At 39.3% G+C, this 144,179-nt stretch overlaps 1 protein-coding gene and 1 non-coding gene across 5 annotated transcripts; one reads left to right on the top strand and one right to left on the bottom strand.

Annotated features, from left to right (window-relative positions):
• Positions 1–33,079: 33,079 nt before the first annotated feature.
• On the bottom strand, positions 33,080–33,182 carry LOC132654927 (U6 spliceosomal RNA). Its single transcript, XR_009592529.1, has one exon. It is a non-coding gene; the product is annotated as a U6 spliceosomal RNA (small nuclear RNA).
• A 24,925-nt stretch (positions 33,183–58,107) lies between these two features.
• Znf280d (zinc finger protein 280D) lies at positions 58,108–143,318 on the top strand. Of its 4 annotated transcripts, XM_060384794.1 has the most exons (23): positions 58,111–58,269; positions 71,656–71,738; positions 73,107–73,149; positions 73,804–73,865; positions 75,332–75,478; positions 78,382–78,447; positions 78,545–78,684; positions 83,572–83,689; positions 87,794–87,961; positions 88,362–88,471; positions 94,953–95,176; positions 99,347–99,504; positions 100,086–100,186; positions 101,140–101,286; positions 106,441–106,575; positions 108,315–108,622; positions 108,742–108,882; positions 112,407–112,469; positions 116,333–116,451; positions 116,598–116,634; positions 128,920–128,965; positions 139,515–139,570; positions 141,287–143,318. In XM_060384794.1, the coding sequence occupies exons 4-23, from the start codon at positions 73,838–73,840 to the stop codon at positions 141,852–141,854; spliced, it is 2,880 nt and encodes a 959-aa protein (XP_060240777.1). In that variant the 5' UTR covers positions 58,111–58,269; positions 71,656–71,738; positions 73,107–73,149; positions 73,804–73,837; the 3' UTR covers positions 141,855–143,318. The 4 variants fall into 4 exon arrangements, with proteins under 4 accessions (XP_060240780.1, XP_060240779.1, XP_060240777.1 ...); XM_060384796.1 differs by lacking the exon at positions 128,920–128,965 and having other exon boundaries at positions 58,110–58,269; positions 141,287–141,564; XM_060384795.1 differs by lacking the exon at positions 73,804–73,865.
• Positions 143,319–144,179: the final 861 nt, after the last annotated feature.

Genomic DNA, 144,179 nt, shown 5'->3' with positions numbered 1-144,179 from the left:
GGCTGTGAAGTGTGAACTCTTTGTAATGCTGAAAACCAAAAGAACTTGGAGTAGGCAAATGTGGAGAGGACCTCTGAGGTGAAGGCAAGATTAAATGCGGGGATGGAAATGTTGTGATTCTAGTTTCTCAAGTGTCTGGAGAGACAGCTCCCTCCAAGTCTAGACTTTCATTAAATTTTCTTTCAGCCGTCATTGCAAACAACAACAATAATAAAAAACAATTGTCCTACTGTTCTATAGACTTGTGTTTAAGGATGATTCACTGACGTACATCGCCAATCTCACTCTCTCACAGCTTTTGTTTCTCTGGGGTGAAGACAGATAGGCAGGAAGGTAAAAGGAGACCCTGGTGCAGAACTGTGACCTTCTACAGCTGAAATTCTTCTAGAATGTTCTTTTGATGGTGAGGAAGTCGTGTGCATCCTGTGAGGGCCATCCCCAGCTGTTGCAGAAGTGAGAGTCTGTATATGGAGATGTGATGTAACACTCCACGTGATGCAATTGCAGGCCTGTTCACAGCTTCTCCATGCTGCTCTAAACCAGGAGAGGACCGCGGCCAGGTCCTGCTTTTCCTCAAACCATCCCATTCGCTTTTAAATCCATTCGTTGGTTGTAGTCTTCCCCCCTTCGGCTGTATTGTATGAAGAACAAATTTGTCTTTCAACCTTTTACCCTTTAAGGAATGTTAATTCATCTATTTAATGTAGTCTCTAGGTAAAAATAATGTATGGCCTGATACATTTGTTTTTAAGGGTTTTTCCCCCCTTTATGTTTAAAAATTGTTTGATTATCAGGAAAATTTCTTCTCTGTGGCTTTAAAATGAACTTCACTGACCAACTTTTATCATGTGAGTGATTTGGTAAATGTCTCTGCGATTTTTCTGCTCCGTTTCATGTACAACTCAAGTTGTTATTTGGTGTGAAAAAAAATCCATTATGTTGAGAGAAACTTTTCCTCTTGTTTTGTTCTGCAAGTTCATTAACTTAGCACTTACTGCATGCCAGGAACTGTAACTGCTGAGCCAGCAGGAAGAGGCTTTTGTGCATGTAGCTCATATAAGTGACAGAAACATTAATGAAATAATCCCAAACAAATGCTGTGCTACACCTACCATTAGCAAGGTGAGATTTCGACTGTGCTTTACCAGTGAGTGAGCACTGGTGGCTCCTGGGCTGAATGAGGGCTCTTTGAGCTGAGAGTTTAAAGAAAAAAAAAAAAAATAAAACACAAAACAAAATATTTGGTGTGTGGAAGGCCAAGAGGTTTCTTGAAGCTGGAATGGTCTTTTTAACTTTTTAACTTTTGACCACTCAAAAAGAGTATTTCAGTCTGGATCTTTGGAAGATCTCTTTTACTCCCATAACCCCCTTTCTACAAACATGTCCAAGTACTTTGAATGGAGATTTAGGTTAATTCTTATTTTCCAATTGTGTTGTTGCCGTGTGACTTTCAGTAAGAGCGGAGGCCAGAACACACAAAGCACTAACAGACTTCTAAAGGAGGAAACAATTGATGGGAAAAGCCTCGCAGAAATTAATACATTCCATTTCAATAAAAATTTACTGCCTTAAAAATGGCCACCAGCATCTGGATCTCTTCAGGGGAGATGGTCCTTCCTCCTACCCGTTTGGATTTTATGATCTGGACCAACAATAATTAAAATGGCATCATGTGACTTATTAGCCAAACCTTGGGGCTTGGGGCTTTTACCTTTGAGTCCCAGAAGCTTAGCTCCTGTGGAGGAAACCCCAATAGCCAACCACAGAGACTAGCCCGGGCACACTGAGGTACACAGTCAACAGTCCAGCCGATTGCTAGGTGTGTGACGGAGACCAATATGCATCCATCTTCCCTCAGCCTGATTGCTAACTCAGCGCATACACACCCATCGGTCCACTCAACCACAAGAGGCTGGGGGGCCCCGCCCTAACACCAACCTGCAGAATTCGGAGCCTTTATAAACCAGAAGCCCAGAATCTCCAGTCCAGAGGCTGATGCCCACGGCCTCCTTTTGTAGAGCAGAGCGAGGCCCACCTGTTTGCATACTGCCGTTGACTGCTTTTGGCTTATGACAGCTAAGCCGGGCAGGTGCTGCAGGGAGTTTTAAAGGATCTGCTTTGCAAGAAAAGCTTTCCAGCCCTTATTTTAAGCCATGAAGTTTTGGGGTCCTTTGTCGGACAGCAGCAGATCACCCAAACACTGTCTGCACAGCAGCAGAGGCAGCGTCCCCTGTTTGAACTATGATTATTTTCCGCAATCCCATGTGCTTGTGTCTGAGACCTGTGAAGGCATTTACCTTTATCTAGACCAACATCTGTTTCATATTAGTAACAATGTCATTTTTTTAAATAGAATATTTTAATAATGCTGGGACAATATCCACTTTCTCAGTACAAGGCATTTTTTGAATTTAATAACCAGATAAAATCCAATATGGCTCTTTTCCACTCTCAGAAACTATTTCATTTAAAAATTATCCATGCTAAAGTGATTTCAACTTGATGTCAGAAATGAGCCTCAGTCTGCAAAAGTCTTTCAAAGTGTTATTCACCACAGAGCCACCCCTAAGTATGACTGCCGCATATTTGTAACTTCTCCTGATAGTTGGTCCTTATCTTTGCTCCTTAGGGGGGAAACAAGAAAAAAGAAAAAAAAAAAGTAAAATATTAACCTGTCTTCAGCCTTCAAAGAGATGAGCCATATTTTCTGACTTACACAAAGTATTCTTTAAAAACTAATTTTAGGGATTGGCAGATCTACTGTGTAATCCTGGCTTGTTGAAAAATAATGAATAGATTTCCATATGAGTTAATATAATGTGTATTACACTGCCAAGTTCAGTACTTATCTGCACACCATAGGAGTTTATTATCTATTCTCTGCCTAAATAGAAAATTACTTAATAATGATTTAAATGATGCTATTTCTGCCAGAAAGTATAAAGTACGAGTTCAGGAAATGCTAAGATGCATTTGCTCATGTAGCTGTATGGAGGTTTGGGGTGATGGCGTGGCGTATGGGGGATGGTTGGGTGTATGGTCGATTCTCCCGGGTCAGTGTTGAAGCACCATCAAAGAAAGTGCTGGTTACGAAAATACAAAAGTAAGAACCTAGCTGTGGCTGTAGCAAGCAGGCATCTCCCCATCATGCATAACCCAGGCGTGATGGTCTACATCTATAGTCTCAACACTCCGAACGTAGACGTGAGAGGAGCATGGGTTCAAGGTTATCCTTAGATATACGGGAAACTCAGAATCAGCCTGTATCAAAGGGGGCAGGGTTGGAATCTGAACTACCACCAATCGGTATGAGATATAGGACTTGGAAGGCCTGACTGAGGTCAGCGCTTGGCTCTGAAGGATTTTATTTTACGTTGTCCATCTGAATTTTAGGAGGAACTTCCATAGGCTGTGATAAGATGCCTTTCCCTCATGCATCTTATTTGTAATCTGCTCTAACATTTCAGATTTACATTTAACAACCAGTTATACTTTGTTTTTGTTTTTCTATGTGCTTGAACCAGAATGTGGGTCTTTACAACTCTATGAGGCCATGGAGACTTTCTGGTACAGATGCCTCATTTTACAGAAAAGGAAACCATGTCTCTTGGTGCTTCCAAAAAATTTATTTCCAAAAGACCACCTTACAGAATATTATTTTCATGCAACTAACATCATTAGTCTCTAAAGGATTTTGAACACAAAAAATTACGTATACCAATCAGGTTAATGCACTACTCTGAACAACTTTTTGATGGAAAGAGTGAAATGTTTTTGGCGGTTAACAAGCTGCAAGAATTTGGGTAGGAGTCCTAAAAGATAAAAAATATAAAACTAAAGTGTAATGGAAGTTTTTATTTCTTTAAAAACCTCAGTTTTGTTATGTAAACGCTTTTTTTTTTTTTTAATCCCAAGCATGGGATTTTAGTTTGGGCTTTAGTTTGTCCACAGCTGATAACTGCCTCCTTGGGGGCGTGGTGGTTGCCAGCTGGTAACGGCCTGCCTCTTGCAACACAGAGAGGAAGGAGGGATGTAAAGATGACAGCCCAGAGAGAGAATGAGTGGCAGTTAGGAGAGGCCAGAGAAGAAAGGTGTGGTGGCTTGGAAGACACAGAGGGAGGGAAACAGTTGAACGCGGTGGCTTGGAGGAGACTGCTTGCTGCATTTGCTGTTGACAGAGGTTGGTATAGCCCCCAAAGAACCCATAAGGACCCATAAGAACCCCCAAAGAACCCTACACAGCCAGGAGAAGTAAGGGGGTCTGCACCCCTCCCCATCCACTAGCCCTCTCGCTCTCACCTAGGGTTAAAGGGTTGTTGGAAGGGAGGTAGAGGCTTAAACGCCAAGTAAAATAGTTTAAAAAACAAGCACAGCGTTCAAGGACACCTAAAAACTGCAAATACAGGGTGAACTTTTGAGAGCTTGTGTTATCGACTGAGTTGTGTCTCTCCACCAAATACACGGTTGAAATTCTCAACTCCAGCATCTCAGAACGAGACCGTCTTTGGCTACGGGGTGTTCGAAGAGGTGATTAAAACGAGTTGGCATGGCAAACCCTTATCCAGTTCAAGCAGGGCCGTTAGAGACGGAGAAGACGGAGAGCCAAGGAGAAAGTCTTCTGAGAAAGCCCGCTGAACCCGAGCTCGTCTCCCTCAGAACCCAGGGAGATGACTTCTCGCTTGAGCTCTGCAGGCCGCGGGCTCTGTCTCCGCAGCCCTAGCAAGCTGGCACACTCTATGATCACGCGGCACCCAGAGCTGAAGGTACCGCGGACGTCATCTGGCCCGACGGTCGTTTTCACTGTGGCGAACACCGAAGTTTTGCTGACGTCACACGAGATTTCGTAAACACAGTCGAGACACCCTCCGCTTCTCTCTCAGCTGGAAGTTCCATACAGACACACATTTCAGACATTCCAAAATAATCCCGAAAAGGCTTATTTTCCGAGTATCTCTTAGACCGCAAGCAAAGTGAGGCGGTATTCCTGACACCTGGCAATAATTCCTGAGCATCCCCCCTCCACACACACACAGCCTCACTCCAAAAGCCTCCGTGCTAATCCAATTTCTTTCTTCCTCCCTGTTGTAAACGTCCCAAACCCACTGTTTTCGCTGGCGCTTGCTGGCTCTGCCTTTCCCAGTAACTCTTCCATTCTTCAGAATCTTCTTTCTTGTGTAACTCTCTGACTTTTCCAAGAGATCAATTGAAACTTTTTCCTCTTACTCAATGCACTGATCTCTCAATGAGGCCAAGTAACTAACCTTGCCAAGAAAAAAATTTTTTTCCCTTGGCTAAAGAAGGGAGGGGAAAGGCCATAAACAGTCAGCTATTAATTCTTTTTCCAGTAAAAAAAAAAAAAAAAGCATTATATTTTTTGGCAGTGATTTCATGTTGTGGTCCATTTTAAGTTTATGGTAATCAAAAATGCTCCGTAAGTGTTAAATGTCTTATACTGTCTTGAACTTTCTTCAGCATAAATACAAAACTTGTAGTGTTATTACTGATAATTTTCACCCAATTTCTAAGTTCTCAGGAGCTTTTAAAAATCTCCCCCCTCCCCGCCCCGTATCATCTAATACCTTCAACATTATTTCTAGTTTTAGGGGTGTAGCTGGATAGCCTTCGACTGCCAGCTGGATACGAGCTGCCAGAATCAGGCGGGTGGTTTTGTAAAGCTAAGTGTGATAGTGAAATGTATTAATAGGTCAATGACATCCAAGAGCTAGGAAAGTATTCCTCTGCTAAACTTAGAATTGGTCATAGCTTTAAGGGATCGCGTCAGTTTGGGGCACTGACATTTGAATGGGCTTGTGAAGAAGCCAGGGACAGTTAAGTGTCAGGTATCAAAAAAGAAGTTTAAAAAAAACAATGAAAGAAAGAAGAAATAGGAAAGAAATGCGGTTCAAGTGGCTGAGATAATGGAAACCAGAGAGGAAACACAGGTTTTCACGGAGAGGCTCACAGAGAATTTGCTGGTAGGCTGCTCTCCAGCGTCTTGGCAAGCCAAGATTCAGGAAGACGTTCTGTGCAGTAAGCATATCATAATAAATGGCTGTTCACATTGGGGTTCCTTTGTAAAACAGAAAAAAAAACAAAACAAAACAAACGATGTGCGATAAAAAAAACATAGCAAGGATTTTTATATCATCTTCGAGTAAGAAACACCTTCCTAAGTATTATGTAAAGCCCAAGCTTTAAAGAAATGTGTTTAAAAGTTCGAAAGGAGGTGGGAGGAAGTGGAGAAGAGGTCGCAAGGATGATGTCAGTGTGCAGGAACATTAGGCAAAAGGCCGACTTATTTAATAGGTAGAAAAACTGAACAAAGCAACCAGAAGATTTAAGCACTCGGCAGGAAATGGACAAATTATTTAGAGAGAAGGTTTATATCAAAATAAACGCAAACGGGTAATAAAACTTGTTCAGCTTTACGGATAAACGAATCTCATAACTAAAACTCTGTCTGCCTTTGTTGCTCGTGCGTTGGGTTTTCTGTTTCACTTTGTTTAGTTTGCCAAAGGGTTTCTCTGCTGAGCCAGTCTCAAGCTTCTGACCCTCTTTCCCAGACTTCTGAGGGTAGGGACTTCAGGCACACGATGTCATGTTTGGCTTATACAGACTTTAAAAAGTTCACCAGGATAATAATATTGAAAAGTGGAAAAGTTAGTCCTAGAATGAATGTCAGGAATGTAAAAAGTAGTCTTGATGGCACGAGTTGGTACAATCTTTCTGGAAAATAAGCCGGCAATATCCATTAAAAACTTAAAACAAACGGCACCCTGTCCACTGAACTTCTGGAAGTTCATCCTCGCTGCTCTTTAACAAGTACAGAACATTACAGATATACCAGGAAAGATGGCGGCAGCCAGCCTACCACTTTCATGGACCACAGGACATTAAGAAGCTGCCCAAGGAGGACACCACTGGGTCTCTGTAGAAACACAGAGCAGATGCGGGGCAGAATAAATTAATAGGCAGCATTGGAAATGGAGTCAAAACAGTAAGGATCAGCTAAATATACCCTATGAGCATTGGAAAATAAAAATGTGTGTGCGTGCGTGTGCGTTGTGTTTGTGTGTTCTTGCGTAGGGGGGAAAACACAGACAGGACCTTTCAGTAAAGCAGCAAAATCACTGATGCTAATGAGAGAGCAATAGCTCGGGATTTTTCTGTTGCTGTTTGGTTTAATTTGGTTTGGTTTGGTTTTTTGAGACAGGATTTCTCGGTGTAACCCTGGCTGTCCTGGAACTCGCTCTGTAGACCAGGCTGGCTTTGAACTCAGAGATCTGCCTGTCTCTGCTTCCCAAGTGCTGGGATTAAAAAGTCATGCAGCACCACACCAGAGTGAGAATGCCATCTTTAAAGGGCATCTGGATGTTGCATTATTCCTGTCTCTACACATGCCCATTTTAATTCAACCAACTCACTGCAGTTAAATTATCTACCTTAAACATAGACCTGTTTATGACACTCATTGTTGCAGGATATTTGATGCCACTGTGAACTCTGAGATTGTGAACTGTAAAAACCTGTTTCTAATTGTGCAGTGGCTCAGCCCTAGCATGTACCTTTAATCCAAGAACTTTCTGTTTATTGTAAACAGGTGGTTATGGTGTAGCTGAGCCTTATCACAGACCTTTAATCCAAGACCTTTCTGTGCACAAGATTAAATAAAGTTAATCCTAGGTCAAGAGGCAGAGCAAGGAACCAGCTGACAAGGAGTAAACAAAAAGGAGGAACATTGATTGAAGGGTATATAATACAGCGTGGGGAAGAAAGGAGTTTTGGGCTTCTTCCTCCTGGGGCATCAGCTGCGTGCTTTCTCTGCCTCTCTGAGCTAGTAGGTCTTCACCCCAATATCAGGCTCCTGATTATTTATTGGTAAAATCAAGCGACTGAGATTTCTATTTTAAGACAACTCATCTGTTTAGAAATGTCCGTGAATCTTGACAATCTGGTGATAAAGATGTCCATTTTGTCCTAACCGCAGATGCTTCACCCTGACGATCGCCCCAGCCACTCTTTAGACGCCTGTTAACAATGTCCTAAACCCCTGATATAGTTTTTCTACGGTACCAACATTTAAATATCATTTGTCTTCAGAAATGTTGCTTAACATTTTTTTTTTGGCTGGGTCCAGGGAGAGAGCTCAGTGAATTAAGACACTTGCCAAGCAACCGGTGACCAGAGCTTAGTCCCTGAGACCCAGATTGTAAAAGCAGAGACCGGGTTTTCCTGTGACTTCCACATGCACACACGAACACACACAGTATGCATGCACGTACGCATGCACGCACGCGCGCGCACACACACACACACACATACACACGAGCACACGCACACATGCAGACATGCACACACGCACGCATGCATGCACAACCACACACGCGCACGCACACACCACAATTAAAGCAATTCCCTTCGTGCCATCACAATGCTGTGTTGTGATATGAAAAGTTCCATCATATCAGCACAATGCTAAACTGCATCATCACTACAGCACATTCTCTAATTATGCTTTATTGTGACATCATAATGCTGAATAATGACATCACAAGGTTCTATCATAGCATTTTAACATCCCGTTGTCCCACCACAACTCTACATTGTCATAATTCCCCAAGTGAAATCCGTGCTCCTGTTTTACAGCCTGATACTTTAATGCTACCTTATAAAATCATAATGGTTAGCAGGGCCATCACAACACTCTACTTTACCATCAATGATTGCTTGTGCCCTCACAGTGCCACATTGTGCCATCACAGCAGTCCATTGTGCCATCACAATGCTGCACTATGCTGATCCAGCACTCCCTTTTTTCATCATTGTGGTGCACTGTGAAATCATAATGATCTACAGTGCCACCATACTGCTACAATGTGACATCACAATGCTGCATTTTGACATCACAGTACTCCTGTGATATCACAATGCTGAATTTTGACATCACAGTACTCCTCTGTGACATCACAATGCTGCATTTTGACATCACAGTACTTTGTGACATCACAATGCTGAATTTTGACATTACAATACTCCTCTGAGACATCACAATACTGCATTTTGACATCACAGTACTTGTAACATCATAATGCTGAATTTTGACATCACAGTACTCCTTGTGACATCACAATGCTGCATTTTGACATCACAGTACTCCTCTGTGACATCACAATGCAGCATTTTGACATCACAGTACTCTGTTGTGACATCACAATGCTGCCCTGTGATATTTGGCGTTGCATTCTGACATCACAATGTTCCATTATGACATTACACTATTCCTTTTTTCCCATCACCATGGTGTACTGTGAAATTCCAGCGATGCATTGTGCCACCACATTGCCTCACTGTACTGTGGCAACACTGCGTCTGACACCACAATGCTTCAGCATGCCAGTGTGCCGTATTCTGGGGTAGCATGTTCCGAGCCTCAGCAAGATTGGATTTTATTTTAGAATGGAAAGCATCCACTAAAAGCAAGGCTGAGGGGCAGGGAACTGTTGGTTCCACTTAAATGCCTTCATCTACTCCCTCTTACTAAGGTCTCAAAAACTGAAGTATGATTCCATCAGAGTTTACTTAGGGACAGCAAAGATTTCTATTAGGCTTGCTGACAGAGCAATGGATAAAGGGTAACAGACAGGAGCATGGGTGGCCTTAAAGCACACCCTGAAAGGCCTGCACCCAGGATGGACCATGACTCCTCCATGGCTATATAGAAGGCTCTAGTCTTTCCCTAGCTGTATACTCCAGCCCACTCCATACACAGAGGCCACATGCAGAATTGCATACAACTGGTTAGAAGGGGAAGCTGAACACTAGGGTGAGGGCCTGGGGACCATCCTTGCATTTTCTTCTGAGTCAACAAGGCCAGCTAAGATGATCTTTTGTGCACAGACCCCTGGGAACTCCTGAAGATGGTGGCTGTGTGGCTTGAGATAGTCCTGTACAACTGAGGAATGTAAACAAAGGAACTTGAGAAGGTGTTGGTATAATGTTCTTGTGGAATGCATACAGTTTACCCTGTTCATTCAAATGCTGATTTCTCTCCCCGACTATCTGGTTTCAGTCCAGACATGGCATTGTGATGCTTATTCTAAGCATCACCTGTCTCAAGTTTGTGTAAGCATGCCACTTTTTGTTCTCTGTTATTGTCAATTAAACACCCAGCCAGTGCTGAGTAACGGAGAGAATAGGGTGGGAAATCCTGGTACGGAGGGGAGGAGAAGGAAGCAAGTAGGAGGAGGGACAGAAATCGGCAGAACAGGACTTGGAACCATGAGGAGGGATGAACCAGACCTAAGATATGACTGAAAGCAAGTATAATGTGGGAAATCTGACTGGGAGGAAGCTATGCGGGCTTGGAGGTTTAGGATGGAGTAACTATTGCCCAGCATTGTGCTCTAGGTTAGCTAAATAAACCCAGTCTTTGAGTGGTGATTTGGGTATACAGCTGGTTTAGGAATAACCACTGTTTAACTAAAAGATGTCAACAGTAAATATTAATAATCAACAACAAAAAAGATTTGTCATCACTGAAGGGTAGAGGAGCCGTCTATACAGTGGTGAGAACAATGGAAGGATGTGAACACTCCCTTTCTCTTGCTGCAAACAAATATCTGACAAGAAGCACTGGGAGCGGGGAGGACTGCAGGGGCAGGGGCAGGCAGGTCTCCATGAGTTTGAGGCCAGCCTGGTCTACAGAGCTAGTACTAGGACAGCCTAGACAGCCAAGACTACACAAAGAAACTCTGTCTTGAAACCTCCTCCACCCCCACTTAAAGAAAAAGAAAAAGAAAGAAACAGAATAAGGGAAGGAGGGGTAGGTGTTTCAGCTTACAGTTTGAGGGGCTACAGGGTGCTCTGACGCTAAGAACCTGGGAGTCAGAATAAAACACAGCTGAGCTACATCATAGCACTCCAGTTAAGGAGGGCTTTCTGGTATGATGAGGTTCCAAGAGACTGAAATTCAGCCAGGTGTGAGCCCGTGCCATCTGGGCCTGTGCAAGCACGCACAGAAGCAAACCAAATGACACGTTCCTCACTGTGACCCCGTCTCGTTTCCATCTTCCCCCCGCTAACCATGGAAACCCCCACAGTTCACCCCAGCTCTCAGCATCCGTTCAGTCATTTGTTGCACACAGACGCCAAGGCTGCCAATTTGTAGAAAGGTGTGAAGACAAACGGAAGGATGTGTGCTGAAGAATTCTGGGGGAGGTGCTCGAGGAAATGTGGGGGAAACGCAGAAGATGCTGGAACACCCCACTTCTTGTTAGGATGTCGTTATTGTTCGGATGTTTTAAAGATAGTCACCGGGGTCAGGTGTGGTGGTGCACACCTTTAATCCCAGCACTCGGGAGGCGGAGGCAGATAGGTCTCTGTGAGGCCTGCCTGGTCTACAGAGTGAGTTCCAGGACATCTAGGGTTACACAGAGAAACCCTGACTCAAAAAAACAAAACAAAACAAAACAAAACCAACAAACAAAACACCCAAACCCCCAAACAAACAAACCAAAGAACGGTCCTCAGGAAGGGATGAGTAAGACAGCTAATGGCGGACACACCTGTAGAAGAGAAGGGGCGCAGGAAGATACTACGCAGACACCATGAAAGGGGAGGCAGGAGGGACTGAGGACAAAGCATCTCAAGCCACACTCAGTGCTCGGAAGGCCGGTGGGGCCCAGGGTGAGTCTTTAAGCCAATGCTGCCGGTGGGGGAAGGCTGCACCCACTCCAGCCAGGTCCTGCCTTGGTCTCGTCACAAATGCGGTGGTGGAGCTGCGGGCCTTCAGCTGGGGCTGTCAGTCAAGCCTGCCCCCTGCGGCCGGAGTTTTGAGTGACATGTTTCCACAGGTGCCAGGCCTCAGTCCTACCCCTCCACCAACACTCCCTTCCTGAGCGTTTCTCCGGTCTTGCCGAATTCCTCAGCAGCCCCCACTCCTCCACCGGGTCTTGGGTATCCCAGGCTGGCCTCGGATCACTGCTGTAGCTGAGGGAAACCTGCAACTTCTGCTTCTACCTCCCCTGGGCTGGGGTTACAGTCGCGGTCCACGCCAGGGAAACCCTCTGCAAGCCAATCACATCACCCACCCGTTGACTTGAAGGAAGCATGAAGCTTCCTTCATGTCCTCCTCCAAGGAATGGGAATCCTTGCTAACTTCCTTCCTGCTGCCTTCTCTAAAAGGCCCCGGAGCTGTTTTCTGCTCCTCTTTATCTGCGCTCACTCCTCTGCTTATCTCCTGTCCCCCTGGGGCTTGCAATGCTGTCTGTGAGGCTGGGTCTCCTATCTCTAGCTGAAACCTTCTCCTGAGCTCCAGCTCCAAAGACGACACAGGTTTTTCTAATGGTCGGAACTCTGATGAGGCTTTGCCCGGCGCTCATCTCACAAATTTAAGGACAAGAGCAGACTGTGGGTGTTCGCTTGCACTCGTGTGTGTGCGTGCGTGTGTGCGTGCGTGCGTGCGTGCGTGCGTGTGTGTGTGTGTGTGTGTGTGTGTGTGCCGTGTATGTTTGTGTGTAAACAGAATGCAGACAGGGACATGATCAAGGAGGACGCGAACTCAAGATGGAGAACACACCACGCTGTAGATAGTACACCGACTTAACTGATCACGAAACGAGACGTCTAAGGCCAAGTAAAACAGAGGACCGAACCCACGGCAGACTGAACTGCTCGTGCACAGCGTTTAAGCTTAGATCAAACTAAGGATTCACATTTTATCAGCGAAATATGACCTGGAGGGGCTATTCTTTTAGCCAGAGGCTGGTAGGAGAAGCAGGAAGCAGGAAGGACTACACAAAGCAGAGACTTGTCACACCGAAGGAGAGAAACCAGCCTGCTCACAGAGCTCCAAGTGACATTTCAGACAGGGGATACCAGAGGGTGTTAGGAGGGAATTACTGTGCAAATCCACCTCCAAGTCCTCTGGCAGCGGCCATGGAAAGAGGGATCCGGTACTAATGTTCTAACCATTGTTCTTAAGCACGGGGAGCCAAAGTTCACCGAGCAATATCTGCGTGTTTGCACGGAGCAGGAATGAATAATGCATGCAAATTCTGTGCTTCGGGTCCCCTTGTTTAGAAATCTGCCTTGCTTGATTTGTGTGTCCTTAATCTACTTAGGCAGAGACCTTTCCTTGTGTTCTAATATCAAACAGGCTTTAGCTTAGGTCTAATGGGACCTTGTCATTGGTGGAAGCTTAATAAGGTATCAGGAGATTGCAAGTAAATTTCATTAAGAGGCCATAATCTCTGCCTCATGAAAATTATGTGTTTAAAAATATGGGGGTCAAGATACAATCTGCCACACGACAGCCCAGAAATACCCTGCAGGGATGGCTGTGTGCTTCTGGTTGTGAAAATACTAGCTCGGGAGCCTGGACAGTCTCTTAACAACTGAGAAGATGGCTAAAATTTGGTAGAAAACTTAAAAGGCCTATCAATTGTCTCTGGCCAGTAGGGTCCCCCTCCCCCCTCCCCCGAGTTCTAAATGTCTGCTTCATTGCTATGAAAGAACTATAAGGTGTGGGCTGGATGAGGCAGAACAGTGAGAAAAGATGGGTGCATTCAGGGTGGAGGGGCCAAAAAAACAAAAAAGCCTCACCATAATGCATATATAACAGTTAAAAATGCTTGAAAGAAAAGAGGAAAATGTGCCTTACCCCGGTGGGGAAAGTATTTCTAATTTGGCATGTTTTCGGACAAACAGAAGGAAACCTCCGTAAGTTCGCTGCGATTAAGAAAGCAGCAGCAAACAGGTTTTATGGAGACGGCTGTTTGAAGTACCAAGTTCTGAGTGATTGCACGTGCCTAAGCCCGGAATTTTCTGAAACCCGTTTTCAAAGCCTCTCGACAAGAAGCACCGTCCTCACTCAGACCGCCATGGTAATACGAACAGGGTAAGGCTTGGGAAAGGTGGCAGACAGCCCAGAATGGCATTGACAGAGGCAGCCGCCGCACAGGATGGGCCCCTTTCCAGCCACTCCCAGCTGAAGGGACCTCGGAGAAGAGAGGTTCCACAAACAGGACCTCTCGGCTTGCTTAGTCAGTTAGGAATAGATAATGCACTCATGTTTTTCACATTTGGACAGCTCAAGAAATATGCGGTAGTAAGCCCTATTCAGCTCCTGTCTAGACGCGTCCTCAGAGACAATTAATGCTACCAAAATCTTATGCCTCCTTCAGTGCAATACTCATGAATATGTACTTACTTCATGCTAAGCTCTACACATGCTACTTGTATTTTTTTTTTTAACTAAATGAAGAAAAGTATTCCTATTTCTTAGCAGCTGACTGGCTACATGATAATAGACATTAATAGACGTTTAGGTGATTTCTAGACTTTAGCTCTTACACACAATGCTTCAAAGACTTGCTTTCTGCTTACAACATTTTGCACATATTTTAAATAATCCATAGGATAAATTCCTGGAGGTAGAATTACAAATGCAAAGAATGTGTGCTTGCAGCTTTGATGGACAAATGCCCCTTCCACTCCTCGGTGTCAGTGAGCTTGGTTGTCTTTTCCTAGTCACGGGGGCTTTGAGTTCGTTTTCATTCCTCGCTATGATGAGCTTGTCTTTTCCTATGTAATTGAGAGCTGTCTTCATTTCCTGTAATGTAAATAGCTCACACTCTTTACACACTCACCTGCTAGGTTGCTGGTTTGTTTATACTTTGGTGTATTGTTCTGTGAGCTGGGATTTAACCAGGGTCTCGCCCATGCCAGACAGGCACTCTCTCATTAAGCCACAACTCCATTCCACAATTGTTTCAACCAAAGGATTTTTGTTTGAAGTCATGGCTTTGCTATGTCACCCAGATTTGCCTCAGAGTCCTGGGCCCAGGTTCCTCTCCTGCCTTAGTCAGCTCCCAAAGAGACTACTACACGTGGCACCTTCTAAAGGAATCTTTCTGCATTTAGCTGGTACCTGGGGCTGGAGGGCTGGCTCAGCTGTTAAGAGCACCGGCTGGTCTTGCAAAGTACCAGGTCCATTTCCCAAGCATCCACATCACAACCATGGGTAACTCTAGTTCCGGTGGATCTAATGCCCTCTTCTGTCCTCCGTGGGCACTGCAGGTACAGGGCCTGCGTGTAGCAGACACATATACAAGCAAGCAAACACGCGCATAAATATTTTTTGAAAAGTTGGTACTGTACTGTATTATCAGTTGCAAGTATTTTTCCCAACATCGCCACAGAGCTTGTGGTTTTAAAATGTGTACGTAAATGACAAATGGATTAGACAGGTATTTGTAGCCAGGCTTTTTCCCTTGAGGATGTGGAGCAGCGGTTCTCAACCTTCCTAACGCTTCGGCCCTTTCATACAGTTTCTCGTGTTATGGTGACCCCTACCCCCACCACCATAAAATCATTTTCATTGCTCATTCATGACTGTCATTTTGCTAGTTCTGAATCAGAATGTAAATATCTGTGTTTTCCGACGATCTTAGGAGACCCAAGGAGTCATAGCCAACAGGTTGAGAACTGATGATTTAGAGGCATTTCCTTCTGTCCTTTACAATTCAATGCATTTGTACAGGAATATTTTTATCTGTTTGTTTGAGACAGAGAGTTCTATACAGCCTTGGCTGGCCTTGGACTCAGGGATCAAGCTGCCTCTGCCTCTGGGGGTGCTGGGATTAAGGTGTGTGCTACCACACCTGGCGTCTGTAGAGGAATCTTGCACCAGCCCGTTTTGTTTTCACATTTTATGGATGAATTATTTTGTTGTTGTTGTTTTTGCTTTATTATTCAAGGAATTGGTTTTTTTTTCCCCCAAAGTTTCTCAATTATATAAGGTTACATTTCAGGATGGACCATTCTGTGTCAAAGTTTCCTTGAAACATGGCATCTTGTTATTATTGACACTGTTGTAATTGGAGTTGAACTAGCCTCAGACATTAGAAGCAAGTACTCTACCACTGAGGCACATTCCCAGACCTCTTCTTTTTTTATTTTGCAATGAATACTTTCAAGGCTTATCCATTCAGTAATCTGTCAAAATTCAGTAACATGTGTCAAAATTTCCTTCTTTGTAAGGCTAAACACTATCATACATATATCCCTATATATCGCTGTTAATTTAAAAGTATGGTCTACTAATGTTTATTATTAGCCCTATAATTATTATGGCTGTATTATCTAACCTGCTATTTTAATTAACAAAAGGCACAGACACCTGATAGATTTTAGAATAGCTTTTTCTCACCTGAGCCAAGGCAGACATTAACCCTCTAAACACCTTTACCTCTCAGCCCCAGCCCAGGCTACCTTCCATCCATAATTGCATAAATACTTGCTTATTCTCCATCTGGGCCACTTCCTCCATCCATGCCGGCCAGATGCTTCTCCCACACCAACCGAAGGTGGCTCTCTCCTTTCCTCCTCCTCTTTTCTCTCTCCCATGCCTGATCCTTCTGTCCCCAAAGCCCATGAACCTTAGCCATGCCTACCTCCTTCTGCCCTCCCCAGGTATAGGCCTTTCAATCAGCCAGTCAGGAATAATTTCTTAAGCAAGGTTACAAAGGCCATTTTGAGGTATGTGGGTATCCAAGAATAGCATCAGAATACACCGTTTTATTAATTTTAAATTTGCTTTATTAATTTTAAATCTGTGGGAAAACATTTGTTTGTAACGTTCGTCTTTTCCATGGAAACTATCTGTGATCAGTGCTCCCCTGCATTTCTTTTTCTATTCCTCTTTCCTCTTTTCATTAGTTCATTTCACAAGCAAGTGCAGCACACACACACACACACACACACACACACACACACTCTGGGTGATTTATTTTTCATTTCTCCTTTGGGTCAGTGGACTGATTTAGAGCAAATATTTACAAATGGTTGACATGTTAGAGATACTAGGGTTGTGTCCAAGGCTAGCATCCATTTGCTGAGGGTCATCATCTAAACGAGAGAGACAATCTATTTGTCACCTCTCCCCAGATGTCATATAGGCAACTTGAAGACTCATACTAAGCCTATTTTTGCAGTCTTCCACCCCCAAACTGTTTTTCTACAGGTACTCACACTAGCACAGTCCTACCCCCTGGGTCTTTTACAATCACACTGTCTCTTGCTTACACACGAGGCTGGACAAGCTCCTGGTTTTGCAGGCTCTTTGGGGGTTGCATTCACAGGCAGTTCCTCCACGTCCTGTTTGCTCGTCTCTGCTTTTGGCAGCCCTTTTACCTTCATGGAGCTTGTATTTTCCCATGTATCCCAGCTTGCATTTCTACTTGTTTCTCATTCTTTTTCTGGGTGATGTCCTAACAGAGGAATAGTAATTTTGTTCCACAGTTTTTAAATTAAAAATATGTATCCAATTCTCCTTTCATACTAGGAAATGAATCCTTTAAAACCAGTTATTATTATTATTATATTTTTATTATATTATTATTATTATTTTCTACAGGGCTGGGCTTAAAAGTGATACATGGTTAAAGATAACCTTGAACTTGTGATTCTCCTGCTTCCACTTGCCTCTCCAGTGCTGGGATTACAGACTTGCACTGCCCTGCTAAGTTTAGTGGTTCTAGGGTTCAAACCCAAGGTTACCAACTGAACTCCAACTTCAGTATATTAAATAAAAGCATTCTGGTTTAATATAAATCTTTAAATTACAGAACCCTTCAGGAGATATTATGGACATGTGGACCAAGATGGACTGGCTAGCAATTGCCTTCAGGATAATTATGAGAACAACACTGTAGAGGAATTCTTTGTTTGTTTGTTTGTTTGTTTGTTTGTTGAGACAGGGTTTCTCTGTGTAGCCTTGGCTGTCCTGGACTCCCTTTCTAGACCAGGCTGGTCTTGAACTCACAGTCATATGCCTGCCTCTGCCTCTCCTAGTGCTGGGATCACAAGCGTTCACCACTGAGCCTGGTTGTGGAGGAATTTTAATACAGCAATATGGCTGCTCTGATCACATCCGAAGACCTTCTAAATCTGTGCGTTCTGGCTGGAATGACACGCCTTTAACCCCTCTTGCTGGAATGCAGACATGCCCTTAGTAGATACTTTTAATCCCAGACAATGAAAGTAAAGTTAGTTTGTAGAAGGAAGCAGCTATGTATAAAAGTGATGTCTAGTTGACAAGCAGACAAAGAGAGGAAGATTTGACAGAATAGGATAAACCCAAACTCTCATGAAAACAGAGAGGAAAGAGAGGCAACCTAAGAGAGAGCATCCCAGAGGGAGAGAGAGGAGGCAGTTTTACTGGGACGGTTTTAGAGAGACAAGTTGAAGAGAGAACAAGCTAGACACAGGTAAAGACAGAATGAGGCAGAGAACGAGAAGGAGCCAGAAAATTAGAACAGATTTCTAGAATTAGTCCGAGGCCAAGCAGAGCAATCCAGTCAGAAGCTGAGAGAAGCCAGTTTGAATCAGTCAGTTGAACCACCAGCCAGTCAGAGTTCAAAAAGAACTAGAAAGAGTGAGCTTATTCAGCGGTAAGTCTGAAAATATTCTAGATCTAGATAAGATTGTAGGGAGCCTAGAAACTTCCGGGACTAAGCCTAGGTTAGTAAGCCTCAGAAACAACAATTACTTCTGGGAAATAAGAGTTACTTTTACACAACTCCTCTCATGAAAGACTTGACCCTGATTGATTCTTAGGTATCTATCCCGTGTGCAGCACCATATATTCTGACCTGTGAATAATATGTCAAACTTCGTAACTAGCATTTGCCTCTTCGAGTTTTTATGATCATTTTTTTAAATGCCTGGATTTCTTTGAAAAATAAGCAATTTGCCATTAAAACTTTAAGAATATTTCAAGAGGAAGGAATGCTGAGAGAAGAAACAGAGGAAGAGGAAACGAAGGGAACACCCAAGACAAACACTACCCACTGAACAGTTCTGCCCAGCTGGACTTACTACTTTACTAACAGTTTAACAGTTACAATCATTCAATCAAACCAACAGGAAGGCAAACACGAAGTTGGTGAGGGAGCTCTCTGTGGTGGGAGGGAAAACCTCTTCTCAGTCGCCTGCACCCTGATTCCTCCGCTTTCTTTGTATCTTATGGAATTTTTGAGCCTCTCGTTCCACACTAAGTCCAGTGACTTTACTGTTCTTTCTAGAGGATGTGTCTGCCCCATGGAAGCTTAGCTGCTATTCCGTTCGGGCACCGTGAGGCAACACGGGGTACCAGCTAGTGTAAGGAAATCAAAAGGAGCTCTGCCTTGGGACTTGGCAATGCCAACAGCTCTTATTTTACATGAAGAATGATGTTAGGATTAGACTTAAGCTTTCCCGTACCAGGCTGGCATGGATAGTTGTCGCTCAAAGTTGGAATTGCAGAGTCATTTTATTTTAGAAATGGATCTTTAAAAAAAAAGCGAATTGATGGGGAAAGGTGGACATTGCGTGTGATCTGGACCCAGCAAAGATTCTAATTCGCGGAGTAAGCTTTGTGGATTAAAACTGTTTCCTGACGGAAAGGCTAGTTTGATTGAAAGTCTCATAAAGCGGTAATAAAATCATGATCCATACCTGTGCTATATAAATTTACCATCGTTTTCAAAGCCAGAGTGATCACATGCTTTGCCTTCTCAAAGGTACTCTTAATCCTTTGGCTTTTACAACTTGAGCGGCACTGCCAAGAGAGCCATTTCACCTTCTTCTCCCATAAACAAGACTACTTAGACACAAACACTCTCGATAAGAGCATATTTTTAACAGTAGGACTTTGGAAACAATTTTGTTAACAGGAACGGTGCCTATAATGAACATTGTACTTGGGATACCTGAGAACTTTTCCAGGCTTAAGTTTTTTTCTTCTTTTTCACTTTTCAGACACTTTGCAAGGAAAACAATATTAACCCTCCAAGTGAAAGCCATCCTAAAATGGAATGTCCATACACTGGAATATTGTTTGGCAGTGAGAAGAGATGAAGCAATAGTGTAGGCATCATCACAGTTGAACTTTGGAAAAACTGTGCTCAGTGAGAGCGGCAAGTAAGGAGAGACCAGACACTATTTGCTTCCTGACAGAGAAAATTAGAACAAGTGAATCTACAATCTCTGATTCCCTGGGCGCAGGCAGAGGAAGCCGGGCAGGGTAAATACTAAGAAACAGAGTGTGTTCCTGGGGCAATAGAAATGTTACGTATAGTACAAGTGGCCATATGCTCTGTGAATATACTAAAGATCATTCAGGTTTATACTCTGAATAGGGGATCCTTGTCATATGTGACTTGTGTCTAAAGCCATCAATAGTGTGGAGGATGGAGCTCAGTGGTAGGGAGCATGGTTAGCACATGTGAGACCTGGATTCAATTCCCAGACCCTAAATAAACAAGAATTCAAGGGACACAGGAGAAAAACTGTGTCTGTCACATTTCTGAGATAATAATGTTTATAGGGAAAAATCTGATGGCGTTTCATATTGAGTATTGTAAGTTGCAATTATTACAAGTTCTAAAAGTTTTTAACTGGTCAAATGTTTTTGTTTTTGTTTTTGTTTTTTTTCTATATTAACGCTTGGCTGATGCTTCCCAGCTTGTTATCTGTAAAAATCCTGAGATTTTTTTCTCCAGGGGCTGGAGAGATGGCTCAGAGGTTAAGAACACTGACTGTTCTTCCAAAGGTCCTGAGTTCAATTCCCAGCAACCACATGGTGGCTCGCAACCATCTCTAGCGAGATCTGATGCCCTCTTCTGGTGCACAGGCACACATGCGGGCAGATGTTATATAAATAATAAGTAAATCTTAAAAAATTCCTCAGAGAAACAGAACCAAGAGTAGTACGTGTATGACTGTGCACATTAGTGAATATTCTTTTTCTCCGCGCATAATGTATGTATATATGTAGAATATATTCTATATACTCTCTCTTCCCCTCTCAACCCATTCACACCATGATAGATGATTTGTTTTACTCAAAGGCTGCTGACTTTAATGTTAATCTCATTGAAAAACCTATCTTCAAAGTGACATGTAAATTGGCATACAACTCAGTGTCTGGATAGTGTATTTGGATTCGGGTTTCCTAAAGGTTCTCACCCTTCCTAATGCTGCGACCTGCTAATACGGTTACTCATGTTGTGGTGACCCTCAACCATAAAATTATCTTGTTGCTTCTTCATAATTGTAATTTTGCTACTCTTAGGAATCACAATGTAAGTATCTGATATTACAGAATTGATAAGTATGCTGTGTGTGTGTGTGTGTGTTGAGTGGCACGCCTGTGATCCCAGCACTCAGGGAGGCAGAAGCAGGCGGATCTCTGTGAGTTCAAGGCCAGCCTGGTTTACAAAGTGAGTCTACGACAGCCAAGACTACACAGAGAAATGTCTCAGCAGCCGGGTATATGAACTTGCTAGTGAGAATGAGGGCAAGCAGGCAAAAAGCAAAATCTTCTTTCTTCCATGTCCAGGAAATGTGGCCCAGATTTTGAGGTCTTTATGCTTCAAATGATCCAATCAAAACCAAAACAAAACAAAACAAAAAAACCGTCACAGGTATGCCCAGCTGCTTGGGTTTTCAGTTAATTTCAGATGTAGTCAGGCTGAAAACCAAGAATAGTTTGCACAAGACCGCCTCATCAACAGCAACCAGGAGCAGCGAGAGAGAAGCACCAGCACCGTTCTTCCTCAGCACCGCTTCTCTCTCTGTGCCCTGGCCTTTACTCCCTCTCAGAGTCCTCAGAATTAAACTATCTGCCACTGACAAAGAGCCCCTCTCAGAGCCCGCACAAGGCAAAGTTTGCTGCTGTGGACCACCTAAAGCAGTCCCATGTCCCACACCGGGGATTAAAACATGTTTACAGATCATAAACCAAAACTTCCACAACAGATCTGTGAGCACTTGTGCCTGCTACAGCTAGTAGTGAAATTAATTACTCTTATGACAATTCAATGTTTAAACTTTGAATAAGGGCCAGATCATTTTCTCTTTCTGCTTTTTAAAAACTCATGTATAGTGTATGGAGATCAAAGGATAACCTGAAGAAATTAGTTCTTTCCTTCCAACAGGCAGATTCTAAAACCTGAACTCAGGCCTTGATGGCAAGTACCTTTACCTGCTGGGTCATCTCACCTGCCATTACTCTTTTGAGTCAAGGCTTTTTACAGCCCAGGCTGGCCTTAAACTTACTATGTATTAGGAGCTTGCTTTGAATTCGTCTATTCCTAAGAACTGGAATTTTAGGCCTGTGCCATCCCACCCAGCCCAAGGGTTTTATCTGGAGTCTTAATTCTAGTCTATTCTCCCAGCAGTACTCTGGTTCAGTCTCTATTTGGATATATTTAGTGTTAATTTCACAAAGTCATGTTTCACCCCCAAACCATTTTAGCTGCATGTTTTTATTTTAAAACTAGCAAATTATTGTCAGTTTCTCCATTTTGAGTGGGAGAATAGAATGTCTTACTGCTTCAGGTGAATGGAAACTCTTGTGAATACAAAAAGAAGGATGTGATGGGTTTCAACCAGAGGAACAGGAATATTGAAATTATGGCTGCTTCCTATGGATCCTAGATCTCCTGTGAGGGGAAGGACATGGAGGAAGGTAGACAAGCAAGGTTGGGCAGAGGGAGGAGGAGGAGGTCCTGGACAAAATATAACTAAAGCATTTATAGACACGTTACTTGGCAGCATCAGTGAAAGGCTTTAATGCTGTGGTGAGAATCCAGCTCCCTCATCTTCCTGCCTTTCCTACAGAACACTTCTTCCCGGGGATTGGAGTGCCCCCTCCCACCAGCATGTCTTCCTGCTAAGGATTGGAATTTCAGTCCTTCCCCCTCCCCAGCCCCCCAGTGCCTCCCAACTATTCTCATATCTAAGGTCCTATAGCTCACCATATGAACAACTTACGGTGATAAAAAAAATAATTGCTTTCTCTTTTGTCCAAAGAACATAATTAATCCTACTTCCCTTTGAAACGGGGACACCAAAAGTCATCAGATGCAACCTGTAACATCACCCTAAAGCACTTTTATCCAAACCAACTTAGTCACACAAGAAATGCTGTGGTCATTCAGGGAGAACCCAGCAGACAGTCGTCTGCCGTCCAAGCAGGATGTGCCTTGTTTTGGGAAGCACCACTTTTGTGCTCTGATAGAACATAGGCGATGTATTTTTTCCTGCTACACTTTCAGTTTTCAAAGCCATGTGTTATTTACAGAAAATAGAATTCATGTGTTTTTGATTCATTTACACTTAACTCATTAAAAAATTCCTGCTAAGTCACTTGGTGTTCAAGGACTTTTCAGTTTTCTAAGTAAGTTTCCAAAAGGATTCTTAAAGATATGAAATGGTGTTAAATAAATATGTACATGAGTTTCCAAAGCATGTTCATAATTTTTCTTTAGAATTCTGTGCCTTTAATTAGTACGATGTGTATTTCTCTTAGCCAGAAAAAGATTAACGTGTGAAAATTAGCATTTGTCAATGCAAGAAAAACCTAAATTTATATATAAGAAATTTAAAATATCAATAATTTTATTTATGTATGTGATACAAATTAAATGCCTGATAAACATCACAATTTAAGAAAAGATAGTATTTTATTTTTATGTGTATGTGCAGCTGGCAGTGTGTGAGTATGTGCATGAGAGTGCTGGTGCCTGTGGAGGCCAGAAGGGGGAGTTATATGTTCTGGAGCTAGAGTTAAACCTGTTTGACAGCCAGGAGACCCATGACTTCTAGAAGAGCAGAAACTGCTCTTGACTGCTGAGCTGTTTCACCAGCCCCACAACGCAATTTCTTTTAGGAAGAAAGTAAATTTATTTACTGAGCACATTTTGGGTGTCATGTACTAGGCTTACTTCTCTCTCTCATATATATATACACACATATACTATATATTATATATACTATATGCAGTATATATAGTATGCATATGCTATATATGTGTACATATACTATATATGTCTACAGTATACTATATATACATATATAGTATATGTATGTATGTATATATAGAGAGAGTATATATAGTATATATACTATATATGGTATATAGATATATAACATAGTATATAGATATATATATAGAGAGAGATAACATAGTATAGTATACTATACCATATATGATAGTAGGGGCTAGGTATTTTTTAACCACATTTTCATAGAAAAGAAATTGAGGCTCAGACAAGCTAAATGAGTTTCTTAAAGCCACACAGCTTATTTATACATAAGGTTGGAATTAAAGATCTTTATGATTCTTAAATGCAAGTTATTTCTGCCTCCCACTGGATTTGAAATTAAGAGGCCTAGTTTAGGGCTGGAGATCTGGCTCAGAGGTTAAGAGCCCTGTCTGCACTTCCAGAGGTCCTGAGTTCAATTCCCAGCAACCACATGGTGGCTCACAACCATCTCTAATGAGCTCTGATGCCCTCTTCTGGCTGGAACACTGTATATATAATAAGTAAACAGATGTTAGAGAGAGACCTAGTTTAAAATTGTTTGTTACATAATACTAGTGGCACAGAAGTGAGTGAGTGTTCACCTCCTAAGTCTATGATGGAGACAGAGTGCCAGTATGAAGCTTCTGCCAGAGGGATTGAGAAGGTGTGGATGAGGACACCCCTGGACTGAACTGAGCTGTTCTCCAGCCCACAGCCTACCCCCACTTCCACAAATTTGAAACAGTACAGTTTATTTTCTCTGAAATTACATGTTTCATCTGTATTTCACCAAGACCTTAGAATATACATTTTTATTCATTTTGTTTTAAATTTACATATTCAGCTCCTTCTGCAAATAAAGCTTTAGCTTTAGTTAGTTTATTTTAATTCCACGCCCACCAATTAACATGCCCAGCACCTTGCCTTCAATTACAGTAAAACATGAATGTTGCTTTTTTAATTATTTTTTGCTCACAGTTCAGTGACATTACCTAATAATACGCTCACATCTCACATCGCGTGACCGTTATCCCACTTTTCCAAGCAGCATTTTGCAACAACACAATGGTAAGAATTTCTCACAACTTTAGCTTTTGGCTCTTGGTCTTTTCCTAGATCTGAGTAAATTTTCTGCATCAATGATGTCTTCCTATTCTGAGTTTATCTGACTAGTATTAAAAGTGGAAATGCAGTTTCATAGCACGTAAGGATACAGACTATGGGTCAGGTAGTCTGAGTTACGTTCTATAAAATGTCTTCAATAGGTAAATAAGCAAACTGTGGTACAATCATATAATAAAATACTACTCAGTGATTAAAACAAATGATCTTTCAAACTGAAAAAACATGGAGGAAATCCAAAGGAATATTGCTAAGTGTATTAGTTACTTTTCAGTTGTTGTGATAAAATACCTTTGACTGATTTTTTTTTTAATAGAAAGGGTTTATTCAGCTTACCATTGCAGAGGGTGAGTCTATGATGGCAACAGGAGTAGAAAGTTGGCCCATCACGTTTTTGTTTATGCACAGGAAACAGAGAGCCAGGACAGGAAATCGAATGAAGCTATACAGAGCCTACCCTGTAGTAAAGCAGTCTTGTAGTAAGGCTTTACCTCCTAAAGCTTCCTTAGCCTCCTCAAACAGTGTCACTAACTTGGGATCCAGGGTTCAAATACACTATAGAGGACATTTCTCATCTACACTACCACACTAAGTAAGCTACATTAGCCTGAAAAAGCTATAGTGCACATGAATCTAAGTATATAACAGGCTGAAAAAGGCAAGGCCATGTAGACAATAAGATCAGTCGGTCCCAGTTTAACCTGTAGGAGGGACGGATAGGTAGGCAGAGTAGAGGGAGGCTTTAGTATAAATCACTCTTTCTGACACTATAATGTTATGTATAGGACATTGTTAAATCCACGGGCTTGCACAACACAAAAGAATGAACTGTTGTTTTTTAAACAAAATCCCAAACGTTTGATTTTACCAATAAAGAATCAGGAGCCAGATACTGGGTTGAAAGCCTACTAGCTCAGAGAAGCAGAGAAAGCACTCAGCTGGCCTTCCTACTCAGCTCACATCCCAGAAGGAAAAAGCCCCTTTTCCTTCTCCAAGCTGATATATATATATATTTTTTCAAACTGAATGTCCCTCTTTTCTACTTCCTGTGTGCCTCTCTACCCATCCTCTGGACTTCCTCTCACTCTCTCACTCTCTATGGTTTTTTCTTGTTCACTTCCTATCAACTGGTTGCTTGTTCTGCCTCTTGACCTATGGTTGACTTTATTTAATCCTGTCTACAGAAAGCTCTTGAAATAAAGGTGTGTGCTAGGGCTGAGCCACACCACTAGAACAACAGGCTTTTCTAGTACACAATCTCAGGGTTCACAGTGTGATCAAATATCTTGCAATAATGAAACCTGATGGAAACTATATATAACTGTCACAAATGTACTATATGTAAGCAAACATTAACAATAAGAAAATTGGGGGAAATGTGAGGGAGTTTTCTGTATTTTCTGTTCAACTTTTTTGGTGGATAAAGAAACAGCCAATGAGAAGGTGCATTATAAAAAATTATGCAAAATATAACATAACACACACATATACCAAAAAAACCCAGGGAGTGTGTGGAAACGTAGTGCTTATTTTTAAAACTCTACTTTATTTGGCATGCTTAGCTCCAAGCTCCCTTTACTTTTTTTTTTTTTTTAACTTCTCTTTACTTCTCCTGGGTGTTTAGAGTAAATGGGTTCTTTTAGGGCTATACCAATCTCTGTCAACAGCAAATGCAGACAGTAGTCTCCGCCAAGACGCTGCACCCTGAAGCATTTCTCTAATCTGCCTGCTCCAAACCTACACACATTCAGTCTCTGGTCTCTTCAAACTGCTACACGCCAATACCACACACCACCCCTCCTCTTTCAGGGCTCTCAAATTTTTATCCCCCGAGGCCTAGACCAGGCCCCTCTCCATGCAGCAATCGCGGGAAAGGCTGTTACCAGTTGGCAAAAGCCACACCCTGCATGCAACAGTTAACAGGTGTGGGCAAACTATAGCTCAAACTAAAACCCCACACTTGGGATTAAAACAAAAACATATTTACATAGCATACCCGAGTTTACAAGAAACCAAAGCTTCCACTACATATTCCCCTTTTTGTTTTTAAAAAATGGCCTTTTTTACAGGCACCGTGGCACATGCCTGTAATCCCAGAAGAGGTAGGTGGATCACTGTGAGTTTGAAGCCAGCCTGGTCTACAAAGTGAGTCCAAGATAGACAAGGCTACACAGAGAAACCTTGTCTCAAAAAACAAAAACAAAAAATAGCTTTTTCTCTAACATTAATAAGCTATATACCATAATAATTATGAGAATTAATAGGTAAGAATTACATTTACAATGTCTAGTCCATTTGTATATGGCATCCTAGCCTATCCTGGTGAGTTCAAAGTTCATACCTAAATCACTTTCTTATCATATTTCATATCTATCAACCTAAAAACATCTATCTAGACCTTAAAACATCCTTTCAGACCTAAAACATTGTCTTAGTTCCTAAAGAACTACTCTAATCTTCAAACCCATCAGAGACCTTAGAAGGAAATAATATTACCTAAGTATGTAGGAAGAATAGAGCAAACAGCTTCCAGAACTGTAGAGATGACAGAGACAGCTGACTGCCTGGACAGTCACCAGAGGCTTCTCAGTGTCATTGGGACATCCAGTCTTCAGCCTACTTGCCTAGAGTATCTGACAGGCTTTTCTGTGAAGCAGGAATTTTGAAGGACTGACCACTTAGTCTCTGCCAAGATGGACAGTCAATTTTCCAGTGTCCTGCTTGTTCACAGTTCGCTCAGACAGCCTGCTATCAGCAACTGGAGAACACATTTCCAAGGAAGTTGCATGTGTACAAAACCTTAAGCAAAGGATGATCAAAACATCTTAAATTTCTTATCAATATATAATAATCCATGCCAATACATAATATTTGAGACTACTAGATTCACTAATCTACCTTTTATTCTATAATCTTTATAGTTCCTTTTTTTCTTTTATCATTCCCTCCCCCCCCACCTTTCTAAGAGAGAAAAATAAGAGAAAAGGACTAGGAAAGAGAAAGAGATCCCTGATTCTAACCTTTACTTTGTTTTTTTTCCCCCTTACCATGTCCAATCCATAACCCACCAAATGACCAAAAACACCCACCCCACCTCTTGGGAAGGGGGCAGAGTGTTTCAAAATCATTTCTTGCTGTCTCGTGGTGAAAACATCTTTTTGGGTACTCTTAAAAACTTAGGATATTGGGCCAGGGCTGGAAAAGTTAGCTGTATCTTTTTCTGTCCAGTCTCTGTGTTTTCTGTTCAGTCTGTTTTCTGTCTAGTCTGGTGTTTTCTGTCTTGTCTCTGTGGGATTGATCATTTGGGCTAGCCCTTTTGACTCTGACCTGTGTGTAGATTCTTGAGGAAACCGTAACGGAGGCAGTCTGTGAGGCTGAACCATCAGGGCTACTAGCTTTGTCTTCATTGTTATCTGGACTTCAGCTCTGATAAATAAACAAACTTTTAAATGTAATATTATGGGTACATCCCTGCATCACGGGGACCAGGGAGCCAATAAAATTCACTGACCATGTGAAGACAGTCAAGTCTCAGCTAGTAGGAGATCTTCCTTGGTCAAATCTAATCTTAGTAAGGCTTATTGGTAACCGTATTTTTTTTAATTTCCTGTAGATATATAAGTGTTACCGCATCCCCATCTCAAAACTATTGCAGGTTTCCACTTTTCTGTCATCAGGTCTGAATAGTAACTGGGTTGATTCAGTTCTACAGTTTTTTTTCTATAACCCAGTGTCTCTCTGCAGCTGCTGTTCCTTTCTCACCAACATTAAGAAAATTTAGAGTTAACAAAGCATTATTTAGCCTGTCCCTGGGGTCTTCACTCTCCCTTTTTGTTGAATAAGCATCTTTTTAAAAGTACGATTAGCTCTTATATAACAGCTTGTTCTGAGGGATTGTGTGATTATACCAGTAATGTGCTTTATTTTATAGCATGCCAAGAATCGCTTCATCTTACTGGACACATATGCAGGAGCATTATTGGCCTTAACTTGTGCAGGTACCCCCATAATTGCCATTGTTTCCAATAAATGTGTAATTACACAATCAGCCTTTTCAGAACTTAAAGTAGTTGGCCACTGAAACCCTGACTAGGTATCTAAGGTATGGTGTATTTCCAAATTCTGCAAAATGAAACACTTCCAGCAGGTTATGGAGTTTGGTTATACAGAGAACACACAGGACATTTAGTTTATTATTTCTTTGGCTTGTTGCCAAGTAACAGAAATTTTTTTTTAAATCTTTATTGTTAACGTGGTATTTGTCATGAAATTTTGAGGCTTCTAACACATTTCATATTAGTAATTGGTCATTTTCTTCATTTCCTTGTGCCAATGGACCTGTAAAACCTGCATGCTCCTGAATATGAGTAATATATAATGGATAGTCTCTACTTCTGATGGCCTGATGCAATTGCGTAAATAACAAACTTAATTCTGAGTTATCAGGAACAAATTTATCCATTTCTATATGTAAAACAACTCTCTGCATATTGAGACTCAGTAGTTATATTAAGAGGTTCAGGAAAATATAATAATACCATAAGGATTGCGCACAATTCTGATTTTTGAACTGAAGAACAGGGCTTATTTTGTCTGGATTATAGCCTGCCATTCCCATCTTGTTTGCATTGGTATAGAATGTTGGTGCCTCTGGAATTGCTGTTCTCTTTACAATATGTGGAAGAATCCAATTAGTTCTTTTTATAAACTATATGTTCGCTTTTAGAATATTTGTTATTAATTTCTCCCAAGCAGTTACTGTAAGCTCTTCACCAGTCTTCATTGATCACCCACAAAGACATAGTCTCACTATTAGTAAGAGGCACTACAATTTCACTGGGTCTGATTCTGACAATTGACATAGTCTTATTCTATCATTTATAATTAATTCAGAAATATTTTCTATGTACGTCTTCAATTTTTTTACTTCGTTTATGTGCTAAGAAAAATCCATTCCATAATGCTGTCTTCTCTTGCATAATGAACCCCGTAGGAGAATGAGTCGAAAGCAAAATGACCAAAATACAATCCGGTTTAAGATCAACTCTATCCACACATGCATCTTGCAGTCCTTGTTCTACCGGAATCAATCAACTCTCTGCTTCAGCTGTGAGACGTTGTGGGCTGTTTAAATCTGCGTCTCCTTATAATGTCTGAAACAAATTACTTAACTCATAAATACTTAAACCAATTGTAGTACTCAGCCAGTTAATATCTCCCATTAATTTTTGAAAATTGTTAAGAGTTTGCGGTCCCTATGGATATTTACCTTTTGTGGTCGAATTTTTTGTTGACTTATTTTTATAACCTATTTCATTAATAGAATCTCTTTTCTGTATTTTTTTCTGGAACAACCTGTAACCCTCAGCATGGCAGAATTCCTTGTGCTTCCTTGAACATTTTTCTCAGATTCAGCCAACGAAATCACTGTTTGCCAGAACACGGGTTTTCCAATACTCCCAAATGCCCCTCATCTTTCTACTGGAGTGGCCTTGCCCTTGATGCAAGGAAATAGTAACAGCTGAGCAATCCTATCCCCTGCATTAATTTGTATCTCCTTTTAATTTCTTCCTTGCAGTCCTCATCTACAATACCTGGATGCGCAATAAATCCTTGAGAAGTGAGTCCGCTTCCTCCCAAGCTCATACTGTCCCTTCAGGCACAGGACTGTAAACACCAGTGGTTATTTTGTAACGCTGTAGCCTTGGTTACACAAGCATCACCAGCTTTCCCAGTCTTTGTGCGCAGATGACTGCCAGTGACGGTGGTGAGGCTTGTGATGAGAGGATACGGCACCCAGTAGAAATACTAGGTCTAAAGCACTTGAAAGAGGCTGTTGTGCAGTCTGGAGTGCCTTTGTCTTTCGGTAAACAGACGTTAAGTAACTGAGCCAACCCAAAATAGACCTATCCCCCAAGACTGGAAAGGGTTGGTGTCAGCTGGTCAAGTTAACAATGGTTATTTCCCGTGGCGGAGGCAGGAAGCCACGAAAATAGAACAAAATGTAACAAGGGGGATAAATGCTGTGAAGGGGCAACTGTGGTGACGGGCGTTGTGCTGACTTATGAGAACAAATTTCATCTGACGATGTAGTAATTGAACAATGTCGTGTTGTGGCCTTAAGAGCTTGGGACATGCTTGAGGAGCCTGCTGAAACAACCACAACACTTACCAAAGTAATTCAAGGCCCTGGAGGAGCCTTCTTTGACTGTTTACAGAGATCGGGTTCAGTTCTGAATAGAGTCGTACCAGACCCTGAGGCCAAAACATGTGGACAAACTAGCCCAAACTAAAACCCCACACTTGGGGTTAAAACAAAAACATATTCACATAACATACCTGAGTTTACAAAGAAAGTAAAACTCCCACTACAAAACAAACAAACAAAAACAAAAAAGAGACTTCTCTGTTTGTCTGAGACAGGGTTTCTCTGTGTAGCTTTGGCTGTCCTGGAACTCACTGTGTAGACCAGGCTGGCCTCGAACTTATAGAGATCTGCCTGCCTCATGCCTCCCAAGTACTAGGATTAAAGGAATGTGCCATCACTACCTGGCAAGTCCAAGAATCTTACGCTTATTTAATCAGAATGGGAATAAGAAAGGTAGAAGGGAATAATGAAGAGACAATTCTATAAGGAAAAGAGATAAGAATATTCCAGAACTCAAGAACAACTTGGTCACTCATGTCAATGCTCAAGTATTTACAACACAGACACGTGTGTGTGTGTTTAAAGATTTTCTTTGTGTTTTAATAATGTGTTTGTGTTTGTGGCTGTGTGGGGTGCCCTCGGAGGCCAGAGGAGGGCGTTAGATCTCCTGGGGCTGGAGTTACAGGCGGTTGTGAGCTCCTGCATGTGGGTTCTAGGAATGGAATTCAGGTCCTCTGCAGCGTTACACATGCTATGAATTACTAAGCCATCTCTCAGGCCCAGGCTATGATGTATTTAAAACACTCACACCCTCATGCTCTGAAAATAAGCTTCATTTGTATGTTGTTACCTGCCATTAAAAATGTCACTTTTGGTCCAGATATACAGTGCAGTGTATAGAGAGAGTTCACATGAGTTTGACTCTGAGCACTGGGCTCAATTCTTGCCTCAGGATGAGTGTGTGTGTGTGTGTGTGTGTGTGTGTGTTTTCATAGTTGACAAAGCATATCCATAGCTATCACGGGTTTCAAGTGGGCCACTCCAAAATAGGAAATTAACCTCTTGGTGCTCCATGAGTACTTTGGCATGCAGGTTTTAAGGGAAAAGTATGATGATGATATTTAATGCTTTCTAGGCTAAATAATTGCTATTCTGTTTAAGCTGTTCAGCTCTAGAACAGCAGCAGCCCATTTGCAGTCCACAGCGGAACACGGATTGCTTCCTGAACACAACCTCTCCCTTATTCCTAGCACTGACTCCTCTGGCATCACTCCAAGCACCAGGCGGAGTGATTTTCTATCCAGTTGGCTTTTTGCATGTTTTAATCGTCAGGAGAAAATGTCAGTGCTTCTAGCTCTGCTAATTATTAAAACTTTATGTACTCAATTAACAACAATGAATCCTTCTTCTTCAGACCTCTGTGTGTGTGTGTGTGTGTGTGTGTGTGTGTGTGTGAATTTCAGATTCAGAACTGTTCACTATTTTCTCAAAACTCACTTGAAAGTAGCAAGAAGAAATACCTGCAAGACTGCAGTCATCCATTTCTCTGATACGCCTAAATTTACCTCTGTGCGAAGAATCTTGCCCAGAAAGACACACATTCAGACAAGTTTGCTCTTCAAAGAAATAGACAATAGGCCTATATTTATGAGCTGGGACCTACAACAGCTTCAGGGTGATATCTTACCCAGAGAAGCAGGATATAGGCACAGCTTTAATTCTGTTTTTTTTTTTTTTAAGATTTGTTTACTTTTATTTTATGTATTTGGATGTTTCGCCAGCATGTCTGTGCACTAACATGTGTGCAGTGCCAGAAGAGGGCATCGCGTCCTTTGGAGCTAGTGTTACAGCTGGTTGTGAGATAGCTTGTGTGGTGTTCTCTGGCCTCCACACGGAGACACTCACATAAATATATACAAGTCCCCCAACCCTGTCACACACAAATAAATAATTTTTTTAAAAAATTTGGTTTTCCACAAATTTGGTTTTCCCCCTTATACAAGCTAGGCTAATCTTCTGTTTCATTTCAATTTTAATATATGTGCTGTTGTGCAGAACACCATCATCTGCTTTTCTGAGCTTTTCCTTTGGAGCTATACCTTATCAAGACAGGTATCTGTCTACTGAGGTAATGTTAGCAACAGTTTAGCCACTGCGTAATATCAGGCTTCAGTTGCCCTGTCTAGCAATTTGCTCTATAATCAGAAGGCTGCTATGTCATGTTTATAGTGTGTAAGTGTGTGTGTGTATGGTAGATTTCCACTTTTATTATTTAGCAGGATAAGTAATTATAGTTTTTGTAACTGACAACTTTTTTTTCAAAAAAATTATTTACCTTTATTTTTTGTGCACTGGTATTTTGCCCAAATGTATGTCAATGTGAGAGTGTCAGATCTTAGAGTTACAGACAGTTGTGAGCTGCCACGTGGGTTCTGAGATTTGAACCTGGGTCCTCTGGAAGAGCATTCAGTGCCCCTAACCACTGAGTCATTTCTCCAGCCCTTATAACTAACAACTCTCAAATCTCAGCCAGTAAGGGATTATTTTTTGCTCCATTCTATTGCATGATATTTGATCACACTGTGAACCCTGAAATTATGTACTGAAAAAACCTGTTTCTAGCACACATCTTTAGTCCAAGAGCTTTTTGTAAACATGATTAAATAAAGTTAACCTTAGGTCAAGAGGAGAACCAAGCAATCAGTTGACAGGAGGTGAGAGAAAAAGCCATAGAGAGTGAGAGGAAGTCTGGAGGAACGAATAGAGAGATGCACAGAAGTAGAAAGGAGGAACATTCTGTTTGAAGGGTATTGAAGATGGCATAGAGAAGAAGAAAGGGTTTTTTCCTTCTGGGATGTCAGCTGAGTAGGAAGGTCAGGTGGCTGCTTTTTCTGCCTCCTTGAGCTAGCAGGCTTTCACCCCATCATCTGGCTCCCGAGACTTTATTGGCAAAAGTGAACGTTTGAGATTTTATTTAAAAATAACACCCACTCAGTCCAATGAGGGTGAGCACAGTGATGTGTTCAGTGAAATCATTCAGAGACCTAATGTCCTTCCTCTGAGTGTTGTGCCATCCCCTTGCTTCCCAGCTTTTTACATACGAAAAACAAACAGAAACTCTAAATAGGTTTATGCTGGGTGATCCCTACATTTTACTAGCTACAAAGAGTCATAAGGCCTGAGATGGGCCTAAGAGTGGTAGGGAATATAAGTGTCATAGATGGAAGGAGGAAAATTAGATAGTCAATATTCATCGTTGCTTTTCAGTCATTGATGATAACTCAAGGTGGCTTTGTTGGAAGAAAAACCTTGTTCTTTACCCTCTTCGGTTCGATGATTTAGGGCACGGACATTAGCCAGGCAGATTAGCAAGAGAACATACATATTTAAATCATGCATCTGGAAAGGAGCTCGGAAAGAGCTTTGACCCAAGGGGATCCTTAGCATTTGAGTCTTAGTGGCCTTAAAGAGAGGGAGAGAACAAACGGTAAAACAAATGACTTCTTAGAGTTGGGGCATGAAATGGCACTTACAGGAGGTAAACAATGTGTACGAAAAATATGCTGGCTCTTTTTTTGTTCTGTTTTGTTTTGTTTTCTAGACAAGGTTTCTCTTGTAGTCCTGGTTGTCCTGGACTTGCTTTGTAGACCAGGCTGGCCTCAGACTTACAGAGCTCTGCCTGCCTCTGCCTCCTGAGTGCTGGATCAAAGGTGTGCGGCTACCATGTATGGCTGTCATGATGTCTGATGTCTGTTTATGTGGTACCAGTTTTCATGGTCTCTGATAACAGGAGCCAACCTTTTCTAGTTGCTCTCAAAAGGACTCAAAACAGTTGGATTATCTGAGATTATTTTGAAATGTTCTGCTCTTAGATAGACAAAAGATTTCAGGAGCTCAAATACATAACTGCTAAGCCACAGCGACTTCTCTTGGAATTCTTTAGTCTGAATCACAGGAGGAGTTTAATCCATATAACAATGAACTCTAGAGATATTACCGGATTTACCTAACCAACAAGGGTATGGATTCAAAAGCACATGACTAAAGTCTAGTGAGAGCAATGGGTTTAGGCTGAGTTTGGTACTGAGGTTTATGATGCTTTCTAGAATGGGCCTCCTTTCCTTCCCATTGATCTTCAAGGCCCTCCCTGCTCCCTGTGCTAGCTTTATAAGCAGTTGGTTCTCTCTAAAAACCGAAGTACAAAGATTACTTCCTGTATTCATTTTGTTTTTGTTTGTCTGTTCGTCTGTTTTGAGGCAGGGTCTCTCTGTGTGTAGCCCTGGCTATCCTTGAATCCAGTGAGCTCAGCTGGACCATAGAAGGATTTCTGGTGGCTAGATAAAAACCAACATTCCTCAGGATTTGTGAAACCAGTCCTCATCGACCAAAAAGAGTCATTTCCCTTGCCTCGGGCAGAAGGGACAAGGCTACCTGTGGTGCCTGATTGCCTACAAAGTTCATGCTGCCCTCCTGGCTCCTTCAGTATCACAAGTATCTGTTATACATTTCAAAATCCATACGAGCAGCCTAGCCCTTCTCCCCTTCTCCCCTTCTCCCCTACCCTAAACCCCCCAAACCCCCAGATACTCATTCTCTCTAGACCCTGCTAGTCTCTCTACATCTGTCTGTTGGTCATTTCAGTCTACTTCTTTCTCTCTTTACTCTGGACTCTTCCAAATGCCTCTGGCAGCTTCTTTCTCATGAAAGGGGGGAAGGAAGCAGAAGAGAACTAGGACCTGAGTGAGCCATGAGGAGAGATGGGAGAAGGGGGCCACCCCAACAGAGAAAGGGGAGAGAGAGAGACTGAAATAGCAAGGAGCAAGAAAGGTTCTCTCTCTTAAATCTACAATAAAAACCTTACCCTTAACCACTCCATGGAGCTATCATGTCCTGTTTATGTTAGTATTTATTTAAAAATGATGCCAGTGTTGGGATCCATAAGTAGGCCTCTCTTCGGCCAGCTCCGAGGGACCTGACAAACAGGAAATCAGGCATCTGTGAGGCCACCTGAAACCACCTGCATATGCTCTGGGTCACCTTATAAGAGAACTTGTGCCACCCCCTCTTACCCTACCCAGAGACAGTCTCTGTGACTCCTTCCCCCTTCCCTTAATAAACCTCCCACATGGAATCAGTTGCGTGGCGTGATTCCACCGTGTAACTTTGCTGCACAATCCTAACATTGGCCAAAATAGGCGCTTTCAGCAGCCATGCTGCATGGTGGTTGCTTTCGGCGCCAGCACCCCACCAGAGCTGCTGGAAACCCATATCATTTCAAATCTGCCTGCAACACACTTTCTGGCAACCAGATTGCTATCTCTTACATGCAACACTGGCTAGATGGTGAATTCCTCTCATTGGTCAGCCTAAATGTCTCTCTTGGTAGGGGAAGACTGACCTTTGAGTGTCCGGCAACTTCCTAGTACCTTTTGAGATGGAGGAACCCCCAACCACAGTCTTCACTGGCCACGGTTGACCCTTTTTGCTGACCTCCATTTAGGGCTTCCTCTTTCCCTTGGGTGAGATTTTTTTTCCCCTTCTACCTGCATCCCCCCTCCCCTTGCTCTTCTACAAAAATCCTAGCACTAGGTAAACTGTGTCTCCTACAGGCAGCTGTGCCTTGGTCTGCCCAACACTGATGAGCTGTTGGATCAGGTAGGGCCATACTACCCTACTGAGTCAAACCTTGCCTTTGGGATGCCTCTGGCAGGTCACTGACCTGCTCCCTCATCCATTCCTCCAGCATCCCCACTGGGATATCTTCTGGAGAATTTTAAAACATTACACATGGAGCCTGAGTTAAAGGCCTCTAAGCTCATACACCTCTGTTGTAAAACCTGGCTTACATATTCCTTGGATAATGGTTCAAATTGGCTGATTAACGGCACATTAAACCCTAGTATTTTATGGGATCTTTTTAATTACCGTCAATGATCTGGTAAATGGAAGGAGGTATCTTTTGTTCAAGCTTTCTCTCTTCTTCGCTCTAAACCTTCTCTCTCTTCTAGCTATAAAGTCTCAACCTCAAGAGTTCTCTACCTTTGACCCCACTGATGAACCTCCACCTCAATGTTCTCAACCTCCGGCTTCTTCTCAACCTCTGGCTCCCCCCCCTCACTTCCTCCTCTTCCTCTTCCTCTTTGGCTTCTCCAGCATCATCACACACCTCTCCAGGCCCCTCCTCAGTAACAGGCTCTCCTAGTTGTACCACTTTGGCACCTACTTTCACCCCACCAACAGCTATTAGCCCCCTGCTACCTGTTCTTGCTCTATAGCGAAGCCCCCTTCTTCTACTCAGCATAAACCAGCCTCAATTCTTCCCTTGAGGGAGGTGGCCAGTGTGGATGGCTTAGTTAGGGTGCATGTTCCCTTCTCATTGACTGAACTCTCTCAAGTAGAAAAGAGACTAGGATCCTATACCTCTAATCCTCCTACTTTCACTAAAGAATTTCAATAGCTCACTCAGTCTTATAGTCTCACCTTCCATGATATATATATGATTCTTACCAACAACTTATTGCCTGAGGAGCACAGGCAAGTTTGGGGACAGGCTAGAGCACATGCAGATGAGGTTCACCAAACAAACACAACACACCTGGTTGGGGCTGAGGCAGTGCCCAACCAGGATCCACAATGGGATTATAATACCCCAGAAAGCATTTTAGCTAGAGATCAGTTCATGACCTGCCTCCTGGCTGGTCTCCAAAAGGTTGCCCTTAAGCCAGTTAATTATGAGAAGCTCCAGGAAGTCATTCATAATAAGAATGAAAACCCATTTCAATTCCTAGTATGCCTTACACAGGCTCTCTTACAACATACTAATTTAGACCCCAAAAGTACAGAGGGTAGGAAACTCCTGATGACCTATTTTTTTTTTCTCCCAGAGTTACCCTGACATCAGGGCTAAGCTTAAATGCTTTGAGAGAGGACCTCTGACTCCACAGGCAGAAGTCTTAGTGCTGGCCTTTAAGGTGTACTTTGGGAGAGATGAAAAAGCCCGCAAACAAAAATACCAAATGCTGGCCAAGGCCATCTGTCCAGCCTCAGCCACTACCCAGGCTTTCTTGTTTCCTAGGGCACAAGGACCACGGGGTCCCTGCTTCAAATGTGGTCAAAAAGGTCACTGGGCCCGGTTTTGTCCTAACCCCCACAAGTCTATGGGGCCATGTCCAAAATGCCACCAAGAGAGACATTGGGGTGTTGACTGCCACTGTTTCTCCCATGACAGTGGGCATCACTCCCAGTTCGCCCTCCAGCCGATATCCTAGGCTTGGCTACAGATGACTGAAGGAGCCCAGATTCCCTTGACCTGACCCCTGCCATCATTAGCAGGGAGCCATGGGTAATTATCATGGTATTGAAGCAGCCCATCTCCTTCCTTGTGGACACCAGAACCACTTACTCAGTCCTGATGTAGTATTGGGGACCAACCTCTCCTTCTAGTTCCCCTATTGTCAGGGTAGGGGAACAACCTCGCCAGACTTGCTGGACTCCACCACTTAATTGTATTTTCAGGGATGCTCCCTTGACTCATTCTCTTTTAGTGATACCAACCTGTCCAGTGAGCCAAAGTGGGAGCCTCTATCGCCTTTACTCCACCCATTCTCCTGATCCCAAACTCGCCACCGTACTCTCTCCTCCTTCTCCTAGCCACCCTACCTACAAGTTGTGACATTCCGCTTCCTTTACCAGCCTCTCAAGTGGACTCCCAAGTCTGGGATGTCCAAAACCCTTCTGTCTCTAGGCACCATCCCCTGTGGTCATTCAGCTACAGGATCCCACCCTGTCTATCACCCAAGCTCAATACCCACTTCCTCTCAAGAGCCTCAGGGGACTTAAGCCTATTATCGCTGAACTTCTAAGAAAAATCCTCCTTCGCCCCACTTCCTCTCCTTTTAACACCCCTATACTTGCAGTTAAAAAGCCCAATGGAACCTATCGCCTGGTTCAAGATCTCTGGCTTCTCAGTTCTGCAGTTCTCCCCCTCCACCCTGTTGTAGCTAATCCCTATACTCTCCTCTCCACTCTCCCCTCAGGTACCTCCCATTTCTCAGTTCTGGATCTCAAGGATACATTTTTCTCTGGATGCCCGGCCACAAAATATCTTTGCCTTCACCTGGACTGACCCTGACACCCTTGTTTCTACTCCGCTTACCTGGACTGTCCTACCCCAGGGATTCTGGGACAGCCCACACCTGTTTGGCCAAGGCCCAGCCTCTGATCTACTCTTCTTATCTCTCCCTAAATCTAAACTTATACAATACATAGATGACCTTCTCCTCTGTAGCCCATCCCTACCAGTTAGCCAAACTAACATTTCTGCTCTTCTAAATTTCCTATCCAGCAGGGGTTATCGGGTCTCACCCTCCAAGGTCCAATTGTCTATCTCTGAGGTCACTTACCTGGGGCTAACAATAACCCCAACTCACAAGGGCATCATCCTAGATAGAAAAGACCTAATACTGTCTCTGGCAATTCTCTCTACTAAAGAAGAAATTTTATCGTTTCTGGGAATGGCTGGTTTCTTATGGTCCTGGGTCCCCTCCTTTTCCCTTCTCGCCCATCCCTTATATGAGGCAGCCTTAGGCCCCTTGCATGAACCCCTTCTTAAGCCCATTACTAAACTCTTTTGGAGGCTCCAACAGGCTCTTCTTGAGGCCCCAGCCTTACATCTTCCAGACTTATCCCGTCCCTTCTCCTTCTATGTAACAGAAAAAGAGGGCTCTGCCCTTGGAGCCCTGGGTCACCAACTGGGACCCTCCTTTGCACCTGTAACATTCCTATAAAAAATTGGACTTGACAATCTAAGGATGGGCACCCTTCATCCCTGCCTTAGTGGCTCTGGAGCTCCTTATTCGAGAGTCCAAAAAACTAACTTTTGTGTCACCTATTACTGTCTTCTCACAATCTGTCTCACCTTTTACAAACTCCACCTAACTCCAGGGTCCTTTCCCTCCAGGTGGCGCTAACAGAAGACTCTACTCTCACTTTCCAACCATGCCCACCTCTTACTATTTCAAACCTTCTTCCTCAACCTAACTCTGACTACTCTTCATCTCATTCTTGCACTGAAAGTTTAGAGGAACTATTGCCCCACCCCTCACACATACAGGAAGACATATTACCTTAGGCCGTCTATAGCTGGCATACAGATGGCAGCTCCTTTGTATACGAGGGAGCTCAAAAAGCAAGCTATGCCATAGTGTCGGATACTGAGGTGGTTGAGGCACAAGCCCTCCCTGCCCAAACCACTAATCAACAGGCCGAACAGCTCTTACCCGCGCCTTCCAATTGGCCCAGGGGCAATCTCTTAACATCTACACAGACTCTAACTATGCTTTTCATATTCTTCTCTCCCACGCTGCCATCTGGAGAGAGCGTGGGTTACTTACAGCAAAGGGAGGATCTATAACCAATGCCAACCAACCAAATTATGTCCTTGCTAGAAGCCTCCCACCTTCCCACAGCCATCTGAATGGTCCACTGCTGGTCCCACCAGACGATTCCATCATTTCCAAAGGAAGTAACCGAGCTGATGAGACAGCGAAGGCTGCAGCCCTTAAAGGCCTAAACTCGTCCCATCCACCTCAGGAAATACTTACACTACAACCCACATTTTCCCTGACACATCTTCCTGACACTCGTCAGGTTCAGTCCTATCTATAGCCGCTCTTTCATCCTAACATCCGAGCCTTGTCTAACTTTGTCAAGACTCACCTGCAGTCCACCCCTGAGGACTTGGGTTTCCTAAAGACTCTATTCCTGCCTCTTGTAAGATTTGCCAGACCTCAGATCTTAACTCAGGATATCGTACTCCCCCCCTTTCCCTACCCACCAGGCTAGAGGCTCTCTCCCTGGGACTGACTGGCAACTTGATTTTACCCACATGCCAACAGTCAAACGTGTCTGGTACCTCCTGGTCTTGGTGGACACATTCTTGGGATGGGTGGAGGCTTTCCCCACTACTAACAAAAGAGCTCAGTTTCTGATCTCCTTCTCTGTGAGATTATCCCACGTCTTGGAATTCCTACCTCCCTCCAGTCAGACAATGGTCCTGAGTTCACTTTTCAGATTTCCCAGACCTTAACTAAAGCCCTTAACATTCCTTGGTATTTTCATATCCCATACCATCCCCAGTCCTCAGGAAAGATAGAACAAACTAACCGATCCTTAAAAAATACTCTTGTTAAACTATCACAAGAGCTTCACCTCGATTGGGTAAAACTCCTCCCCCTGGCCCTTTTCAGGCTGTGAGCTCTCCCCCAAAACCTCTATCTATCTTGCCCTTTGGGCTCTTGTATGGAAGACCGGTCCTAACTCCTGGTCTTTCAGCTAAATCCTCATCTCTCCCTGACCACCTCCTTACTCTCTTACTCTGTCAACTCCATTATCTTCTATGGAACTTTACTGACCACTGTTTACCATGACCACACACTAACCCCTGTGCATCTTCTATTAACATTGGGGATCAGGTCCTTCTCTCCCCTCCAGCCAAAGCCCCCATCTCTTACTCCTAAATGGCAGGGCCCTTTCAAGGTGATTCTTGTGACCCCCACAGCTGCTAAGCTTGAGGGCTTCCCTCACTGGATTCATCTATCCCACCTCAAGCCTTTTACCCACCTCCTTAAGATAATGCTCCCTCCTACATATCAACTCCAACAGGACCCTGCTCCCTCAAGCTCCAGAAGATGCCAAGATCAATCACCTTGTCTCCAGTTCCAGAGAAATGAGGCCTCACTACAGGAGCTGTATTCAACCCTACTAGATTGGATATGTATTTTTCCTCCTCTCCCTCTTGCCTATTTCTGTCCAAGGTAATCCCTAAGCACGGAGATTTGAGGTTCAAGAAACCATCATTGGCAATAAAGTCTCTCCAAATAGGGTGAGGAAACTGCTCTATGGGAGACTACCAAGAGCCGATTGGAATAGCCATCATCCCCACATCTATCCCTCCTCTCTTATTTGATAGAATTTTTGTTTGTTTCCTCTTTGATCAAACAAAAGATTATTGCAAAAAATGGCCAGACAGATATGGAGGCTGCCCATATTGGTCTTGCCAAATCCACGCATCAGCACAGAAGAAGCTCCTTCATCTGTGTAGAAAGACTCTCTACTTATACATCCGAGACCTTTAGGATTCCAGATGGGAAACAGGCGTCATTGGAAAACTCTACCACCACTATACACCTGATTTACTGATAAGTACCATCCATACCCAGAGAAAATACATCTCAATTACCCAATCCCTGGGGATGGGAGAAGTAGAGAAGGTAATTAAATACTCCTGTAAGGTCATTGCCTCTCTGACATCCCCTCTCCTAAATAATACAAACCTGTCATTTCGTCTCCTATTTCAGACTCTGACGTTGGCCTATAAGCTCCTCAATGTGAACCAACCAGGCCATTTCAAAGCTTGCTGGCTGTGTATCCCACTTGGGACCAACTCAGAACTACTGCTGACAGCTTCTCCAGTGACTCTGTCAAGTAACCTTACTTCACCATTCACTAACTGCCCTGACTCTGATGTTGCCACAACCCCCTACCTTTTTCATATCACCCTCTTTGGCATGGCAAGCTGTTTCAAGGCATCAGGGACACACTCTGTAGGAATGCTAAGTTCTTTAGACAGGAATAAAACTATAATCCTTGATACCTCATCTCAACCCCAATGCTCTACTGCCAATGATACCTTGATTCTTTGTGGTACTCAGGTCTGCCATCATCTGCCTGCTGGTTGGTCAGGTGTTTGCATGCTGGTGTTCCTCTTCCCTGAGGTGGGGGTGAAAAATGAAAAGGAGCCTCTACCAATCCCGGTCATGGACTCAATAGCTGCCCAGCAGGATAAGAGGGCAATTCAAATCTTGTCCCTCTTGGCTGTTGCAGGAATCACGGCAGCTGTCAGGACTGGGACGGCAGGACTAGTCACCTCACTGACTTTGTACTAACTCTCCAAGGACAGATCGACTCGCTGGCAGCAGTAGTACTTGAAAACTGATAGGATTGGGTCTCCTCACAGCTAAAGAAGGAGGCCTTTGCATTTTCCTCCAGGAGGAATGCTGTTCCTATGTCAACCAGTTGGGTATAGTAAAAGACAAAATCCAACAATTCCAGAGAAATCTACAAAAGCAAAGGGAACAGCTCGAGGCCTCTAACTCTTGGGCCTTCGAGAACCCCATATGGAAATAGATTCTGCCCCTCCTCACACTTCTGCTTGTCTTTCTGCTTTTGCTTTTTGCACCCTGCTTTATTAACTTCCTCTCTATAGTCTTCCAACAACAAATGCAAAAATTCTCTAACCAAACCATTAATCAGTTACTCTTACAGGATTATCAACCTCTGCCCTCATAACCAGATGACAATGACTTTCCAATTGACCCTGATGGTGGGGACCAGATATACCCTGAGAATGACCATGTCCTTAATCAGTAGAAAGCAGCATGAAGAGCAAAGGTTGCCCCTATGCCCTCCCCACCATCACCCCCTTCCTAGCTCACTTTTTAATAAAACAAAAAGGGAGGAATGTTTGGATCCGTAAGGAGACATTTCTACAGCCAGCCCCAAGGGACCTGACAAACAGGACATTTGTGAGGCCACCTACAGACCACCTGAAACCACTAGCACATGCTCTGGTCACCTTGTAAGAGAACTCACTCCCCAACCTCTTTTGCCCTAACCGGAGATGGCCTCATGACCCCTTCCCCTTTCCTTGATAAACCTCCCACATGGAACCAGTTGGATGGTGTGATCACTTTGCTGCACAGTCCTAACACACACACACACACACACACACACACACACACGAAACAGATATGAAAGAGATTTATTGGATGGAGGTGGGGAAATAGAGAGGAAAAGGAAAGAGAGACACATGGCGAGGGACCCCCAGGAAAGAAAGCGAGGCAGAGAGAGCTAGAGAGGAAAGTAAGAGAGGAGAGTGAGAGAGAGACAAAGTGGCAGGTTGGTCCTTTCATAGCTTGTGCATGCCCAGCTGAACCATGCCTGCCACACACCGGATGGGCAACACATGATGACAGCATAGGTTGCTAGGCAACCAAGAGCAGGCCGCCTAAATGATAACAGTTTATATACTTTGAAACAAGAACTGTGATTGGCAGTGTCAGTTAAGTCTGACTGAAACAGGCACACAGAAGCTGCTTTTTGCTTTTGCTAAAAAGCATGGATTTTTCACTTATGTGCACAAAGTAACTAAATTTAGGAAAAAGCCTAGCACTTTTGCCTTCATTTTGTGTGCTTTATATATTTATTTACTTATTTATTTACCTATCTGCAGGTCAGCTTGTTAACTCCTTAAGGCATATCTGTCAAACCTATTTCATTCTCCTGTTAGAAAAAAAATCACAGGATCATAAAGAAAAAGACTACTGTAACAGGCCCCGAGACCTTAGCACAACTGATGCCATTTTAGAGGTCCCATTCTGACCTTAGAACCCAGCACATAGGTCTCAACACCTGCCAAAACACGAACAAAGACCTTATCCTTCAAGGACCTATTTCATAGTTCTAGGATCCAGAAAAGTCCTTATGTTAGTATTTATATACAAATGCCATGCACACAACCAATCTTAAATCCAGTGAGGTTTATTGGATGGAGATGGAGAGAAAGAGAGAGAGACACACACACGACACACAGACACACACACACACACACACACACACACACACAGAGATGGTAGGGGAGGGGGTGACCCGACAGAGAGAGGGGAGAGAAAGCAAGAGAAGGGAAGAGCAAAAAGAGCAAGAGAGAAGGAGTGTGGCTGACAGGTTACTATGTTCCTGGCCCAGATGATGTCATAGGATGAAGGTACTGACATAGGACATTGTTAGGACCCTAAAGGTCCCTACAGGAAGGCCACTTGAATTGTCTGCACAACATAACACCCTAAATCTTGCCTTTTGGCTTCTGTCATCTCACTTCTTGCTAACTGTTGTTGGTAACTTAAGTCAACCAGGATGTGGGTTTTGTGATAAAAGATAAAGAATGGTAAGGCTCAGGGCTGCATGATTTGGGCAATGTTGGTATAATGTTCTTTTTAAATGTATATGCCTTACCCTTTTTTAATTCAAATGCTGATTTCCCCACCCCCAACTCGCTGGTTTCAATCTGGATATTGCATTGTGATACTCACTATAAGCATCCTGTCTCAACTCTTGTGTAAACAGGACACAAATAAAGCAACTAGATACAATGTTGTGCAATGGGAGGAGCCAGAGGACAGGAAAGAGGGGAGGAGCTAGAGAACAGGAAGGGGCGTGAAGGAGGAGGAGCTCGAGGAGAAGCGAGCACGAGGAGAGATCTTGGAGGACATGAAGCATGATCCAGAACTAAGATTTTACAAAAAGCAAGTATAATGTGGGAAATCTAAATATTAGGAAACTGAGGGCTTGGAGGTTTAGGAGGGAGTAAATATTGCCCAGAATTGTGTTCTAGGTTAACTAAAAACCCAGTCTCTGTGTGGTGATTTGGTTATACAGCTGCTGAGGATTAACAGCAGCATTACAGAAGATAAGCCATAGTAAATATTAATAACTTCTACAATAGGGCAAGTTCCCCATGCGGTTGCCAGCTGGCAATATAGACTTTTTATTTGGCCCTAAGAATGTCTGTGTGTTCTCTACCCCTCCAGTCTAATGTTTCAACAGGGATAACTTTGCCTCTGGTCTGAAGGTGTTTTTTATTCTAACCCAAATGATGACTGTCTTTTTCCCACTGGTTGGAGTATAACTTTGTAATCTTCATGATTGATTAGGTGTGGAGAGCTGTCAAGCTGCTTTGTTATTCAGGAGAAAAACATGTTTTCACCCTGGCTTTCACCCTGAGAGAGAGAAAAGAAGTTTTGCCAAGTGCCTTAAACCTTGTTTCTGTGACCTTAGACCATATCTGCTACGGGGAAGTCATTTTAGAAAACGAGTTTGGCAGTTCCATGAACTTCTTTCTTGTATTGATGTGACTTGGTTTTGCTTTGCCTATAAAAAGGAACTGTGGAATAAACACATGCAGCAGTCTTACTGACAGCCCTCTCCAGCTGATCCCATGTGTAGTGTGACATTGCTTTAATTATTTCAGTCCTCACTCCCCACTCAGGGACTGTTCGACTCTGCCGGCGGGCTCTGGCAATTAGTTTTTGCTGTTGTTGTTTTTAAGACAGGGTTTCTCTGTGTAGTCTTGGTTATCCTGGTCTACTCTGTAGACCAGGCTGGTCGCTAACTCACAGAGATCTGCCTGCTTCTGTCTCCCGAAGTGCTGGGATCACAGGCGTGCACCACCAGGCCCAGCTATGATTGATTAATTTTAAAAGAATCAGAAAAAAGGGAAGAAATAAAGGGCTACTTAAGTCACTTCAGTAAGGAGAATGCAGTAGGGTGTAAAGAAAAGTTATAGCAGAAAGAGAAGGATTCAAACATTTGCATAAAAATTTTACTAGGTAGGGGAGATGGAAAGATTTGAATATGAAAAGCTTTATACTGCTTGACAGAGACAGGTAAACCCTAATATTTAATGCTTCTTATTCTCCTTCAGGCTGAAAGCAGAGAAGTAAGTCATTATCCTTGAATCTCAGGGACTACAAAGCCTCACTGGATTGACCCTCTGTAGATGAGGACCTGTAGCCTGGAGGGTGAAGTAGCATCTTGAGGCAGAAGTGATCGTCTGCTGAAAAATCAGCTTTCCCTTGAAAGTAGTAAGAAGATCCTCAGACCACCATGCAGGAGCTAGACCAGTGATTCTCAACCTGTGAGTCACAGCCCCTTCGGGGCTCACAGATCAGATATCCTGCATATCAGATATTTACATTACAGTTCATAATAGTAGCAATATTATAGTTATGAAGTAGCACAAAAATAATTTTATGGGTTGGGTGTCACTACAACATGAAAACTATATTAGAGGGTTGCAGCATTAGGAAGGTTGAGAACCACCGAGCTAGACTAAACAGTAAGACTACATCCAGGGCTGCTTAATTGTGTGTACACCTGTCCCTTGCCACAGTTCTTCCTCTGTTGAAGAGTTTAAGGCTCATTTTAGTACTACAAAGATGGACTTTGGGAGGGGTGCCACTAAATAATTTTATCTGTTCCTTTTCCAATGTGGCCACACAACAAATCTTTCTTGGTTTTTCATAATTACTTATCTCTTTGATTGGTACACTAGGGTGGGTGGCTCAGCCTATTTTGTTGGGGCTGCTGGAGCCCCGGTTTTTATTCTAAAAACAGCAGGTCAGGACCAGTGCAGACCTGTTTTAGGAGGATAGCATTAAGCTGTTATGTCCAGTTCGCGAACCCCAAAAGACCAGGAATAAATAGACTCCGCTGTAAATACATGAGGTTTTTTAAATTATATACGCATTCGAACATGGGACACAAATCTCCTGTGGAAACAGGAGAGGAATGCATCCCCGAGGTCTAGGGGTACAGAGTTTTTAAGGGAAAAAACCACCAGCAGTGACATATATCCTTTGGCATTACATGATTAGGTAAGGGAAACTGACTTTTGAAATGACTGGTCCACTTTAGGTGCCAAGACTACAAACAGTTCTGGGCCGGTTTCCTAGCAACTGTATAACTAGAGGGCAGGGAAAGAATGCAGTAAGTCTAGTTCCTCCCCTCAGGGCATTACTGGACATGTCTCCACCTAGCTAGTCTTAAAACAATACCCACTGATTTGGTCTTTCATTCCCCCCTTCTCTTGATCATTTGAAGACCCAATCTTGGGTCTTGCCAATATGACCCCTGGAGTCAGTCCTCCAAATTTACCTTTCCGTAATGGGGTCTGAGTACCATTAGCTATATTGCTCTCACGTATTCCTTCATGAAAGCCATCAAGCGATTTAAAATACAAATACAAAATACAAAGGTAAAAATCAAAATGAGTAGGGGTCCCTTCAGGGTGGATGTAGGGGTAGTAAGCCCTATATTATACTATTATCCCAGGATTCAAACCATCTTCTGGAATCTTTTTTTTTTTTTCCTCTAGGGTCTCTCCAGGCTTTTAGTCTAGTTGCTGCAATACTAGTTTCTATTCCAGCTAAGCAGATCCCAAGATAATAGCTAATGTCAGGGAGCCCCTTTTGACTTAGCATTTCAGCCTGCTAGGTGGGATTTGGGGCCAAGGGTCTTGTTTTCTGAAACTGCTTCAGTACTGACAATAGGACCATTGGCATCAGGGGCTAGGAAGGCTGAAATGCCAGTCAAAGGCTGGGCAATGGGGCAGTTCTCAGAAGTGTCTGTTTAGCTGATCCACCTGAAGAGGCAGGGAGCAATCATGTCAGCTTCCAGCAAGTCCAAATTTCAGCTTGCAGTCCATAGCTGATCCCAAATAGAGTCAAACAAGTGAAAATCTGCTGAGACATTCAGACTAGAGACAGAAGTTAAGATTTGTCTATTAAATGTGAAAAGTGAGGAATCCCAAGATCAAGGAAAACCTCATCTGGGATCCGTTTGAGCTATGTCTCATGACTTCTTGATTTCCTGAAACTCAGATGAATTTTTGGTATACAAAAGGAAATATATATTAAAAAACTCAGAAAAGTAACATATCAGCAAATCTAATATAACAACATTTTGAGAGTAACAGGTAAAACTATATCCAACGGAATGGGCACCAGTTAGCTGTTTGTTCTGTATCCTTTATAGACAACTTAAGTGTGTCCACAATCTGAAACTCTTAACATTTTAACTGTGGGCCCTGTTGGTAATCAGCCATCAAAGGAGCTCAGCCATCTTTTATACATTTAGCAACTACTTTTAGCCTCCATCTCCATGTAATAATGGAAAGTTAGACAGAAATATATTAATGGCTTTAGTGCTAAACCCTGGATGCTTGGATTTTTCTTAACAAAGCAACTAGAAGGAATAGGTGTAAGATATTCCTGTGTCAAAGTCTACCCCAGAAATGGCAGATATTAAGAATACCATAGTGAAGACTATGGCTTTTTGGTCATATATACACATTAAACAGATGTTTTTAGCATGATGAGAAGCATCTTTAAATCTATCTTTAGAAAACAACCAAAGGAAATTAAAATCTCGAGCTGGTGACTGAATAATAAACAGTCAGTGCTCCATCAACTTATCAGAACTCTATTGATCAACATCAAAGTCCTGAACTTCTGAAATCTTATAACAACATAAGCACAACAATAGCAAAGGGGGGGGAGAAAAACTTAAAATATCTCCCAATTTTAATATGCCTTAGAAATTCTGTCCCCAAACTGAATGGGGGAAGACAAAAGAATTGTGAGACAGAATCTGGAAAGTTGTATCCATTACAATCAATAAGGGGTGTGTGTGTCCACATTAACACATAAGGAGTGTGAGTACTGTGTGGGTACCCAGGGTTGAAGAGATGGCATATAAGAGAGGTGTAAACGTGTTAGTGGTTAGTGGAAGCACAGCTCTGAGAAACAAGAGGGAGGTATGGGAAGTGAATCAAGAGAGCCGAGAAGGGGGATTCTAGAAGCAGGAAAGACCTTGAGTCTGGTAAAGTTTCTTCCCGAGAATCACGAACTCCACAAATCAACAAGATTTTCTGTGAAGGCTGGCAACATAAATATGAGATTCTTCTTATATAAAGACATTTTCAGATTAGTGTAGAGGAATTTTAATCCAGCAACATGTCTGCTCTTATCTCATCCAAAGACCTTCTGGGTCTGTGTAATCTAGCTAGAATGCAGACAATCACCTTTAATCCTGAATATTGAAGGTAAAGATAGTTGGTTCTAACCCCCCCTACCCTCCAGACAGGGTTTCTCTGTGTAGTCTTGGTTTCCCTGTAGTCTTTTGTAGACTAGGCTAGCCTCGAACTCACAGCGCTCCACCTGCCTCTGCCTCCCTGAATGCTGGGATTAAAAGTGTGTACCACCATGCATAGCATAAAGTTAGTTTTGTAGAAGGAAGCACCCATGTTTTGAAAGTGATGTCTAATTGAAAGTCAGACAAAGTGACAAATCAGAGAAAGATCTGACAGGATAGGATATGGCCAGCTCTCATAAGAAGAGAGGACTTGAGAGATAGAGAGAGCAACCTTACAGAGACAGGTTGAAGAGAGAACAAGCCAGGCACAGGTGAAGACAGAATGAGCCAGAGAATGAGAAAGAGCCTGATTGCCATAGTTAGTATAAGGCCACGAAGAGCAATTCAGTCGGAAGCCAGTTTGAATTAATCAGCTTGGAGGGACTGTGAGCCAGAAGAGCTGAGTTAAACCAGTCAACCAGAGTTCAGAAAGAGCTAGGAAGGGCAAGCTTATTCAACAGTAAGTCTCAGAGGATAAAAACATTTTAGGCCTAGATTAGATTGTATGGAGGCTAGAAGCTTCCGGGACATCTGGCGAGTAAACATTACTTTTACAGATTAGAAATGTTAACGTAGGAATGAGCCATACTCAAGGCCTAAGCCTATGTAACCTTCAAGCATTGGCTCATTCTTTTCCTGAGGATTTCCTGGCATCTCACAAACAAGTTTAATTCTTTGTTTATAGTAAAAATATTTTAGCTTCTCTTACAAAACCAAGTGAGCCAGAGTTTTACCTTCTCAGCTGCGATCCCATCCAGTGTATATCAGAAACCACCCTATGATCTCATTTCCTCAAAATGAAAAGGTTCCTTAGCAAGCTCTTGACATGTAGCTATACCAAAAAATGATATATATGGCTTCTTTAAAGACTCTCAGTCATGACTTTCCTAAAAAGCCTAATCTTTTGCTCTTGTTATGTGTTAGGAACAGAGGACTGTACTTGTTGGCTTGTGTTTAGACAACATAGCCCTGATAACAGATACTCAGCATGGACCAGGATGGCTATTGCTAAACTCTGGTAAGGGGTGTGAGGAGTGGATGGTAATGAGTAAGCGCAAGATGACTCATATTGGATATATGGGGAACCCAAAAGTAAACAGCGGGACAATGATATAATCTGTAGTTCACTATTCCTGGCAGAATGCTATTTGTGTGTGTGTGTGATTCTGTCTTGATGTCCAAGCATTGGCATTTGCCTAGACTAGCCTGCCTATAGGCCTGTATCTAAGTCTCTGTGCACAGGCATGTCTGTGTCTACCTGTTCTTGGCCCATGTTACTTTTGTGTGCCAGAGTGCTTGATGCAGCTGCATGTCTAGAGACATGTGGGCTGGCAAATAAGTCGTGCCCAATCTACCTGTAATTTCTTGAATTCTCTTCAGCCTCCCAGCATCCAGTAACACCCTTCCATTCCTGGCACTGGAGTATGGAGCTCATATACACTATTGTAGGAAATAGATTGTTACAGTCCATTTTCAATAGGACCTTCTTTCCAAAGCTATGACTGGCTATAGCAAAGCTCTGTCAGAAAGGTCTGTGACTGAACCAGCATTGCGGGAGTGCAGTCTAAGCTTCAGACTGTTCACTGGATGAGGTTTTGTGTCCTCGGCCAATGAGATGGAGAATTTGGCAGGAGTGGAAGTTTAGGGTTATAGGAGAACAGAAATTTTTCATGATTGGAGAATTTAAAAAACCACTGTCTTGTGCCAAATCAATATTCCAGTGGGTTTTTTTTTCCTATACTAGCATCCCTTTATGTGTAATTGTATGTTTAAAAGTCCTTTTTTCCCCACTAGTCTCTTGAGCTTATTATTTTACTACTTCCAATACTTGTACTACCTTTCTCTAAGTCCTCCTCTCTCTTTTAGCCCTATGATTGAATGTGTGTTAAACTTCTTCCTAATAAACTCCAATTCTGTCTTATAATGGCTCATCCTGAATTTTTTTCTGGGGGACAGTTAAAAAAAATATCACATCTTTACCTGACTGAGTCCCCAGTGCCCCATTGCTACTGCTACTAGCAGCCAAAGGGGGGTTTTAAGGATGCAGTAATCAAAATCATTCAAATGGGGCTGGAGAGATGGCTCAAAGGTTAAGAGCACTGGCTGTTCTTCCTAAAGGTTCTGAGTTCAATTCCCAGCAACCACATGGTGGCTCACAACCATCTATAATGAGATCTGGTGCCCTCTTCTGGTGTGCAGCTGTACATGCAGGCAGAACAATGTATAAATAACAAATAAATAAATCTTAAAAAAAATCATTCAAACGTTTTTCTTGGGAAGACTTAATCTGGAAAAATAATCAGCATGTTGGCTACACTGATGAGGAATATCTGCAGAAAGTTTAGAGTTGTAGAGAAGAAACTTAATCAAAATAAGAAGACAGGTTTGTAAGATCTGTTATTTGACTGGTCAGTGTGGAATTTAAGTATTGTTCACACTTGAAAGTTAGGCTACTGTCGTCATTGAGAGCTAACAGTGTTCTGATCAAGCTGTGCCTTGCCCTGATTGGCTCAGTCTTGAGTACAAATGCAGAAGCAGAAAGGACACCATATTTTATCTGTACATATATCTGTACACATATCTGTGAAGCAGACCAATATTTTAAATTTATTTTCATTTTTATTTATTTATCACTACTGGTCTGCCACAGCCCACCAGCAGCAGTGTTGAGGTCTGCCCAGGGCCCTCTGCACTCCACTTCCCTTGTGCACCCCACACCCCAGTTCCCAGGACCCACCCTGATCTGCAGCCCCATAGACTAGCATGGATCAGGGAGCAGCAGGTAAACCAGAGGACTGTGGCCATATGGGACTACAAGCTCTCCCTAAAACCTTAGAGACCTACTACCATCAGAGACCACCAGGCCTGCTAACACCAGAGTCAACCAAATGTCTATAGAGATCAGCACAAGAACCCAAGCAACAAAACCCAGGGCCATATGACACCACCAAACCCAGCTATCCTACCATAGCAAGCCCTGAAGATACTATCACATGGAAGAACAAGAATATGATCTTAAATCTGAGCTTATGAAAATGATAAATGCCTTAAAAGAAAAAATGAATCCCTTAAAGAAATGCAGGAAAATGCAATCAAACAGGTGAAAAAATTGAATAAATCCCTTAAAGAAATATAGGAAAATACAACCAAACAGAAGAAGGAAGTGAATAAAACTTCCCAAGACCTAAAAATGGAAATAGAAGCAATAAAAACAAAACAAAACACCACAATCTAAGGCAATTCTGGAGATGGAAAATGTAGGGAAGAGAACAGGAACTAGAGAAAAAAAGCATCACCAGCAGAATGCAAGAGATAGAAGAAGAAATCTCAGGTGAAGAAGATACAATTGAAATCAATACATCAGTCAAATAAAATGTTAAATCTAAAAAGTTCCTGACACAAAAAAAGTCAGTAGCCCTCCTTTATACAAGTGACAAAAGGGCTGAGTAAGAAATTAGGGAAACAACACCCTTCCCAATAGCTACAAATAGTATAAAATATCTTGATGTAACTCTAACCAAGCAAATGAAAAACCTGTATGACAATAACTTCAAGTCTTTGAAGAAAGAAATTGAAGAAGATTTTAGAAGATGGAAAGATTTCCCATTCTTGTGGATTGGTAGGATTAACATAGTAAAAATGGCTATCCTACAAAAAGCCATTTACATATTCAATGCAATTCCCATAAAAATTCTAACACAATTTTTTACAGACCTGGAAAGAGCAACCATTAACTTCATATGGAAAAATAAAAGACACAAGATGGCAAAAACAATTCTGTACAATAAAAGAACATCCCTGATTTCAAACTATACTACAGAGCAATAGTAATAAAACCTGCATAGTATTGGCATAGAAACAGACAGGTTGATCAGTAGAATTGAACTGAAGACCCAGAAATAAATCAAGTGCCCACACTCATATAGGCACTTGGATTTTGACAAAGGAGCCAAACCCATACAATGGAAAAAAGAAAGCATCTTCAACAAATGGTGCTGGTCTAACTGAATGTCAGCACGTAGAGAAATGCAACTCAAAACAACTCTAAGACTCCATCTTACACCAGTCAGAACAGCTAAGATCAAACACTCAAGTGACAACGCATGCTGGCGAGGCTGTGGAGAAAGGGGAACCCTCCTCCATTGCTGGTGGGAGTGCAAACTAGTACTTTTCTGGAAATCAATCTGAAACTTTCTCAGAAAATTGTTAACAGTTCTACTTCAAGACCCAGCCATACTGTATAATTCCTGGGCATATGCCCCAAAGATGCTCCACCATAAATCAAGGACATTTACTCAACTATATTTATAGTAGCTTTATTTGTAATAGCCAGAATCTGGAAACAACCCAGACATCCCTCAACCAAAGAATGCATGAAGAAATTGTGGTACATTTACACAGTAGAATACTACTCAGCTATTAAAAACAAGGAAATCATGAAAATTTGCAGGCAAATAGAAGAAACTAGAAAATATCATCCTGAGTGAGGTAATCCAGACCCAGAAAGACATACATGGTATGTACTCACTTATAAGCAGATATTATACGTCTAGTACAGGATAACCATTCTACAATCCTCAGACTCAAAGAAGCTAAGTAACAAGGAGGGCCCATGGAAGAGTGCTGGAACGTCACTCAGAAGGGGAACTAAAATAGACAGCAGAAGTGGATGAAGAGAGGGAACTGGGCAGGAGATGGAATGGGGAGGGAAACAAGGTGGAGATCAGATGTGGGGAGATCTGGGGTAGAGGGGTAAGAGGGCTGGGAACAAGAAGGGAAACTGAGAGGGACCATTTCTTTGACAGGGTAGGCTCCTGGGAGGATATGGGTGTGACTCTAGCTGAGGTTCCTAATGGGGAGGGGGACATGGAGACTGAAGTGACCACCTCCTAGCCAGGCAGGACTAGTGGAGGGAGGGGAATGACAACCAACCCACAAAAACTTTCATCCAGAAATTACCCTGCTTTCAAGAAGTTCAGGGATAAAGAGGAAACAGAGATTGAGGTAACATGCAACCAATAATTGGCCCAACGTGAGACCTACCCAAGGTAGAGAGCCAGCCTCTGACACTAATACTGATGCTCTGCTATGCCTAACATGACTGCTTTCTAGGAGGCTGCACTTAGCTGCAGACCGAGACAGATGCTGGGATTTGCAGCCAAGCACAGTGTGGGGGTGGGGCAGGGGTGTCTTGTGGAAGTGTTGGGGGGAAGATGGAAGAACCTAGAGGGGGCAGGAACCTCACAGGAAGACCAAGAGAGATAACTAACCTAAACCTAGACCCACAGGGGCCTACAGAGACTGAGACATCAAATAAGGAGCATGCATGATTTGGACCTAGGTCTCCTGTTTTTCACGTGGGTTGCCCGAGGGTGTGTGTGTGTGGGGGGGAGGGCTGTTTCTAACATGGACTCTATTGTCTGCTTTTGGATCACTTCCCCCCAGCAGCGCTGCCTTGCCTGGCCTCAGTGGATGAGGATATGCTCAATCCTGATGTGACTTGATGTGCTGGGGAGGGTTGACAGGGAGGTAAGGGGTGGGGAGGCTCCCTTTTTGGGGGGGAGGGAGGAGGAGAGGGAAAGGAGAAGAGGGGGAGAAGGGACTTGGAAGAGAGGAAGGACACCCTTGGGATGTAAAGTAAATAAACTTAGAGAAAATAAAAACGTTTTGAAAGTGAGTGCCACGGCCACTCTCACCCCACTGAGGAGGACAGATAAATAATTTACACGTTCAAGTCAAAATGCAGCTCCTATAAGTTGGATTAGGAACATATGAACAGGTAAGCATACTAAAAGTCAATAGAAATTACTAGTCCTGAGAATTTGTAGAACACCAGATCAATGAAGGAAGCAACTGTGCCTCTTGGATCATAAAAGGATGGGCATTGTTAAGGCTATTCTTGCTTATAAACCTGACTATGTCTGGAATGAACTAAAATCCAAAAATGGAGGCACACCTGGGAGGGGTTTTTGCTTAATTGGAAGTAGGAAGATCCACTTCCAATCTGGATCTTTGAGATAGGAAGACATAGCTTTATTTAATTTATTACACAGTATTCTGTCTGCATGCGTGCCTGGAGGCCAGAAGATGCCACCAGCTCATGGTGGTTCTGAGCCACCATGTGGTTGCTGGAGGTTGAACTCAAGACCTTTGAAAGAACAGCCAGTGCTCTTACCCTCCCAGCCAACTCTCTGACCTGAAGACACACCTTTAATTCAGATCATTTGAGCTGGGGGAGCCCACCTCTACCCTGGGCCACACCTTCTGCTGGAAGCCTATTTAAGGACACAGAAAAAGGAAGCTATTGCTTTCTGCTTGCTTGCCCTCACTGTGCTAGCAATTCTCTTCCTTTCCTGGCATTACAGCCTACTCCTTCGGAATTCCACAGCATGCTGAAGACCATCTGAAACATGCAGCCTGGACTGTGTAACTACTGGATTCTTGGACTTTCTGTTCATAGACAGCCATTATTGGATTGGTTGGATCGCTGTAAGTCATTCTAATAAATCCCTGTTCTATGTACGTAGAGAGACTAATTCTGTAAGTTCCGTTACTCTAGAGAACCCTGACTAGTACAGGCACCTAACACTGCATTGCCTACCTGTCTACTAAGTGTGTGTTTCAAGGAGATACGCGGACAACTCCTACGTCTATCTTTCTGATGGGTTTTGCTCCTTGCCTGATTCTAGGTCTCCATAGTCCTGTCCTACAGAGCAGGCTCTGAGGGCCTCCTCCTGGGTTCCCAGATACCTTTCCTAAACACCTGCAGTGACTCACTTTACATATATATCAGCTCTCTGCTTTTGTCCTCTTTGAAATCTTCTGTGGCTTCTTTAAACCTCTGTAGCCATTCTCTATGTGTGAAATGTATTGTTAGTAATTAAGTCTGTAATACAAGAAGTTGTGATTGCCAACAGCTCCCTATTTATGGAAATAGAGGCTACTTGGTAGGAGGTAGCTAATGAAATTCTCATAGTTTTTTATTCATTTTATGTTTGCGTTTTGTCTGCATGTCTGTGCATTTGTCTATTACCTTCCAAGGCCAGAAGAGGGCGTCAGATCCCCTGGAACTGTTACAGACAGTTGGGAGCAGCCATGTGGGTGCTTTGGACCTGAAAGGACCAGGCCTGGCACCCTCCCCCAAAAGTCATCAGTCCCAGGAACTGGGCCATAGGTCACCAATTCCAGGAATTAGAAAACCATAAATTCCCTACCCAAGGAAGAGCCTGGAGGTAACCACAAGAATGAGAAGGTATCTTATCTCAGTTGGGGCATCTCTGCTGGGCAGCCCACTCACCTAACATTCCTGAGGTCAATAGATAACCAGCTCAAAGTTAGTTATGTTAGCCAGCCAATCACTTTGTAACAATGTTAGTTAGCCAATCACTTTGTAACAGGCTTGCCCTTGCTGAATGTCACCCAATCCTGTAACTGGAAATCCTAAACTGGAAATTCAGGTTCTTGCTCAACCCCCAAATAAAAACCCTGCCCTGTAGCTGCTCTGGGCTCTCCTCCCTGTTCCATTGTGTTGTTGGTGGTGGAAAAACCGAGCTTAAGCCTGAATAAAGCTCTTTGCTCTTGCACAGTGGTCCGGCTCCTGGTGGTCTACCTTAAGACCTGGACACAACCAACCAAACCAGGGCTCTGTGGAAAAGCAACAAGGGCTGTTACCTACTGCGCATCCCTCCAGCCCCCATGACTTTACTGTTATTAAAAAAAAAAATCTGATATCGTGAAAACACACAAATGTCCATCTACATTTCGGGCATAGCACGGAGACAGTTTCCTCGTGGATCTGATTCACAAAGTGTTCTTAGACATCCATCGGCCATTTTGTTTCCCTTTCCAATTACAGGCCACTCCTGCAAGGGCAGCAAAGAAAAGGATACTCAAACAAAAGCATGCATCCAAAAATTCAATATGGACCCTCCCCCCCCCCCCCCCCCCCGTACACTCGTGCCCTTGAACCCTCGCGCACGGGAGGTGCGAACCCGTGGCTGAGCACCCGCAAGCCTCAGGCCCGAACTCGAGCACCGAGGCCTAGCTGGCCGAGACCCCCCGCCGGCCTCGCGACGGCGGCGCACATGCCCGCGCTCGCCTCCCGCGTTGGCGGGAAGGCCTGGGAGCGCGGACGCGCGAGGCCGACCCGCAGCCTACCCATGAGGCAACGCGCCGGGGCTCGCGACGCCCCCCCTCCCCCACCGCGGCGGCCCGGCAGCCCGCTCCGCGATGGGCGCCGCGGCGGTTGCGGCGTCCGGCCCGCGCTCCTCCCTCGCCTCCTCCTCCTCCTCTTTCTCCTCCTCCTCAGGGCTCCAGTCAGGCCGAGCCGCTCCGCTCACGGTAAGCGCCCCCCGCCCCGCGCGGCCGCCCGCCCGCCCGCGAAGGCCCTCCCGCGCGGCCGCGCCGCCGCACTCCGGGGGCGCAGGCTGGGGGGTCTTGGGCCGCGGCGCGGCGGCCGGGAGCGCCCCGGCCGGGCAGGGGCCGTCTGCGCGTGGGGCCGGCCCGCCATCTTGCCGGGCCCGGCGCGGGAGGGCATCCCGGCGCGGCGAGGCCAGGCGAGGCCAGGCGGCCCGGCCTGCACGGAGGCCCCGTCGTCCGCGCCGCTCGGCCTTGGCCTCGGCCGGCCGCCTCGCCGCTGCGCGGGTCCGCGCGGCCTTCCCTCCCCGGCCGGGCCTTGTTCCCAGGAGGCGACTCCCGCTCGGCCCTTTGTACCCCGTCCGCGGGTGTGTGTAGCGGGGACCCGAGCTCCTCACGCCACCGCCCGCTCGACCCTTCTCCACCCGAGAGCTGAACCCCAATGGCGTTGGCAGGAGCAGCCGCCGAGGCCCTGCCTTTAGGCTAGACGAGCTCCTTTTTTGTCCCCGCTCTGCCATACAAGTCCCGTTATTGTCTCCGCGAGAAGGGCTTGGAGGAGAAGCGAGTCGGGACAGATTTTTTTTTTTCCCAGCCCAGCTTTGTGGGTTTCACTTAATAAAACCACAAACGAGTGATCGCACTGCTCAAGAGATGTTGTCCACGACTCACCTGCAGTTGTAACGCATTAAGAAAGAAATATGCTAGAGAGAGGAAACAAAAAAAGAAAAAGGACGTTAACCTGCCGCGAGCATGGAGAGACCTTCGGCTGGGCGAAGATGTGTTTTTCTATGTTAAGTCTGCCATACTGGAACGTTTGGCTTTATTGTTCCCAAGTTTGGACCGGATCACCCAAATACTTGTACGGCTTTTAGTGCCCTTAAGCATAAAGTCACACGAGGGAAGTTGAGTTTGAAAGTACAAAAGCCTTCTCTTGGCATTTGTAAGGTATCTTGCTCTGGGAGATGACTGCACCGACTCTGGCTGTTTGGATGTAAACAATAGGATGGTGGAGGGACTAGTTTGAGGACCCGGTGCCTTTGACGGTCCAGCATCTGCGCTAACACCATTGTTATTGTTTCTTGCCTTTGAATCTCTTACTGTATTCCTTTGGCCCTTTTGTTGGCAGAGCTGTTTGGAAAGTCAGCTTCAGACGACGATGCGAACACTTGGCTACTAAGGCCAATTAACAGAACCTTGGGTTAGTTTTGTGACTCCTCATTCAGTGCTCACCTCACTGTTGAATGCCCCATTTTCATTGCCATGAGATGTGTGAGGGTAGGCAAGGAGGCTAGGCTTCCATGTTAAAGAATTTCTCTTTAATTTGCCATTCTTTAACATTTTAATTTCTGAGATCATTATCTTTGGTTGTGATTAGTGATTTTTTTTTCAAGCATATTGGGAGTTGGCTATAGCTCATTGAGATGCCTACCACCTAGTGTGAATGCTTGTAAGCATTTTGCCACATTTGCTTTGTCTCACTCTGTTGAACATGAGTGCTTGTTGAAGATGTCCTGGATATGTGTACCAGTAAATAAAAGATAAAGGCCATTTTTCTTTATACTGTAACATAATACCATGGGCACACCCAAGAAAAATCAGAATATTTGCTAAAAGCCTGAAAGTTAAGACTAAAAGGCTTGAATACATTCAGGCTTAATATATATAATTTTAACAGTGTTTTAGAAATCATGTGGAATACTTCATATTATAAACTGTGAAGAGACAGTATACTATTATTAATGCTAGATTTGGTCTATAAGTTAAAATGTTGACCATTGAAACTTTTCCTTTTTGCAGTTAGCATGTAATCTGTGGCATGATTTTAGTGTTTAGTATGAATTTACCTTCATCTCTGAAAAACTAGAGGGGAGAAGCCCTCTAGGAGTGAGTTGCATTAGGGAGAAGAGCATTTTTGGGGAGTAAAAGTATACTCAGCTTAGTCAGCTTTGGCCAGGTGTGGTAGGGCATGCTTTTAACCTCAGCACTCTGGGAGGCGAAGTAGACTAGGCAAGCAGGGGGGTGTAGTGAGGCCTTGTCTCACACAACAGCAACAAACAAACAAACTTTGGAATTGTTTCTACCATATAAGAGGTAAGGAGAGAACAGTTGGAAACATGAGAACGTGTTGCCTTTGAAATTTTGGATTCTTGTAGCATTAGTGAGCCCTGATATGGGGTACCATAAATCTCAGAATCTCCCTTCTCACTGGTTTAAGCCTGCCTAGTATGCCACTCCTTCAGCCCAGTGTTTTTCTGCTCAACATTACATTTTCTAGTAGAAAAGAGTAAAAGAATAATTAATACACTGATATAGGCAAGTAGTAATTTAGTAATTTATTTAGTCAATAGACAATTTATAACTACGTAAAACATTTTTTCAATATAAATTAAAGTAATAGGGTTTTTTTACATTAACACAGTTTTAGGTGACAGGACATTTATTGTGATTTACTTCAGAAGTACTTTGGTAAGATGAGAAATTTATAAAATATTAAAATAAATTTTATAATTTTTAATAGCTCCCCCTTTCTGTGAGGAATAAAAATACTTTCTTTTCATCAGTTTTCCCCCCTTCATTTGGAGATTGGGTTTTGCTATGAAGCCCAGGCTAGCCTCAAAGTTATGATCCTCTTGCTTCAGGCTTCTAAATATTGGGATTACATGTGTGTACCAGTATGCTCAGCTTCAAATTGTTTTAAATCATGATTGAAGCAATAGTTTGAATTATGTGGTAATTTATATTAAAAACTGTCTGTTTAGACTTTTGGTTCATTTTTGCAAAGCAGTTTTTTGTTGTTGTTTTGGTTTTTTTTTTGTCTTTGAGAAAAAGTCTTTTTGGTAGCCTAGGCTGGCCTCTAAGTAGAGGAAGATCCTGTTGTGTAGCTATCCTGAGTATTAGGATTACAGGTTTACACCACCACACCTGGCTAGCTTTTCAATTTCCTTTTGAGAGAAACTAAAAACACATTTTGTGTGTGTGTATTAGGCTATCACAGTTCATAACCACAGTTTATAGTATCAAACACTTTAGATTTATTGTTGCTGTTTTATTTGGGACAGGGTTTCTCTGTGTAGTCTTGGTTGTCCTGTACCTACTTTGTAGACCAGGCTGGCCTCAAATTCACAAAGATCTGCTTGCCTCAGCCTCACAGAGTTAAAAATTATTATAGTATTATTTCCTCTGTGTGTGTGTGTGTGTGTGTGTGTGTGTGTGTGTATACACATATATGATACCTCATGAGTTCCCTCCGTTGTCTCCTTCCACTGTGAGTCCTGGGGATTGAACTCAGGTTCTCAGGTTTGGTGACAGGCCCTTTTACCTGCTGGCCTTACTGGCATTTGTTTTGGAGTTTTTTTAATATTCAGAGTATAGTAAAACTAAGGGACATTTCATCTATGCTACCAACACCTCCCACGTCTCAGTAAAATGTTCGAAAAGGTCTTTTTGGTTGTGGGTACCATTTCTCAGAGTTCCTGAGCACTAGCATGGTTGGACTCTGAGCCAGATAACTCCTTACTGCGATGCTGTCTGCTGCCTTCCATGATGTGTTCCAGCCTCCCTGGCCTCTTTGTCCTTCTCAGGGACAACAAAGGCTTACAATAGGTTTTCTCCACCAGTGATATAAGCCAATTCAAGTTGAGTTAAAAAGTAAAACAAAACAAAAAACAACAGTAACAAAAAGGTAGGTTTATTTGGGAACAGCCTCAGGGGATGAGACTATGAGCCATGCAGACAGGGAGGGGGGACCAGAGAAAGAAAGAGTATGTACAACAGGGAGAGAGAAATGCAGAGAGAGAGCACGCACACACGTGATTGAGATCTGGGGTGGCTAGTGGGTCCTTTTATCCACAGCGCACACCCAGTGTGCCTGGTGGCAGCAGGTGATGATGACGTAAACAATTGCAAGGTCCCTGAGAGCAGGCTAGTGGAGTCAGCTGCATATTAACAGGGTCCCCAGTTTGAAGCCCAATGTCCTAACCTTTTGTTGACAATAAATGAATAAGGGTCCTCGTAATCGTGCTGGGACTGAGCATCACTATTGGTGGCTCAAAAAACTGGAATGCTGGCCAAGTTTGGGAAGAGCAGGCAGTGTCACTCACTGTCCAGACTTTGCAGGACCATCTAGGACTAGCTGCCTTGGAACTGTCCTGGATGCAGATTTTGAGGAAACCCCTGGACCTGGCATGAGGTTGGAACGGATGTTTCTTTCTCTACACACACACACACACACACACACACACACACACCAGGGCAGAAGATTGAAGGAGTGTCTCTCTCTCTCTCTCCACACACACACTCGTACACCAGGACAGAAGATAAGGAGTCTTTCTTTCTCCGTCTCCACACTCACACTCACACACACCAGGGCAGAAGATAAAAGATTTTAGGGTGAAAATTTTTTTCCTTAGTGTACAGTCAAAAACTTTTAGGCCCATGGTCTTGGTAGTTGAGAGGGGAGTACCAAAACCAGAGAAATGGGGGGAAGGATCCCACCTTCTGGGAATAGGGAAAAGGTGAAGTTGACAGGAGTATTTATCTGGGGTCCTTTTGACTCATGAGAGGTGGATTCAAATTGATTCCCTGAAGCTAACAAGAATCTTTAAGTTTACAAAAAAAATAAGTTTCAGACATGTTAGCATTACCATCATTTGCAATCAGTAGTGAAACTCACATTGTAGAAAAAGGGCAATAGACTCATGTCTTTTTATCATAGTAGAAGCTTAGGAAATGTTTTTGTTTTGTTTTGTTGTTGTTCTTTGTTTTTTCAAGGCAGGGTTTCTTTGTGTAGACTTGGCTGTCCTGGACTCACTTTGTAGACAAGGCTGGCATCGAGCTCACAGCAATCCGCCTGCCTCTGCCTCCTTAGTGCTGGGATCACAATGTGCCTGGTGGAAAACAGTTTTGGGTTGAAAATATGACTACTCTGTAAGGTGAGCTCAGGGAAGACAAATGTTCCATGGAGCAGAAAGGGAAAAGCTCGCTTTATTTTGATTTTCAGTATGGCTACAAACCATGAAAGAGGGGCTTCTAATTTTTTTCCAGAAGACTGGTTGTATATAAACTTAGCACAATAAAAAACATTTAGATGACAACCAAAGGAAATTTAAAATCTTCAGCTTGTGACTATAATAGTGGAATATATAGTGGAAGGCTTTACCAGAGTTAGACTAATAACTTACCAGAATCCTAATGATTAATGTTAAAGTTCTAAACTTTGAAGTCTTAATACAACAGTAACATAGTGAAGAAAAAGAACCTGAAGCATTTTTCATTTCTTTTATATATCTTAAGTCACTTTCTTATCCCCATTTAAGTTTTCACATCCTTCAACCTTCATAACTTGCATTTACCAACCTTAAAATACCTCCTTAGATCCTAAACCACTTTTTTTAGATTCTCAGAACGTAAGCTTCTGTAGCCCCAGATCTTACAAAAACCCTACATTTTCCTTATCCATTTATTCACCATAAGACAGTTTATTACTGGGAGCATCACTGTGAAGTGAGTTACTTTAAATAAAGGAATAGTAAAAAGCTACATTGAAACTTGTTTTTTGAGTCTCTTAACAAGGTAAACTGTGTCTAGACCCAGTAGCTCTAGGAGTGAGGCCTGTTCCCTGATTGAAGATGACTGAGAAAAGGCCCCTGAAATCTTGGTCACTGCTGTTAAACTGATTAATCTTTTACTAGTCTACTCTAGTCTTCAAATCCATCAGAGACCTGAAAAGGATAAATTTTTACCTGAGTACACAGGAAGGGCAGAGCAAGCAGCTTCCGAATCTATTAAAAATAACACAGACTTATTGGCTACCTGGACAGTCACTCATGGTTCCTCTGTGGTTGGTGGGATATCCATCTTCAGCTGCCAGGCCCAGAAGATCTGACAGACTTTTGTGAAGTGGAAACTTGGACGGGCTGTCCTACTTTGCCTAGACAAAGAGAGTCAGTCAACATCCCAGTGTCCTGCTTGCCCACAGTTTGGACAGTGTGCTGTCAGCAGTTGAGGCAAAAGACAGTTTGTAGGACCATGGCGAGCTCTGCCACATTTAAAGCTTCTGCTGGGTGTTGCCCATCTTCTTTGGAGGAGATTAGGGGTGTGTCAAGAGCTGTCATGTCTATCACAAAAAGCTTTTTTATTAAACTTTATAATTAAAAAGATTATTATTTATATATTATTCTACCTTCTTGTATGGTTGTGAGCCACCATGTGGTTGCTGGGAATTGAACTCAGGGACCTCTGAAAGAACAGCCAGTGTTCTTAACCTCTGAGCCATCATCTCTCCAGCCCTTTATTAAACATCTTAAATGCCATATTCTGTAGATCTCTGAAGTGTTTGAATACCGTCTGTCTATCTAATGTATATTTGAATAGACAAACTTTGTTTCTACTTATCTGCCCTTGAAAATATATACAGGGGGTTAAATAAGGCTTATTCCTGTAATTAGTATTTGACATGGAGAGGAATGTGGCCTAGTAAGGACTCTGGGGATATAAATTTGGGAGCTCAGGAAGAGAGGGGGGGTGGCATGCAGGTTTGGCCAGTGGCATGTTGTAGCAGTTTGGGGAGACCAGAGATAGAAGGTGTGGCAGTTTGGAGCAGACAGGATAGAGATGCTTCAGGGCACAGCAGCTTGTAGGCTGGCTGCATTTGCTGTTGATGGAGATTGGTATATCCCCCACAGACCCATCCACCCTCTAAGCTTCTTTCTCCTACCTAGGGTTGGGAGGTTGGAAGAGAGGTAGAGGCCTACACACCACAAATAGTTTTGAAAATGAGCTCTACCAAAACAAAACAAAACTTTTAATCATAGATAAGGTCCATAGGGAGACTAGCAACTTTACTGATCCTACTAAATTGCACTACTATAGGTCATTGTAGTTTTCTGTATGCTTTAGTTTATCCAAACAACTAAAGCTTAACAAACACAAAGTTGCTAGACAAGTATTGCTGTGAACCTCCTTAGATCTTTGTAGACCAGGCTGGCCTCAAACTCATAGCTATCCGCCTCCCTCTGCCCCCTCAGTGCTGGAATTAAAGGTGTGCGCCAGGCAGATCTTGATTATTAAATGTATCTTATTTATTAAACATTTTTAGCAGCTTGGTGTTGAACAATTAGGAACATAAGTAGTTAGACATACATCTTAAATTAGCTTTTGTTAATTTGAATAGACCTTTATAACCTTAAATTTCATCATTATATACAGTATATTGTAAAGCAGAGTTGAATCACATATACTGTATGTTGTAGCAAATATAACCTTTCATTTCTATCATCACATAAAATCACATAAAAATCCATACCAATCTAAAATATTTGTCTTGTTGTTACTTTTATAGTCTAAAGGGAAATACAATAATAAACAGTTCATTACAGCTAAGAAGTTTTACAGTTGTTGCTTTATGCCATGTAGTCATCCTAAGATGCTGAAGTCACAAGGCTGGTTGCAAGCCCTGTGGCTGACATGGTTGCTGTTTAAAAACATTTCTTTTCTTAGTATGTAATGAGTTGCATCCAAATTACATGCACATATGGAGTTGACTCTGAGTTACACACATACATACACACATAAATATGCCCTAAATAAGAGTTGAAATCACATATACAGATACCCATGTAAAGATTTTTAATCATAAGCTTTTTATTTTAAGTTTAAAGCCAACTCTTCTTGCAGATATATATAACCATATATATGCAGATTTATGTATAAAACCATATTTATATATTTTATATTATATATAGCCATATTTATACTATAAACATATGTATACAGATTTATCTATCTATATATAAAATCATACCCAATGAGCAACTTATAAGTTCTTAGATAAAAGTTTACAGCATAATCTTAGAATTTTTTTTCCCTTTGAGATCAGAGTGCAAAGAAATCAGAGATGAAGGTTTTGTTTTTGTTTCTTTCTTTTTTTTTTTTTTTAAAGAGTGGGGAAGTAGAACCTTAAGAATAGAGCAGAGCAAGTTTAGATGTATTTTGGAATTATTTGTCTATGGCAGTGAGAATTTGGAAATCAGGTGTGCCAATTTCTGGCCTTCGAGTGGGCCTAAGGTGTTGTAATAAAATTTGAGTCCATGAAAGAAGAGAGAAAGTGCTCTTAGCCTAGTTCAGGCTGGCTGCAGAAAACCAGGAGGAGGGAGGAGCACGTGGTCCACGTGGGCAGGCTGAGAACCAGAACCATGAACTCAAGAATTGGACTTTGGAATTGGACAGACAAATGATTTGTACATGCCTCTGGAGGGTCAGATCAGCCGCTTGATTAGAGCTGGGTCTCTGGTCCAAGTCCTAAGGAGGCAAGGGGGTTTGCTGATGTGATCATCCTTGTTAGTAGGACTTGAGCCATAGATCTTAGAGTCTGTAGCCATAGGCTACGGAGTTAGGAATGAGAGTGAAGTTCCCCCCCCCAAAAAAAAAAAACAAACCCAAAACAAACAAACAAAAACATGGATTTAAGGGAACAGACCAGTTGCTTATGTGTCGGCAGGAATTTTCAGGATCAGGGAGAATACTAAAGTCTAGAGTGCCCTCTTCTGGCCATTTAGACTACTTGGGCCAGGCCACAGAACAAAGGGAAATCAGGTGTTTTGGGTGCAGACTCTGGGACAGTCCCGATTTGGATACGTTTCATAGCAGGCACCCACTGGGTGTCTGGCGATTGGGGTTTAAACCCGGCAGTGTCCGTCCTTAGAACTTAGAATGCATCTAAGTGGTAGCCAGTGGGGGTGGGGTGGGGTAGCTTTGGATCGGATGTCTTTGCAAGGGTCTCCAGAACAAAGACTGTCTTTATTCTTGAATGGGATTGCCCTGGTGGAGCCATGGCTTGGCAGAGAATCCTGGGTTTCTCAGAGCTGGAGTACTTCTAGGCAATGGCTAGGAAAGGATTACTACCGAGTTCAAAGTTGAACAAGTAGGTGGAGAGAAGTGGTCTCACATGGCTGGGCAGGGTCAGGACTGGAAGAGTCCACATTTCCCGGGTTTGAGCACCAGAATAAAAGTTTTTGTCTGCCAACAAAAGTGGCCAAGTCAAGCTGAATTGAAAAGTAAAACAGGCAGGTTTATTTGAGAATGGCTTCTGGATGAGTTCATCAGCCTTAGGGGATGAGACTGGGGAAAGTGGCAGTGTAGACAGGGAGATGGGGTCGGGGGTGCTGAGAGAGAGAGAACATACATGCAGAGGTGGCAGGGAGAGATATCAGAGGAGGCTGGTGGGCCCTTTTATCCACCGCCCATACTGCCATACCTGGCAGTGGCTGGTGAGGACATGAGCAATTGCTAGGTGCCTGAGAGCAGGCAAGTGGAATTGCCTGTACATTAACGGAAATAGGGTTAGGCTTCCTGGGTTTGAAGTGCAACAGCCTTTGGGTCTGGGATTGCAAATTCCTCATATCCTGAGAACTAGAGATTTCTGGCTACAGACTCTAAGATCTAGGACTTACAGTTTTAGGTGTCCAGGTCAAAGCAAGCTGTGGTCCGTAAAGCCATGTTGCAGCCTGTGAACTTTGGGGTTTGGAACTTTCAGCTCTTTTGTTTGTTTTCTGTTTGCTTGTTTTTTTTTTTTTTTTTTTTTTTTTTGAGACAGGGTTTCTGTGTGTAGTGCTGGACGTCTTGGAACTAACTCTGTAGACCAGGCTGGCTTCCAATTCAGAGATCTGCCTGCCTCTGCCTCTCAAGTGCTGGGATGAAAGCCACCACACTGGCTGAACTTTCAGCTTTTAACCCTTGGAACTGGAAGCCTGGCGTTCTTTGTGTTCTTAGTGTTACCACTTCAGACTGATTTACTCTTTATAAAGTAGATTATTTTCTTTAAAATGTCATTGGGGCTAATGTTACAAGGCTGGAGTAGGGTAGGCAAAGTGCATAGAAGACATCTCCCAGACCAGCAATGTCAAGCTAAGGCATATCCTGCCTATACAGTTACAAAAAGGTCATAGCGTGCTTGAGCACAGATTGTAACTTTACCAAATACAGTCTTGTGTGTGCATAGAAGCCTTTTTCACCAGCCTCCAGCCTCATGTTGCACCAGTGATAGCCTTTCTATTGAATCACAGGGTGGTACATTTCCCATCCCAAGTTGGCGTGACTGCATACTGTGTAAGGTCTCCTAAAGCTCAGCAAGTTTTTTCTTGTTTGTTTGCTGGCTTGTTTTTTGAGACAGGGTTTCTCTGTGTAACTGAGCCCTGGCTGTCCTGAACTCACTTTGTTGACCAGGCTGGCCTCAAAACTAACAGAGATCTGCCTGTTCTTGCCTCCTGAGTGCTGGGATTAAAGGTATGCACCACCACGCCCACTGAGGTTTCCCTTTTCTGCAGGGAAAGTTTTAAATCGAGTGCAGGTTACCTGGCATGGTCATGACTGGAGCAAGTCATGATATGTAGCTGGTGTGGCGGCAGCAGCTTTGACACCATGGTTATTGCTGCTACAGTAGTTTTGTTGTTGTTGTTGTTTGTTTGTTTGTTTAAATCCTGACTGCACTTCCCCTCCCTCCTGTCCTTTCAGCTCCCCCCCATACCTTCTTTAGAGTAATTCAGGTTCATAAAAGTTCAGCTTTCACAACAGTCTTAGCAGTTAGCAAAAAAAGGAGGCTGCTTGGATGGCAATAGAGAAATGAAGGGTCTTATGGCTGACATTCTGAGGGCTTAACAGCTAACCATTTTACTCATCACCCTATCCCCAACCCCCAAGTGGTACTTACAACAAGACCCAGGATGCTAACATTCTGAACAGTGTTTAATAAAGCATTAACCCTAGCCACATGCCCTATTGAGGAATCTTCTCATTTGCCTCTGTATCTTTGGGAGTTCTAATTCAAACCATCATTCAGCTTTGCTAAAACTTGTTGCTTATTTAAGATTATGAATTGTTCCTCTTTCTTCCCCACCAGGAATTTACTTATTTTGAATAGACTTGGGTATAGTGTTGGACTTCTTAATTTGTTATGTTGTACTTAGAAGCTTCTTGAAAAAAATTTTTTTTAATGTCTTAGCTTGATAACCAGTATGCTTAACTAAGTATGGCATTTAAACAAGTGAACAAATGAAAGCTACAAATCTGTCAGTTTAGGCAGGTATTTATATTCCTGAACTAGGTTAAGATTGGCATGGTCCATGGGTGGATGTTGAAAGTGAGAATTTCAATTCCATAATGCATAATGGTTGAAATTTTCCATTTTTATTTCATTTGGTGATACATGTTCTCTAGAATTCATTTTTTTTTTAAACCTCTTAACTGTTATATTGGAATGAAATCTGCCTCTCAGTAATTTTGGTCTTTTATTCCTGTTGAATATTGAAATAGCGCTGGCTTTTGAAACGAGTATGCTTAGATTTTGTTTATTTCTTTTTATTTTTTTTGTGTATGTACGTGTAAGGGTCTATGTGTACTCAGAATTGTGTGTAGGCCTGAGCTTGCTGTTGGAAATCTTCTAGATTGCTCATCCACCTTATTTTCTGCTGTAGGGTCTCCCAACCAAACCAAGAGCTCACTGAATAGGCTTGTCAAGTACTCCATCAGCTTACTCAAGATTTACTGGTATAGACTCTGGGTATCGGAAATCAGGTCCACCTGACTGCAAGACAGTCACCTTACCACTGAGCAATCTCCCCAACCCTGACTTTTTGCCCCATCATTTAGTTGTCTTTAGAGAAGGTGCTTAGCTGCCTCCATAACTGATCTTTCACAATGGTATTGTTTGAACATTAGATGAAATAATGTTTTAATTAGGGCAACTTTAATTGTATAATAATTATAATTATGTTATGACTAAATTATAGTAAAATGTAACGAATGGAAGTAGTTGTATTGAAACTTGACATTAAGAATTAAATTGTATAGTTAACTCAAAGATGATGGTTTGTTTTTGAGACAGGGCCTTCTGTAGCTCAGGCTTGGGCGTTGAGCTTGAAATCTCTGTGCCTCAGCCTTCCAAATAATGGGATTATAGGTGTGTTCTACCATACTTAATTTATAATTGTCTCAATTACACTTAAGCTACAAAGACAAGTTACCCCCTCCTTTCTCATAATAAAATCCAAAATACAGTGACGGGGGGGTCATTCTGAGAAGTTTTTTTTGTCTAGGCTGTTTTATCACAGATCAGTCATCCATGCAGTCAAGAGATGTGGTCAACACAAGATGTATATATGGCTTCTGGCACATAACATGGGATGTGTTTCATTCATAGCAAGCTTTTAAAAAATAATACGTAGAACATTCTAAATAGTGATTGAAAAGCTTACCCAAGAAGTATACAAGTCAGTAACAGTTGCTGTCATTCTCAACTATTGTTACAGTACATAATTGTAATATATGTGTATTCTGTCATGACAGTCCCAACGTCTCCTCTCTTCTGTTTGCTTGTCACTGCTAAAACCCCCCAGATATATAATTTTTTTAAAAATGACGTTTGGTGGTTTTGGTTTACTTAAAAAATTAAAACTGTGATATTTTTATTTTATTTGTTATTAGTGTATTTGTGTGTATGATATGTACATGCGTGTAGGGATCAGAGGACAACTTTGTAGAGTCAATTTTCTCTACCTCGAGTTCTAGGTTTTAACTCAGGTTGCCAGGATTACATAGCAAGTACTGTACTCACTGAGGTATCTTGGTAGTCTAAAACTATATTGATGTGTACTGACTTCAAAGTTTATCTTACTGTTAAAAGCTGAAAGGAAAGAAGGGTATAGATCAAACACAAGATCTTGAATATGCTAAGTGTGCATTCTATCCTGAAGCTTCACTCTCATCTGCAATAAAGAAAATTTTTATAACTCAAATTTTTTCTTTCATTATTTGAGATTGAATCCAGGTCCTCCTGCATAGTAGGCCAGCATTCTACACCTAACCTATCTCTCCAGGCCAGAATTTTATAAAGTGCCAAACATTAATAAGTGATTACATGTATTCACATTTTCCATTGATTTTTTTTTTAACCAAAAAAGCCTTTCAAGGTATAGTTTATAATCTTATTTACATAAAAGCTAAAACATTTAATAAAATAAAATAATTGTTTTAATCCACAAAAGGTTAGATTGTATTTTGAAGTCTTAACTTTTTTTAGATTTTATTTATTTTCTCTGTTCTGTGTGCATGTGTATGTGTCTGGCTGTGCCCACATGTGGAGAGAAAGACAACTTTTCTTTGGTCATGTGGGTTCCGGGGATCAAGTTCAAGTCTTCAGGCTTGCTCCAAGCCCCTTTATGCACCAAGCCATTGTCCACCTTGATGGCCACTGAAGGAGCTTCACTAAGTCAGTTACTTGGAATTCATTATTCTAATGGAAACACTGTAATCAACATGAGCATAAAATCTGTGCCTGACCGCAGCTAAAGTAGAGTTCTCTCTTTTTGGCTATTTTAGAAGCAGCTTGAAGAGCCAAGATAACTTTTGGAGCTGTGAAATCCAAGCTGACGCCTTTGCTGGATAGTGTGTTTCCCTTCCAGGTGATTTAGTTATTTGTTGAAATATATTAACAGGAAAATTGTGAAGCATTTTTCACAGAATTCATGTGATCACTTAACAGAAGCATTTGAGTTTAATAGTATAATTGTGATTCATAAAATTGGTACTGGTAGGTTCTTATGTTAAATAAGAATTATCATGAGAATTACACTGGAAATTAGGGGCAAACTGTATCTATTTAAATAATTGAGTCAGAGCTAGGGTGGTGGTGCACACCTTTAATTCCGGCACTTAGGTACAGGTAGATGGGTCTCTGTGAGTTTGAAGCCTGATCTATAGGACTAGTTCCAGGACAGAAAGACAAATCTTGTTTTTAAGAACCAATAAATAAATTGAGTTAAAGAAGTTAAATAACCATTCAATTGTTTGTTTGGCTTTGGTTTTATGAAACAAACAGATCTTGAAATGTTTGAAGTCCAAGCTAGTTGGAATTTACTCTGTAATCAGGGTGTCCTTGAATTTGATTTTCTTTTTGCCTCAGCCTCCTAAATGCTAGGATTATAAGCATGTGCCATCATGCCTGGCCAATTATGAATTTTTGGTAATGTGTATTTTAACTTTTTTCTTGAAGATCAATGAGTTATAAGTGTGGTTATTTGTAAAGTTCTTACGCACCTTTATTTTCACCTAAAACTGAACATGTTACCTTCCACTTAGCTGACCAGGAATGTCTATATTTTGAATGAATTAGTCTGATTAATTAAGCTTTCTTTTTAGTTAGTTGATAAAATCAGAAAAATAATAAGCTAAAATACATTTAAAATTGTGTCTTACTACAGAAATAATTATATTTTTGAGTGTGACAGATTGTAACATTTAGCATTTGGGAAGAGATATTACTAAAACAGTGCATTATGGGGAAATTATTTCTTTTTATGAAAGGCTGCTATTTATATATAAACTCACAACAAACATATATCATATATACATATTTAAAATGTGTATGAATTTAAAATATGTTAACAGACAACATATGTATGTATAATGTGTTTATATATATATTTGTTGTATGTGTGTGTGTTTATTTGAGACAGTCTCTTACTGTGTAGTCTAGGTATCAAACCTGTGATTCTCTTGCCTCAGGCTCCCAAGTACCTGGATTACAGATATGTTTCACATTCTTGTCACAAATAATTATTTTTTTAAATTTACTAATTATATTTATTGAAATACTAAGTAATTGATATAATCACTATTTTATTTATGAAATTTGGAATTATTCAGAAATTATTTTAAATAAATTAAATGTATAACATATCCAACTTAAACAGATTTTTTTATAAAAGGATAAATTGAATGTACATACATTAATGGAATCTGCCCTAATGGTCGATATCTTTATTTTCCAGCAAGGCCAACTGAGATACATCTTGCTGCTTTTTGTGTCACATGGTAAGTTTAAGTATTTAAATTTGATCCAATAATTTCTTCTTTTATGTGATTGTTTTGGTGTGTGAGTGCAGGTACATGCATCTGTGTGTCTGGGCAGAGGTCAGAGAAAGACACTGGGCTTCCTGTTCTGTTACTCTGCTTTATATCCTTCATAACATTGTGTCTCACTGAGCCTGAAGCTGTTTTGGCTAAGAGTGCCTGGCTAGCAAGCTAGTGGGATATATTGTCTTTGTCCCCAGCACTGACATACAGGTACTTACTTCCAAGCCTGGCTTCTTGAGGTGTTGGGGATTCAGTCTTCTTGTTTGCTCAACAAATCTTACCCATTGTGTTATCTTCCTGATTACTCCATCAAAAATTTTCTTTTTTTAAACTTTTTTAAAATTTGTTTATTTTTATTTTTTTAAATTTGTTTATTTTTATTTGATGTGTATTGCATGTATATCTGTATGAAGGTGTCAGATTAGAAACAGTTGTGAGCTGCCATGTGGATGCTGGGAATTGAACCTAGGACCTTTTGAAGACCGGCCAGTGCTCTTAATTGCAGAGCCATTTCTCCAGCCCCATCAAGAATTTCTTAATTCTAAGTTTTATATCAATGTTTGCAATTAAAATGACTCATAAAATTGACTGATGTCATATGTCAATACTTAGGTGACAATTTGTAGAAAGTCAGATCTGCAACTTGATGGGTGACAGTTCCTTTCAACCAAAAGGTAAGCATTGCTTCAGTACCAGCTCATTTGCAGCTGGTATATAATTGTACCCTTTGATAAAGGAGGAGAGGTGGGGAACATCTTAAAACCTTGGAACTACTGAAGTAACAAATGAAAAATGAAGTATTTATCTCTTTTTAACAGAAATAGCTACTGTTACTGTTACATCGGTTTGGCATGCATTATCATATATTTCTATATTTGTACAAGCATTTATTTAAAAAATTACAAAAGAATTATAGCTTTTTAAAACAATCATTCATACATTAACAGTGGCAGAGCCTTATTGTGGGTGTGTGGGTGTGTGTGTGTGTGAGTGTGTGCTGTGTACTATATTACTTTACTAGGATTGTCATAAGAAATGTCACAGACTAGGTGGCTTAATTTGGTAGGAACTTATTTTTGTACAATTCTTGAAGCTAGAAAGTCAGGACCAAAGTAGTGCTAGGCTTAATGTCTTCTATGGGTGGTGAGACAAAAGCTCCGGGCCTCTTATAAATGGCCATTTAAATTGTGACTGATTATGGCCATATTATTAAGAACATGGGAGATGTCTGGAGAGATGGCTCAGAGGTTAAGAACATGGTAGAATATTGTCCTATTTTGAGTCAAAAGTAGAAATGACACTCTTTGGTATAATAGAAAATAATACTTAGAAATAATAAAAATGATAATTAATATATTTATTATATTATATAATATAATAAATAATATAATATTTGTATATTATATATTATAATAATAAATATAATATATACTATAATAAATGATAATAAATAATAATAAAAACCTAGAACCTCAGATTCTTTTGTGGCCTCACTATCTTCATGTCTGGACAAGGTCCCCTGATGCACATGACAATGGCTGTTATTTAAGCTGAGACTCTTAACACTGTTTTCCTTCCCCATCTCTCCTCCCTCGGTTCTTGCATTTTCTCTTTCTCCATTACAGCTTGGACCAATATATGCGATATAATTAATTTAAAGATTCAGACAGTCTGAAAAGGCTTTAATTGGCCTTGCCAAACTTTCATGAAGTTTTCTTTGTGTGTATGTATGTGTATATAGTGTTGCATCATCAACTTAACTAACAGTTAAAGGTTGGTGTTTTAGCTTTCTTTAAAAAGTAATTTGTTTTCCATCCATTGGTCTTTATTCTTAGCCCCTTGACCCCCTTTTATGACAATGGATATAATCCTCTTTGCAGAGATAATTATTCTAAACGTGTGACTGAAGCTCATTTTGTGGATTTCCTGGATTTTTTTTATCTGCTGTAAATAACCATTGTGTCTGAAGTCTACTAGTTTATAGCTTAGAGAGTAAGATCTCGGTTTCTTATTGTTGCTATCATGTACTCATCACAAACACCAATTTAGAAATTGTTACTAGGATTATTAAAGAAGATTCTTTATATGCTACATGTAGCAAATATTTTAATTAAAAGAAGTTGCTTTTTTTTTCAATTAGATAATTTAAAAATGGCAGAACTCTTTATGGAATGTGAAGAAGAAGAGCTAGAACCATGGCAGAAGAAAGTAAAAGAAGTTGAAGAAGATGATGATGATGAGCCCATCTTTGTTGCAGAGATAGCAAGTTCAAAGCCAGTTATTTCAAGTAAGTGTTTACTTTCAATGATGGCAGTTTGATAAGGTTAATTTTTAGTTGTTGTGAAAATGTTCTTATTCCACGATAAGAAGTTAGGAATGCGATACTGACTGGAGAGTCAGGGTTGACTCTGATTGGAGCTTTGAGAAGGGGTAGAAACCAGATACCAGCAGAGCCATAAGAGAAATGCACATAATTTGCTGGTGGCATTGGAGGTCTTCTGAGAGTAGGAATTATAATTGTAGTGGTGCTGAAAAACTGGGTTATCTGATTGATTCTTTTTCTTTTTTCTCTCTTAAACCTAGAATAGCTTAAAGAAAAAATTTAGAATGCTTAATTTTCAAAACTGACATATACTAAAAAATTTATGTTAGTCTCAGATGAAAATATCATATCCAGGCTCCAATTGTAGTGTTACCGACACAGGGCTACAAATGCATAGAGAGTATGATAGTAGGTTATACCTTCTGACCACAACTATCTTTCAGCAGCTCCTTCCATTTCGTTATCCAGAGGGTTTTTTCCTCCAGCCATTGTATTTTCACTGTCACAGCACGCTCACATTGCAGGCTTTTTAGTACAATAGACTTTGGGTTATTAGCTTTCAGTTGGAGTGCTTCAACTTCACATTGTCACAGTGTTAAGGTAAGAAAACTGATAAATGTTAAGCTGTCTACTCAAAAATGTCTAAGATGGAGCCAGATACAGTAGCACATAATGTTATGTACGATAAGTGCTAAGGAGACACTGGGGAGGTGGAGGCAGAGGCAGTTGGATCTCTGGGAATCCCAGCCCCACTGGGCTGTATGGTGAGACCAGTTCTCAGTGGGAAAAAATATACAAAGTGTTGAAATTTCAATGACAAAAAGATGCTTTCTCATTTTAATTGCATGTTTCTTTTAAGCCAGAAGAATTTACCAGAGAATGTTAATGTGTCTACCATATTAGTATTTGTTTACCTTAGTTAACTGTGGAAGAGTAGTATGAACTTTTCGGAAAGCCTTCTTGCTTTTCTTGCCTGTCGAATTGGAATGGCACTTGTATACAGTTTTATTATAGAAAGAATAATTTAAATAAGTGAAATGTCAGCATCATTTCCTGTAGTAGATCGGTAATTTTCCAGGGAATGTTAAGTGGAATTCTATTTGCATTGTAAAATGAGTTTAGTATGATAGTGTGCATATTGGTAATACCAGAATGGTCTGTTTTCTTACTTACTGTTTTCTATGTATTGATTATCTTGCACTTGAATGTTACTATTATTGTAAAATTATTATTCAAAATTTCCTATGAAAACAGGACAAGATCCAGGTTGAAGTTATAGTGATTAGTGGATGTCTGTTAACTGTACTCAACTTAACACTGTATGTTAGTTTTAAAATAATTTCATAAGAGATTGAACCCAGTTTTTTTTCCTGAATTGTGAAAGTGAAGAATTGAAATAATTGTGTTACTGTTTTATGTGGAGGCCATAAGGAGACATTTCAACATATGATATATGAATTAATGTTTTTTATAGATCACAACCACTAAAATAGTATAGCAATAGTTATTTAATAGCTTGAATATTAATTTTTGGGGGGGTTGAGACAGGGTTTCTCTGTAGCCTTGGCTGTCCTGGACTCTGGACTCACATTGTACACCAGGCTGGCCTCTAACTCCAATTATTATTATTATTATTATTATTATTATTATTATTATTATTATTTTGAGTGAAAATAATGTCAAGTTGTTTGAATTGCTTTTTCTAAAAAAAACAAAAAAACCCCAAAAAAGCCAATGTACTTGATTTATAAGCACTCATTAACATTACTGAAAAATGTTAACTATTTTAAAAAGATTTATTTAGTTTCAATTTAGGTGTATGTGTATTTGGCTGCGTGTGTGTGTGTGTGTGTGTGTGTGTGTGTGTGTGTGTGTGTGTGTGTATCCTTCCAGCGAATGCCTGAAGCCCATGGAGGCCAGAAGAGGATATTGTATCTCCTCAAACTGACATTAAAGGTGGTTGTGAGACACTCTGTGGGTCCTAGGAATTGAACTGTATCCTCTGCAAGGACACCAACTGCTTTTAACTACTAAGACATCTCTCTGGCTCTGAAAAATAACTGTTGTATACCTTTATGCAATTATTTAATGGGGTCTAGTTCTTTTCCACTATGAAGAAAAAATATTTTTTGTATACAAATTTTAGTGCATGTTTTAACTTTTTCCCAACAAATAAATTTAAGCAAATCTTCATTCTTTCAAATTTTAGTTTGATTACTAAGTAAGCTAGACGTTAACAACTTTACAAATTTGTATAGAATAAGAATTTCAGACCAATCCCTCAAAGTCATACCAGTCTTGACATCTGATATGATAGATCTGAATCCTCTTAATGTATAAGATAGTTAGGTGAGCTTTAGATTTCAATTTAGTCTATAACTTTTAGTAGTTTCCCTTTTGCAACAAAGGTAATGAAGACTAGTCCATGGAGATTCTCCTTTACACAACTTTTGGGCTTTTAGAACTATGAATAGAATATGGATGCTGGGTCAGGATTTAATTTTAAGTTACAGAAACCGAAATATATATACAGTTCTGTCGCCATGCCAAGGAAGGTATGGACTTAAACTCCATGCAACCATATTTAAATATGTTTTTGGAAGATTTTATGGGGACAAAAATATCTTTGTGTCTCCAGATATTTTGCTTGTATCCATTTGGGCTTATCAGTATACTTTTGGCTTTTGGACATTTAGTTACAATGAGAAAGATTGTGCTTATTCTATAAAACAGTTAATGCTGATAAACTATTTTCAAATTAATGATAACATTAATTTTCAGTTCACAATTTTTAATATCAGTATATTTTTCATTCATACAAATTTAAAGTATTTATGGTTTTTTTGTTTTGTTTTGCTTTGTTTTAGCTATTTTGAACAGAGTTAACTCCAGCACTCATTCACGAGGAATAAGGAATGGTGTACTTAATCGAGGTACATTACTATATTACTTTAATTGTAAACTACAATATTTTGAAAAAGTTGATTATATAGAAATGCATTTAATGTGTTGTGTAATTTTAAAATACAGGTTTTAGTACTTCATTCAAGCCTACAAGCCAGCGCTACCTGAATTCAACATCAAATTCTGCAGCTGCCTTGCCAGTAAATTTTCATCCTGAATCTAGATCTTCAGATAGCTCTGTTATTGTTCAGCCATTTTCGAAACAAGTAAGTGTTTGCAGAACTACATAGTCAGCTCAGGGAACATCAAGAATACCTAATTAAAATTCAAGATTATTGACAAGTAGTTAGCATATGGGTGTCAGAAAATGGTGACCATCTTTATGACAGATTAATTAGTACCCCACCCTTTAGTAATTTGGGGAATTTGCCTAAACTGAGTAGATATAGGTTTGAAAACTAAGACTGCCAAAACATGAATAAAAAGACTATAATAAATATCACATGATGGCAAACTAGGCCAGGTATTTTTAGTTTGGAATGTATTGAGAAGCCTTGATAGTGTTTTATTCTGAGAACTGTACCTTCATACTTTAGTTAAAAATCCTTAATAAAAAGTAATAGATAATGGTAATAGGCATAAATATTTGTGCTAAGCGCTATACATAAACTCAGTTAATTCTTAAATATACTTAGGATGCAGGCATTTTATAGTTGAATAAATCTTTATTCAACTATCTTCAGGTTAACCATTCATGATGCACTCCCAATGAAATGCTCCTCAGTGGCATTTTGCAATGAATTAAACATAAACTTCCATTAATGTTATTTTGTTAATCATACCCTTGAATATGTGCCTTTTTAAATGTTCTATGTGGTGAATAGGTAGTGTACATAAAGCACTTTTGTGTCTGAAATATATTGATGATTGTCTTTGGGAAAAGCATTATTAGCATGATACCAAACTGAAATACCTGCTGCATTTTAATTGAACGCTTACTTATGCTTGAAGTAATGGCTGACAATCTGTAGTATATTATTTCTTTTTATCGTTACTGCTGTTATGTGACTTTAAACAACATAAAGTATCCTAAAGTTTTACAGTTTCTGTTAATCGGAAGCAGATCATAGCTTAACTGGATCCTCTGCTTTAGGGTCTACTAGGGCTACCATTCAAGATGTGGTCCTCAAAGCAGCCTCATCTAATGCACTACTGGGGAAGTATCTTCCAAGTCCAGATGGGTGTAGGTAGCATTTAGTTCCCTGAGGGGTCAGACTGAGGCTCGGGCTCAGTGTCCTTTTGGCCTTTGGCTCATTCCTTGCCAGGTGGGTCTTCCAAAAAGGCCTGCTTGCTTCCTGAAAGTGAGAAGGTTTGGTTTTTGGTTTTTGGTTCCTTGTCAAGACAGAGTTTCTCTGGGTAGCTCTGGCTGTCCTGGAGCTTGCTCTGTAGCCAGGCTGGCCGTGAACTCAGATCCGTCTGCCTCTGCCTCGCAAGTGCTGGGATTAAAGGTGTGCTCCACTGTGCCTGGCTAATGGAGAGGTTCTTTTTTGTTTGGTTGGTTTTGGTTTTGGAGACAGGGTTTCTCTGTGTGGTCTCGGTTTGTATATCAGGCTAGCCTTGAACACACAGAGATCTGCCTGCCTTTGCCTCCCAAGTGCTAGAATTAAAGGTGTGTGTGCCACCTTTAATTGGAGTTGATTTTCTTAGTCTTAAGAAACAATAATGTTCATAAAATGATGTTATATACCTTGCCATCTTTACCATATTATGTTGCTAAGAATCAAGTCAGCTGTCATAGCCTCATTAAAAGGAAAGGAACCATACAGGTTATGAATATCAGAAGATGGTATCATGGAATTCCCTTTAGAATGCAGTTATTCAATCCTCAAGTTTGGTACAAAATTGTACAAAGCATATCTGTCACTCCATCACTTTATGGAAAACAGCTGATAGTAGTGTTCTTTCTTACCAATGATAAAATTTGAGCTATCAAGCCAGGCGTGGTGGTGCATGCCTGTAATCTCAACACTCAGGGAGGCAGAGGTAGGTGTCTCTGAGTTCGAGGCCAGCCTGCTCTACAAAGCAAGTCCAGGACAGCCAAGGCTACATAGAGAAACCCTGTCTCAGGAAAACCAAAACCAACAACAACATGTATAGTTAATGAGCATGAATTTTATGTTAATATTTAAACCTGGATTATGGTTTCAACACCATTAGTAACAAATAATGCTCTGTTGTGAATCTTCCTCAACCACACCTAACCCTAGCTTACTACCAATCTATAGAATGGGATAGAATATTAGGTCTTTATTAATACCACTGTAACAACTAATTGATATACATTCACTGAGCAAGAATTTTCAAATAGAGAATTTTAATGACTTATAAAAGTTCAGAATATCTAAATAATGAACTACCTAAAAACTGTTTGTTAAATGCAATAATAAAGATACTATAATGGATTTAGGATGACCTCCATTATAAAGATGACCTTGAAAGTTGAATGACTTAATGCGCAGAGGTGACTTGTCCAAAGTCATCTTTATTTGAAAATTCTTTTTTAGCTGGTTATTTGTTGACTACTGGGTTGCTTTGTTTGTATGGATACTTAATAAGTTGCTTTTGGGGGATGTGTTTAACAAAATTAACTTTATTTTAATTTTCTTACAGTTTTGTTTCTTTGACAGTGCAAGTGAATATTTTAAAATACAAATCATTTGGAGAAAGTGTTTACGTCAATGAAGGTTATTATTGGTTACTGTTAGGTCATGGAATTATTGATTTTTTTTCTTTTCACTACATTTTAAGGTTCAGATGCCCATGTCTGTCTCAAATTCTAGGTATTCCTATGAATTTATAACAATCCAATGTCAGATTAGTTAGTAACAAAATGAAATTCTTAGGTTATACTTTAATTTATTAGCACAGAACATTTGTATGAAGAACATTTTTTAGGGGAGGTTAGCACAGAGAGTTCATTGATGAAGTTCGTGTACATACCATAAGGCTTACGAGTCAGCACTTCTACTTTTTCACTACACACTCTATGAGGAACATGTCCTACCTTTCTAAAACTTGATAGTAATGGTTATATGATGCTGTGTGTTTAACTCTCTCTCCATTGTTGAGAATAAAGGTTTTAACTCTTGGGTGTAATAAATAATTCTCCATTAAGCTTTCTTTACCATAAATTCTTGAAAGTAGAATAAAGGACCTTTTAGAGACTTGATGCAAAGTCATACCAAAATATCACCAGTAGTGAATATTACCTTTCTTTTAACTTTATTAAAACTAATATTAGTAGTAATAGAAAAGATAGTAGAGCATTCCCATATTTTTCTCATCTAGCTTTTCTCATGTTAACATCCTACGTGTTATAACTAGTAATTTATGTTAACCAAACTTTAGATTCATCATTAGAATTTGAGCATTTTTCTACTGATGTTCTTAGATCTTTTTTGTGGTTGCGCTTTACAGTTATTCTTAACTTCTTAATAGTTTTGAGGATACACTTTTTCGTTCTTCATGACTGGCAGTTAATGAGTGTGAGTAAATTATCTTCTAGTCGGTATCATTTTTAAACTATGCCAGTTTATTTGTTAAATATTTTTATTTGTATCTTTCTGTACAGTAAATTGAGAAAAAGGAGTAGATCAGGCATTTGTCATTAACATTTTGTTTCTGAATCTGTGTGTATATATATACATGTATACATACATGTGTTTAAAAATAGCTCCTTTTTGAGACAGGGTTGCCCAGGCAGACCTTGAGTTTGCTATGTAGCCAAGGAGGGCTTTGAATTCCATATCGTCTTGTTTTTCCCTCCTGAGTGCTGAGATCACAGGTGTACACCACTGTGCCTGGCTTTTTTTTTTTTTTTTTTTTTTTTTGGTGGGGTGGGGATTGTTTTGATTTTTTTTTTTCCTTAACTAAAAAACCCATGGATTATGAATTTTAACAGATGGAAGGTCCAAAAATTACTCAGAGCTTACTTTGCACAGCGGTTGTTTCTTATAAGTAATACTGGATTTTATTTGTGTGTGTATGTGCGCATATACATTAGTATACTTATTATATACTATTGTTCTTTACTGTTAAAGCCTATATCTCCAATTGTGTGGACTATTTCATAATTATACTAAATATGCACACAGTTACATAGAAACTTACATTGCTCTATTCTTGATCCCATTATAGTCCATCTCATACTTTTTACCATGCTCTTGAGATCTTCTTGTTAGCTTAGCAAAAAATTCCTTTGAGGTCCAGGTCTCCTGGAGCAGGCCCATTGGCTGAGATATTTTATTAACAGCTTCTATTCTAACCCCTGTCTGATTGGCACTGTTACTTCACCTTATATACCAAGTGCTTTGGTTTTAGCCTTAAGATATTTGCATTCCTTAGCTTAGCATAGGTTTCTGTGGGACAATTAAAAAAAGTAGAGAGTCCACATAGTTTTGACTACATAGTTATAAAGTTCTCTAAAACAGATGGTTTGAAAATTAATTTTATGTAAAATAATTCACCCTCAGCAGTGATACTTGGGAGTAGGATTTACATTCATGCCATTATGTTTTTATTTGTGTAGTTTTTTATTGAGCTCCATTATTCTTTGATGATAGTACCACAGTTTTAGAACTACTAAGCATATATATTGGTCTTACAGATACAAAATAAGTTTGCATTTCTTTTACTTAGGGGACTGAAAAGATAGCTCAGCTGGAAGAGCACTGACTGCTCTTCCAGAGGTCCTGAGTTCAATTCCCAGCAATCACCTGGTGGCTACAACCATCTATAATGAGATCTGGTGCTCTCCTCTGGCCTGCAGGCACATATGCAGATAGAGCACACATCCACACAAAATAAATAAATAAATCCTTTTTTAAAAATTGACTTGGAATTTGCTGTTCAAATTAGTTGATCAATTTCATCTGGGTAGACAGGAGCAAACAAGCTCTAGTAGCATATTTGCAATTTTGATAGATGATAATTTTGTTCAACTCTTACTTTCGTGTTTTAAACTTGTCATTTGAATCATCAAAGGTTTTTGCCTTTATGGTATAGGTGTACTGTTAAATCGTTCTTATACATGTATGTAAAATAATAGTAATAACTGTTCAATCAATGTAATATTCTTCCTTCAAATGTAACAGGGTTATGTAACAAACTCACCACGAGTTCTATCTAATAACTCTTCAGAGTTACTGTTTGACCTGACCCAGGATACAGGATTATCACATTGCCAAGGGGGGCCAACACTTTCGATTACAGGTTGGTTTCATTACTTTTTTTTTTCCTTAAAATAGTTAAAAGAAACTTGATGGATAATCATATGGAATTACTTTCTGTTTTGAAATCCATATCTTTGTGTGAAAGTATTTATATATTGTAACGTGGACTGCTGTAAATGGTTTTTGACGTGTCTTTTTTGAGAATGTTTTATGTAAAATCTTTGGTAAACCACATTGTACTCTTTTTTTTCACCCTATGGATCCAACTTTTAAAATGCTTTATAACCATCAGTGAATTAGAGAAGGCTTCAGATACTATAGACTTTGTTAAGAAAAATTAGTTTTGTGGCCACTAGAATAAAAAAAAGTATGTGTTATAGTTGAATTCTTAGCTAGGTTAGTGTTTTTCTAGTTCAATAAGTGGTTTCAGTATATTGTTAAGTATGAGTTTATGGTGCTATAAAGTGGTCACAATAAAGAAATAGTTGTTATACCAGTGACATCAGGCTCAGGCACTTGCTTTCAAGTATAATGATCCAAGTTCCATCTTTGAGACCCACATAGTGGAACAAGAGAAACCACTCCTATCAAGCTGTCCTCTGACCTCCACCTGTGTGTTGCGGCATGATACCTACCAAACCCTCCCTTTCCCTGCCTTCCTCTCATAAATAAAAGGTAACTTAAAGAAGTAGTTCTTGAATGTGGTGATGTACACCTATCTCAGCATTTGAGAGGCTGTGACAGGAGGATTATTGTCAGTTTGAGGTTAGCCCGGAGTATGTACTGATTTCTAGGCCATCTTGTGTTTTATAGTGGGACTGTGGCTCAGAAACAGACAAACAAATATTAGTGACTTAGACATAGTAAAAAATGATCTTTAGAGGGGTAATGAAATTTACGTATTGAAGACTTAAAGTTCTTTTAGTTCACATAAGTATTCTTCATTAATTTAAAATATATTAGCTTACTGTGGAGGATTTTTGTCTTAGTGAAAATTCCTTGTAATCAAGGCAAGTTAATTCTTGAACACTGGCAATTTGTATGTATTCAAGTATTCAAGATGTACCAGATACTTTGGAATGTTTACACTGTTTACTAAATAGATTAATGAGGAATCTTCCAGACTCTCTTGCTTTTTTTTCATAATAGGGCTTATTATGAAAATACCTTATTTGATAAACACATCTCTGAATGTCACTTAGGTACATAGTTTACTAAAATGTTTACCAATATCTTGTTAATAAAATAGGTACAAGTGAAAAGAAATGGAGAAAAATATTTGTATTAAATCTGGCATTAGGAAGCTCATAGACTTTACTCATAGGAAATCTGCAGTCTTAAAACCTGGGAAGAAAGAACCATAAAGACTCCTATTCTTCCTCCCAGTCTTCCAGCCTCTGCTGTAGTGAGTGACTTCAGTAAGCAGGATAACTAGGAAGCTGTAGGTTTGAGCCTCTGGTCTTGAGAATGTTTAGCTTTATCAGATCAACTGACCTCTTCATACTTTGGATTTTTTTTATATTATTAAGAGATGGCGCTATGTAATTCATTCAGTTCTTCACACCTGGAGCAAGGCCTGAGAATATAATTTTGACTCTTGCTCTAGTTCACACAGAGCTTTTTTTGATGCCCAAATTAGATAAGTGAAGTGTGAAAAAACAAGTATCAGTGTTACTCAGTACTGTTCATTTAGTAACATGATTGACAGACTCCTGTCTGTGGAGATTAAGGGGTTTTGAATTTGACCTTGAAATCAGGACTTGTACTGGCAGAGCCTGCAAAATGAACGAGACTAGGGCTAGAGAATAGCCTAGCCTAACAAAACAGATAAAGGGACAGAACTTAAAGCACATGCAGGGCTGGCTGAGATGGCTCATTCAGTTACAGCATTTGCTTCGCAGTCTGACAATCCGAGCTTTATTCCTGGAGCCTACATCAGGAGAGAACAGATTCCCAAGTTGTTCTCTTGAGTTTCACTCAGATACCATGGCTTGTACATGCCTCTACTCATATGCACACAGATAAATAAATAAATGTACAAAAGACTGGAATGAGTAGTTTTTATTTAATGTTGAGATTTCTCTTGTTAAATTCCTACATCAAAGAAGTCTATTTAATTGGCTGCTTAATTCAAAATGTTGTCACTCTTTTGTTTTCCAAGTAACATAAACATCTTTTGATACCATTTTGCTACCAGAGATCTTTTTCATGTACCATCAGTGTCTGTCTCTGATCAAGTGTTTTGAAGAGGAAATATTATTACTTTGTCTTAAAAGATGAAATAGTGAATTAGTATAATCTTATTTTTTGGCAAAAAATAATGATAGGGAAATCTATTGGAATAATTTTTGCCCTTTAAAGCAAATTAAGCTACAAGATGTTTTGTAAGTAATGAAAATTGTTACTTATTATTTTTTTCTATGTACTAAATATTTTAAGGTGCTTTGAATACATTGCTTGACCTTAAAGTAACTGTAAAATGAGATATCCTAGCTTACTTTACAAAAGCAGAAACTGAAGCTCAAAGAAATTAAATAAGAATACATAGAGATGACAGTCTGGATTTGAACTTAGGTTATTTTACTTAAATGCTTGGAATATCTCTAACAATGTTTCTACATTTAGTGTGCAGATGGGACTATTTAATGTGTAGTTTGGGAATCCTTTTTTCAAAATACATTGATATTTTTAAAAAAGACTTTTCCATATAGTCAACTGTCTCTATTTTTCTTCCTGATACGCTAAGGTTTAATCCTTTAGCTCTATGGTGATTGATATGATAAGGTTTAATCCTTTAGCTTCATGGTGATTTTTCAAATGGAAAATTATTTTTTTAAAAAAAACATTTATCTATCTTTATTTATTATGTATGCAATGTTCTACATGCCAGAAGAGGGCACCAGATCTCATTATAGATGGTTGTGAACCACCATGTAGGTGCTGGGAATTGAACTCAGGATCTCTGGAAGAGCAAACAGTACTCTTAACTACTGAGCCATTTCTCCAGCTGGAAAATTGTTTTTAAGAATGAAATCTCAGGCTGGGCTGGTGGCATAAGCCTTTAATCCCAGCACTCAGGAGGCAGAAGTAGGCAGATCTCTGTGAATTCAAGGTCAGGCTGCTTTACAAAGTGAGTTCCAACCAAGGCTACATGGAGAAGCCCTGTTTGGAAAACAAAAAACAGAACTGAACCCCCCCTCCCCAAAATACCTCTGTGTAAACAAAAATTCATGGAAAAATTTTTAATATATTCTCTAAAATGGGATATAACTCCGTCTCTTATCTGTCCTTTCATTTGAGTGTAGAAAATATTATTCAGTCATAGAATTTTCTGCTTGGTACATTGAAATAAATGTGCAGTATCACAATCCGTGAAGAAATTACTTCATTAGGTGGGAAAAAAAGACTAATATTGGCATTTTAGGTAGGTAAGACATTTTAGCTAAGTGAGGTGGTGCACACCTTTAATCCCAGCACTAGGGAGGCAGAGGCAGGCAGATCTCTGAGTTCACAGCCAGCCTGGTCTATATGGAGTGAGTTCGAAGGATTTCCAGGGCTACACAGAGAAACTCTGTCTTGAAGGGGGAAAAAAATGAAAAATTTTAAGGGTTTATAAATGCTTGGAATGAATGCTTGTGCATGTGTGTGTATTTGTTGTGCAAACTTGAATGTCTTTAAGAATCTGAAGATAACTGGCTTTTAGGAATGTCAGAATATCTTTTCTCTGACCCATTATTTTTTTCATAAGAATGTTCTTGCATAGAAAGGTAATTTTACAAATTGATTGAACAAATGCAGTCCTAAATAAGTTTATGCTATTTCCTTCCAGTCTTTAAATTTGTGACATTTAATTTGTTTGCTTTTTTTGAGACAGGGTAGTACTGTGGAACTCTGCCTGGCTGGTGTGGAACTAGTTAGGTAGATTAGGCTGGCCTTAAGTTCACAGAGCCTGTCTCTGCCTCCCAAATACTGGCATTAAAGTTTTGTGCCACCATGCCTACCAAAGCCATTTCATTTTTATCATTTGTATAGCATAGCTCAATTATATCTTATATTTTAGCTCCCACATATTTAAAATTAACTAGTTATGAGTAGGATTTTATAAAATTATAAAATCTTTTCCTTACTGTTTAAATCATTTTAGGTCTGAATGAAAGTTCATTTTCATCAAAACGTCCTTCTAGTTCTGACATAAGCAGTGTTAACCCAAAAAAGCCTAAACCCAGTGAAAACATTTCTGGAACAGATGCCTCTTCTGTAGTTTCTTCAGAAAAGTCTCCAATGATGTCTCTCCAGGTGGTGCCATCACAAGGTAAAAAAAGAAAGAAGTAATTTTTTTTCTGTCATGTGAAAAAATTTACTGTAAAGATAAGGTTTGCAAATTCTTACAAATTAATAAACTAATAATGTTTACTTAAGTAAAAAAAAAATGGTGAATTTGGGGCCTAGAGAGATGGTTTATTGGTTAAGGCCACTTAAAACTTTTGCAGAGAATCTGGGTTTGATTCCCAGTACCCACATGGAGTGGGGTACAACCACCAGCCAAGTCCAGCTCCTGGTATTGTACATTCTCAGGCACACATGGGCACCAACACAGATGTGACACTCCATACATGTGTGTGCACTCAGTAATAATTAAGACTAATTTGTAAAAACAAAACACCCTGGAAAGTGATTCACTTTGTTTCATAATTGATCTGAATTTATTTTAGGTGCAAATTGCTCATCAAATCAATCTAAAAATGGAACAACTTTTCCAAGAGCATGTCCCAAGTGTAATATTCACTTCAATCTTTTGGATCCTCTGAAAAATCACATGACGGTAAATCTTTTTCAAAATGTAATCTTAAAAGTCTGAAAATCCCCCAAAATATTAGTCACTGGTTTATAGTAAATGACGGTTTGTCCTAATACATTAAGAATGAAATATTTTCATATTGTATATATCCATAAAGCTTAGGTAAAAAATTTATATTCAAAAGGACTCTGTGATAGTGAAATTCATTAGTTCATATATTTACAATGTATATTTATTGTATTCTGTTTTTAAACACAATAATTTATTGATTAAATCACTCATATTTATAAAATATTTTTATATAAACTTAGTCTTTTTATAACTTAAAAATTTTATAGTTTATATACATGCTAATATGTACATTCCACATTAGATAATGAAAGTAACTTATAAATATTAATTGCCAGTATTAGATGATATTAACTTCAAATGCTCATCTTTTTCACATGAAATAATTTGATAAAGTCAGTATAGTTTATGTGATTACTACAAATTAATATAAAGTTTTTATTGGGGTAGCAAGTTTTTGGCTTACATTTTAAGAAAATTTCAAAGAATTTATGAAATACGAAATTTAGATAACACTCTTCAAATATTAGCTTTTATTGTGCTTTGCTGTCTCCTTGTTCCTACTATCAATGGCAGGAAAGCAGGGGAAGGTAAGAAAAATGGCAGTGTAGAGTACAAAAGGAAAGGAATGAAAGAAAAGAATTCAGTAGCAATGAGGTAATGTAGGAAGAGTTCTTGCTGTTTCAGAAACTGACAATTTTATTTATTTATTTATTTTGGCTTTTCAAGATAGAGTTCCTTCTTGTAGCCTTGGCTGTCCTAGAACTCACTTTGTAGACCAGGCTGGCCTCCCTCAACTCACAGAGATCCACCTGCCTCTGCCTCCCAAGTGCTGGGATTAGTAAAGGCATATTCCACCACTGCCTGGCTACATTCTGTTTATTAAATAATAGGTGGTGGTAGCATGAGTCTTTTTTTTGTTTATATTTTTATTTATTACAGTTTATTCACTTTGTATCCCAGCTGTAGACCCCACACTCATCCTCTCCCAATCCTGCCCTCCCTCTCTCTTCTCCTCCCATGTCTCTCCCCCAGTCCACTGATAGGGGAGGTCCTCCTCCCCTTCCTTCTGATCCTAGCCTATCAGCTCTCATCAGGACTGGCTGCATTGTCTTCCTCTGTGGCCTGGTAAGGCTGCTACACCCTCAGTGGGAGGTGATCGAACAGCAGGCCACTGAGTTCATGTCAGAGACAGCCCCTGTTCCCCTTACTAGGGAACCCTCTTGGACACTGAGCTACTATGGGCTACATCTGTGCAGGGGTTTTAGGTTATCTCCATGGTTGGTTGGAGTATCAGTCTCAGAAAAGACCCTTGTGCCCAGATTTTTTGGTTTTGTTGCTCTCCTTGTGGAGGTCCTGTCCCCTCCATTTCTTATACCACACAGGACTGCTTGCACAGGGTTGGCACTGTCCCACATCAGTCATTAATCAAAAATGTGTCACAAATTCACCTGCACTCCAATGTGATTGAGACATTTCTCAATTGAAGTTTTCTTTAGATGACTCTAGTTTGTGTCAAGTTTACAAAAAACTAATTAGGACATTTGTATGCTTCGAGAAATTAGTGACCTTTATCCTAAAATTATTTATGATTATTTTATTAAAAATTATTAATAAAAGTAATCATTTAATATTAAAATTGCATTTTTTAAAAATGACATAACTCATAATGTATGTATTTTGTTCTTGTATATATTCTTTAGTTCATAATGGATATATACACAGTCATCATATCTGGAAAGGGGAAGTTTAAAATCATGGGACAGTCATTCAGTCACAAAACGACAAACACAGCATGAGCTAAAAAATGTTATTTCCAAAGGTGAAGTAGCTTATTTGAGGCTGATAAGGTTAAGGAAGAAGGGGATGGAGAGGCTGATAAGGAAGTACTGTGTTAGAGTTAGGTAGGAGGTAGGTTCTTACACTCAAGGACACAACACTGTAGGATGAATGTAGGCCAAAAGAAGCATTGTGTATCAAAAGGAGGAAAGGCTTTTCGAATGTACTAATAAATGATCAAAGTCAAGGTAATGAATGTAATGATTGCTGTTATTTGACTATTACCCAATGTAAACATGAGTCAAAACATCATGTTAAGCTTTATAAAAATGCCAATTCTAGCCTCTACCACCCAAAAAAAGTGGCTCAAGAGATAGGTAAGTGGTTAAAACACTTAGCCTCTACCACCCAAAAAAAGTGGCTCAATAGATAGGTAAGTGGTTAAAACACTTGCATCTCTAGTAGAAGACCTGGATTTGGTTCCTACCACCTACATGTCGGGGAGAGCCTGACACTCTAATCTGAACTCTAGGGGAACTACACACATGTGGTTCTACTGTTCTCCTTCCTTCCTGAGGACCAGTGGCAGGAATAAGGGAGCAGAAGCAATGAACTGGGGGGCGGGGGAGAGGGGGTTCCGTGTCTTGTGAACACAAATGGAAGTGACTCTCTGAGATCAGCTGCAAGGAGACAGATCAGTTTAATTCGGGTTAAGCAGAGTTATATAGAACTTTGGGAGGGGAATTTCCAGGGTGGGTGAATGTCATTGGGGTACTGAGGCGCCTCATTAGCATAGGGAACTATTTCAGGAGTTGCGGGTGCTTGTTAAGATAGGTTCCGTGGGGGAGAAGGGGTGGAAGGGAGTTGGACCTGTAATATTTTCTGAGGACTGCATGACATTCCTCGGGTAGAGGGTGTGGGGTTTAAGACTCTCCAGATCATTAGAGAAGAAGGAGCCCTGCTGACAAAGGGTGTCATTCTTTCCTCACCGAGCCCAGTGGTGGTAGACTGCGACCGGAGCAGCAGGGTTTCCCGACACGGTGCACAGACATAAATGGAGGCAGCACACACACAAAATACAAATACATCTTTTAATAGAAATTTAAATTACGGAAACTTTGAACTTTCTAGCTTGACAAGAATGACATAGAGATGGTGTCTGACAGCTTATCAAACTACAGACTGTAGCACTGAAGGTATTGAGTATTTACAGAATGGCTAGCTCACAAAAATGAGGAGTAAGTGACAGAGTACAGAACAGGGCTTAGAGCCAAAATGGTTTTATGACCAAACAAAGTTCTAAAGTTGATTTTGGATCCCATGTAGTTTGCCCTCCACACCTTACTATCTTTATATAAAACCTAAATCTAAACTTAATCCTCATTTCTCAAGTAGTTCTTCTTGCCTTTTGAATGTCTTAGGATACTTTGATTTTGCTCAAAATCAATCTCCTTTCACTGTCTCCTTTCACTGTCATTTGTTTTTTATCTGTTCTTTCCTGTTCTTTTCTTTACTAAAGAGGTATTATGAACAAGGATTTTGTGCTAATTTTAAAACTCTGATCCTGCCTTTTTTGTGGGGGAATATATATATAGCAAGTAGTCTGTCATCTGTTATGTAGGTTATAATTTATGAGCTCGTAAGTGTAATCATTAACTTTTATAAATTGTAAAGTAGTCATTCCTTGAGAACTTAAACTTTCCATCACACTCTTACATAGGTCATTTTATAGGTTCAGAAAAGAATCACATAAGAAGTGTAACATGGAGTGGCTTTTCCTGAAAGTCAGGTCTAACATTTACGGTGTTACATCATCCCATTACTAATTAGAAGAGTCTGCATTAAAGAATTTTATAAATTCCAATTTTTCCTGTGATTCTCTTCTCCCTTAGAATTTTAAAGAAGGGTAGTGCTTTGTCAAAATAATGCCATTGATACACACTCAGTATTTTAATTTCATTTCACAAATAATTTCACTCTTCCAGTCTCCCTCCCAACACCTGTCTTTCTTAATGGAATCCGGGGCCTTTTGCTTGCTGGGCAAGTGCTCTATCACTGACTGGAGCCACAGCACTTGAGTGATTTTCTACAGGGTAGGGAGTTTACTCTATACAATGCTGCTTTTCCTTAAAATTCAAAGTCTTAGAAAAAGCTTGATTTTTCTTTCTAATTTTGAGTTCATATATGTTGCATGTACCTCAGAAAAAAAACTAGACATAAGACTGGGTTTTTAATCCCAATACTCAGAGGCAGAAGCAGGCAAATCTCTGTGAGTTCAAGGCCAGACTGGACCACTTAGCAAATTGCAGGCAGAAAGGATAGGAGAAAGGAAAGGAAAGGAAAGGGAAGGGAAGGGAAGGGAGGGGAAGAGGGAAGGAAAGGGAAGGGGAAGGGGAAGGAAAGGAAGGAAAGAAAATACAAAAACATAAATAACAATGCCTTTTCTTACCTCTCATTTTAATTTTTTGTTGTTGTGGTTCCATTTTATCCAAGGAAAGAAGATCATCTAATATTTAATAGGATACTTATTCTTTTGTTTTTGTTTTCTCTTTTTCCTCTAAGACAAGGTTTCACTATGTGAGAATGGCTGACCTGGAAATCACTGTGTAGACCAGGCTGTCCTTAAAATCAGGGCCCACCTGCCTCTGCATCCTGAGTGTTGGGGTTAAAGGTGTGAGCCACCGTGCCCAGCTAATACGCTTACTTTAATTTGGCTTATGGATGCAATTTCAACTTATTAATATGTTATTTCCTCTCATGAGTCAGTTTTATTCAATATTTTTCCTACTTCTTAGATATATTTTGAATGTTTCTTTTTTTTTTTTTTACTTTTATGGGTTTAGAAATTGGAAAGTGGGCTTGGAATATAATCCTGGCAATCAGTTTCTTACAGAAGTACTTGAATTTCCAGAACCCACATTTAAAAACGTCCCTGTGGTGGTTCAGCGTTGTAGTTTTTGGTGTTACGTGCTTTTAGTTCCAAGATAGGTTGCCAGTGCTTGAGGAATGACACCAAGGTTGTCACCTGGCCTCCATCTATAAGTGCATGTCCATCTGTATATACATGTGCTCACACCCATATATATACACCTGCATTTACATGAACATGCATATTGCCTGTGTGGACACAGAAAGTGTAAAAGATGAAAGTTGACAATTAAATGAAGTGGAAATGTTAGCTTGCAGAAAATGATGCAGATCTATCTTCTATTACAAGCCAGCTCCTCACATTATATGAATGTTTCATGAATGATCTAAAGACACGTGTGACAGAGAGGAGGTGGATGTTGTAAATCATAGCATGGAATAATTGTGTTCCATTTTATATGTTGATTAGCACACTTAGCATTTATGTTACAAAAGAATTCTCTGTGTTTCTTGTTAAAACAAACAAATGAACAACTTTGTGGGCTTCCTCCTGTAGACATTGCAGTTTAGGTGGTCTGAAGCAGTCCCAGAAATTGCCATTTTAATTAGATCTTGAAAGATTTTCTGATACTGGTTTTTCTAGGTTTGCCCTCAAAGAAAAACTCATTAAAAAATTCTACAACTGAACATTATGTACAGGGGCTGGGATTTAGCTTAGCAGTAGCACCCTGGGTTCAGTCCTCAGCTCCAGGGGAAATAAGAGACAAAATAATAAACATAAATAAATTACTTATATCTTGATTTTTAAAAGCTTAAATGGTGGTGGCTGGAGAGATGGTTCATTAGTTAAGAACATTGACTGCTCTTTCAGAGGACCCAGCACCCACATGGCACCTCACAACTGTCTGTAACTCCAAAATCTGACACCCACAGAAATACATCCAGGCAAAACACCAATTGACATAAAATAAATAAATGAATGAATGAATTTAAAAAGCTTATATGGAAAATTTCATATTACAACCAGTGTCTGTGACAACTTGATTTTGTTACTGAGAAGTAAATTTCTTCAAATATTTTAGCACTCTGGATTCCAAGATGTACCGGATGCATTTATCTTTGTATCTCAAATGTTTTCTAGTGTTGTGACTCTAGGGAGTGGCAGTTGAGCTGTGTAGAAGTCTGCTTTTAACCAACTTAGGAAGCTTTCCTAACCTGATACGTCGTAGCATGTGACACTCACTTTCCTCCTGTACTGTTGACATAGTTATGAAATGAATGGTTTTGGTTAAGAAACAAATGACTGTTAAACATGTATCTAAGCAGGCAAATTGAATGGGAAAAGTTTAAATAGCCAAGTCCTAGTCTTAAGGCTTTTTACATCTCTTTTTAAATTTTTGTTTTGTTAAGATAATGTTTATGGGCTGGTGAGATGGCTCAGCTGTTAAAGGTGCTTGCCGCCAAGGTTGACGACTTGAGTTCAATCCCTGGAACCCACATGGTGGAAGGAGAGAATCAACGTCTGCAGGTTGTCCTCTGACCTCCATAAGTGCACTGTGGCACTCACACACCCACACATAGCACATGTACTAAACAAATAAATCATCTACTTGGAAAAGATGTTTACTTTTCTAAACTTTTGAGAATATTCACCATAGACTTTCACTATTCTTCCAGATATTTTATCAAGCATAGTTTTACGTGGTTTGGCCTTTGTTGAAAACATATTGTTTTTGTTGTTGTTGTTGTTATTTTGTAATAAATAAGGTATCTTTTTTTTTCCTTCTAGTATTGTTGTCCAGACATGATAAGTAAATTTTTGGGACTGACTAAAACAGAAATTTCAAATACAGCAAATGAAGCTAAAACTCTTGATTCAGAGAAAGGAAAATTGATAATGTTAGTTAATGACTTTTATTATGGAAAACATGAAGGAGATGTCCAGGAAGAACAGAAGACTCACACAACCTTTAAATGCTTCAGTTGCTTGAAAGTTCTCAAAAATAATATTAGGTATGTAAATATGAATTTTTATTTCAATGAAAGTTGAAATACTAAAGATATAGCCACTGTGTCTTTTTGAAAAAATTTTTTTTTATTTATTACAATTTATTCACTTTGTATCCCAGCTATAGCCCCCTTCCTCATCCTCTCCCAATCCCACCCTCCCTCCCTCATCTCCTCCCATGCCCCTTCTCCAGTCCACTGATAGGGGAGGTCCTCCCCCACTTCCATCTGACCCTAGCCTATCAGGTCTCATCAGGATTGTCAGCATTGTCTTCCTCTGTGGCCTGGTAAGGCTGGCCCCTGCCTCAGGGGGAGGTGATCAAAGAGCCAGCCACTGAGTTCATGTCAGAGACAGTCCCTGTTCCCCATTTGGAGACTGAGCTGCCATGGGCTACATCAATGCAGGGGTTCCAGGTTATCTCCATTCATGGTCCTTGGTTGGAGTATCAGTCTCAGAAAAGGCCCCTGTGCCCAGATTTTTTTGGTTCTGTTGCTCTCCTTGTGGAGCTCCAGTCCCCTCCAGGTCTTTCTGTCTCTCCTTTCTTTCATAAGATTCCCTGCACTTTGCCCAAAGTTTGGCAATAAGTCTCAGCATCTGCTTCAATACCCTGCTGGGTAGTCTTTCGGAGGCCCTCTGTGGTAGGCTCCTGTCTTGTTCCTTGTTTCCACCCCCTTCTGATATCTATCCCGTTTGCTTTTCTGAGTAAGGATTGATCATCTTACCCAGGGTCCTCCTTGCTTAGCTTCTTTAGGTGTACAGATTTTAGTATGATTATCCTATATTATATGTCTACTATCCACTTATATGTGAGTACATACCATGTGTGTCTTTCTGCTTCTGCTTTCTCACTCAGGATGATCTTTTCTAGTTCCCACATTTGCCTGCAGATTTCATAATTACCTTGTTTTTAATTGCTGAGTAGTATTCCATTGTGTAAATGTACCACAATTTTTGTATGCATTCCTTAGTTGAGGGACATCTGGGTTGTTTCCAGATTCTGGCTATTACTAGTAAAGCTGCTACGAACATGGTTGAGCAAATGTCCTTGTTGTATGCCACTATGTCTTATCATTACTCTCTTGATATTCTAGATAAGCAACTTCAGTATTTTCTCCTTTGTTGTATTTTCAAATTCCTCCATAAATCTGCTGCTTTGTCTTTCATATGGCTTAAGAAAGGACAGAAATTATTTTAATTTGGAAAAAAATAAATTTATCTTTTAATAGTGAGATAGAATTTGTATATTTTTAATTGTTTAGGTCTCTGAATATTATTCCTTCACAATACAAGAAGTACTTCTCCAGAGTTTTCCAGGTTGACATCCTCCTTATTAATACTATTTAATGCTCAAATCTTCTACTTCGTATTTATCATCTTTATAATATATATATCTTATGGGACATGTGATGTTTTCTAGAGATATATTAATTCCAGGAGACATGTCTTTTAATTTTAAAATTTAAATAAAAAATAGATATTTCATTCTCAATGGAATTTGGAATTTTTTTAAATATACAAATGTTTTAAATTTTAGAAATTTATACTTTATAATTTTTGAGTGTCATGTTATAATAATACCACCTGTAAGAACAAGAAGACATACTGACTGATGGTTTTCATTTATTATATAGTCTAAATTTTATATATTATTCGATTTCTACCCTTTTTCATTAAAAGCTTACAAATATTCATCAGAAATTTTAAAGTTTTACATTGGACCCTTACAACCTTTCTTCTACTCTTTACCTCTTTTTTTTTGTTGTTTTGTTTTGAAGACAGGGTTTCTCTGTGTGGCTTTGGCTGTGCTGGACTCGCTTTGCAGATGAGGCTAGCCTTGAAATCACAGCGATCCGCCTGCCTCTGCCTCTCTAAGGGCTGGGATTCTAGGTGTGCACCATGGCGCCCAGTTTAACCATAACTCTTTACTGTACTGGTTTCATTGTTTTTATTTTTTAAACAATCTGATTTTTAAAAATTAATTAAGCTATTGATTAAAAACTGATATTTTAATACACATTTTAAAATAGTTACAGACATGAGTGTACTTCTTTTAGTTGTACTTCAGAAGTGGATGTGCGACAAGTTTGGGCAGAGAGGGAGGAAATAATTAAAACACATATAAAAACTCAAAAAATGAATTAAAAGAAGGTATGCACAAACATACATACTTATGCATATCTTTCAATTTACTAAAATCTTGTGGTTTGCATTTTATACACCAATAGTTATCCATTGAGCCCAGAGTTCATTCACTTTTCTCTCTTGTGTGGCTTGCTGTTACAGGGATGCTCATGGGTTGTTTTTGCATTCCAAAGCTCATACACCACTTCACCTCCTTCAAGAACTAATGGTCCCCGTAGTTTAACAGGGAGGTTGTGCTTTGGATGTAATGCTAAGGCAGTCTAGAAGTAGACCTCTACCACCTAGTTCCATATTCTTAACATTACAGCATTCAGTCAGGACATAGTATGTAACGAGTGTGAGTGGCTTTCAGTGTCTTCATTTCTTGTTAACTGTGATTCATGCAGCAATTTATTTTAGCAAAAGTGTTTTTGTCTTTTACTTTTAAGATTATCCCATTTAATATTCAACATGAAAAGTAACTTTTTCTAGGAGTTATTTCCGGACATTAGTTCCATTTGTTTATATTATTAGAATATTTAGAAAATTTAAGCCTATTTAGTAACATACAGAAACTGAACATTGAAAACTTACTTGTAAAGTGTATCCTTAATGGGGTAAACACTCATGACCAAAGGAATTATATTATTTTGCCCTAATTTTTGTCAGTAAAATCTGAGAAGGCAAATTTTTGTTTGGTTTTTTTGCTTTTGAGATAAATTCTCACTATGTAGCCCTGGCAGTCCCAAAACTCAGAGAAAGATCTGCCTTTCTTTGGTTGTTAGGTGCTAGGATTGGTGTGTGCCACTGTGCCTGGCCTTGTAGTTGTTTATAATTTATATAATGGTACAAAATATATCAAGATTTCTGTTCTGACTTGTCATACAAGTTTTTTATTCCTATTTTCTCCCCTATTGGGGTCACTAAAAACAGGTCATTGAAAGAAGTTTACGTTTTTTTCCCCTGATACCATATACTGGCTTGAGAACTATGCATTCCAGTTAGGCATTATGTAAACATTGAGAGAAATCAACTAGCTGGTTAATTTACTACTTTACATAAATATACTTCAGTGCTTCAAGGTGTGAGCTGAAAATTTACTGGCTCATGCTATTTTGCCTATATGTAAATATGTAGGTGTTTATAGAGCTAGTATTAAAACCAAAAGGAAGAAAGGGTATTTCCAAGTATATTACAACTCACTTTGAGGAGATACTGTTCTTTAGAGCTAGGAGAAAGAGATACATGTCACAGCCTTCATGATGGCTCTTCTCTGGATTGATAACATTATCATATAGTTATTTCCTTTGAAGCCTCAAACTGAATAATTTTATTAATAGTTGACCCAGTCTAAAAATCATTTGATTAATACTACTTTCTAATTCGGCCAAAAGCTTCAGTGAGCTCTTTTAAATAGGTATTCTCATTTATGTCACACTCTGCACTAAGGGTCACAGTTGTGCTTATAAGAAGCCTTGTAGGGATGCCGAAATAGCAAAGTATAAAACTGAAAAATGGAGATTGCCTTAGAAAGGACACAGTGTTACGTTAAAATGAACAGTTTATGCTAAGAGTAGACAGTATCACTAAGTAAATGAAAAGTTCTTGTATTTACAGGCATTAAAACTGCTATTATATGCATTTAAAAACAAAGATACAAATAAAAAATACTAGTAGCTAGAATTTATTGTATATCTTCAGATTATTAAAGGATTTTTCCCATGACTAGTTGCTTTTGCTGATAGGTTTCTATTTCTTAAGTATTATAATTTATAATATAAATAGTACTTCCCATGGCATAGAAGTCAGTTATTTTATCTAAATCCAGCCATCTGAAACTAGTAACATTTGAAAACAAAATGAAAAAACAGGTGTCTATGTAGAAAACTTCAGGTCACTATTTAGAACATGCACTTTCCTAGAGAAATTGAATTCTCTGGATTTTGAGTAATACTCACTTTTTTTTTTTTTAAATAACAGTGGTTCAGGTATTGGTGAGATTTCCTTTGAGTATTTTAATTTGAATCTTTGCACCTGTTGACAATCTTTTACAGGTTTATGAACCACATGAAACATCATTTGGAACTTGAGAAGCAGAGCAGTGAGAGCTGGGAAAAGCACACCACTTGCCAGCACTGCTACCGCCAGTTCCCCACTCCCTTCCAGCTGCAGTGCCACATTGAGAGCACGCACACCCCGCATGAGTTTTCCAGTGAGTGACAGCTCCATCAGTGTCGAATGTTCCTAGGCTTGACGAGTGAAGCTCAGCAAATCTTGAAAAAAGTGTTAAAAGAAATAAGAACAAGAAATAGTCTGAATTTGGGGGCAAAACACTAACTTGCTCCAGCAGCTTCAGTTCAAATCCCAGATGTGTGTCTTTTTATAGCTACATGAATTTAAGCAGTTTCTTTGGTGAGGCAATAGGATAACAGACATACCTTCATGGTGGTGCTTAAAGGAGAAATTACACTGAGTATGGTATGCTCTACCTCCACCACTGCCACTTCCACGGACACACTGTTGATACTGCTATACAAAATGAGCCTTTCTATTTTTTAATTAAATTTTATTTTTTAATATTAGTTATAGTTTATTAACTCTGTATCCCAACTGTATCCCACTCCCTCATTCCCTCCCCACCCCACCCTCCCTCCCCCATCTTCTCCCTGCCCTTTTCCAAGTCCATTGATGGGGGAGGACCTCCTCCCCTTCTATCTGACCGTGGTTTAACAGGTGAGTCTTTATATTTATGTATTTAAAGTGTTGTAATACTTTTCTTCCTCCTGTTTATAGCCATTTGTAAAATCTGTGAGCTATCGTTTGAAACTGAGCAGATTCTTTTACAACATATGAAGGATAATCATAAACCTGGTGAAATGCCATACATCTGCCAGGTACATCGTGTTTTACAGTGTTATTAACTGTTTGTTTGTTATTTGGGTGTTAAGATTTGTAGGTGTTAGATAAGTTGTTAGTAATTTTCTTTTTTAAGTTATGGGATCAAATGGTGAACATTTAGCTCTGTCACAGCCAGTCAACTCTCCCATTACGGCAAGTCAGCAATTATAGTAAGAGAATGAATGGATGCGTCTGTGTTCTAATAAAACTTTATGGACTTCAAATTTTGAATTTCATATAATTTTCATGTGTAGTGAACCACATTGATGTGTTTTTTGCCATTTAGGTAAAAATGGTAGCTAAAATTAAAGTCCCTTCTACTTAATTTACTAGTGTAAAGTGTCTTGGCATAATTCCTATGAGGGGAAGACTGTGAACTAGATTTGGCCCAAAGGCTGTTGTTTGCTCCCTAGCACTTGAAAGGGAAGAACCCTGACTGAAATATAGATGTGAATTTACTTTACCTTAGAAGAACAGTGCAGCCGTGTGACCAACATACAAATGCTTAGTTGTATAATACTCTGTCAAGGACTTTGGGACAAGTAAGTATTTCTTCAGAATCTGAAGGGATGAGAAAGCAAGAGAAAGATGATATGCCACTGTTATAGTTTGGAGGCAGGATTTATAATCTGACAGGGAGTGTTGTTTTATGTAGAAATGAAGTATTTTATAGGACAGAAAGTTCCAGAGCTTTAAAACTCAAGGGTGGGCTGATAGAGAAGTGATCTGATAAAAATGAAAGTACCTTTTACATTTTGAGGAGCAGTCTTTAGCTCTGAAGGATCACTTTTGTCTGCCTTTTTGGTGTCTGCATTAGTGAGCCCCTTACATACATATACATCAGAGATGGATTGATAGTACATAATCTAACAAATGAGCCACCATTGTTACTTTGTACTTGCAAATCAGTTATAGACTTTCCATTTAAACATAACCTTTTTGTTTCTAGGTGTGCAGTTACAGATCATCATTATTTTCTGATGTAGAATCTCATTTTAGAACATCGCATGAAAACACTAAGAATTTGCTATGTCCATTCTGCCTCAAAGTTATTAAAATTGCCACACCCTATATGCATCATTACATGAAGCATCAGGTGAGGTTAATAATTCCTACCTTTTCATGTTATCTGATTATCACTCAATGTTGTTTGTTCTTCAAAGGGAGTAAAGTTGTTCCACATACACAAATGATTTAAAGTTTGTGCTGAACCATGTGTGAAACTTCCTCCACTTCTTTCCTTACTTCTTTTCCAGTGAAAGTTGGTTTATACATGGTGACAAGTCTTAAAGATGCCAAGAAATAGGAAGACTAAGGTTGAGATAAAACAGAAGGCAAATGGAGTATGGGAAAGATTGGCCACTTCAGGGTTTCAGTTGATATGGGAATGACTTTGAAGTATTCTCTCAGGAAGAGGTGAAAAATGAGTTTGAACTGAGAAAGAATCAAGATAGAGAATTCTTAATCTTGTTTTTCTCTGTCTTGAGTTTTTCCCCTTGTCCAAACCCCTGGTATTATGATAAGTCATGTTGTCATTATTAACCTAGAGTAAGGTTTTATAGTTAAATGACAAAGAAAACAAGTGTTCAGTTAAAATTTGAACTCTGTCAGAATATAGCTTGTTTCCTGAATGGCTTTTGCTGGCTTAGATATGATTTCTGGTGTTCATCATTCGTTGTTGAATCCTTCCTTGCATTTTTGATGTGATACTTACTGGTTCTTTTCCTGAAGCAATTAAATTATCCTTCGAGCTAAAAGCATGGCTGCAACACTAAAAGCTGTCTTTAGCAGCCATCCTTTTGTTGCAACAAAGAACTCATGTCTGTACTGGATCTGACTATGTTGTCGGGTTTGCTAGTCTATTTGCGCTTTATCATGTCTGCACGCCAGGTATTTTCCATTGTTAAGTGCCTGTCATGTTCAGTTAATTTCAGTTCATGAAATCAACTTCTGGGTTCTTTATTTTAGTTTGTTTGGTTTTTGGTTTTTTGAGACAGGGTTTCCCTGTGTAGCTCTGGCTGTCTTGGATCTTGCTCTGTAGATCAGACTGGCTTTGAACTCACAGAGACCCACCTCCTTTTGCCCCACAAGTACTGGTATTAAAGATGTGCGTGTGGTTAACTTGTGTGTTTAATTGTTAGAGAACATAAAAGTAGAATTTTCTAATAAATTTTGGGTCAACTGTGTTATTGCTGTGATTCTACTCATCCTAGCAAGATCTTCTATTCTAGAATCTGCTTAAACATTGTTCCATTGGTTTTTCATACATTTTTTTACTCAAATTTTGTTACTGGTAAATTTGACAACTGCCGGGTTTATAAAATTAAAGAATTTTGTCTCTTAAAATAGGATTTCTCAAAATTTAAAAGTATAGTATTGTTACTTTTCAGTTTACTTGGCCAACAGACCCTTTATTTGAGGAATAACTGTTATTGAATCTTCACAAACAGAGTTCAGAAGACACTATTCATACCGTTTCATCTTTCAGTTTTAATTTTAAAAACGGAAAGTAGATATAAAGAAATCTGTTATTTCATTATGAGGCTTTTAATCTTATTTGCTCACATACTTCTCCTAGTTCTTGAGTAAGACACAGTTATAGGAATGAGGATATATGGATCCTATATGCAAGCTATGTAATTTATTAAGTCTTCACAACTAAAGTTGTCTTAACTTGTCACAGGTGTTGATTTCTTTGTTCGGAGTACCTGTAGGATAGTCAGCAGTAAATAGGGGACAGGATGTTAAGCAGAAGGATCAAGAATCCTTTAGCTTATTTACAGTATTTATGAGACACTGGAAATCATAAATGATAAAGAGATGATAAAGTTGAGATTGAAAGTATATTACTAATGCACTGTTAGATTTTAAGAACAGTTGGTTTTGTGCCTTTAGTTTTTTCTGAGGACCTTAGATGTTATTTTGTTTAGAAGATTCATTATACCAAGTAATAATTATATATTTGTGTATGTGCGTGCGTGCACACACGCTAAGAGGCCAGAAGAGGGCATCGTATGTTCTCCTCTGGTACTGTGCCTATTCTTTTGAGGCAGGTATCCCGCTAATCCTGAGGCTTTCTCGGCTACACTGGAATCTAGCAAGCCCAAGGGATTCTCCTACTTCTGCTCCACTCAGAGCTGGCAGTACAGGTATTTGCAGGGTGTTATTTAGTGGCTGCTCCTCATCTGCCCAGCCATCTCTCTAGCCTCGCCAGCTTATTTTATAACTAACAAACCAGCTTATATCACTGTTGTTGTTTGGTTTTTGAGAGAGGATTTCATGTAGCCTAGATTGGCTTTCATTCTGTGGGAAGAATAGGGAACAGAGGATATAAGGGAAAAACACAGAACATTTTTTTTTCCTTTTTCTGTTTTTTTTTTTTTTATCACAGTGAAATCATTGTCTTGGACCAGTGTGGTAGTGATGTTTGGAGATAAAAACAAGAAGAAAGTGTGTTTGACAGATTTTATTATATATTGCATGTGGAGTGTGAGGGAGTAACTACTTTTGTCCTAAGCAGTTACAAGAATGACGTTTTCATATTCTGAACTACAGAAAAGACTAAAAGAAGATCTGAATTGAAAGGATGAAGGCAGGGAAATAGACATGAAATCTATCGTTTATTTTTGTTCATGCTAATTTGAAAAGTATATTAGACATCAAGGATATCTTAGTTTTTTATTGCTGTGATAAAACATAATGACCAAGGCAACTTAGAATAGTGTCTGATTGGGCTTACATAGTTTCAGAGGGTGGAGTCCATGATGAAGGACCAGCATGGGAACAAGTAGTAGTTGCGTTGGTTTGAGAACCTGAGATCCACAATAGGATGCAGAGACAGAGACAGACAGGCAGACAGACAGACAGGCTTGAGAGACTGCCTGCCTGCTCATGTAAACCACAAGGAGTAGTATTAAATACATGAGTATATGGTATTTAAAGTTGTATATTGAGATCTTAGTGATTATAGAGAAAAACTTTCTGGGAAATGAACCCATGTGAACTGTCTTTTTAGCTTGTTTATTTTCTGATTCTTGGCTGTATTTTCTGTTTTAATTCATCCTCTTTCAGTATGTAATAAGTAGATTGGAATTGCCTGCGTCTGTGGAAAAAACAAAACTAATGAACTATACTTGTAAAGTAATCTTAAAATGACGCTTGAACTATAAGATCTTACTATTAAATACTACTTTGAACATTGTAACAGTTTTTTGTTCTTTTAAAATACTGAATCTTATGGAAGAAGGGGGAGGCAGAAAGACCTGAAGGGGACAGGAGCTCAACAAGGAGAGCAACAGAACCAAAAATATATGAGCCCAAGGGGTCCTGCAAAGACTGATACTCCAACCAAGGACCATGCATGGAGAGGACCTAGACCCCCTGCTCAGATGTAACCCATAGGCAGCTCAGTCTCCAAGTGGGTTCCCTAGTAATGGGGACAGGGACTGTTTCTGACATGAACTCAGTGACTGGCTTTTTGCTTACCTCCCCCTGATGGGGGTACAGCCTTGCCAGGCCACAGAGGAAGATGATATAGTCAGTCCTGATGAGACCTTATAGGCTAGGGTCAGATAGTCCCTATCAGTAGACTAGGGGAGGGTCATTGAGGTCGAAGAGGGAGGGAGAGTGGGACTGGGAGGAGATGAGGAAGGGGCCTACAGCTGGGATACAAAGTGAACAAATTGTAATAAATAAATAAAAATAAAAATTAGGGCTGGAGAGATGGCTCAGAGGTTAAGAATACTGACTGTTCTTCCAATGGTCCCAAGTTCAATTCCCAGCAACCACATGGTGGCTCATAACCATCTACAGTGAGATATGGTCCTTCTTCTGGTATGCAGGCAGAACATTGTGTAAACAATAAATAAATAAATCTTTTAAAAAAACAATTCTTTAAAATAAAATAAAAATTAATTCAAAAAACTTTTTAAATGTGTATGGGTATTGTGCCTGTATTTAAGTCTGTGTACTTTGTGAATGCCTGGTGTCTGCAGAGGCCAGGAAAGGGTTTCTGTTGGGTTCCCTGAAACTGGAGTTACAGATGGTTGTCGACCGCCATGTTAGTGATAGAAATTGAACCTGGGTCCTCTGGAAGAGAAACCCATGCTTTAAACTAAGTCATCTCTTCAGCCCCTCTTTTGAAATAGTATGTTGGCTTGTAAGAAATGTACTTTTTGTGGCATACAGTGTGATTGTTTGGAATAGTTATACAGTATGCCTAAAGCAGGTCTGAGTAAGAGCATTTCCCCAAGTTCTTTAATATTACCACTTCTTTGTACTCAGTAATCATGGGTGACTAATGGCTACCAGGTTGGACAGCCAGAGAATATTTTTTTCCTATAGGAAATTTATTGACTAATATTGCTTTCATTCTTAAAAAGTATCCAGTTAAATTTATTTGTTTTTAGAGAGGTCATTGTATCCACCTATAGACCAATAGGAAATAGCAAAAACTTAAAAATAACATTTGAAAAATTGTGTGTGTGTGTGTGTGTGTGTACATGCTAGAAATTGAACATGGGTCTTCTGGAAGAGCAGTATGAGCATTTAACTGCTGAACCATCTCTCTAGCTCCCAAATGACATTTTATTTCCTACATAAAAATGTAATATAACTATTGTTCACAATATCAGGTCTTTAAATGCTTACCTATAACTAAAGGAAACTTGTAATTGTTAGGTCTCTCTTGGTTTTTTGAGTCAGGTCTTACTTTGTAGTTCTGGCTATTCTGGAACTTGCTCTGTAGACCAGCCTGACCTCAAACAGAGATCCACCTGTCCCTGCCTACCTAGTGCTGGGATTGGAGACATAAGCCACCATACCTGACTAAACCTGTTTTTACAGCTTTCGTAATCTTGTTTGTTGTAAAGATTTATTTATTTTTATCTTATATGTATGATTGTTTTGCAACCGTGTGTGTGTGTGCGCCACGTGCACGTATTGCCTGCAGAGGCCAGAAGAGGGCTGGGTGCCCTGGACCTGGAGTTACTGAAAATGGCTAGCCGCCATTTGAGTGCCGACAGTCAAAACCCTGGTGCTGCGGAAGAAAAGCTAGTGCTCTTATCCTCTGACCATCTCTCCAACCCTCAAGATTCATGTGTGATTACCACATTACAGATAGCCTTGAGACCCAATACTAACACAAAATGACGTGATCATTGGTATTGTTTATTCTACTAACGTATTACTAAAATTAAGTTCAGAACTTAGGATTTATGGCTATAGAAATTATTTTTCTTTTTTCTAATAGAAAAAGGGAATACATCGTTGCACCAAATGCAGACTGCAGTTTTTGACATGTAAGGAGAAAATGGATCATAAGACTCAACATCACCGAACATTTGTAAAACCCAAACAGCTAGAAGGACTGCCCCCTGGAACAAAAGTACGTTCAAATGCATGGTTTTCTGTCCTTGTATACTAAGAACTAACTGCTGCCTAGGTTTATCTATGGAACAAAATGTTAGAAAATGACTTGATTTTTATTAAGTCTAATTTTAGATTTTATTGCTTTTATGCATAGAAAGAAAACCATCTCTCCATTGTTTTGAGTTTCATTTTGAGTGAGTGTTGGGTATATTCTGTCATAAACAGTGCAGTTAAATAAACTCCCTTGGTCAGCGGGTCATTTCAATATTGTGTGGCTGCTTGAGCTTCTCTGGTTAGTAGTATATGTATTAGTTTTAATGTTTGTTATCAGGAATCATATTTTTTTTTTCATTTATTTTTGTATCTCCAGCATCTTTTAGAGTGCCTAATGCTACAGGTTCTCAGATGTTTGTTGAAGTTGTTATTGCTGAGTCTACTCTCAATGAAGCAAATTCTGTTGCTGGACAGCATTGTGAGCAAACACTTGTCTGACTGTAAATTGATGATTGTAATTTATTGTTCCCTTTTTGCCTTATATACACCTGTTTTCTCTGACTTCTTTATATACAGTCAGCTCTTGAATATTTGCTCCAGTGGAGGGAAAACAGAGGCATGGATAATCCAATGTGAAACAGTCCCCCAAACATTTATATTTGCCTTTGGGTACTTACCTTTGAATGTGGGTATGTCTTTTATTTAAATTGACTAAATAATACAAAGCCATGCTCTGAAGACTTAGGGCAAGAGGAGCTAGCCAGCATCTTTCCCTGCAGTCCCTTCATTTCATGCTGGAACTACATATGCAGAATACTAATGTAAACAGTACAGTCCTCTCTCATTTCTTCCCAAAGTAATAGTAATAATATTAATGATACTAAATGTTTTTCCAACACCTTAGAATGACCTAATTCTAAGTGTACTTTTTCATATATTCTATTACTTAATTCATACAGCAATAAATGATGTAATAAAGCCAGTGTTAGCCTATGTGATAGATAGGAAGAGGCTTAAGATGCAATTACTTTTGCAAGGTCTTGTAGCTAGGAAGGCAGATTTAACTTCAGATTTTTTTTTTTATCTTGGTCCACTGTTTTGTATATTACACAAGTACGTGTGTTAATAGGACTTCATCATTGGCTGTTCCTCAGATGTGAGGAAAGTATAGTCAAAGATTAATGAAAATGTTGGTAGGTGATTGCATTTTCATTGTCAACCAACACATGTAACAAACAGAAAATGTTGTTCTGAACAGTAAATAATAAACCTTACTGTTTATAAAGACTCTTCAATGCTATATTCTCCTTATAGTGTAATGAATTGATACAACCACTTGCATAAATTCTAGGCAGTGTGCTGCAGAAAGAACAAGTCACTTGTGCTGTAGATATTCGTTTGATACTAATAACTTCAAAGGTTAGCAGGCTTTTTTAGAGGGTTTTTGTTTTGTTTTGTTTTTGTCTTTATTAAGTTTTAGGCTCTGTGTTTGGGAATAACTTTTAGTTATATCAGAGTGTAAATATAAGTATGCAATGTGATCTTTGAATTAATCTTATTTATTAAATAGCAATGTTAACATGCAGCTGATTATGATATGAATAGTTATTTTAACTGAGTTAAATTCATTTCATTGGTTGAATATTTAAAGCAAATAGATGACTTTACCCAGTTTATCTGTGCTTTAAAAAAAATACTTACTAAACAGCTTATTTTACAGAGTGATTATTTCTTAAGTAAATATTTGTCATCATTTTGTAGGTTACTATTCGCGCTTCAGTTGGACCCGTTCAGTCAGGATCTGCAGTCACACCTTCCGTCAGTGCCAGCACTTCCACCCTCCAGCTCTCACCTCCACGGACTGAAAATACGACTGCCAAAAATCCCGTGAAACTGAATATAAGCACACCAAACACAGCTGTATCCGATCCCAGTAAACCTAATGAGAGCAAGCCTAGTGGAAATAAATCTAAAAACAGGTCAAAAGTCTCTAATGTGCAGAAGAAACAAAGCACTTTGTCTAATGGTAATAGAAAAAGTAAAGTGAGTACAGCATTGAGGAACTTAAGGTATTGATGTACCTCTGATCCGCATTCCCAGCTTAAACTCAACTGCAGCAACATTCTATTTAGTACTGTGCCCTCCCGGGCTGTTTTTGTTTTAAAATATCTTTTTATGTTTCCGCAAGGTTACGTCGTGGTATTCATGAGTGTATTGAGTGTTCTTCTGAAGTAAAGGATTTTGCAAACCATTTTCCTACGTATGTCCACTGTAGTTTTTGCAGATACAACACTAGCTGTAGCAAAGCCTATGTAAATCATATGATGAGGTAAGATGAGTTAAATCAGTGGTTTTTTACCTATTACAATTACAATTGAAGAAGCTTTTGTTTTGAAAACAAATTATCTGTATCAGAAGACTGGTAGTGTTTTCTGTTATGATAAAGCAAATCAAGAAATTATCGTATGAAGTGGTTAATTAAACCAATGAAATTAAGATAGATTTGTTAGAGGAGTAATTATTCTGTTGGCTGTCCCCCTAAAATATTTAAGAATAGTTATTTTCAAACAAATTTAAATGTTTTAAAAATTAACTGACAAGTCATTCTCTTCAAAGAGACTTGAGGATTTTCAGTGATATGAGGAACTTCATTGAGTTTGTTTGCTCCCCACCATCTTGCTCTGCAATCCATCTGTTTGTCTATCCCTGAAGCTTTATGTGCTTCTATCTGCTCAGTGAATGTCCTGATGCCACTGTTGGAATTCTTTTTATTAATGCATTCATTCTGCATTGGGTACCTGCCATTTGCTCTGCGATAGATTAACTCTCATGAGCTACATTTAGATATTATTATTACTGTTATTGTTATTGCTCTTATTGAACATGTTGTTCTTCTAGGGTGGATATTTAAAAAATATATCTTTTAAGATTTTGTTTCTTAAAAAAACAATTTTGTGTCTATTTATGTGTAGGTGTATGCCGTGGGTCCTGTGGGTAATAGAAACTGAACCTGGGTCCTCTGAGGAGAAACAAGCACCATCGATTTTTATTTTTAAAGAGTAGTCATAGTAGCCAGCCATGGTGGCATACACCCTTAATCCCAGCACTTGGAGGCAGAGGCAGGCGGATCACTTTGAGTTCGAGGCCAGCCTGGTCTACAAAGTGAGTCCAGGACAGCCAAGGGTACACAGAGAAACCCTGTCTGAAAACACCCAGAAAAAAAAAATAGTCATAATGGTCCCCATTTAAATAAAGCTGATTGATATATTGCTTATTCAGAATGATGCTGTTTTGATTGTTAGTTTGTTTGTTTAATAGAATTCACGTATAACTGAGTTTATGTTGTAGCCTGACTTTCTTGTTGCTTTTTGATTATTACCAGCTACTGCTTTCAAAGGTCATCCAACCTTTCTAGGTGGCTTCAGTACTTTTCCCAATTTTTTGTCCTTAGTGGTCAGCCTGGCTTTCTGCTACAGTCCCAGAACTTATATCAATGTTTAAGTCCCATTTCTTACCTAACAGAACCATTTGAATACCTCCCTACATGCCATTCCTTTGAATTCTCATTAATCTATGATATTCAGCATCTATTAAGCTCTACTATCACTGTATCATCAGTCATTACTTTCAATCCTATATGTTTTTTCATTTACTTGTGCTTCCAAGTGTATCTCAATTTTTTTTTCTCTTTCTCTGAATAATGGTATTGGAATTTTTACAGGAATTGCATTAAGCCTGTATATTGGTGTTGGTAAAACAGCTATTTCACAATATTAATTTTTCAATTCATTAGCATGAAAATTCTTTCCATCTTGAGGTTTCTTCCTCAGTTTCTTCTGTTTGAAAGTTTTCATCAGAAAGGTCTTCCAGCCCTTTTGTTATGTTATTCCAAGGAGGTTTTTGTTTGTTTCTTTAAGGCTATTAGGAAGATTAGTTCTTAGTATGTTTCCATTCTTTTTTTTTTTTTTTCCAAAGGAAGATGGTTCACTGTGTAGCACAGATGGGCCTTGAACTTAAAATTCTCTGTCTCAGCCTTTTTAGAACTAGAATTATAGGTGTGTATCACGACACACCTATAAAAGGTTTTTTCCCCTTTTTATTAATGTACAAAAGTGTGGAATTTGTGTTTTAAAATTAGATATTATAAAGAGAGGCAATATAAATTGTTTATAGCTAGAGGTCAGAAACTTAAAAAGTTATCTTTTTTTTTCCCCCCTTGGTTTTTTCAAGGTAGGGTTTCTCTGTGTAGCCTTGGCTATTCTGGAGCAGGCTGGCCTCAAACTCACAGTGATCTGCCTGCCTCTGCCTCCCTGGGTGCTGGAATTAAAGGCATGCACCATCATACCCGGCTTATCAGTATTTTTATGGTGCAAATTGTAGACATACTTGAAAGCCATCAGAAATATCTTGAAGTAATTTTAATCTCACTTTCCTAATAGGTAATAAAGCAAAAATGGTATTCTTGTCTTAAGAAAAATTATTTTTTAGTTTTATTTTTAAGGTAGTATTTGATTCATTTATTTTATGAATCAAATCTTAGATTTGTTCTACAAAGAAAACAATTATATATGCAAACTTTTAGAATTAATTTTGAGTCTTCTCAACATCTTGTTGAATTAAAAAAAACTTTTTATGGTACCATCATATATATACATGTAAATTCTTTTCTAATACTTCCACTCTGGTTGAAGAAATAACCATTTAAATGCTTCTGAGAATAAGAAATCTTTGGAGAGTATTTCCTAAGTTTTCAGCTGCTCGGAATTTTTTTTTTTTTCTGCATATGTAGCTTGTGTTATCTATAACAATTTAACTGGGCTTGCATTGTAATCACTGACAAAGTTTGTTAAAGCCCCACTGCCAAAGATCAATTCAGTAAGTTTGTGGGTACCCTGAGACTATACATGTCTAAATGAGTTCTCAGGGGACTCTGGTGCTGTTTTGTATGATTTCCCTTTTATAAATAACTGTGCTAAACCAGCCCTGGCTTTCTAATACAAGACAAAATTAAAAGGGCCTATGAAACCTATAATCATAAAGCTAAAAGTATGGTTGGTGAGCTTTACTGTTCTGTGCTGACAGGAGGCTTTATAACTATGGAGTCTTTATTTTCATTCTGTTTTTAATTTGCTGCTGGTCATCTCAAAGACCTCCATTGAAATACTTGTCTTTAAACATGTAAATAGTAGCCTTTAGTTTAAGTAGTAATTACTTCTGTATCATTTGAACTTTTTGAAATTCATTTCCATCATTTGAATCTCTTCAATCTCTGTAAGCATGCTAAGACTAAAATGGTAAATTACTGATAACTGTCATTTATCGTGAATATATCATTAACATAATTTCAATTTTGTTTTTAATATTTAATAGAGGAAATAAAAAGATATATCCAAAGAACTGGCCTGATAGCTTAGCAGTTAAGAGCTGCTCCCAGTACGTAGGTGGCAGTTTACAGTCTCTGTAGTGTCTGTTCCAGGAGATTCAACACCTTCCTTTGGCCACCATGGGCACCAGGCATACACATGGTGTACAGACAGGCAAAATGTACGTGCACCTTTAAAAAGTTTAAAACAAAACAATACCAGGATATATTCACATATGGTGGCGCACACTTTTAGTTGAAGCTATTCAAAGGTTGAAGTAGGAGGCCTCTGGCCTACAAGTTTGAGACCAGTATATGAGATCCCATCTTGAGGCAGGGGTGCGTGGATATAATAAACAGAAATGAGAGCAATATTTTCATTGTGATATTTTGTTAAAAAATAAAAATGAGTATAGATTTGAAATGATTTTATAATTCAGTGTGACTTGCTGTCCAATACAAGTATTATAATCATTTTTTTTTCTTTCCAGCTTTCATAGTAACCGTCCGAGTAAAAGATATTGTATATTTAAGAAGCATTCAGAAAATCTCAGGTAAATAAGTGATTTTGGCAAAATCTTTCTGTTGAACTTTTGAAATTTTTTTACCTATGTGATAATGCTGTTAAAGCTAGAATCCACAAACTGTGTAATTACTTCTCCTGTTGCTATGATGCAAATAACTGACATACACCTTAAGGAGGGAAGAATGTATCTTTACTCAGTTCAAGGGTACAGTGTGTTGTGGGTGGGAGGTCAGGTGGCAGGAGATCGAGGGCCTGATTCCATTGTATCTGCAGTCAAGAAGCTGAGCCTGATGAATACTGTCACTTAGCTCCCTTTCTTGTCTTTATTCTAAGACTCCAACCTGTAGAATGGTATACCTACATTTACAGTCGATCTTCCCCACTCAGTTAACCTAGAAACTCAGTTTCAGACATGTGAGGTTTGTTTCTTAAATCCCAGCAGGTTAATAATCAAGATTATCCATTACACATGTCATATCTCCATGTGTTTAACATGTAATCTTGATAAATTTTAGTATGTTCAATTATGCATCAGTCATCATAGTATGTGCACATTTTCAATACTTAAAAACATAATCCCATTCATTAGTAATCATCCCAGCTCTTTTCAACTCTGCCCATCTCCAGGCAGCTGTGAATGTATAAATACACTTTGTATTGGTATACACTAGCCCATTCTGGTGTTTTGTAAATAAGGGGATGATATTCTGTGTGGTCCTTAGTGACTGCCTATATCAAGGTTCATCCGTGGTGAAGAATATGTCAATACTAATTTAAATGGATGAATAGTACTTTATTTTACTCTTGGACATATCATAGTTTAACAATTTTGTTAAATTTCATTTTGAGGCCATTATAAATAATGCTGCTGTGAACATTTTCATTTTTTGTTGTTGTTGTTTTGTTTTGTTTTTACAAACTCCCTTTTTTTTGTGGGTAATTAGGACTGTGTTTACTGGATTGAATTCTAATTCTCTATTAAGCCTTTGAGAAACTGATAGACTATTTTTCGTCATAGTTGCACTATTTTATATATTCACTGGTACTGTGTAAGTTACTAATTTCTGCATCTCTTCTAGCACTTGTTACTTTTGTTTGTTTGTTTGTTTGTTTGTTTTGAGACAGGGTTTCTCCTTGTGCAGCCTTGGCTGTCTAGGAGCTCTCTTTGAGGACCAGCTGCCCTCAAGGACCCTCCTGCCTCTGTCTCTAAAGTGCTGGGGTTAATGGTGTGTGCCACCACCTGCCCGCTTATTTTTTATGACAGGCATTCTATACTTGATCTTAGCCAAAAGGCCAAGAAGTGATACTTCAGGCATTCTAATAAATACAAAATGTTTTGTCATTGGTTTGCTGTAACTTTAATTAACCTAATTGCAATGTCTCTTGATTGCTTGTGACTAGATGTTACAGGGTTGTGTTACTACGATTAGATCAGAAGTACGTTACTTATGGTTGTAACAGAGTCTAGATGGACTACATTTGCATTGTAAAATAGAAACAATAATAAAGCTTTCCAATATTTGAATATTGCAGATTTATCTAAGATATATAGGAAAATAATATTATAAGATTTATTATTGTTATTTTATGTATGTGTGTGTGTGTATACAGCCATGGTACAAGACATACATAGAGGTCAGAGAACAACATTAAATAGTTGGTTCTCTGCTTCTGTCCTGGGTTTAACATAGGCCAGGACAGCTTTTACTTGCAGACATTGTCTCATTAAGCTGCTTGAATTTTTAAGTAACTTTAAGCCACTGGGATGTTTTATACAAATATATAGTCTTCTTACTTTTCTTACTCAAATCCTGAAGGGAAAGTTGAGTTTAGCTGTATATGAGGTGAGTTGTGGGTGAATCATCTGTGGAGCTTGGTACTGTCAGGTAGTTAGGACTGCTCTTGTAAGGATAAGATTTAATGCATTGAATATGGGCTTTATTTCAAACCTAATTCTGACCAACCAAGCTTTGTCTTTGATAGACTATTAAGCATCTACTTTAAGTTGTAAGGTATAGGTGAGATGCTATGTCTGAAACCAGCTATATACAGAGTTATTGCTCTACAACTGATATAATAAGTGCTTAACAGTAAATATTTTAAGAAAGCAGAGATTCAGAGACTAGTTGGAGCTTCAGTGTCAGGTGAAATGACACTAAAAAGACCAGCAAGGAGGAACTAATATGGAGATTTTTAGATTGTTTTAGTGGTGCAGTTTCTAGGTGGAAATGCACACTATGTTAAGAGTTTCAGGGGAGACAGTATGAGATAAACTTTCACATTCAAAAATTAGTATTTTATTATGTATATGGATGTTTTGCCCTCGTGTAGGTCTATGCACCGTGTTCATGCCTGGTGCTTGCAGAGTCCAGAAGATGATATTTGCTCTGAAACTGGCTTTACAGATAGTTATGAGCATCCATATAGGTGCTGGGAATTGAATCCAGATCCTCCAAAAGCACCCAATCCTCTTGCTGAGCTCTCTCCTGGCCCTGGTTTCACTTGTTTGTTTTACTTTCAAAAACATTTTTTGTTTTGTTTTCCAAGGTAGAGTTTCTCTGTGTAGCCATGGCTGACTTGAAACTTGCTTTGTAGAAAAGTCTGTCCTCAAACTCAGATCCACTTGCCTCTCTCCTGAGAGCGCTGGGATTAAGGGAATGGCCACCAAGCCTGGTTAATTTCACACAGTTATACACTACTGTGCTATGATGAACTTCAGACATGCGTGCCTTGTTGTTAAATTGACAGCAATCGTGTTCACATTGCATGATCATTGTTTTTCCACTTATAGAGGTTCTGAAGAATCTTACAGTCCCCTCAGAGGAGAATTACAGCTACAACTAATAAGAGTAACACAGTCATTAGGAACCAACTTTAATCTTACCCAGTTTGACCCACTGAGAATTGCCTTGCTTTTTCAGGGCCTGGTCTTTACCTTTTCTTCAACATAAACTTTCTTCATTAAAGACCCAAATGTAACATTTCAAACCCCCACACCTTCAAAATCAAGAAATTTGATTATAAATTAAAATTTTAATTATCATATATTTTATTTAAGAACAACAACATTCAAGCTTTGGTAAGAATAGTTTATCCTCCAGAAAACAGTCAGATGGGCTAGTTAATGGTGCTGCCATGATGAGATATTCAGGCGTGTATACTCGAGTGTCTTACTAGCTACTTTATGTAATTCAGTGTTAAGGGAAGGTAGCACCAATTGTGATGAGAACCTTAACATATAGCATGCACTTGACTGTTATATGATCCATCTTTAGAGCCTTTATGTTGTTCTTCTAATTTTATCTTTGACTAAATGAAATAAATCTTAGATTGTAAATTCAATTGGAACAGGGATTAATTACACTTGTTTTTTTTTTTTTTTTTGTTCACCATTATATTTGTAACACTTAGTGGTTTGGTATATAAAGATAGCCCTATTCAATATATATTAAGTGAATGAATGATACAGCCTCACTTTCTGATGGCAGAGGAACAGTGTGGCTTGCCTATATTAATGCACACTCATTAGCAGAACCAATTCCTGCCTATGAGTATTGGACTCCTAGCTTTCAGCTGGTACAAAAAAAAGTGAATGTTCCTAAAACGTAATTACTTTTGGGAGGAGTAGATAGTCCTGGGAATGAACTCAAGACTTCAAGTATTCTAGGCTTATGCTCTATTGCTAAGCTTTTCCCTTTCTTTGAAACACTAATACTTTATATTCATAAATGACATTATAATTTGGACATGGCTATACCATTTTCTAAATGTCAAATTTATGTAACAAAAATGTTAAGTTATGACACAAAAACTGGAAAAATAGTATTGAACCTTATATGTAGTTTCATAAAAAGTAAAAACTTTTTATTGCTTTTTTTTTTTTTTTGATAGGGGCATTTCTCTAGTGTGCCTTAATTGTGATTTCCTAACTGATGTTTCTGGCTTAGATAATATGGCTACACACTTAAGTCAACATGAAACTCATACTTGCCAAGTTATAATAGAGAAAGGTATGTATGCATAACTATTATTTCAGATATTTTATATTTATCGTTATTTTTGGTCAGCCAAAATACGGGCTCTTTACTAAGTCATTTGATTTCACTCAACATTACTCAATGCTTTTATAAATGTAAAACTTTTCTTCTGATTTCAGTTTCTGTATGTATCCCAACTTCTGACCGTCTTTCTGAGTAAGTGTAATTTTTATTAAGTGTGCTTTTCTTTGGTGGATTTTAACATGGTTGCATTCTTAAGTGTGCTTTTAATAGGAGTGAAAAATACTGAAGTCTTTTGTTTTTATTTTTAAGCTGCTTGTTGAAATAGGTTCCTGCTCTGTGGAGCTCATGACTTGGTGCAAGACAAATTGGGATTTCCTAAGTTCAAAGCTCTGAGATGTTTCTTACACAAAGGCAGCTACATAAGCCCATGACACCAGTGCTTATTACTCAGCGCTCTCCAGCTCTCGCATGCATCTAGATTCCTTGTGTCAGAATCACATGTCTTAACATACCTCCCCCCCCTCCAGTTGGCTCTCTAAAAATAACTTTTATTACTGTGGTCTTTTCTTTGCTTAAAATAATTTGTGTTTTTTCTGCTGTATTTGCCTCCAGAGTAATGTATTCCAAATAATATAGCTGTTTTATCTTTTTGTTTGTTTTGTCTGCTTTCTTCATACCTTATGCCTTGTGTTTTTAGGCCAGATGGTTGTCTTTTTCACCATTCGTTGTCTGTCATTGTGCTATTTTTCTTATTTTTCAGATGCAGAAGCAGCCCAGAGATTTCAAAACATGTCCAGGGTGTCCTTGGACAGTGTCCCCTTCGATGGACACAAGTGCTGCCTGTTCTCTCTTTCCCAGGAATGAGAATGAACTGACTATGGGACCTGCTCTAGGTTCTGCCCTCCCATCAGGCTAAGGCTGATTTGGTCAGAGACAGCCTCAAGGACCACCAAATTAATTATGGCTAGCATTGGTGGCTTTGGCTCTAAATCTTAAGCTTATGGGCTCATTATGAACAAGAAAAGCCCATCAAATCAATGCTTTGATACCAAATTAAAATTTAGTCATTTTGGCTGCTGCTGTTAAACGTTCCACTAGCACAAAGGCACTCTAGGACATGCAGACACCCTGATTGCTGGGAGATAATGGCTGTGTCTAGTCTTAAGACAACAGTGCTCATTGACATGTTCTAAAATTACTGTCATTGACTATATATTGTCCCATATCTATAATTTTAATAAGATTCTCAAATTCTTTTATTTTTAAATTTTAATTCTGATAGATTGATCTTCTGTTCTCTGAATGTACTGATGTCTGATTTTTCTGTTTTCTAAAACTTTTAATGTTTCACTTTGTCAAGAATTTCAAAAGTTCATGTAGGCTGTTTGTTTGTAGCTTTTAAATTTAGGTGTTGCTCAGGCCATTATATCTTCTGTCCCTATTTGAGGATTATTAATCTAAGTAATTCTAAATTTTAAGGTGTAACAAACTGGTGAGACATCTTGAAGATTCTAAAAACAAATTTTAAAGTAACATTTAATTAATATGTAAACTGAGTCATTAGTAATATATATTCCTTTGGGTAAAAGTAATATTAAATATACAGTGTAACCAGTAATACACAAGCCTCTTCCTACTTACACATTAAACTTGTCACTTTTTACATTAGCTACATTGAGTACAGATCAATTATTTTGATCTAGTATTTTAATAAATCTGTATTTGTCTCAGAAATTATTTCCTAATGAATAATTTCATATAAAATTAAATTTTATCCCGCAAATAGGAGCACTGCTTAACTGCTGTGTGCAGTAGACATCAGAGTACATCCACTTAATCCATTTGTGTTCCCCTTAGACCAAATAAAAGGCCTCTGTTCTTGCCTGATCTCTTGGGTTTTGGGGACAGAGTGCTTTTTATGATCTCAACAATCATGATCAGCAGGCTTTGAAATTACAGTTTAAGCCTGTTTTTCTTGCAGCTTAAAACTATTTACCCACCCCGATATTAAAACGTGATTTGTGCTTTTTGGAGCAGAGAGAAAGCCACTTTCAGATGACCACTTCCTGTCTTATTGTGTTCCTTGTAATTAACAATGAAAAAAGGTTGAATCCATTAGTTTTAAGCTTCTGAACAATTTTATACTGTCATGAAAGTATTTCTAAAATCACTAGGAACAGCTTGTTGTTTTTGAGGTGGACTTGGTACACTAGTCTTTATTACCTCATAATTTTCTTCTTATAATTCACTAGAAAAAGTGATTGTTTTCATTTTTAACATTAATTCTCTACTCATTTACATATTTGAGAATCTGTTCTTTTGTGGTCGAGTGTGTGCATACTGCTTCTCTATCACGAAGCTGGTTTTTGTAATATGCACCAAGTTCACTTTGTCTGCCTTTTTTTCTTTCTTTCTTTCCTTTCTTTTTATTTTATTTTAAATGAAACAGTCTTGTTACGTAGCTTATTGGAACTCATGGGCCTCCTGCCTCAGCCTCCCAAGTATTGGGCTTACAGGAATGACTACCACACCCTGCTATATTTTCCTCTCAAAGTTTTGACACCTGTAACTACATTTTAAAAAATTATTTAAAGTAACAAACCCTTTGTTATAGTCAGTTAGTTGGATTTGTCCAGCACTAGTCAGTTCTTTCTTATGTCTAACCTTGTTTACCACTGAATTTAATAATTAGTCTATGTACTGCTCTCATAAACCATCTCATGCTATGTGCTTTGGGGTTATTGCTGAATAAAAGGTATAGTTTTTACACTTTGAATCCATTGCCACTTTTACATTTGTATGGCTTTGGATTCTCAACCTTGTTTTGGAACAGCATCATATCCCTTGGACTTCATTTAGTCTATCATAATATGTTTATTGAATATGTGCTTTGTGCCTGACTCTGTTCTGTGTGCTAGAAGCAATTACTGCTGTCCTTGTGGGTGGTAAAATAAGCAGCATGCTAGAGCGTGGTCAATATTAGGAAGAAAAATGAAGTAAGGAAAGGAGGTAAAGGAAATATGAAGTGGGATTTGGAAGGGGAGGTGCCCTTTTAGTTTTGATGATCAGAAAAGACCCTACTGAGCGACGACATTTGAGTCAAGTCCCCAAGGGGATGAGGAAGGTCTGGGTACTAACTTGGTTATGCCTAAGTGTCTGCTTTTTCTCTTAATAGGAGTTAAATTCAGAATATGACATATCCCTCTTCCCAAAAATAATAACAGGGATGCTTGATGTTGAGAAGTTAAATGCCCATTTTATTTGGACCACTTCAATACTATATGCATTCTAATAAAGGGCATCCTCTTACATACCCCTTAAAGGCTGCCTGGCTTCATATCTTTACTGTATAGCTAAGGCCATAATTTATACATGGCCTGGGGCAAACTCTTTCTAAGATCAAATAAGTCAAGGAAATACAGGTTAAAATTATCTTGGCGTGTGGCACATACCCTTAGTCCCAGCACCTGGGAGACAGGGACAAGTAGATCTCTGAGTTCCAGGCCAACTACATAATGAGTCCTAGGCCAGCCAGGTAAAACGAAGGAAGGAAGGAAGGAAGGAAGGAAGGAAGGAAGGAAGGAAGGAAGGAAGGAAGGAAGGAAGGAAGGAAGGAAGGAAGGAAGGGGGGGCAATCAGTAATGTGCTGTTTTTTATTCTATATGTGTGTCTTAGAGAATATTGACCCACTTTTCCTTCAATATTTATTTGACATTCTCAAATTTTATTATTTATTATTAAAACCTAATAAATCATGTAAAATCCTAATATAGATTTATCATTATTCTTAATTGGAGCTAAAAAAAAATAAGTTGTATAAATAGTTGCCTTAAGATTCCTAGAAAATGTTCCTGAATCTCATAAGGTATAGTGTATAATTAAATACTAACAAGTACATGCGTGCTCTCCCACTTACAAAAAAATGTTATCCTCATTATATTTATAAAATCAAAGTAGTACATAACAGAGGCAGACCAATTATTAGCTTATTCTGCCTCTGATTTTAGGTACAAAGGATGCCTTTATTCAAGAACATGGTTACCTTAGTAACTTTTTGAGACTATTGTTATTTCTAGACTTTACATTCTTAAGAAGTTTCTCTGTTTTTTTGTTGTTTTTTGTTTGTTTGTTTTTTAATTTGTAAAGTTCTACTTTTTCCCTAAATGGCTCTTGATACTGAGCTCCATATTAAACTTTCTCAGACCCTTAAAAGATTCTATGGAATAGTAGAATGTAAGCTTTGTAATAGATTGAGGAGTTTAGAGTTCCTGCATTGTTTACTAGATGTGAGGGGCTCTGGTTAGGTTACCTGAGCTCTCTGCCCCAATTCCTCATCCTTAAAACGTGAATCACAAAAGAATCTATTTACATAGGTTGAGGGAACTAAAGGAATTGCTATATGCATGTGGTCTCTGAAAGTGCATAGCACACAGGCAATAGTATGAAAGTTACTGTGTGGCTGTTACTGTTGTTAAGTCAATATCCATGGTTTTATGTCTTCTACATTTTAGTAAGAAAGAATCACTTCATCAATTCAACCCATTTTTCATTTTAGACCACCAATATCATTTCATATCACAAACCATTGCTGCTTAACTTTTTTAAACTTGTGTACAGAGTTAGTGTTGCGGAATGTGTTAGTCATACCATTAAACTTTTAAGTACACTAAGTTTAAGCACACTACTATGTTTAAGCATATTACGTTATGTTTTGAGAAAATGTGTGTGATATGAAAATAGGTATATCACCTTAGATATACTATCTTTTTAAATTCTACCACAATTTTCCACTAAATTATACTGTTTTGTACTTGACTACTTTAGGGCCTGATATTTTCAGTGCACTTGTGATTTTGAGATCCTTTTGTAGCCTTACTCTATGAGACCCTAGTGATCTTATTCTTTTACACTTAAAAATCTGTTTATCCACACCTTTGTGACAGATGGTGCTATAAAAGGAATGCATCAGTGAAATAAAGCAGACAGAGCTAGGCATAGATCCTAGTTAAATAGTCTGTAGCATCAGTAAGATTTAACCCTTGCTAAGCCTCAGGTTTTTCAGCACTAAAGGAAACCTAGTAATTCTTTGTAGGGCACCTCTAACAAGTAGACACAATGTATGGAAATCAGTGGGTCATGTTACTAAGTCAGATAATTTACATAAATATTTAAATTATTTGGCACAGGCTGGAGAAACTAGCCACTTAGTAAATGTACATTGTTGTCACTGCTACCTCTGCTACTGCTGTTTCTGCTGCTGTTGCTGTTATTTCTTGATTATAGGAGATCCTGGTGACTGGATATCTGTGAAATATCATGGTTGAGAATTTTAATGACAGTACCTCTATACTGTAGTTATTTATAGTTTTGATTTACAGCTCAGTCTTTATTCTTCTCAACTACTGGGTAAATGGAATCACAGTGCTTTAATTAAATACTGTACAATTTTCTAACACCAGAATTGAGTATGATCCTGCCTGCTTTGTCTGAAGACTATGGAACAACACTGCCTTACTGAAAACTAGTACAGAACCTTCTCTTGCTTAAAAGGAGAACAGTCCTTTAAAACTGACATTTCCTTCCTTAAAGACAACTTTTTTTATTAATTGACATCAAGTAGGCATTTCCAAAATTCCTTAGCTGCTTATCCAAGCCAATTTTATGAAAGTACTGGTTAACAGTGTTCTCATTCTTTTATAGAATGCTGAAGTAACTTTGGAAAGTAGTACGTGTGTCTTCCAGTGTTAGGTCACATTGAACTCGGCCATGAAATTGCTGTTGTTTCCCCTTTCTTTGTCTCCTCCTCCTCTGTGCTCCAGTATGCCTGTATACTGTATACAGACTCACAGTATAAAACAGAACTGAAGTCAACTACTGTTTTGGTTTCTGAGATGTTTGTCCTTGCTGAAAAATTAAGAATAGAAAAATAAGTCTCACCCAGTGTCGTGGTGCACACCATTAATCCCAGTACTTGGGAGATAGGTCTCTGTGAGTTTGAGTCCATCTTGCTCTACATGGTGAGTTCCTGCAAGCAAGGACTGCATAGTGAGATTCTTTCTCAAAAAAAAAGGAAAAGAAAAGAAAAGAAAAAGTAAGAAAATAGTGAAGTTTCTTAGCCTTCTTTGTGGCAGTAGAGTCCATGGAAATTCATTATCTACAGCTCAAGCTTTTAAAGAGAGTCTAGTTTATTGAATAAAATGTCTTATAAAATGCCTTGTTAAATAGTTTTCAGTGCTTGCCTAGTTCTGACTGTGCTTACTAAGTCTGCTAAGGAGAGACTCCACTGTCTGAGAGCTGTGGTAAGGCTGCCTCAGCTTCTTTAAACTAGGTGGAAAGTTGTCTTTGTTTTGAAGATTTAAGTGACATAAAATACATTTATATGCTCAAATGTTCATTATACTTTGTTAACCCCTTGAATTTAAAGACTACTAGGAAGAAATGGAAATTGAAAACTGACTTTTCTTGAATTCCTTCCTCTAATTTCAGAATCACTGAGTACTGACTTAAGCTTCATCAGTGGTACTCAGTAGCTCTTCCATGGTCTGATACAGGTAACTTCCTGTATGTTCATGACAATAATGTTAGTTCCCCTCCTTCTATACACAAGACCACCAAAAACTGGAATTGGAAACATAACTGAAGGGTATGGTCTGAGTCCCTAAGGTAATATAGAAAAGGGAGCCAGACAATAGAAAGTCTACACTGAATGGTCAGCTGATCTAATATGATTTTTGTATAATGCTACATCGGAAGGAATCCAAAGTGAAATGCCATTTTGTTATGCCATTGTCAATTAAATCAGTAGTCAATATTTTTCATCTGTGCAAATAGTAAGTAAACTTCTGTTGGTGGAGTCATCCTGTTTTGTTTTGTTTTAAACCTTACTTACACTTGAAAATACTGTTTCGGCTTTTAAAAGCACTTTTACTGAGTCTGTGGCTGTTGAATAATATGTAAGGAGCTAGTCCATTATTTCTTGTCAATGTCTGACCTCAGTTGGAGGACAGAAATTTCTGGCTTTGGTCATAATCCAAGTTGTAGAGTAAATATCAGTCATTTTGAATACCTACATTAGTGTGGGGTAAAAAGCAAACTTTTGGGCTGATCTGTGAATTCATTTGGGGCTCTTCCCTTCTGTAAACCTCTGTATGGTGGCTGATTGGAGAGACCAGGAGATCTTCCTTCTGATCTAAGTCATTAGATCTCAAATCAAATCTTCAGGAACTCAGTGTTTCCTTATCAAAGTAGATATATTGCATATGGGTTTTGCATGAAATTCATTGCTATAGGTATGAAATGTATACGAACATAAAATGGTTTCTGACAGCTTAGACTTCTACTATGACATCCTGAAATAAACGGAAAATGAGAGACCAGGTTAGATGGAAAACAAATTAACTTCCTTGTAGTCTATCCATTTTAGATAATCTGTTCCAATCACTGCCATTGATTCTGGGGTCAGTACCCCTCTTTCAGCCTTCTGGTACAGGACTTGTTATAGGTGGTAAATGGGATACCCAGAGTGAGATTCCACAGGCCGCAGGGGAGGGGTGTGGGATGGGGATGTAGAACTATACTCTGGCATTAACTGTGCCTTTTTTCTTTTTTTCTCTTTCTTTTTTTTTTTTTTTTCTTTACATTTTGGTGCACATTTTGTTTATTCCTTATCTGTCACTTTTTAAAAACCTATCTATAATGATATTTATGTATTTCTGTGCTAGAGGTCAAACATAGACTTTGGAGCATGCTGGCTACTTCTCCAGCTGTTTCCCCAAGTACCAGAGCCACGTCAGTAACCCTGAGCAGTAGCCCCAGGCCAGCACTTGCTGGAGAAAGTGTCCTCCCAACTGACCACTTTCCCAGCCTACTGGATAACTGAGGTCATGGTCTAGCTTTAGATGATCTGATCAAACCCTCATGTTGACAATGGGGAGGTCAGTTCATACTAGATAAAATAAGGCTAGTCCTAGGGAAGAGCAATCAAAATTAATGCCTAATTAATTAATTTCTCAGAAATTGTTAAGTGTTCTTATTATCCTAAGCTTATGGAAAACTGGAGTATAGTAAGCCAAATAGTAGGCCGTAGGTCATGTAACAGTTAAGAGAATCTCAATTTCAGATTTGACTGTCTGGCCTTAGAAATACTACTAAGTACTATTATTGCTTTGTTGTACCTATGATTCCAGGTGCATTTCTTTGTGCTTTGGTTGATTAGCCAAGGAACTGGATAAAACCCATCTTCTCTTTCAACAGAAGGGGAGATGGCAAGTGATGCATTCATAGCACACACACAAATATATACACACACACACACATGCAAACACGCACACACACACACACACCACCTCCATGTGTTAGGGCATCATTTCTGATGCACAGCAACAAAACATTACAGCAAAGAGTCACATGGAATCAGTCTTTTAGCAAGATTAACCTGACAGTCACACTCATGTTTTTGGGTCAAAACACTTTGAGGCAGAGAATTTCTCTCTCTTCTTTCTTTCTTTCTTTCTTTCTTTCTTTCTTTCTTTCTTTCTTTCTTTCTTTCTTTCTCTCTCTCTCTCTCTTTTCTTTCCTTGCTTCCTTCCTTTCTCTCCCTCTCCTCCTTCCTGCCTCCCTCCCTCCCTTCCTTTTTCCCTGACATGGTCATAAGGGAGCCTGATTACAAGACAAGGGTTGCTAAGAAACAGTGCAGTAGAAGTGTGATGTGCAGCCATGTGTTCAACCTACTTCTGCGTGTTTGTAGCTTTGTCCCTTTATCATTTTAGGCCTCAGATTCTCTCATCTGTAAGATAAGGGCAGTTGTATAATAAAATCTTAGGATTCTGGGGTAATATTCTGAATTGAATTATCAACCAATTGGAAAACTAAGAAAAGCAGGGGCATTTTGCTGTGGGTGTTGATTTTGAAGTTACCTGGATAGAAATAATCCAGGGAGTGATTGGTACCTACAAGTGGATGTTCTGCAGCATCACATCCCTGTACCCAAAACTGAATTTATCGTCTGCAATAGCCTCTGAGTTTCTTAGTTAATGCCTCTATCGTTGTTCTGACAAGTCAAGGCAGACATTTGTGGTGGGTTGTGTTTCTTTCTTTTCGTATACCTTTGTCTGGTAGACTTAAATTCTGTTGTCTCCAATGTATTTACTATGTCCTAAACTTTTAGGTTTAGGATGGACACTTAACTGTCATGGTATTCCCTGAAGTTAGTGACCTCTGCTATCTCTTCAGTTTTGACTCCTGTTTGATTGATGCTGTGCTCTGTGTTTCTGTGAGATGTCTGTACTGTTTTTAGTCATGTCAGTGCTGTCTTGTTTCATGGTATTTTTATTCTAAAAACTTTTTTGCCTCTTCTCTTTTGGGTTAGCCTTCTGCTTTGCTAACTCCTGTTCCTCCTTAAAAGCCAAGTTTCGTTGTGCTCTTTGCTGTCCCTTTCCTGTCTCCTGATCATCGTGGCTTGGTCCTTCAAGAAGTCATTGTATCATATAGATGTTTCTTTTCTAAAACTTCAGTTTTCTAAATGTTTATTTCGATAGGTTTTCTTGACAATGACCTCCTCAAGAGGAGAGACTTGATTCTTAGGACCAGAACACTTAGCACACAGTGTATGTACAATATGGAAAATGTCTGGCTAAGGCCTCTAGTCCATGCATCTGCTTGCTGACACATCTCAGAGAAAATGGTCAGAACGATATTGTTGTGTTTCACTGATTTTTCATACTCTTGATGCTGTCCTTTTAAGTCCTGTCTCAAGTGGTTTGCTTTACTACTGACATGTATTTCTCTTTGCTATTTACATTGTTCTGGGAATCTGAGTTCTGTTCCCTCATGCTTGGGCAGAAGCACCTTACCACTGAGCCATCTCCTCAGCCTCTTTTAACAAAGATCCTTACATTGAAATATATATTTTGTAAAACTAGAATGTGACCCACCTAAACTGGACAAAAAAGTATTTTTGTCCTAGTGGGTCCTTCCCTCACCTCATAGCATATTTATAGTATGAATAAAATCTCAGAAGAACAGTACTATAATTAAACCAGAATATTCACGTCGTGTATAGCCTTGTCTTGAGCACATGATCTGCAAAAAATGAACAATGCATTTCATTTTAAACATTAGGCAAAGGGGGTTAACTTGTAGAAACTTAATCAGCACTCAATAGCTTTCCATGGAGAATAAATATTACTTTCAAATCATGTTGAAATTGGCACTTCTGTTCTTTGTGGTGAATCTTAGTGTCTGATCAAAATGCTGCACTGCATTCTGTAAAAACATAGTATGCATTCACAGTTGAGCTGTGTGATTGGCTGGTTGCAGGTCATTGGCTCAGAACTTTGAGCTTAGGAAAGTCACTACATCTCAAATTACAACTATTTCAGCAAGTATCTTTAATATATTTAATTTAGGTAACAGTTCCTTTTCTTTTCCACAAGTGTGAAAGATGTTTTAGTATGTGCATTTAAGTTTATGAATCTTAAAATATGCTTTTGTTGTTGTAAAATCATAGTGTCCTTTTGATTGACAAGTTTATAATGATGAAATTTACAGTGAACATTTATAATTTATTTTAGAGTTGTTTTGAATCATGATGATAATTACCTTTTTTTTTTTCCTATAAAGAAACTAATAGTATGGTAAAGGCACAAAGCAGGATTGAAATAATAAGCTGCTTACAGCTAGTTATTTTAATAGCTTCTTTTGATCTGACTTCTTAACCTCTTAGCTGGTAAAATGAAGAGTAGTGAAAAGTCTCTTACCAGCCTTGTGATGCGGGAGTGCTGAGAGGGCTCTCTTGGACTAGGTGAAATGCTATAGACAGTCAATGGTATTTGCTATTATTTTCAGTAGTAGAGTAAAATGGAAATAATCTTAATATCTTTAAATACTTTTTGACCAACTTGTTGGAATATTTTAGACTTAATTTAGAAATGGATGTCAATTACAATAGAGAAATATTTAATTTTAAAACTTCATAAATAAAATTTTTTTGCTTTTTTAGGCAACTCTTTATACATAATATTCTTAATGTTTTTTAAATCTTCCTATGTACCTTATTAAAGCAATGAAGTGCTATATAATTTATTTATGTTCACATTTAAATATTTAAAACAATTAAAATCTTAACCTCGAGAGGAGTAGTTAAGCTTTTTCAATTTTGTGCATATTTTATTTTTTCAATGTTAAACTAATTATAAATTATTATAGTATACTTCTAATGTGGCGGTTCAACAAAAATTTATTATCCATTTTGTTACATTTTTATCTATTAAGTATAATATAGATAAATAATGTCTACATTTAATTACTAATATCTAGGAAAGCACTAACAATTAGTTTTCTCTTTTTTGGTAGTGGCACAATGGATTAAGTGCAGAAATTTCTGTATGTGAAGCAGATTCTTTAGATTTTAGCATACCCGTCTGCATATACCCTAATTTTTAAATTATATCCTTATATAGGAGAAGGGTATTTACTAACACCATATTTGTTGACCATGGAAAAGGCCCTTAGAGTAGTTGATAGTTCTGTTATATATCTTCATTTTTGTGCATGAAATTTGTTGTAATAGCTTTGTTAAATATATTCTTTATATGTAACTATTTAGTTTTTACAAAATTACAAATCATTTAACTCTTCATAGTGTATTTCAGGTCAGCATACTTATTTATACATCTTAAAATCAAATTTAATTATTTAGTCTACAAGAGTTTCTAAAACAAAGATCTTTTAGAAAAAGTTGCTTTATATTAAGTTGATATTTTAAAAGATGATAGAGATGTCATGTGTCTTTGTTAATTTCAATCTTACCATTAACATCTTTTAGCTATAAATAATTTTTAAAATGTGTTTTGAATTGTGGTTTATATAAGAATTTACCCTCAATTTTTTTTTTTTTTTTTTTTTTTTTTTTTTTTTTTACTGGCTTCAGAATTATGTTAGTGTACGTATATTACAGTAGGTTTGTCACATTGAGGTTTGCATTAAATCCAAGTCATCTCTCACTTTTTATGCCCTAAGATCAGCAAACTCGGATACAAACTGTACATACAGGTCTTTTGCTTGCTTTCCATTCTTAGAGTGTTTCTTGGAAATTGCTTTATTAATATGTTCTTCTTTTTGTAAGTATACTTAGCAAAGAGACAGTTTCTTAAGTTCTGTTTTTCTTAGAAAGGAAATAGGTTTTTTTTCTTGTTCTTGGGATTACACCAGGGTGCCTCACACATGGCTTGGCTGGCACTCTATCCCTGAGCTAGACCCTCTCCTCAAGTACATCTTGTTCATTTACTTAGCATACCCGCTCAACCTGTTGTTTGTTCTCAGTACATTATTCTTACATTAAGTTTTACAGCGTTACTCAGTTCTATAGACTGTACATTGCTTTAGATTGACATTTTAATTAAGCATGCCAAAAACCTATTTCATATTTCCTAATTGTAAATATAATATAAAATAATCAATACTTATTTTGTTTTTAAGATTAAAAACTGAAGCTCCCACTAAGGGACAAGAATCTGTGTCTAAGGTAAAGTTTGTTTTATTTAATAACTTCATAATTTTTTTCATTTGGAAGAATTATTGCCACAATTTTTCAAAAATTTTCAGTTGTAAATGAGTATCAGTAGCAATTACTGCTCTTTGTAGTATGAAAATAATTGAGACTAAAAAAGTCTCATTTAAAATAAAATTGTAAGGTAAACACCTTTGTTTTGACAAAGAGATCACATATTTTGGTTTGTTTATTGTTTAGTTTAACTGTTGAGTGATGATGATAAATTTGTGAGTTAAATTCCAACATCAGTAAAACCTCAGGCATTTAACACCATAAGAAATTCCAGATGGCCTAATATTTTGGGGCATTAAAATTGGCAAAATATATAACAAAGAGAATAAAAGTATTTTGTGTGTATATTATATTTTCATAGATGCTTAGAATTATCATGTAAACATTATTTGCTAGAAGATCTCTCTGATTATCTAGAAATAGTTTTGAGTTAGCCTTTGCTTTCTTAATAGTGGTTTGTTTTTAATTCTTTAATTTTTTTTTTCCCTTTTTGTGAGTAGAATGAAGAGAGTCAGATTGAGCGTTTGCTGAACAGCTTTTTTTTAACCATAGGAAGTGTTCTTTGGTTTAAAAGGTTTTCAGTTACACATATGTTCTTTTATTAGATATAGGATTTTTAAATTGGTTTCTTCTTGAATGGGTTTCAGTGGTTGTGGTTCTCAAGGAATCGGGATATTTCACCTACGGTGCTGAGCTATGTTGAGTACAGTGTCACTTGCGGTGTTTCTGTTTGTCTTTCCAACATCTGTGGGTGCACAGTGATGTCTCTTTTGCCTTTGGTAGTGAAAATGTTGCCCCATTGTCATGTTTTGCATTTTTTTTATACTCTCTAAAGACAGAGACTACAATTTTGTGCCTTACGTGGCTAATCTTTTGAGTTCTTGAAAAACTAAAATTTATGTTTTATGACATTTATGTTTTTCTTTATTTTCCATGCTTTTCATTTCTTTGGAAACCTTTTTTGTTTCTCTCTTTGACTTAAAGACCTTTCTTTCACATATCTCCTGTTATATAATTTTATATTAAAATATTTTCATTTTGGAAGATATTTTTGTTGGATATAGATTTCTAGATGGAGAGTTTTGTCATTTTCTTAAGTTGTTTAAAGAATTTGTTAACTCTTCGTTCTTGTCAAGTTGTCTGATCATTTCTGAATATATAATTTGTCATTTTTCTTTTGTTTCCCTCAAGATTTTATTTTCACTTGTCACCTGTTAGAACTTGATGTGCCTAAGTCTGTTTGATGTGTTTGCTTATTTATGTGCTGATCTATTTGTAGTCTTCAGTTATTTTTTAATATTTTTATGTATGTATGTATGTATTTATTTATTTATTATGTAGATGAATGCTCTATCCAAATGTACACCTGCATGCCATAAGAGGATAACAGATTCCAGTATAGATGGTTGTGAACCACCATGTGGTTGCTGGGAATTGAACTCAGGACCTCTGGAAGAGAAGACAGCGCTCTTAACCACTGAGCCATCTCGCCAGCCCCAGTTATTTTTTATATTATGCTAATTGATATATTTTCAACTGTCCCTTAGCTGCTAGCTTTTGATTTTATATCTATTAAGGCCAATTGATGTTGACTCCTGTTTTTACAAGCCTTGGGCTGGTTTCCACTTACCCAACTCATTCTTTCTTCTTTTCATATTTGTTGTTTTTCAGTTTGGATATTCTCTGTGTCCTGACCACTCACAATTGTGCAAATGGGTTTTCAGTTGTACCTGTATATTGACAAGTCCTTCAATGTCCTTTTAGCTCTAAAGACTTTTTAGTGTTTGAGTTGAGTGTTTTCTGATTATCATTTATGATTCTCTATTGAAATTTATACTCTGCTCATGTATGCTGTACCCCTTTCTAGCTAAAGCATTTAACCCATTAATTGTAGTAATTTAAACTTCTGGGCTAGAGAGATGGCTCAGCTCTTAAGAACATTTGCTGCTCTTGGAGAGGACCCAGGTCAATTCCCAGCCACCACATGGTGTCTTACAACTATCTGTAACTCAAATTTCAGGGAATCTGATGTTCTCTTCTGGCCTCCCTGAGCACTGGGCATGCACATAGTACACAAACATCCAATACACGTGTTAGATATTTGAAAAGTTTCAAGGGTTTGGGTGGGTGAAACGATGGCTCAGCACTTAAAGGCACTTGCTGCTCTTGCAGAGGACCTGGGTTTGGTTCCCAGCACCCACCTGGCAGCTCATAACCATCTGTAACTCTAGTTCCAAGGTATCCAACCCCCTTTCTGTCCAACCTGGTAGCCATTAGTCACCCGTGATTACTGAGTACAAAGAAGTGATAATATTAAAGAACTTGGGGAAATGCTCTTACTCAGACCTGCTTTAGGCACACTGTATAACTATTCCAAACAATCACTGTATGCCACAAAAAGTACATTTCTTACAAGCCAACATACTATTTCAAAAGAAGGGCTGAAGAGATGACTTAGTTTAAAGCATGGGTTTCTCTTCCAGAGGACCCAGGTTCAATTTCTAGCACCACACATGCATGTGGTCACATATATACATGAAGGGCAAAATATTCATGCACATAAAGAAATAAATCTTGGATATCATTTTCTGTCTGGAGTACTTTAAGATGGCTTAGCTGGTAGTGTTTGTCAGGCATGCATGAGGATTAGAGTTTAATCCCCAGCAGTCGTGGTGGCACATACTTCTAATCTCAGTGCAAGGGAGGCAGAGACAGATCTCTGAGACTTGCTTTGAGCCTTATCAGTAAGCTCCAGGTCCCAAAGAAAGACCCTGTTTCAAAAAATAAGGTAGCGGAGAACATTGAGGAAAAGACTTGATGTTGACTCTGGCCTTCACTGCATGCTCACAAACGTACCTTTATTGACAGTTTTTCTGCCTAAAACTGAGATGGTTCAAAGCTAGTACAGTGCTTGCTGCCAAGCCTGATTACCTGAATTTGCTTCCACAGAACAAACTCCTGAGATTTTCACATGTGTGCCATGGCATAAGCAGGCCATAGATACATAAATCAATATAAATGCATATCTATGTATTGTGTCTATACATGCCTATACACATACATACATGCACACACATACATACATACACACATATACATACATACATACACACACATAAAATGGAAAATAGGTATTCTTTCCATGGTGATTGTAAAGCTAGATGTAGTATCATGTACCTATAGTTGTAGCTACACAGGAGCTCAGGACAGGCGGATTCTTTGATCCCAGGAATTACACATCAGCCTAGGCAACATATGCCACCCTGACTGTTAAAACACAAACCAAAACATAACCCAAGAACATCGATAGGCTACTGTTACTGCTTAGTATGAAAAAATATTATTTACCACCATTTTCATCATCAGTTTTTTTGTAAACCTAGCATGTAATATTGTTAGTCAGACTTTGTGTTGCTGTGACAGATACTTAGGAGAAAAACTGAAGAGAAGAAAGGTATGTATTTTGCTTCATGTTTCAGAAGTTTTGATCATGGTGGTTGGTGCCATTGCTTTGGGTCTAAGAGAGAGAAAATACCACATGAGCAGGAACAAAAGGACAGAGCAAAGCAGCTCACCTATGGCAGGCTGACGGAAAGCTCAGGGTGAGGGGAGGAGTCGATAGAGGTCCAAGTACATAACTCCAGTGACCTACCTCCTCCGTTTCCCATCTTTCAAAGCTTCCGTCACCTACCAGCGTACAAAGGCACCAGTGGATTAATCTACTGATTACAGCAGAGTCCCATGATTCAGTTCCTTCAGTACATGGAACTTCATATAGAAACTACAACAGCAATGTGCTGCTGTTTGTCATTATTGATATGTTTTTATGAAAATGTTATGTACATGTAATGTACATAATTACTCAATATTAACTCAATATTTCATTAACTGCACTAGTTAGGGTAAATATATTAATTTATACTAAACTTTTCAAACAAAAAACCACATCTCAACAGCCAATTTGGTATAGTGTTCAGAAGAAAATGTGTGGAGAAATTGAACACAAATACAATGGGTTGGAGTGTTGGCTCGGCTAGTAGAGTGTTTGGCTACCATTGCATAGAGCCCTGAATTCCATCCTTGACTCAGGCCTGTCATCACCACACATGTGAAGTAGAGGCAAGAGGGTCAGGGGCTCCAGGCCATCCTGACTTCATAGTGTATTTGGAGCCCACCTGGACTACATGAGACCCTAGGTCAAAAAGCCAGTAGAAAATATGTAGAGTATGAAATTCTTAATTAGAAAGATCATAGTTTCATAAAAGTTTCTTTTAGCTAGGTATACGATAATGGAATAAAAGTAATAGGTTTATACAAGGCAGTATGTCAATATTTCTCACCCAAATAATCATGATACATTCTGTGCTTATTAGCTCATAATTACAGATAACATACCTACTGAATTATTATTGAGTGCTATTTGCAGGTTCTCATAATTTTGTCTATTGTTTGAATTTCTTGGAAGGTCTTGGTACCTTCCAGATTTTAAGCTGTGTATGGTAATCTTGGCGAGCAGTTATTTTTTCTCTCAGGATTTAGCATGTTAACTCATGCCTTCCAGGCTTTCCGGGTTTCTACTGAAAGGAGTCACTTTGTTCCTATGTGTTTGACTTTGTGAGTTGGTGTTTCTCTCCTAATAGCAATTAAATATTGTTTATGTGCTCTGTACTCCAGGCATTTCAGCTCTTAGTGTGAAATAGTTTTTTCTGGTCTTGTCTGTTGGGATTCTAAACGTGTACTTGAATATATTTTTACACTATTTGGGGCTTTTTCTGCTATAAATTCATTACATAGGTTTCTGTGTTTTTTGTTAATATTCTCAATTACTTCTAACTTACAGATTCTTGGGTTTGATCTCTTCATCATGTCCCATAGTTACTGAAATTTGCAATAAAGATTATCTTTTTTTGTTTGTTCATTTTCTGCTTTAATGATATCTGAATGCAATTTCCTCTGCCTTGTTTTCCATTGCTGCTATTCTTTCCTCTGCTTTCATCTGGTCTGTTTGTGTTAAGTTGCATTGTGTTTCATATTTTATCATGTTTTTCATTTCTAACGTTGCCTTGCTTTTTAGCATTTCTTGTGTTTCTGAGTTGCAGCTTGTGTGTTGGGATAGATATCTTTTCTAATTTTACTTGGAAGTAGGCAGCCTTTTCATTGAGAACTCAGTCTGTAGTACTACTCCAAGAAGAGAAAATGCCTCAGCAGGACACAAAACCAGGCATAGAAATAGAATTCAAATCAATAAAGCCAATGACTATCCCACCAGTAACTAATCGAAAATAAAATGGGACAGGCCAGCAAGGTGGCTTAGCAGGTAAAGGCACTTGCCACCAAGCCCAGTGACCCAAGTTTGGTCCATAGGACAGACTCCTTTGATCTCAGCATGTGTACCATAGTACAAATGTGTGCATGCACGAATGAATGAATGGTAGAAATAGTATTGAGTAGGCCTTAAAGTTAGAAATTACAGTCAGGCCAACCTGATCTACAATGCAAGTCTAGGACAGCCAAGGTTACACAGAGAAACCCTGTCTTGAAAAAAAAAAAAGAGAGAGAGAGGGAAAGAAAGAAAGATACTACAGTCAGTAACAAGAATAAACAAATGAAATAGAAGAAGCAGACAGGTAAAGGAGTAATGAAGAAGTGGTAAACTTGGACAAAGAGAAAGTGATGAAAGAAGACCAGAAAGAAGAGGTGAATTAAGCTTCTTCCCTAGAGTCCTCCTTGTCATTTAGCTTCTTTAGGTCTGTAGATTTTTAGTGTTTATCTTATATAACCTGACTAACATCCATTTAAAAGTGAGTATATACCATGCATATCTCGCTGCTTCTGGGATACCTCACTCAGAATGGTTTTTTTTCTAGCTCCATCCATTTGCCTGCAACTTTCATGAATTCCTTGTTTTTTGTAGCCAAATAATATTCCATTGTGTAAATGTACCACAATTTCTGTATCCGTCCTTCAGTTGAGAGACATCTATATTGTTTACAGAGTCTGGCTATTAAGAAAAAAGCTGCTATGAACATAGTTGAGCAAATGTCCTTGTTGTATGGTTGAGTATCTATCAGATATATGCCCAGGAGTGGTATAGCTGGATCTTGAGGTAACACTATTCCCAATTTTCAGAGAAATCACCAGATTGATTTCCGAAGTGGTTGTACAAGTTTACATTCCCACCAGCAATGCAGGAGGGTTCCCCTTTGTCCACCTCTTCTCCAGCATATGTTGTCACATGAGTTGTTGATTTCTGATGGGTGTGAGATGGAATCTCAGAGTCATTTTGATTTGCATTTCCCTCATTATTGAGGACATTGAGTATTCCTTTATTTCTCTGCCATTCGATATTCCTGTGTTGAGAATTCTCTGTTTAGCTCGGTACCCCCATTTTTTAATTTGGTTTATTGGTGTTTAATTTCTTGAGATCTCTATGTGGGTTCCCTAGTAAGAGGAGAATAGACAGTCTCTGACATGAACTCAGTTGCCTGCTCCTTGATCACTTCCCCCTGTTAGGGCGACCTAGCCAACACACAGAGGGAGAGGATCCAGGCAGTCTGATGAGACCTGATAGGCTAGGGTCAGACAGTAGGGGAGGAGGACCTCCCCTATCAGTAGACTAGGGAAGAGTGGTAGGGAAGGAAGAGGAAGGGAGAGTGGGACCTGGAAGAGATGAGGGAGGGGGCTACAGCTGGGATACAAAATGAATAAATTGTAAATAATAATAATAATAAAGTAGTGAAGCTGCTGAGAATGCAGATTTTTCAAAACAGAAAGAAGAGTTGAAAAGAGCATGAAATAAGAGACTTTGATCATATAGTAAAAAATAAAATAAAAAGATGTAAATATAATGAGGTGACTGTAAAAGAGGAATTAAAAAAAAGAAAAACAAGAGAATGCAACTTTTAAAAAAGATTTTTTTTTTTAAAGGATGAAGAATTTTAGAGCCTTGTCTTTTGAGTCTTCTTTCACTGGTGGAGGCTGGCAGCTGGTGGTTTGAACCTGGAGTCTCTGCTCTTTGCCACTGGTCTGTCCTGGCCCAGTGTCTCCCCGCCAGTGCTGCATGCTTTTTGGAAGCTTCCTTTCTTCATGTTCTAGGAACCACTGCTGGCCACATCTAAGCTTTGTGGACTGAAGGCTAAACAGGTTCTGACTTGCTCCTCAAACCTTTCAGCTGTGTGCCCCTGGTTGATGAGCATCCAAGTTGAGGAACTCTCTCAAAGGCATCAAAGAGTAGAGCAAACAGTCAAAACTAATCTATGCCGAAAAGGCCTAAGGGAACCCAACAGTTTCAGAGCCTGCCTAGCAGTGGATCACCCTGGGGGAGAGAAGGATGGGACTTAAGTGTTTCGTTCTTGCTGACATCAGACCTCACATAGCAAGGAGGCATCTTTAGAGTCTAGACAATCTGCCAACCATAGGCTAAAGACAGTATCATCTCCCCAGTAATCACAGGTTCCCAAATTATCACAGGGAGGGTCACTGACCATTGGCCCTTCCTCACATGAGTTCCCTGCTGCCTAAACTGTTTGGCATTTGTCTTCCATTCTTTTCTCTGTGGTATAATGTCTCCAGGCACTCTGATTTGTGATTGTCCCTTGTTTTTTGGTCTCCAGAGTAGTTCAGTAGGTTCCCTCTCAAGATTGTGGTGCAATGTAGGTTGTGGTGAAATAGATATTTTTTTTTCTCCAGTGCTGGTCCTGCCACACAGGAGGAGTTATTATCCTGCCTTACCAGACTTAAGACTTGGGAGGATTGTAGGCTTATCCTGTGGCTAGGACTGTTATCCTCTTTTCAGCAGGATAGCCTGCCTGGCCATCTTTGTGGATCTAGCTTCTACTTCCTTCCCTGGGAGGGATGTGCTAGAGCTGAAATCTGTTTACTTCTGTTGCTTATGTAGCCTTTTTGTGTCTCCAACACCACAGCTACTCATCTTTCTTAATTCCCAATGTTTTGTCTCTTCCTCTTTTCAAAATAAAATCTCATCATTTACAGAGTCACATGTAGGTTGCTTTAAGAACTCTGCCTTTCTTTTTCTTTCTTCTTTCTTTCTTGGTATATTTTAAGCAGGCTTTCTCTGGGTAGCCCTAACTGTCCTGGAACTTTCTTTGTAGACCAGGCTGACCTCAAACTCAAAGGATTCACCTGCCTCTCTCTCAAGTGCTGGAATGAAAAGTGTTTACCACCATGCCAGGCCAGAACTCTGCCATTTTTAATCCATTATGTTTTGAATAGAACTTTTATCTAAAAGTAAATCGTGTACTGCTGATTAAAAAAATTTTGGTTCACTAACTTAGAGAGATGTGCAGAGGGTTACTGAGTTAGAGAGATGTGCAGAGGGTTACTGAGTTAGAGAGATGATGTACAGAGGTTTACTGAGTTAGAGAGATGTGCAGAGGTTTACTGAGTTAGAGATATGTACAGAGGTTTACTGAGTTAGAGAGATGATGTACAGAGGTTTACTGAGTTAGAGAGATGTGCAGAGGTTTACTGAGTTAGAGAGATGATGTACAGAGGTTTACTGAGTTAGAGAGATGTGCAGAGGTTTACTGAGTTAGAGAGATGTACAGAATGCTGATGTGCTACATTGTATGTCAGTCTCAATAACAACTGACCCTAAACTTTTCTGTGAAACAGACTTTTTCCAGAAGGAGAAGTTTTTCCTTGATTTTGTTGCTAGCAGTAAATACATGATTTTTTTTTTCTTGATAAATCAGTCAAGCTCACTTTTTATTGAATATCAAAATCAGTTATAGTTTGGCTTTCATTTAAAACAAAAGTGGTGTTCTATGAGGGGGAAAAGTCGGTGTTCAGCTCAAAACTCAGTCTGTGGCTGAGTGCTTTAAATATATGCATAGAATGTTACCAAGACACGAGTTCAAAGATTGAAACCTAAGTTGTACTTCACAACTCTTTATTTTCTAAAGAGTGACATGGATTCCCATGGTGTCTGTGAGTCACATTTTTAGACTTGCTGGTATAAATTTTAATGTGAATTTGCCTCCTGAATTTGTGTACATATAACCTCCACACTGTGCATTGATATTGTTTAGACTTTGTTGTAGTGAAATCAGATGTGTTATGTTGAACTGAGGGATTTTATGAAGAAATTTTTTTTTTACCCCCACAGTGTTGATGGGAATGTTTCTTTGGTACTGATTATTTTCTACAAAGAGAAATACAAATCTTTCTGGTTTTTTTCTCAGCCCCAGTACTAGCCTTTGCTGTTCCTGGTACTCACAAAGTCATGGCTGGATAGTTGAGATAGCTGACTGTTCACCTCTGGGGTAAAGGAAAGAATCACTACCTTTTGTGAATTAGAAAAGGAGCAATTAGGTTCCCAGCAGTTCCTGCGTTTCACTTGGCCTTTAAATGATCAGCACTGGACCAGGTTTCTCTAAAAACCTTGTATCTTAGATTCTCTGTCCAGAGTGAGTTTCTCCTTGACTGCCCTTCTGTGGACATCTCATTGTCACATGACCAGCCTGCTGCACCCTTTCCACTACTTCAGCCACTCCCTCTTCCAAAACTTTGTTGAAGTGTCTTCAATAGTAAGCATGTTGGTGTTTCTTGTTTCTTCTGAGTGATTTTTTTTTTTTTCTGTAGTTTTAGCAGTTTGGGGAGAATAAGGACATAAACGTGTGTGACAAGTTTAGGCCATTACTCATGTCGCAGGCTTCAGTCAGTGAGGGGCCAAGCAAGACCTAGACTGACTTCTGCCACGTGCTGTGTCGCTTGGACTTTGTGCCTCCTCCAGTTAGTTCTCACTTGTAATGTCTCACCTGTGGGTAAATGAAACTAAACTCCACTCCACAGTTTATGTGCTTCAAGACTGGTAGTTGCCAGGTAATGCTGAACAGTTCCTGGCATACAGAGCTTTTTTCAGTATTCCTTCCTCATGCTTCATATATAAATAAAATATTTCTTCAATATATCTGTTGTTTCATACTTGTGGCTTGGTGGTGGAAGAATTATCAAATTCTTAAATTTTTGAATAAGAATTTCAAGTATCTTTTCTAAGTATCTGCATTTTATGTAAGATTCGAGGGTAACTTGATACATATTCAGGTTTCAACTTGTTCTCTGCTTGAGTAACTATAGCCTGTATTTGAAAAATTTGGTAAGGGAAATAGGCATCTCACCATATGGTTCTTAGTGACCTGGAACTCAATAAGTAGACCAGGCTGGCCTGGAACTCACAGAGATCTGCCTGCCTCCGCCTCCCGAGTGCTGGGATTAAAGGTGTGAGCCACTATATCCATCTGGGAAATAGTTCTTAGTAAAGTTGGATACTGCTTCTTGACTTTGATTCACAACTTTTTGGTATCCTGAAATTGTTACGGATTGGGGGAAATGCCTACTCCTCCACTGTACACTTAGGATTGGAAAGTTCATTTTCTGTTTCTTTGGTGTATGAGCTTTTACACTAAGTTCCTCCTATCCAGGCCATTTAGTGGAATAAGAATAATAATACTTAAGTTTACCCGTGAATGTAAAAGTGTCATTGTTTCAGGAAACAGCAAGACGTAATACAACTGAAGGAGAACCAGGAGCATCACATACTAGAAGGTAAGACTAAGGGAAAAGTAAGTCTCTTGGCCAAGTCCATTGAAATATACTAATACTTGGCCTAAATTATATTTCATTGACATCTGGCAAAGTTATTTCAATTTTGTATATGATAGTGCTTTAGTAATGACTTCTAATAAAATTTCAAACTCTTAAAACAAGACTTGTAGTTTTAAAATTTTTAAACATATCCAGTGATATTTTATAGATTTTAAGTTTCTTAAAGTATTATAAGTATTGCCCCTGGTAAATGAAAACAGCTATAAGTTACTACAGATTACGGGATTGGACGTTACATTTATGAAAACATTTTTTGGAGGGGGAGCGTTTTGGTGTTTTGTTTTGTTTTTTTTGAAACATGGTTTCTCGTCGTAGCCTTGGCTGCCCTGGACTCCCTTTGTAGATCAGCCTGGCCTCAGACTCAGAGATCTGCCTGCCTCTGCCTCCTTGAGTGTAATTTCTTATTTCTATCTTTATATTTTATAGTAGATTACTTGTTACTCTGTAGATAATACCTTCCACCAAGTAAAATATTAAGCCTTAACGGGATATTTTTTGGGCTTCCACTAGTAAAATAGTCTAGCCTCCTTTTACCTTTATCCTAGAGTTGTGAGCAAAAAAGTTGAACAAAATGTTGCCTAAGCACTTAGGAAAATAAATACATCATCTGTACATTACTCAAATTTTTCTATAATATTTTGTCCAGTATGATCTGAACAAAATTAATTTTACAAATTTGAAAGGAGGAAAAATGTGGGTTTTATCGATGACTAGTGAACATAAGAAAAGGAGCTCAGAATGGGTAATTGATGAGTTTAGTTAAGCTGGTGGGATGTAAAAGTCAGAATCATTCTGAGAGACTAATAACATGTAACTACTAAATTAACATAGACAAAAACATCCTTCACAGTGGCAGTACAAATGAACCATACATGGAGGCAAGCAAAACTTCACTAAGCTAGCTTTCATGGTGGACTATTTTTCAAGTGAATTTTTTCATTTAATTAATGTTTAGTTGAAAATCTCAGTGGGGCGTGGTTTGGAACAGTGTTGTCCCAAGATCACTCTAAATTCAGATCAATAGAACAAAGTAAATTACAGAGAAATTCCTTTGTATACTCAGTGATCTCATAGTAGAGGGCACCTGAAATCCTCACTGGGGTAGCCAATTCAGCACACTGAGAAAGGGTCTAAATTCTGGAAAGATTAATTACTATGAATAGGAATATGTAGTAATTTATTTTTGGTAAAGAAGTCATCCTTAGATCTAGATAAGTGGCTGGAAATCTTGCAAAGCCGTGTCTACCATTTTATGATTCATTTAATCCAGTTTGCACACCAAGGTCAGAGAAACGTTTATATATACACCTAAATATGTGTGTAGATAAGCATGTACCCATACGTGTGTGCATTCTTTGCATATGTGTTCAAGTGTATGAGTTTAAAAATCAGGGAAATGTTTGTGAATGCTGATTGGATTTTATATGGGAAAGAGACCTAAGCATAGAGTATATAGAACATAAAAGAAATTAAACTTTTTCATAGATTGATTGCCTAAGCCCTCTGGCAGGTCATAAGAGACTAGGCAGGCAGGGCTCCGGGGCTTGTATCTGTTTGAGTAGGCAAGTCTCTTCAACTTGTTTTACCTCTTTGAGTATGTCTGTATTTTTTGTGGCTCTATGTTATGAGTGGATAACAAGTGGTTTTGTTTTTCAGTAAGCAGAATAGAGCTCCTTCGTCAAAAGACGGCAGTGGGCGTGATGCAGGTGTATGTGAGGCTGCAGGAACAGCAGCCTGCGACGGAGACGCAAGAGCTGCAGAATCAGAAAAGGAAAGCGCAGAGAACACCCTGAGTCGGGAGTCAAATGTTGGAGCAGAGAATGTGGCGGAGAAAGAACAAACACAGCACATCTGTCAGGGGATGGAGCTGCAGGTGGACCGGAGTTCAGAAAGCACAGATCCATGTGCTCAGAGTAAAGAGCACAACCCCAGTGAAACTTCAGAGACATCAGGGGTTATTGGCATTGATCAGTTTCTGAGGCAAAGAGATGAACCTGAATCTGTGAGTTCTGATGCAAGTGAGCAAGGCAGTGTTCGTTTGGAACCTTTGACACCATCAGAGGTACTAGAGTACGAAGCCACAGAAATCCTTCATAAAGCTGATGATCCTTCAGCCAACAACAATGACACAGTGTCCGATCAAACATGTGGCAGTCATGGAGGAAGTAGCCCTAGCAGAGCGGAGGCAGCAGTAGACCTGACAGATGGAAAGGAAAAAAGCTGAAGTGATGTAGTCATTCCAAGTCTAGTTCCCAACAGAGAGCACCTAGAACAGTGCTGCCCGGTGAGCTCAGCAGTGCCGTGGGAGGGGTCAGCAGTGGGAGACTGAGGGAGGTCCTTCATATGCTTCGCCTGTATGTTCAATCTTAGTAAGCCAGGTTACCAGTAATAGCATGGTTAGTATGACTTTGCAAGTTTTTAAAAACCTGAACAGAACTTTAGCAAAAACTAAGTTTGCCATCCAAAGGTCTTTTAGCACTTTTTGATAAAATCTCATTCAGTGATAAGAAAGTAAATATTAGCTATGTTAATCAGACTTGTCAGACTTTCATTAGTCCAAAACTGAAATCCCTTATCACCTGTATATTCCTTTTAGTAAATTTAAAGGAAAAGATTTGAAACCATATGTTTTTTTTAAAATGCCTATAAACTTGGTCTAATTTAAATCTTTAAAAAAAAAAAAAAGGCGGGGTCATTGTCTGCTCTTCCAGAGGTGTTAAGTTCAATTCCCAGCAACCACATGGTGGCTCACAACCATCAATCCTGGGATCTGATACCCTCTTCTGGCGCACAGGTGTACATGCAGATAGAGCACTCATTAAATAAAGAAATCTTTTAAAACAGAATACTTGTAAACTGCCAATTAATTGTTAATATCAGTGAAGGCTTTATTTTTAACATGATCCTGGTAATGAAGCATGCTTAGAGTGCTAAATTGACCTGTTGAGAATTTGGATGAATATAAACTTAAGTTTGGATTTAATATAACATTCCAGTCTGTCAGAAGCATGCAAACAGAATTTTAGAATCTGTGCACCTCCACACAAGTGTTAGCCTGCCAGGCTGTCAGCTTACCTTTATTAAACTTTCAGTGAAAGTGAGATTATGAAAATATAAGTTTATATTTGTGCTTTTAGTTAGTGTATAAGCTGTGTAGAACTGCCCCCGCCCCCATGGACTAGTTGTATAAAGTAGAAATCTGTTATTGAAACTCTTATAGCTACTATGCTTTTAATATTGTTTCAATGATCTTTAGCAGTAGACCCACAAAAATGGTCTGGAAGCCAAACCAAAGTATGGTAGAATGTAGGTGAAAATCATTGAACTGAAAACATGCCTCAGCATGTATTCAACCATGTTTAAGGGACTTTCCTTAATTGTAAAAGTAGAAACTTCAAATGGGACCCTAAAAGCAGAGGTTAAAAAAAAAAAAATGGTTGTGGAAATTAGGCTAATTTATCTCTAAGTCAGCTACTAAATTGATTTTTCAGATATAGAAATGAATATAACAAACAATAATTTGCTTTGAAGTACTAATAAAAATTTATTTTAAATGCTGTATTTTTAATTCTTAAAATGTGCTTTGAATTCTTAAACTGTTTCACTGAATGTTAAATGTTTTCAACGCCTGTTAAAATTCTATTGTATATAGTAGTTTTTGAGTAAATAAAAACCTGTCTTTGAATAATTTTATTTCGGATCCCTGCTTGGTCAGCCTGTCTTTGCTGTTGTGCCTCCCATGCAGTAGCTCTGTACAGCAGACTCCATTCTATGGGCTTTACTGACGGAAGACTGAAAAACTGAAAACACAAGGACGCACAGCATTACAGAGAGTACTTCTTTTACAGCAAGAAAAATGACAGTATTGTATTTTTTTTTATCAACCTAAAGAGGTTAAATAGAAGAAGTAATAGAATTGTTTTCTTGAGTGTTTGAAAAGAGCTGGGCTTTTCATCTTTTCTGCTTCTAAGACAAGTTGTAACATGAATCTACCACAGGAAACTATTTAGGGATTTTATAAACCTTTAGAAGTGCCAGGGCAGAGAAGAAAGTTTACCTATATGAGGAACACTTTCTGAGTATTATTCGGTTTCTTAAGAAGCCTGTTTTCCTATGCTATAAAACTCTTAATAATAAGTCTCCAAGTTACCAAATTCCATGAGCTTTGTAGAGTTTGTGCCTCTGTCCCATATCCTCTTAGAGTAGTGCTATTCAAAGTCACTGACCAGTGAGCTGTTGCGCAGGCCCTGTGTGCGAAGGAATCGGTGCTGGACTCTTCGTTGCTCTTCCAAGAAAGTAAACGCAGCAGGGAAGGGAGGACAAGGAAAAAACCTTGTACTTGATAATCCAAGTGCTATACATTCTTAGACAGTCTGCGTACCTCCTCCCCAGTCAGGGTACACAAAACCAGCTTTTGAATAGTAGTGAGCAGTCAAGAAGCAGACTCACGTCCACAGTAAATATTGAGGCCTGTGCAGTTAATAGCATGAAAACAGCACTACAGAGTACGCAAATACTGAGCCTGTTTGTGATCCGGGCAAAGCTGTGC

The sequence above is a fragment of the Meriones unguiculatus genome, chromosome 6, assembly GCF_030254825.1.
Source record: "Meriones unguiculatus strain TT.TT164.6M chromosome 6, Bangor_MerUng_6.1, whole genome shotgun sequence".
Taxonomy (NCBI): domain Eukaryota; kingdom Metazoa; phylum Chordata; class Mammalia; order Rodentia; family Muridae; genus Meriones; species Meriones unguiculatus.
Note: the sequence above shows the minus strand (reverse complement) of the source record. Positions and strands in the feature narration are given on the sequence as shown.

What these genes read in the sequence shown, in the direction of transcription:
- Znf280d (XM_060384794.1), top strand. Translation starts at nt 73,838, where the DNA reads ATGGGTGACAGTTCCTTTCAACCAAAAG. An exon ending in CAGTTCCTTTCAACCAAAAG is followed by an intron (nt 73,866 to 75,331) that starts GTAAGCATTGCT and finishes TTTTTCAATTAG; the next exon opens with ATAATTTAAAAATGGCAGAA. An exon ending in GTTCTCAAAAATAATATTAG is followed by an intron (nt 95,177 to 99,346) that starts GTATGTAAATAT and finishes AATCTTTTACAG; the next exon opens with GTTTATGAACCACATGAAAC.